This window comes from Podarcis bocagei, assembly GCF_964188305.1.
Source record: "Podarcis bocagei genome assembly, chromosome: Z".
NCBI classification, from domain to species: domain Eukaryota; kingdom Metazoa; phylum Chordata; class Lepidosauria; order Squamata; family Lacertidae; genus Podarcis; species Podarcis bocagei.
The window spans coordinates 51,233,848-51,363,740 of NC_138140.1; the positions used below are offsets into that span (position 1 = coordinate 51,233,848).

The window sequence follows — 129,893 nt, forward strand, 5'->3', positions numbered from 1 at the left end:
ATATCATTTTCATAATATTTTCTCTTAAGGCATTACATGCCGTAAATTTCACTCCGGTGGACCACAACTGTTCCCAGTCAGCAAACATAATATTATGCCCAACATCTTGTGCCCATTTAATCATGACCGATTTAACCGTTTCATCCTGAGTATTCCATTTCAACAGCAAGTTATACATTTTTGACCAAGTTTAAAATCAGACTTGAACTTTCTGTATTCCTGCTTAATGTGCTTTTGATTTCAGAACATTGAACGAATGATAGAGGGATTGCTTCTTCTGTTCCATTTGGAATCTGATCTGACACCATGCGGCAGAAAACCTTTGCAGTTAATAAGAGCAGGATATGAGACACTGAACAGCAGTGCAAATTACAGAACCATAGAATTGTAAGGTTGGAAGGGGACCATGGAGCTCACACATTCCAATCCCCTGCAGTGCAGACAAACACCAGGAAGAACTTCCTGACAGCAAGAGCTTTTAAGACAGTGGAACCGACTCTCTCGGGAGGTTCTGGACTCTCCTTCCTTGGAGGTTTTTAAGCAGAGGTTGAATTCCCTTCTGTCATGGATCAGGGGCATAGGAAGGGGGCGGGGGTGACAAAGGGGGGGTGACAAAATGGTGGCTGGCTGAGGGCTACACTCATTGTAGGGCGGCCAAGGGCACACGCGCACCATTGTAGCACCCTGCTTGTGGTTAACGCTTAGCTGGAATGAAATATTCAACGCAGCAATAGAGAAATTAAAATAATAATTTATTTGTCAGACAAATAAATGAGAGACACAGTGGTATATGGTTACCAATGCTCTGCCTTCCCAGCCCTCATGGCCAGCACTTATATTCCCTCAGCCCAGTCCCCTTGCTCCTCCTTTGGCTGCCTCTGTCCAATCAGCCTGGTTGAATTTCCTATTGGCTGTTTGCTAGAACCAATCATAAAATATACACCCATTTCCTATTACCTTTTATGGGAGACAGAGAGCTATATTTTCTTCTATTTATAAATGGCAAACAAGTAGCCATTAACCTCTACAAGGCACCTTAATTACCAGATAAACTTTGGCCCCTTTTTCCCTATTCCCTACAAACCAGATGGTTTTTAATTTCATTTTAAACAGAGGCTCGGCAACCAGATGTCAGGAGTGCTCAATAGTGTCTCCTGCTTGGCAGGGATCTGGATTCAATGGCCCTTGTGGTCTCTTCCAACTCTAGGACTCTGTCTCTATGAAATAAGAATCTAACATCTAAATTTCATGCTTTCTAAATCCTTTGCATAATTACATTTAAGCCTATATATTTAATACATTAATATATATATATTTAGAAGAAAGGGAACTTAGTAAAAAAACAGTTTCCAAAAGCAACTTCCGAGAGAAGCCTCTTAGTTTACAGCCCCGCTTTTGCTGCTAAAACAGCTGCTGTTCTAAAAGCAACTTCTTCAATTTACCCTTTGGGCTTAAGTCTAAAATGGGAGGCATAATAATTGTTTTTGCAACTTGATTATTCTGTAATTTGTAAGGTCAGTGACCTCGCTTCTCAGCCTTTTTATGACCGCAATAAACCAGGGGCCCTCTTTAAGATGAGCACATCTGCCGATACACTCAGCTGCCTGGCATGAGAGATGCTGCCTGGCATGAGAGATACAGATATTTTAAAATATATTTTAAGCTCATTTTAAGAATACAGGTGTCTGATCAAAATATAAGCCTTGATTAAAATGCAGACTATGAACAGATGCCTCATTCCCCCCTTTCAAGCTCAAGGACCTTCATCCCAAGTGTCCTTGATAGCTTGACCTTCATCATATTCCTGAGGTAAAGCTCTGTATAGGGCCATGATATGAGGTAGAGTTTCATTTGAAATCATCTTGCTAATTGTACTTCTAAAACATGAAATGATACATGGCACCATACATAAAACCATTACTACTACCGTCAAGAAAAACAAGCAAGACAATAGTATCCCTTTGAGTCCTGTGACATTAGGTAACCAATTGGTGAGCCATCCCATATCCCATCCTTCCCATGTTTGTACTGGGACATGTGCTATATTCTCCATCTTTGTGGCCAACACACGGATTGCCTCACCATTATCTGAAATGTTAAAGCAACAGGCATTCCCTGTCAAGTTCAAGACTCCACATAGGCCTCCCTGCTTGGCAAGTACATAATCCATTCCCATTTTCAGCTGCAAAATGGCGGCTCTACTTTCATCCAACTGTTGTGCAATAAGTCTCAAACTCCGGGCCGTTGCATTGGTTACAAGTTCCACTACTGCTTGCAATCGAATTATTCTGTTTAGATTATAAATAGGATCCCGTGCCCCTTGTATGAGCTCACCAGGATTCCAGGAGGCAGGATCATAATAGGCTATAATGCGCTCTGGTGGCCAATCATCAGTACCGCTCCAACTTTGGGTACTTCCTCCTGCTATATGAGAAATATCAGCGTTTCTTCGTGTACGCTTGGCCAAATTAGTGGGCATAATCCACATTGGTGGTAATACCCATCCCAGGAAACAAGTCCCACTCCATTTGGAGGGGAGTTTCTTGTATGCCCATTCTCCACATATCCACCACAACCATCGTGTCTGAGGTCTTTGGTACGTGGAGTACAGAAGGCGAAATAGCAAAAGAGGTAGAGAGTTCACAGTGCAGTATGTTAGATTGCCTTTTTCTGTCACAGTTATGTTCCATACCACTTTCCATGCATGAATAAAAGGAGGTGCACAGGGCAAGGCATCCCGAGTTCGATAGGTAGTATCGTGTGCCCAGGTATTCTTAATATTATCCCAAGTATAGTGACAATGAGAAGAGCCTATCATGGTAGAATCAGCTGCATCTGATTTATGTACACAGAATTCCCCTTGTACAGGTATAACTCGTAATGGTTTAGTTGAGTTCCATCCGGGGAAATTCTGTACTTCTGTTTGGTGTGGTATTTCACTTACCATACCAATGGCATCTAATGGTATCGGTAATAAGGGCATACCTCCCTCTGAATCATCTGGCCCAAGAGAGCAAACAAGGCAATTGGTCCTATTTGCAACATTGGCTACCATTTCAGCTAAACCTACCCACATATTGTGGTCATGGCGGAATCCATATTTAGTCAATTTGGTCAGATTCAAGGACCCTTCCCCTTCCCAAGGGATCAGGATTAATAATAAAATCATGTTGATGTCTAGCATATGCATTCCTTCCACAAAAGATTACCTTATTGTGATAGCAAATAAATATTAGTCCCAATATAATTCCCCCAGTGACAGAAATGGGGAACCACCAAGACCAAAACATATATCCCGAGGATCCCCAATGAGTAATATCTCTGATAATTGTTCCACAAGGGGGGGGGCATTCAATTAATTGTATAAGAGAATCTTTCCTTTCACAATCGCTGGTTCAGATGCTCCTCAAGCTTCAGGCGTGCGCAGGTCAGCCAGCTTCCAGGTTGTGGCTGCAGCAGGCCGGTCGTCTAATGTTGCCCGTGACCTAGCCCGTTCCCGGTAGGGCTAGATACAGGGGTTTTTGGAGAGAGTCAGTTTAAGAGGGTTAGAGGGGTCACCTTTGCACGTCCAACTGCCTTCGGACTTCTTCAAACGGGAGTGATGAATCCAGGGGGTCACCTCAGCTACCTTCACCGCTGTTGGAGTAGAGAGCAAGACGGTGTAAGGTCCACGCCACTTAGGTGCAAGTGGATCACGTTTCCACTCTTTCACCCATACGCTATCGCCAGCCTGGAACTGATGAATCGGCTCGGCAATGCTGCACGGCGTGCGCTCGAGGGCCCACCTGTTAAGAGAAACAAAAACACGGGAGAGAGATTGCACTTGTTCCTGTGTCACATGGTCTCCTATTTGTTTGAGGTCAGCTGGAATATCCTGAACAAAGGAGGGCGGTCTCCCATACAGGAGCTCAAAAGGTGACAACTTAAGTCTTTTTGTGGGTGCACACCGAACACGAAACAGTGTTATGGGTAACACATCTACCCATCCCAATCCCGTTTCCTGGGTTAATTTTGCCAATTGGGTTTTCAGAGTCCTATTCATTCTTTCAGTTTTCCCTGAACTCTGAGGCTTATAGGCTGCATGCAGTCTCCATTTTACTTGTAGGACTCGACATACTTCTTGTACTACTTGATCAATGAACGCTGGCCCATTATCACTTCCAATGCATCTAGGTAATCCAAACCTCGGGATCAATTCAGTGAGGAGTCTCTTAGTTACCTCTCGTGCCTTTTCAGTTCGGGTGGGAAAAGCTTCAACCCATCCGGTAAGAGTATCTACAAACACAAGGAGATACTTGAATCCCTTAGAAGGGACCAGCTCTGTGAAGTCCACAATTAGGCTTTCCATGGGGACATATCCCACATGTTGGATTCCAGGAGGTTGTACCGGTCCCTGCCTGGGATTGTTTTTAGCACAAAGAACACATTTCTGTGAAATGCAAGTTGCTAATTGTGATAGGTTAATAATATACAACTTCCGACTGAGACTCTCTCTGGTTGCAGTACCGCCAAGGTGAGTAGATTCATGATAATTTCTTACAATTGTGCCTGCTAGGTGATGAGGTACATAAATCCTATTGTCCGGCAGGATCATCCAACCGTCCTTCACAACTGCTCCTTCCTGTTCAGCCCACTTCTTCTCTTCTGGGGTATAGTGAGGTTTAACTTCTTCTGGAACTACCTCTGGTATGAGGGCTGCTATAAATCCTCCCACAGGCTTTTGGGCTGCCTCTCGGGCTGCTTTGTCAGCAGCATGATTTCCTCTGGTTATTGGATCCCTTCCTCGTCCATGACCTTTGCAGTGCATTACAGCAATCTGTTCTGGAGCCCATACTGCTTCTAACAGGATTTCTACTTCAGGTCCATATTTCAAGGCCTTCCCGTGGGCTCCTATTAGACCTCTTTCTTTCCATAGAGCACCATGTGCATGCAGGGTTAAGAAGGCATATTTAGAATCAGTATAGATGTTTGCCTTACATCCGGCTGCCAATTGCAGAGCTCTAGTTAAACCTATAAGTTCAGCTTTTTGTGCTGAGGTGCCAGCAGGCAAAGCTTCAGCTTCCACAACTTCCTCATTGGTGACCACAGCATATCCTGCTCGTCTGGCACCTTCATGCAGGTAACTGCTACCATCAGTATAATATACAACATCTGGATTTTTCAATGGTTCATCTTTCAGATCAGGTCTACTGGAATAAACTTCATCCATTATTTGGAGACAATCATGTGATTCTTCATCATCTACCTCTGGTAGGGGCAGCAAAGTCGCTGGATTGAGCATATTCACTACTCGTAGATGAATCCTGGGATTTTCACACAATAGGCCTTGGTACCTAGCCATCCTTGGGTTCGTTAGCCAATAACTACCCTTATATTCCATGAGCGTCAGAACAGCATGAGGTACATTCACATACATCGTCTGGCCGAAGGTAAATTTATCAGCTTCTTTGACAAGGCTTGCAGTGGCCGCTACTGCCCTTAGGCATGGAGGCCATCCTTTTGCTACCGAGTCCAATTGTTTTGACAAATAAGCTACTGGACGGTTCCAACTTCCTAATCTCTGGGTCAGGACTGCCGCTGCAATCCCATTCTGTTCATGTACATACAGCTGAAAGGGTTTTTCCGAATTAGGCAGTCCAAGAGCTGGGGCCTCCATAAGTCGTTGTTTGATAACTAAAAAGGCTTGTTGCTGCTCAGGTCCCCATACGAATGGGTCCTTTTCTGCACCTCGAGTGCTTTCATGTAAGGGTTTGGCCAGACTGCTGAAATCAGGTATCCATAGTCTACAAAACCCTGCTGTTCCCAGGAATCCTCTGAGTTGTTTCCTTGTGGTAGGTTCCTTGATAAGGCAAATAGCTTCTTTCCTCTCTGGTCTCAATGCTCGTTGTTGGTGTGAGATGTCAAAGCCCAAATATTTGACCTTTTCTAAACATAACTGTGCCTTTTTCTGGGAAACTCGGTAGCCAGCTTCCCAGAGCAAGTGGAGCAGTTCCTCTGTCCCTTCTTTACAGGTATCAAAATCCTTTGCCGCTAATATAAGGTCATCTACATATTGCAGAACCACCTTTTCTCCAGGTATTGAGGGGTAACTTGTTAGATCCTTTGCCAAGGCAGTGCCAAATAAAGTTGGGGAATTTTTGAATCCCTGGGGCAATCTTGTCCAGGTTAGCTGGCCTTTTGTTCCTGTCAAAGGGTCTTCCCACTGGAAGGCAAATATAGGTTGGCTCTGTGGTGCCAGCCGGCAACAGAAGAATGCATCTTTCAAGTCCAATACAGTAAAAAATGTTGCTTCTGGTGGGATCAAACTCAGCAGGGTGTATGGGTTTGGTACATTTGGGTGCAAGGTCTCGATAGCCTGGTTTACGAGCCTCAAGTCCTGCACTGGCCTGTATTCATCTGTTCCAGGTTTTCGAACAGGCAAAAGGGGTGTGTTCCATTCTGATTGGCAGGGCTTAAGCAGACCATATTTTAATAGGCGGTCCAAATGTTTCTGGATGCCCTCTGCTGCTCGCCGGGGTAAAGGATATTGCTTTACAGATACAGGGGTAGCCATAGGTTTTAAGGTTACTACAATTGGAGCTATATTCTTGGCCATTCCTGGTGGGCTATTTTCGGCCCATACTCCTGGTGGCACCTGTAGAGTTCGGAGGATCTTGTTTAACTCTGTATCCAATGTGGGTTGGACTTGCAGGGCTGACATTAGGCGCCATGATTGTTCCTTAGGTACTGAGAGGGAAATTATTCCTGCTGCCTTTGATGGCAGTTTCATTTCTGGACCTCGAGGAGTGAAGGTGATTTGGGCCTGCAATTTGGACAGCATATCTCTACCTAAGAGAGGTATTGGACACTCAGGTATATACAAAAACTGATGGGTTAAACGATGTCCCCCAATCTGGTATTCCAAAGGTTGGAGGAAAGACCTCTTAGCTGACTGACCAGTGGCACTTTTAATGACTACACTTTTGGATGCCTTTTTCTGCAATAGTTCTGGGAGTACTGAGTATTCAGCCCCAGTATCAATCATAAAGTCTATTAAATGGCTCCCTAATTGAATCGTGACCGTGGGCTCCTGGAAGCCTAACTTTATGGAGTCCGGTCGTTCCTAGTCTTGGGTAAAATCCTCCTCTGCCAGTCCAATGACATTGTCCCTACTCCGTCCTTGTCCAGGTCTCTGATATCTTCCATCTCGGATCATTCCCCGTCCCCGTCCCTGGTTTCTTGGGCCGGAGCCTGGGCCTGGGCCTGGGCCTGGGCGTACTTCTTCCAACCTCAGGGGTTCAGGACACTCCCGCTTCCAATGACCCTCCTTCTTGCAATTCGCACATTGATTCCTTCCCAGTGGTGGATTCCTTCCCCGCCCTCTTCCTCCATTTAAGGGGCGGTAGTCTTGCTTCACTGCTGTGGCTAGCATTACCATCTTTTCCTTCTGCCACTTCTTCTTCTCTTGTTTCTCAGCCTCATCCCTATTCCGATAAACTCGGCGTGCAATGGCCATAATTTGGCTCATCAGCATCCCTTCCCATCCTTCTGATTTCTGAATTTTCTTACGAATGTCAGAAGCGCACTGGGCCACAAAAGTAGCAGTAATCATTCTGCTGTTTTCAGGGGCTTCAGGGTCAAAAGGAGTCCATATACGATAGGCTTCTTGCAGCCTCTCTAAAAAGTCTCCTGGACTCTCATTTGGTTTCTGTTCTACTTCTGAGACTTTAGACATATTAGTGGGCTTCTGGCATGCCCTGCGGATACCTTGCACAAGCGTCTGGCGATAGGTGGTAAGTCTGGCCAGGTGAATTACATTGTTTGGATCCCAATTAGGATCTTCCAAGGGAAAGTTGTCCCGGAGATGACGGTCAACATTTAAAATATTTCCCACTCTGGCCTGCTCACGCAAATATATCTGTGCCTTTTCAATTATGTCTCTTCTTTCCTCAGTGGTGAACAGAGTATTCAGGAGCTGGCGGCAATCTGTCCAAGTAGGACTATGAGTATTTATTATTGAAGTCACCAAGTCCATCATAGCCTGAGGTTTTTCTGCAAAAGATGGGGTGTGTGTTTTCCAATTCATCAGATCCGTAGTTGTGAATGGAATGTACTGGAGGGTCGAAGTTCGAGGTGGCCGTGGTCCGAGTTGCCCGTTAACCACCACAGGCTCCTCAAGTGCATCAAATACTCTTCTGAGAGGGGCTACTACGTGATCTTTCTCGCTTTGCTCTAGGGGCCTCAAATCATAGGGGATAGTATTTGTCCCAAGGCGTTCTTTTAACAGCTTTATACGCCTGGCTGTATTGCTTGCTGACCGGTTAAGGTCTCCCTGTAACTTCTGTAATAGTTCTCTAGGACTTGGATGTACAGGGGTTTGGGGTGGGCAATCAGTTGTTTCACTAAAGGAGACTGTAGATGGAGTTCTACTGGGACTCACAGGTGGAATAACCACTTCTGCTTGGGCTTTATTATAGGCCTCCAATGCCTCCTGAAGATATTTATCATAATCTATCAAGGAATCAAGTTCTGTGACTCCAGCCCCATTATTCATTCCACTTTCTTGCCTTGGGGTTACAACTGGTGGAGTGTTTGGATTAGGCTCCCTTCGATGTGGAGCATAGGGTGGAGGTGGAAGCACCTCTTCCTCTGGTCCCTCAAAAATGGGTTTGAGTTTATTTGGCAAGATTCCTTTCCTAGCTTCGGCTTTTACAGCCAATAATTTGCATCGTTGGACTTTGCATTCCCTTATCCATGGAGGATTTTTATTTAATGTGCTCAGCCAGGAATCTATATATGAAAATTGTTCTGGGCACCCTCCAATTTCTTTGGCGATGTTAGACCAAAGTTTACTTACTAAATTTATATCAAAGGTTCCCTGAGATGGCCATCCAGTATTTTGTTTTGGCCACTCTAATTCACATAACGTTCTCAAGTGCTCTGGCGTCATTTTGACTCCATACGCCCCTGAGAAGGCTTTCTTAAAATTATTTAACATACGTTCAAGAGGTGTATTTTCCCCCTTTGAACCTCCAACTCCCATTGTATGGCCCTGTGAAGTATCCACTCAGTCACTCACACACTCGTTTTCACACTCAGGTCAGCTGCAGACTGTACTTTCTCACACATACAATGCGCTGGATACTTTACCACACACTACCTCCCATTCTTCCCTTTTCCCTACACCAGATCACCATCTGATGTACCCAACCACCTAGCGTACTCAGTTCCCACTTACTGAGACGCAGAAGTTTGATCAAGACTTCTCTTCCTCCCAATTAATTGGAGGGCCAAAAACCCCTTAGTGCACTTACCCTTAGTTGGTTGCCTGTTTATTTCTCTGGTTCCCCCCGGTCCGTCGCCGTCGGTGGGCAGGGTATCAGACAGACGAGACTTCTGCGTTCCCCTGGAAAAAAACTTCCCAGTGCGCGCTGGTAAGCAGTCAGTGGTCCTCCCTCTTGTACCCTGTCCAGTAAGGCGAAGGGGCTGCGTTCCAGCAGACCACTTATCCGAGTCACAAGAGCACCATAAAATGTAGCACCCTGCTTGTGGTTAACGCTTAGCTGGAATGAAATATTCAACGCAGCAATAGAGAAATTAAAATAATAATTTATTTGTCAGACAAATAAATGAGAGACACAGTGGTATATGGTTACCAATGCTCTGCCTTCCCAGCCCTCATGGCCAGCACTTATATTCCCTCAGCCCAGTCCCCTTGCTCCTCCTTTGGCTGCCTCTGTCCAATCAGCCTGGTTGAATTTCCTATTGGCTGTTTGCTAGAACCAATCATAAAATATACACCCATTTCCTATTACCTTTTATGGGAGACAGAGAGCTATATTTTCTTCTATTTATAAATGGCAAACAAGTAGCCATTAACCTCTACAAGGCACCTTAATTACCAGATAAACTTTGGCCCCTTTTTCCCTATTCCCTACAAACCAGATGGTTTTTAATTTCATTTTAAACAGAGGCTCGGCAACCAGATGTCAGGAGTGCTCAATAGTGTCTCCTGCTTGGCAGGGATCTGGATTCAATGGCCCTTGTGGTCTCTTCCAACTCTAGGACTCTGTCTCTATGAAATAAGAATCTAACATCTAAATTTCATGCTTTCTAAATCCTTTGCATAATTACATTTAAGCCTATATATTTAATACATTAATATATATATATTTAGAAGAAAGGGAACTTAGTAAAAAAACAGTTTCCAAAAGCAACTTCCGAGAGAAGCCTCTTAGTTTACAGCCCCGCTTTTGCTGCTAAAACAGCTGCTGTTCTAAAAGCAACTTCTTCAATTTACCCTTTGGGCTTAAGTCTAAAATGGGAGGCATAATAATTGTTTTTGCAACTTGATTATTCTGTAATTTGTAAGGTCAGTGACCTCGCTTCTCAGCCTTTTTATGACCGCAATAAACCAGGGGCCCTCTTTAAGATGAGCACATCTGCCGATACACTCAGATGCTGCCTGGCATGAGAGATACAGATATTTTAAAATATATTTTAAGCTCATTTTAAGAATACAGGTGTCTGATCAAAATATAAGCCTTGATTAAAATGCAGACTATGAACAGATGCCTCACCATCATTATAGGCGCCACTCGAGCACCATCTGTATGGGCACCACTCAAGTGCTGTCTGTATCGGCACCGCGCATGCCCCGCCCCTCAACACCCAGCACCAGGTGCCGGAGAGCCTTCCTTCGCCACTGGCTGAGATTCCTGCATTGCAGGGAGTTGGACTAGATGATTCTTGGGGTCCCTTCCAACTCTACAATTCTATGATTCTATGCTCTACCGACTGAGCTATCCCTTCATCTAAGTTATTCTAGATAAGGAACCACGGCCCAGAGGCCAAATGTGCTGCCCCAGGCCTCTCTATTTACCTTTGGAGCACACCACAGACTGTGCCTCTCCCTGGTCTTCCACAAACTGCAGAACTGTGCCAGAAAGAGAGTTCCTGGGCTGGCTTTTGCCAACCAGCCTGGCCAAGCAAGCCGTTAAGATAACAACAGAAGGCCATTGAGGCAATGCAAGAGAACTTTCCCCTGCCCTGAGGTGTGAAGAGAGAAAGGGGTTTGAAGGGTTGCCAAGGAGATGGGGTGTGTTTTTCAAGCAAGGGGTTTCTGGGAGATAAAAGGAGAAGGAAGGGCAGTAATCTATCTTAGAGAGGGAGACGAAAGGTTCCCTGCAATGCTTTGGGTCATGCTGTAGGATCTGGACTCCTGCCATGCAGACTGAAGGTGTAAATAGGTGAATAAACCCTATGTCTTAAAGCACGACAGTCTCTGCCGTGTCTTCTGTTCTCCAAAGGGACACAGGCCCTTTGTGTGTTCCTGGGACCCCAGGGGCTATTGCCACCACTTGGCAGAGAGAGGGGCAGGCACCCAGCTTTTGTAAGAAGTGCGTTGCTTTCATTAGTTCTTGTGCATTGCTTTCATTAGTTCAGAATGTGATAAGTCAGTCCTGCCACATTCAGATCCTTCCTGCAGAGTGGAGTCCTGGACACGGCCCTGAGTCCTGCCCTGGCAGAACCACTGAGAGAGGGGCTGGAGTGGGGGCAGGCTCCGTTGAGTGTGGGAGCTGAATCACCATCTCAACACATGTGCAGGCTGGTGAGGAGACAAGGGCTGGAGTGTGGTGCTAACTTCACCCTTCTGTTTTCATCATGCCAGAAACAGCAACTGGCTTCTGGTCAACAGTTGTTCGACAGGGAGGTGCTGGTGCTTCTTCTTCTTTTGAGGTAAATCAGAGCAGCCTACGCACAAGCAGTTGCCCACGTTGCCATAGCTGCTGCCACAACTAGGGTCTCCCTGTTAAAACCTGTCATTTGTTGCAAACTGTTTTTAATGCCACATTTGTAAATTTTCAATGGCCCCAGGACATGGTGGTGAGCAGCTGGTTTTTTAAAAAAGGAAAAAATCAAAGCACTAGCAGCAAAGTTGTGTCTCTTGGCCAGTTTGGAAGGCAAACACTAGCCAGCAGAAGGGAGGAAGACACAGTGTATAGACTCCCACAGGAAGTTGTGGTGGCCACCAACTTGGATTGCTTGAAGACAAGCTTGGGCAAGTGCATGGAAGAGAAAGCTCTCAATAGCTATTAGCCACAAGGCAAATGCTTCCAAACAGCAGTTGCTAGAGCCATGGAAGGAGAATGTTGCTCTGGTGCTCAGATCCTGTTTGCAGGTCTCCCACAGGCTTCTGGCTGACCCATGTGAGAACACAATGCTGGACTAGGTGGGCCACTGGCTTGATCTAGCAGCACTCTTCTTAGGTTCTCAATGCATCCCCCTCTCAGACACCAGAACATTTACTTGAGGTCGGGTATCCTCTGCTGTCAGGATCTGCCTTGGCACCAAGGCTTAATGCGCTTAATGTGCTTGCTGCATTGACCTGCAGCTTCCTGGTACAACCAGGCAGTTCTTTAGCTGGGGAATACAATACTGTGGTGTTTCTTTCTCCTTGGCAGCAAGCGGTTGCTTCCTTTTTGTGGGAGGAAGGCTGTTCCCAAGGGGAGAGGGAGGGAGGGAGGGAGGGAGGGAGAAAATTGGAAATTCAGCTTTGCCTTGCTCGGTGGAATAAAGCGCTTCCTGTTTCTTTGGGGACATGACAAGCTGGGAGTGGGAAATCAGCAGCGGCTGCAGCATGCCAGGGGTGAGTACCAATCAATGTAGCAGCCAGCCATGCTTTGCCTCCACAGTCAAAGGGAGCAATGCTTCTCAGTGCCAGTTGCTGGGAACCACAGGAGGAGAGGCTGCAAGTATTGCGCTTGAATCCTGCTTCCAGGTTTCTCATGAACATCTGGTAGGCCACTCTGAGAATGGGATGCTAGACTTAGATGGGCCAGTGGCCTCTTCTTCTGCTCTTTCCTTTGGTCCTCCAAAAGTTGTTTGACTCCACATTCCATCAGTCCCAGGCTGCAGGCCCAAAGTTCAGTGCTGATGGGAGAAGGAGCCCAGCAACATCTAAAGCCACATCTTCCCCACCCCTGAAGAATACCTCTCAAATATGGTGCCACTTACAAGCCACAATAGGGCTGCATCCACAGCATGTATTTAAAGCACACACCCCCCTTAAAAAAAAGAATCTGGGGAACTGCAGTTTAAGGGTGGAGGGAAATGCAGCTCTGGATTATTTTTGGGGAGGTGGAGAGAGATGCTTTAAATGTTCTTTAAATGTATGCAGTCTAGAATCCCAGCTAAGGGCAAAGGTTGAGGGCTCCATCCAGCGAAATAAGCAGGAAGCCCCTGTCCCAGACGATCCCTTTGTGCGCCACAAGTTGAGGTCATTTAGAGGAAGTCGGCACATGCCTACAGGGCCAGATCTATGGAGGTGTGCAGCATTTTAAAATTTGGCAGTCAAATTGCACACCGAGGGAAGTTAAATTGGTGACCCTGCCTAAATTATGCTTGCTACCATCTCATAAACCAGAGGGGGGGCTGAGCAAGACTGAAGGCCATGGGCATTTGCATCCCCTCCCCCACGCCTAGCAAAACCAGAATGAATTGTGCAAATCTTAGGAATCTTGAAGGAAATCCACTCTGCTTACATAGCCCAAATGGTTTCAAGAATCCCTTTTTGCTGTTTTAAAAGGTAGAAGCTGAAATTCTCAGGAAGATGGATCCTGTGCTATTGCTACTTAGACAGAAGCATTCACACAAACATCAGAAGCCTGGGCTGACCACCAGAAGTTGCTGGATCCCAGCTCCCTTCATCCCTCACCCAGGGCCAGAACAACCTGTCACAAACAGCCCTCGTTTGGATGTTCACCATGCTTTTAGTTTCTGTTGCAAGCTGCCTTGAATTACCCCTTAAAAAAAAGAATGGCATTTGTCAGAACTTGGAGCAAACACTCCCCAGTTGTGCCAAAAGCACCAAAATGGAAGTATGGCCTAGTAGCTCAATACACCCAAAATTCATTTATTTGCATCACCTGCTCAGAATTCTAAAATATTTTATTGCTCAGAAAAGTAGAAAGCGGCTTGGAAAGCACTAAAGATCAAGCAGCGTCATCATCACAGAACAGTGCTTTTTGGATGGCAGCCCAGATAATAAAACTGGAAGATGAGCTGTGCACCCACCCACAGAGGCTTCCAGTATGTTTCAAGAGACTATTCTCGTCAAAAGCATGCATCAGTAGAGAAGCCATCAGCTGGGGTTGTTATGGATACGGACATCAAGGCCAATCTGAACAATAGGCCAAATGTTGTTTATTTATTGCAGCGTTAAATCAGATTTCACTTGTCAAAGACTTTTCCAAGAAAGAAACAATCGCTAACGGGGGTGGGGTGGGGGGTATATTCCACACATGCTTTTGAGGAATAGGTGGGGAACCTGATATTGCGACTCCAGAGGATGCTATGCATCTTTCTCCTAATAGGCTCCTTTGATCTTTCAGCATATGAAAGGGAAGCGTGCACCTCGTGGTACCATCTGACATAGAAACACAGAAGGCAGCTGCTTTATACCAAGTCAGCTCATTGGTGCACCTGGCTCAGTGCTGACCTTCTGCTGCCTGGGAGTTGCTCTCTGGGGTTTCATGGAAGGTTGTCTCCAGAGATGGCAAGGATTGAACATGGGACCTTCTGGGTGCAAAGCAGGGCCTCTGCCGCTGCAAATCAAGATTCATAACCAGGATAAAAATGTTTTCAAATAAATAAAATTGAAGAACGAACTCTTTGTTCTGCACCAAGGCAAACCAATACTTAGTCAAAATAATGATTTCATTTGCAAATTAATTAGTTAACTACCTCTGCTTATGCTTCTACGAATAAGTGGGAAGAGAAAGAGTTGCAGAGCAATCGCCCCTGGATCTGCATTCAGGTGGTGCTCCTTAGCATTCCCAAGGGTTCTAGAGCCAGGTGAATAAAGGTGTAGCCAAGGATACAAGTGACATGGGTGATGCTATGGCTCATAGGAGGCTATGCATTCTCCATCTTGGCTGATCTACTTAGCTTGGAGAAGTACTAGCAAACTTTTCAGCCTGTTTGAGGGTCCACCACACCAAATGTTTTGCCGCCACTTGTCTACAAGGGGGGGGGGGCAGAACCTGTAGCCCTGCATGGTAATTTTATTCTTTTTTATTTAGCTCCATACATGACACAGCATTGTTTCTTAGTTCCCTATAATGGTGAAATCCAGATTAGACTACTGAAATGTGCTTTAAAGACAGTTTGCAAAATGCAGCCACTTCGCTTCTGGCTGGAATAAGGATAGCTGAGCATATTACACCAATATTCTATATTGTATGAGTTCCAGTGGTTGCCCGTCTACTTCCAGACCCAATTTCAAGTGGTTACCCTTTAAACCCAAAATGGTTTTAAAAAGCCACCTTCAACTGTGTAAGCCAATCTCTGACTATTGAGATGCCCATCAGGCACACATGCCGGGACTTTTTCAGCCATGGCCTGATTGTGGAATATGATCCCCCCCCACACACACATATGGTCTGATATATGTTGTGCCTTTGCTGTTAGAACCATTGCATTTCTCAAAACATTTTTTTAAAAACCTAAGCTTCATTCTTCCCACTATCTGTCTCATTTATGAATTGCTTCTCATGAAACATCCCGAAGTGATTTGCAGAACTGTATCATTTATTTTAAAAAACAGTTGCACATTTTATATATAAAAATAAAAAAATTCCTTCCAGTAGCACCTTAAAGACCAACTAAGTTAGTTCTTGGTATGAGCTTTCATGTGCATGCACACTTCTTCAGATATCTTCTTCTTCAGAAATCTTCAGATTTCGTGCATGCACACGAAAGCTCATACCAAGAACTAACTTAGTTGGTCTTTAAGGTGCTACTGGAAGGAATTTTTTTATTTTGACTATGGCAGACCAACATGGCTACCTATCTGTAACATTTTATATATGTTATTATTCTGCAAATCGCTTTGGGGGAATTTCACAGGAAACAATTTATAAATGATAGAAAACAGGGGAGGAATAAAGCCTAGTTTTTCACAAGTGGGATACAGCTTCAGAGCCACACACCCCACAAACTGAATCAGAGCCTCCAGAGTGGGGTGCTTTCTCCAGGCATCAACCTGGGATCTGAACTGAATCTTGTGGTTGTTGTCCCCAATGGAGTAGCTGTGGCACTCCAGTTGCTGTAGACCAGGCTTCCTCAAATTCGGCCCTCCAGATGTTTTGAGACTACAATTCCCATCATCCCTGACCAGTGGTCCTGCTAGCTTGGGATCATGGGAGTTGTAGGCCAAAAACATCTGGAGGGGCGAGGTTGAGGAAGCCTGCTGTAGACCCGCTGCTCCCGCTATCTTGACCACTGACTGCACAGCTGGTGGGAGTTGGGATCTAGGGACTCCTGGAAAGCCACTGCTTCCTCGCCCCTAATGTGTGGGGTGGTGCATGCCACAATACAAGGAGAAAATTTGGGTAGCCACTATGAGGACAGATGATGGACTAAAAGCACCACTGGTTTGATCTATCAGGCTCTTCCGATGTCCTTAGCTACTATCCTTGAAGGATTCATAGAATCATAGAATCATAGAATCATAGAGTTGGAAGAGACCACAAGGGCCATCGAGTCCAACCCCCTGCCAAGCAGGATACACCATCAGAGCACTCCTGACATATGGTTGTCAAGCCTCTGCTTAAAGACCTCCAAAGTAGGAGACTCCACCACACTCTTTGGCAGCAAATTCCACTGTCGAACAGCTCTTACTGTCAGGAAGTTCTTCCTAATGTTTAGGTGGAATCTTCTTTCTTGTAGTTTGGATCCATTGCTCCGTGTCCGCTTCTCTGGAGCAGCAGGAAACAACCTTTCTCCCTCCTCTATGTGACATCCTTTTATATATTTGAACATGGCTATCATATCAACCCTTAACCTCCTCTTCTCCAGGCTAAACATGCCCAGCTCCCTTAGCCGTTCCTCATAAGGCATCGTTTCCAGGCCTTTGACCATTTTGGTTGCCCTCCTCTGGACACGTTCCAGTTTGTCAGTGTCCTTCTTGAATTGTGGTGCCCAGAACTGGACACAGTACTCCAGGTGAGGTCTGACCAGAGCAGAATACAGTGGCACTATTACTTCCCTTGATCTAGATGCTATACTCCTATTGATGCAGCCCAGAATTGCATTGGCTTTTTTAGCTGACGCGTCACACTGTTGGCTCATGTCAAGTTTGTGGTCAACCAAGACTCCTAGATCCTTTTCACATGTACTGCTCTCAAGCCAGGTGTCACCCATCTTGTATTTGTGCCTCTCATTTTTTTTGCCCAAGTGCAATACTTTACATTTCTCCCTGTTAAAATTCATCTTGTTTGTTTTGGCCCAGTTTTCTAATCTGTCAAGGTCGTTTTGAAGTGTGATCCTGTCCTCTGGGGTGTTAGCCACCCCTCCCAGTTTGGTGTCATCTGCAAATTTGATTGGGAGCAGGGAGCTGAGAAAGGGGGCACCACTGCACACAGCAGGGCAAGAGCAACCTAATGGCTGCTGCCAAGAATGAGATCTGCAAACCTAAACAGAAAGTAGGCGGGCATACCAGAGGAAGAGCAAATTCTAATTCAGACAATTGGCATTAATCAAGAGGCACTCCTAGACCAACATATGCTAATGGGCTGCAATCAGTCAGATGCCGAAAGGACTGGACTTGGCTCTTTGAAGGTATCTGAATGTTTTCTTTGAAGTTTGAGAATCCTTACAACAACTGGGAAAGGAAGAGGGAGGGCAACGTGCTTTGTGGTTTATTGTTTATGGTTTATGTGCTTTATGGTTTTCAGATGGTATCCTTTCCCCCTGTCCTCCCCTGCATAATGAAAAAGACGTGTGTAGCTGCTGCTATGTTATTTTGTTTGTTACTTAGGAAAAAAGGCAGGAAGCTTTTAAGTTATGCTCAGGAAGGAATTTAACAAGGTTTTACTATGCCCTCCCCCCTCGACTGAGGCTGAATGGACTTTATTTAAAATTATTCCTGGACTGCCATTGGAGGAATGCAGTGGGGGGGGGGGAGAATGAACTGCTGCCAGGCACATGTGGTAAAGAGGCTGAATTTGAGAAAAGATATTGCTTTTAACTGTGTGCTGAGGAAGAAATCCACAATAGAATATAAATGGCGGAGTTTGGATATGCACTCTGAGCTATTTATGGCTGCAGCTCATACGCTAGTCTGTAAACAGCAGAAGGAATGGAATGAGACCTTACACCATCCAGATAAACACTGCAAAAGTGTTAACTCTCTCAGCACACCAGGTCCGCAATAATGTAGTACAGTCATAGCTTGGGTTAAAGTCGCTTCAGGTTGAGCGTTTTCAGATTATGCTCTGCGGTGACCTGGAAGTAATGGAACGCGTTACTTCCGGGTTTCACCACTCGCGCATGTGCAGACGCTCAAAATGATGTCACGCGCATGCGCAGAAGTGGCAAATCGTGACCCGCACAGACACGGGTTGCGTTCTGCTCTGGATGCAAATGGGGCTCCGGAACAGATCCCGTTCGCATCCAGAGGTACCACTGTAAATGAAGGACTATACCTGTGAAATAGATTGTTTATTTATAAGATGTAACAGAGGTGCTGTTTGCAAGGTGAAAAAAGAGGCCAGAAGGAAGAATGGTTTAACGGCAAGTGAAGGATGTCAACTGGACTCTAAATAAGAAATAAGACTCTAAATAAGAAATGATGCGACTATGCAAGGAAATGATGATCATATGTTTGGAACAGGAGCGGGAAACCTGATTTTAAGAAATTATATTAAATTAATTTGGTTTGATTTGATTTGTAATAATTTGGAAAATTCTCTTTCCCTCTACTTCATCCTTCATCAGCTCCAGAAGATCCGGTGTCAACAGCTGCTTAGGCTACTTCCTGCAGCTGCACTCAGCACCACGCATGAAACAGCTGCAACTTTAAACATTGCGTGTACAGGGTCAGAGAAGCCCCCTCCCCAGCAGAGCACGCTTCCAGAACAGCTGGGTATGCAAGAAATGACTGTGTGAGTTGGCGGGGGGGGGGGAGAGGGGACAGCATTCAAGTTTAAATTGGAAGAACAGAGCAGAGCAACGGCTGAAGTCCTGAAGCCTGTGATAACCTTGCCAAGTGAAGGAGAAAGATGTTCTAGCCTACGTTCTGTGAGCACACATCTTAAAGGGGTTAGGGTCAAGACAGGGAGCAGTCCACTGGTGGACAATGCATGTGTCCAGTGGGCCACCTCCTGTTCACTGGGGTTCTTAGAAAGGCTGCTAGACTAGAATAATCTTGCCCTGATCCTGCAGGGCACTTGCACCCTCGAGTGAAAAGTGAAGAAGCCACCCCTGGCAAAACAAAACAGCTCAGTTACACCCTTGAAGATGGGGCAGGGGAGCTGCAGCCTCTCAGGTGTTGCTGGGCTGCAGCTGGTCCACCATCTCTGACACCTGGCTGGAGATGAGGGAAGATAACAGCCTAACAACATCACCAAATGGCTGTCAGCTCTGCTGTCTGAGATCCCAATTATGCATACTCTTGCTTTTAAATTTAGCATACATATACAATGGAAATTTCTAAGGAAGCCAGAAACCCACCACACAGCTCCCTTACAAAGGATTAAAAAATGCACAACCAATAAGTGATCACTGAAGTCTTGCATTTGCCAATGAGATAACAAGGCAGCCTTTGACACTGGTCTCCACTACAAAAGGTTCTCTTGGAATCCAGTTTGACATTTCTTCAGCCAGGCGATGACCCTCCCTACAGTTTCTCCAGGCTTTTTAGATCTAATTTTGGTCCTGTTACTGTCATGTCAAGAAGCCTTATAAACCAAACATATATACAAAAATACCAGTAAATCCATAAAGCAGATATTGCTACTGAATCCTCACCGCAAATAATTCAAATCTAATTTCTGCGACTGATCGTTAACTGACTTTCAAGATCACCTTGCCTTTTAATTCTCATGATTATTATGACAATTTGAATTGCACTCTCTGCAATTGCTTTCCATCTGTAAGCCACCTTGGAAAATTTTGGGGAACAGCGGGATTAAAATATCTGTAGCAAACAATAAAATGGGGGGAAATGCAATATACAAAGCAGCACTGGCCTGCCTTCAAACCTTCAGAATTCTGCCAGTTGAGCCACACTTAAAAAAAGGAACGTAGAAGCACAGAGACAAACTTTTAGAGTAGGGGGCTGTAAACACAGAGCATGGCTATGCTTTGTCTTGTCATTGTTCTTGGTCTGCCTCCTCACTGATAAACCTAGAGCAGTTACACAAGCAGACACAGAACTTTGGATTCACATACTTTATTTAATGCTTATATCATGCCAGCAGTGGTATTCAGGTTTCCTGGGACCACCATTGAGAATTACAGGTCCAGCAAATCCATTTTGGCATTGCCCTTATAAAATGCAAGAAGATGCACCCACCTCAATGGGCAAGGGAGGGAGTATTTGTGGTTTTCCCCCCCTTTCTTTCTTTTTATTTTCCTCCGGCCACCTCCGCTTCTGCATCGGCCGCCGCCTCAGCCTCCCCTCGCTGGGAGAAGCCGAAGCCCCCTCGACCGCCCAGCCCGCAGCAGTTCCTTAAGGAGCCATTCTCCAGCTTCGCGGACCCCTGCGCCCCCAGCCCGGCCCTCGCTGCGCTCCCTCTGCTCACATTGGAAAGAGGCGCCTCCGGGACTTCCCCTCCTCTCCTTGCCCCGTCCCAGGTGCGCTGCCTCCAGGGACTGCCCCAGGGAGGGAGTATTTGCAGTGCAGAGTGCCTTCAGGCAACTTGTCATGAATGGACAGCAGGGAACGGGTCTCCACTATCCCAGATGTCAAAAGCAGGAGTGCCAAGAGGCTTAGAGAACAGAAGAGCCTGCGGGACCAGGCCACTGGGTCCATCTGGCCCAGAATCCTGTTCCCATAGTGGCCCACCAGATGGAAAACCCACAAGCAGGATCTGAGTGAAGCAACACTCTCCTCTCTAACAACTGGCATTCAGAAGCATGCTGCCTCTAACGGTGGAGGCAGAACATGTCTATCAGGGTTAGTAGCCAATTTTATCCCCATGCTTTTGTCTGGTCATTTTAAAGCCAGCAAAGTCTGTGGCTACCGCTGCCTCTTGTGGGAGTGATTTCCATAGTTTTAACTCGCCACCTCTTAATGAAGCATGGCTCTTTCCTTTTTGAGAAGAGCCATTCAGGATGACATTAAATGTTCTGGGAATACTGCAACCCTAGCAAAAAGAGTTTTGGCTGCCCCTGCAGATACACTTGTGCTGGGCTCTCCCAGAGAACTGCTTACGAAGTAGATCTATTTGCTTTCTGCAGACTTTTTGGCCTTCTGTGCAAAATCCTGCCAATGCCTTGCTTCTGAGAAATCCACCCTGCTGCTGAACCTTGAGAGCAATCCAAACCTAGTGCTCAGAAATGCTGCATTCCTGCAACCTGCAAACATTATGCAATGAGAAAATGGGCATTGCTGATGCTCAATCTGGTAGACATAGATTTCCAATCTTTGGAAAAACTTAAGTCACCACTTTCATCCCTCAGAAGAGAGCAGGCTTTCAAACACATATTTGCACCCATACGAACCACTTTATTTAATGAAAAAAGGAGGTTCTCAGAAACCTCAGTTATGTAACCAATGCTTTTTCAATAGCAGTGCTTTTTCTCTGCTGCTGCAGAAGTCTATTAATTTGTTAATTTTAATGTTATTACTTCTTGTCTCACCTTTCCTCCAAGACCAGGATCCTCTCAAACCTTTTATCCTCACAACCCTGTGAGGTAGGCTGGGGTTAGGCAGGTAATACCCCCTCAGGTATTATTGGACTACTATACCCATCAATCATGACAATTAACTCTGCTGGCTGGGGCTGATTGGTGTTGGTAGCCCAACAACAGCCTCTGGAGAGCATCCCACTGGCTGCCTCCACATGCAGCTGCTGGGTGACCTTGGGCCAGTCACACTTCTTTGAAGTCTCTCAGCCCCACTCACCTCACAGAGTGTTTGTTGTGGGGGAGGAAGGGAAAGGAGAATGTTAGCCGCTTTGAGACTCCTGAAGGGGAGTGAAAGGCGGGATATCAAATCCAAACTCTTCTTCCTCTTCTTCTTCTGCCTCTGGATGAGCCTAGAGATTGGCCCAAGGTCCCCTAGAGAGCTACGTGCTGCATCAGATCTAAACCCAAGTCTGCCTTGTCCAACTCTGCAAACCACATTCCTTCACTACACTGCCCATAGGAACTCAGGAAGCTGCCATGTACCAGTCAAATATCTCAAGGGCTGTCCCATGGAGGATGGAGCAAGCTTCTTTTCTCCTGCTCCAGAGGGTAGGACATGAACCAGTGGCTTCAAGTTACAAGGAGGGAGATTCCAACTAAACATCAGAAAGAACTTTAAGAGCTGTTCGACTGTGGGATGGAAAGGTGGAGGACTCTTCTTCTTTGGAGGTTTTAAAGCAGAGGTTGGATGGCCACCTGTCATGGATGTTTTAGGCATTATACCTGTATTGTAGAGGGTTGGGAGAGATGACCCTTGGGGTCCCTTCCAACAGGATCCATCTAGCTGTTTTGACCGCACTGGCTGGCAGTGGCTCTCCAGTGTTGCAGATGGGGCTCCCTCCTAGCCCACAACCTGGAGGTGCCCCCCGCCACTGAACTCTAGCCTTTCCACTTGAGAGCCCTGTGTGTGCCTCAAAGCCACAGCTGACAAACCTCTTCCAAGCATGCCCCAGAGATTCTGCTCCACCTTGTGGGGTGATTTATTAAGCTCAGCCAAACCGGCTTTCTGCAAATAACTTTTCAGCCCCAGTGTCCACCCCACCCCCTTGCAGACACAGAATTCACAATGGGCTCAGCCTGGGCTTCCCAGGGGAGCTGCTGGAAAAGTAGGTCAAGCATTGCTCTCCCCCCCAAAATTTGGAAGCTTACAAAACTGGCTTCCCAGCAGGTTGTGCTACCCACACACAAAGATACATACAGACGTTTCCTGGCAACAGGGAAGTGGGAGAAGGGAGAGAAGGTTAATGAGCCCTTTAAAACAATTAAAAATTAAAAAAACCACCCAACTAATTGCCGTTAAAGATTTTATTGAACAAAAGAAACAGGGTAGTCTGAATTCTCTGAGCTAAAGCAGCTCTCTGTAAAAGCTGCATTTTGTGCTAAACAACCGTATTAACTGAGATTTTATACAGAGGTGTAAGAAGCAAGTTCTCTTAACCAACAAAAAGGTATTTGGAGGGGGGTTGTGAAGGGAGGAGGAAGGAGGAGGGGAAAGTAGGGAACCATTTGCTCAAAATTTTAGTGGCTTCAAATTAAGAGATTCTAGCCCTTGTTTACCCCAAAATCTAGTACAGGCACCCCACTGGGTTGCGCAATTGAACCAAACCCCCGCCCTCCAATGTATGAATTGCTCAGGCTCCCATGATGAATCAGAGCTTTTATTTCGGGGCAGAGGAAAGGAAAGGAGAAAGAGAACAGAAAGTAAAAACACAATTACAAATCTCCAGCACATTTCACTTTGCATGTGGAGGTTCAGAAAGGAAAAGAAAAAGAAAACCCCTTAATATGTTATTTAGAAAAACAACAACCCTGGTTTATAGATTCAGGGTCTGCTTATTGTATATCTATTAATGGTCTCAAAAAGGCTGTGTTTCTCTTGTCTGCCATATCCTCTGAAAAGCACCTCCAGTGTCAGGTCAGTAAACAGGTCTGAAATACTCCATTAGAAGAGGGAGGTAGCTGAGGCCAGATAGCTGCTAAAAGTTGTGTGCATCAGGGGCTCCCCGTCTCTCCAGAGGTGCAGCGAGGAAAGATGGTCCTCCAGCAACAGGGCTTAGCAAACAAGGTTCCCCATTCATTGCACACACACACCCCGCCCCCCACTGGCTCAACTTACACGGCTTCTTGATCTATGTGACCCGTGCACCCAGTACAGAACATCTATGCGCCTGGTGCAAAGGTTTTTCTTTTCCTAAGACAATACCTCATTTTTTTAAGCGTTTGGCTCAAAAAACAAAATGAAACAATAAAACCTCACTTTGCTTGGCACTTGGCTGTCCACTTGATAAAACTTTCTAGACCAAACCCCACAAGTGACGCCCATCTTCTTGTTACATCCCACCCCCAACTGTGTTACTGTGCCAGCTGCTTCAGGGTAAGCCTTGTAAGATACTACTGAAGACAAATAGGCGAATCCCTGATGCAGTGCAGTGGTATTGGAGCGACAACATGGTAAGTCCAGCGATGCCACGTCTCAAGGGGCCGAAAGAGGTGATTCTCTAGATGGTGAGCCTGTATTATCCTCGGGAGGGAAAACTGTCAGAGTGCAAGCACGGATGCCCCCAAGGGATTCTGGGAGGTCAAAGACTTTGTGCCACTCATCCTTTTCTGGGTCATACTTCTGGACTATTTCCACCATACAACGGTTATTCCACGAATATCCTCCCACAACGTATATTTTATTTTCGAACACAGCCACCCCGACATCACTCTGACCACGCAGCATAGCAGCGATTGGTGTCCACTGGTCTAGGCTTGGCGAGTAATATTCACAGCTTAGAACATCATCGTAATCACTGGTTCCTCTAAAATGGTTTCCACCAATGACGTAAAGCTTGTCACCGACAGTACACATGCAGTGAAGGCCCCTAACTGTGGTCATCGGAGCCTTCTGAATCCATTTGTCTGTGTCAGGGTCAAAGCACATTAGTTCCTTCTGGAAAGTGTCATGGGTGATGCCTCCTAGGACAGGGGAGAAAAAGCAAACACCTCATGTAAGAGGAATGCTAATGAGATCAACAGTTAGAAGAACAGAAACCTGCCTTACACAGTCAGACAACTGGTCCATCTTGCTCAATATTGTCCACACTGACTGGTAGCAGCTATTCCCAGTCTTTCAGGGGATAATAAATAAATAAATAAATAAATAAATAAATAAATAAATAAATAAATAAATACCCCGCTCATCTGGCTGGGTTTCCCCAGCCACTCTGGGTGGCATCCAACCGAATATTAAAAACACAATACAGCACTAAACATTAAAAACTTCCCTAAACAGGGCTGCCTTCAGATGTCTTCTAAAAGTCAGACAGTTGTTTTTCTCTTTGACATCTGGTAGGAGGGCGTTCCACAGGGCAGGCACCAATACCGAGAAGGCCCTCTGCCTGGTTCCCTGTAACCTCACTTCTCGCAGGGAGGGAACCACCAAAAGGCCCTCGGTGCTCAATCTGAGTGTCTGGGCAGAACGATGAAGGTGGAGACGCTCCTTCAGGTATACTGGACTGAGGCCGTTTAGGGCTTTAAAGGTCAACACCAACACTTTGAATTCTGCTTGGAAACGTACTAGGAGCCAATGCATATCTTTCAGAACCGGTGTTATATGGTCTCGACGGTCACTCCCAGTCACTAGTCTAGCTGCCGCATTCTGGATTAGTTGTAGTTTCTGAGACACCTTCAAAAGTACCCCCACATAAAGCGCACTGCGGTAGTCCAAGTGAGAGATAACTAGAGCATGCACCACTCTGGCAAGACAGTCTGCGAGCAGGTAGAGTCTCATCCTGCATACCAGACGGAGCTGGTAAACAGCTGCCCTGGACACAGAATTGACATGCGCCTCCATGGGCAGCTGTGAGTCCAGAATGACTCCCAGGCTGCGCACCTGGTTCTTTAGGGGCACAGTTACCCCATTCAGGACCATGGAGGGGCATGGGGGACTTCAATTACCCGGATATTTGTTGGATGTCAAACTCAGCCAAGAGCATAAGGTCAAACAGATTCCTCACTGGCCTTGCAGACAACTTCATTGTCCAGAAAGTGGGAGAAGCAACAAGAGGAACAGCCATTTTAGATCTGGTCCTAACCAATGTTGATGACCTGGTTAGTGGGGTAGAAGTCAGACTAACCTGATCTCATTTTTTGACAGAATTACAAGCCTGGTAGATGCAGGGAACTCAGTGGGTATAGCCTACCTTGATTTCAGTAAGGCATTTGACAAGGTGCCCCATGATATTCTTGTAAAGAAGCTGGTAAAATGCGGTCTTGACTATGCTACCACTCAGTGGATTTGTAACTGGCTGACTGACCGAACCCAAAGGGTGCTCATCAATGGTTCCTCTTCATCCTGGAGAAGAGTAACTAGTGGGGTGCCACAGGGTTCTGTCTTGGGCCCGGTCTTATTCAACATCTTTATCAACGACTTGGATGATGGACTCAAGGGCATCCTGATCAAATTTGCAGATGACACCAAACTGGGAGGGGTGGCTAACACCTCAGAGAACAGGATCACACTTCAAAACGACCTTGACAGATTAGAGAACTGGGCCAAAACAAACAAGATGAACTTTAACAGGGAGAAATGTAAAGTATTGCACTTGGGCAAAAAAAATGAGAGGCACAAATACAAGATGGGGGACACCTGGCTTGAGAGCAGTACATGTGAAAAGGATCTAGGAGTCTTGGTTGACCACAAACTTGACATGAGCCAACAGTGTGACGCGGCAGCTAAAAAAGCCAATGCAATTCTGGGCTGCATCAATAGGAGTATAGCATCTAGATCAAGGGAAGTAATAGTGCCACTGTATTCTGCTCTGGTCAGACCTCACCTGGAGTACTGTGTCCAGTTCTGGGCACCACAATTCAAGAAGGACACTGACAAACTGGAACGTGTCCAGAGGAGGGCAACCAAAATGGTCAAAGGCCTGGAAACGATGCCTTATGAGGAACGGCTAAGGGAGCTGGGCATGTTTAGCCTGGAGAAGAGGAGGTTAAGGGGTGATATGATAGCCATGTTCAAATATATAAAAGGATGTCACATAGAGGAGGGAGAAAGGTTGTTTTCTGCTGCTCCAGAGAAGCGGACACGGAGCAATGGATCCAAACTACAAGAAAGAAGATTCCACCTAAACATTAGGAAGAACTTCCTGACAGTAAGAGCTGTTTGACAGTGGAATTTGCTGCCAAGGAGTGTGGTGGAGTCTCCTTCTTTGGAGGTCTTTAAGCAGAGGCTTGACAACCATATGTCAGGAGTGCTCTGATGGTGTTTCCTGCTTGGCAGGAGGTTGGACTCGATGGCCCTTGTGGTCTCTTCCAACTCTATGATTCTATGATTCTATGTTTGAATAGGTGAGATCATATGGACACTAAAGGCAGTGATTTGGAATGTCCTCCTCATGGAGATCTGCTGGGCCCCTTCTACTTTAACCTTCAGGCATTTTACAGAGTTTTATTTACAGGCAATGACCGATTAATTCATGACTGAATGATGTGTGATCGCGTATATGCGCACATCACTGAACCTGGAAGTGACCAAAATGTCATTAAACATATCACCAAAACAGCAGAACGGGGCAGGGATGTGTTTATGTATGCTTTGCTGATGCAAAGAGGGGCCAGGAACAGAACCCCCCATGAAACGGATGCCAACTGTATTTATTTCTGCGTGCTTTAAAAATGTTTAGCATTTCGTGGCAGATGAAGGTGATCGACTACATGGAATTGGCAGAAATGACTGGCAGAATCTGAGACCAGGGAGAAGAGTTGGTGAAAGAAGACTGGAAGAAATTTAAAGACTATTTACAGAAATATTGTAAAATTAATGAATGTTAGAAGGATGTTGGATAGAAACTAAGGGGTTTCCAGGTGTAATGCTTTAGGAGATACGAAAAAAAGGTTTACAAATGGGTAAAAGCTTAATGGTAAGGATTTGCTGAACTAACAAATTGAAGTGGAATACAAAGAAGGGAGGTATGAGAAGGTCTGGGGAAATAAGCGTAAGGAAGATATGTTATGGAAAATTATTTGTTTTTTAATTGTTTTTATGTTGTATTTTGCATTTTGTTTCTTTTTATTTTTCATTTTCATTGTTATATTTTAAAAACTTTAATAAATATCTTTTGGGGGGAAAAATGTTTACCATTTCGTCCTTGAATAGGTTCTTTCTTTTTTAAAAAATTGTTTGCTGGGTTCTGCTCCTAACACTTTGTTGATTAGTTTGTTTTGTACACAAAAAAGTATTTGATGATCTATTAAAAAGTATTTGATGATCAACATTGTAGGCAGCTTTAAACACACTGCAATTTTTCCAGCATTAAGGCAAAACTATTTTCATTCACCCAGTCATTTTGAGCTTTCAGTATATCTTAAGTTTTGTTTGTCTACTTTTATTACTGCTTATTTGTACTGTGATATAAACTGGTTGTACACCACTCTAAAATACAAACAGGATGAAGGGCTACATATAAAAGTTTCTAATAAATACGCAAATAGCAATAAATGCATTAAATAACTACCTATCAAAACACACACAAAAAATAATGCAGACACACTTGAAGATGGCACAAGTGCTAAAAACATGCCTCTGTCAACCTGTTGTCAACTCCCTACAATGAAGTGCAAGACTAAGAACATAAGATGATGCTGGATGAGGCCAGTGGCCTGTCTAGCCCATCATCTTGTTCTAACGGTGGTCACCCAGATTCCTGTGGGAAACCAAGAAGCAGGATTTGAGTACAACAGCACTTCTTCCTCCTGTGGTTTCCAGAAACTGGTATTCAGAAGCAATGCTGTCTCCAACCACGGAGGCAGCATATGGCCATCCTGCCTAGCAGCCACTGACAACTTCATCCTTCATGAATTTGGTCCAATCCTCTTTTAAAGCCATCCAAGTTGGATGCCCATGAGTTCTAGGTGTCAAGTGAGAGGGAGAAAAGCTTTTCTCTGTCCATATTGTGCATTATTTTACAAACTTATTATGTTACGTCTTACTCACTTTTCCTCATTCCCCAAAATGCAGCAACCTTTCCTCATATGGGTGTTACTTCATTCCCTTTATCATGCTGTTGCCCTTTTCCAACTCCACAATATCCTTTTTGAGGTGAGGCCACCAGAACCATACACAGTATTTCAAATGTGGTCGCACAATCGATTTGTATTATATCATTACGATATTGGTAGTTTTCTCTTCAGTTCTTTTCCCTAACATGGAATCTGCCTTTTTAACAGCTGCCACACACCTGGTTGACATCTCCATCACGCTATCCACTATGACCCCAAGCTCTCATTTATGGTCAGACACTGCCAGTTCTGACCGTAGGAGCATATATGTGAAATTAATATTTTATGCCAGATGAAAAGGGCTTTGCATAGACCTTGAGTGCTGTGAGCACCATTTGAAGCCATAGTTATAAAGGGTTCTGTGGCACATTTTATGCTGTTATGGCATTCTCTGTAGAAGATGCTGCTAAAAACAAAAGAGCAGGATTCCTAATTCTGTCCAAAAACACCCACAGCCAGAGTAGATTGCTAGAACCAGGGGTAGATACAAACTCATTTGAAACAACACAGACTTCTATAGGATCAGCCCAGAGTTGATTGGCAGCTGCCCTCCAGGGTCTAAGGCTGGGAAGGGGGTTCTCTCTGCACCTGCTGTCTTTTAGCTTTGAGATGCCAAGGACTGAAGCAAGGGCTTTCTGAATGCAAAGTACGTGTGCCATCAACTCGACCCCGCTTGGAAGCAGTACAGTACTCATGAGTGCAGCCTGCTATGGGAGGGAGACATTTCTTTCATGGAAAAACTGATCCAAGAACAAGGCAGCTGGAAGGATTTGGCCCCCCCCCCCCCTAGGCATTCCACTCTGACACAGGTGCATGTGGCAGGCGGGAGGCATATGCTCCTCTGGCTCCCAGCCCTCTCTGGGGGAGACAATTGTTCAGAGAATTGATAACACTGAGAGAATAAGCTAACTGCTGCACTGCTGCCAACTAAAATAGGTTTTAAAAATCACAGCGTTTTGATGTGAATCAGGCAAAACAGACTCTGTAGGCTGCTCTCTCCCTCTGATGACGTGTTTGAAGGATGCAATGATTTACATACGCTGGCTAGACTTCAAAGTTCTTGATGTTTACCCCAAAGATGCAGTATTTATCTTAACATGCATTGGATTTGCTAGGCCTCCCTGATGTACAACTTATCCCAGTCAAAATGAGTCAGTTCTTACAACAGAGACACCTGTAGGATTAGAGACAGCATGGTGGCTGAGTTTGTGATTTCCTAATAAACCCTTTTTTGAAGGTTTAAGAAGAAACACAAATAAGTTATTAAGGAGGTTGTTTCAGAAAATAATCACCTGCCAGCTGAGATAACTGTATCTAAAATGAAATCTGAAGATGTCATAGCATGTCCTGTTTGGAACAGTTTTGAAGGAAATTAGGATTTGTGGGGGGCATTAGAAACCACTGCTTGGAAAGAGCAAACTGACATTGATACAGGTTACTGGAATTACATTTTTAAAAAACTATGGGAGTAGTGGGGAGCAATCTCACTCAGACGTAATAAGTTTTATAATAAAATGTTTTTAAACAGTTTTTAACTTGTGGGTTTCTTAATTTGGGTTTTTTGTTGAGGCATAGGATGTGCTTGCAAAGAGAAGAGTTGGGAAGAGCAGGGGAGGCTCTACTTGCCATGATTCAGGGCAGGGGGAGGGAAGGTGTGGGAGGCGGGGCAGGCCAGGTAAGGGGCACAGGGCACAGGCAGTTGGTGACTGTGCCGTGCGCTAGCCCCTCCTCCAACCTGGGGAATTATGATTGCCAGACCATGGGTCTGTGGATGCTGTTGCCGAATGCTAGGTTGGCTTGGAGTAAGATCTGCTTCATCCACCAGTATCTTAACTCTGCTGTTGTAGCAGATGAATCTCAAGAGATGTCCAGAGCACTCCAGAGTTTTGGAGTACAGTGGTACCTCGGGTTAAGTACTTAATTCGTTCCGGAGGTCCGTTCTTAACCTGAAACTGTTCTTAACCGGAAGCACCACTTTAGCTAATGGGGCCTCCCGCTGCCGCCGCACCGCCGGAGTACGATTTCTGTTCTCATCCTGAAGCAAAGTTCTTAACCTGAAGCACGACTTCTGGGTTAGCGGAGTCTGTAACCTGAAGTGTATGTAACCTGAAGTGTATGTAACCTGAGGTACCACTGTACATTGTCAGCAATATGCTGATGACAAACAACTCTATTTCTCCTTTACATCTGCAGGTGAGGCAGTGGATGTGCTGGACCGTTGTCTCGTCTTAGTAATGGACTGGAAGAATGCCAACAAATTGAAGTTCAATTTAGGTAAGACTGAGGCACTGTTAGTGGGAGGTAGCCTGCTCTTGATGGGGTTACACTCCCTCTGAAGGAGCAGGCACATAGCTCAGGGGCACTCCTGGATCCATTACTGTTGCTTCAGGTTCAGCTGGCCTCAGCAGAGTGCCTTCCATCAGTTTCAGCTGGTGTCCCAGCTACGCCCCTATCAGGACAGGGATAGCCTAACAACTGTTGTCTATGCTCCAGTAACCTCTAGGTTAGATTACTGCAACATGTTATACGTAGGGCTGCCTCTGAAGACAGTTTGGAAACCTCTGCTGGTGCAGAATTCAGCATCTTGTTGCTCACTGGGTCAAGGCCATTTGAGCATATTACACTGACCCTGGCTTGACTGGACTGGCTGCCAATTAGGTTCTGGGTCCAATCCATAGTACTGGTTTTAACCTATAAAGCCTTAAATGGCTCAGGACCACAATATCCCAAAGACCGCCTCCCCCCAATTTATCGTTGGGATCATCATTGGAGGCCCTTCTTTGTGTGCTTTCTCCACGAGAGGTCCAGAGGGTGCCAGCACAATAACAGGCCATTTCTGGAGTGTTCTCCCCATGGAATCTTGCCTGGCACTTTCATTATGCACCATTACATGACAGGCAAAAACATTGCTTTTCAACAAAGCCTTTGGCTGATTTACATCCTGTATGCTTTGAAATGTTTTGTGGGAGGGAGGGATTATTGGTTTCTTTTGTTCTTGTTTTTATTATGTGTTTTATTTTGTATTTTTATGCTGTGAACCACTCTGAGATCGTTGGATGATGGGCAGTATACAAATGAAGAAGAAGGAGGAGGAGGAGGAGGAGGAGGAGGAGGAGGAAATAGGAAGGCTTACCTGAGATATACATCAGCCCCCCATACACTGTTCCGGCATGGCCATAGTGAGGCTCGTTCATTTTTGCTACGTAGCTCCATTCATTCATCCTTGGGTTGTAGCACTCCACTGTGGCTATGGAGAAGCAACAACAAATGAGCAGAGTGAGACATTTTAAAAGCAAAACAAAACCCACTGGCTTATGATTTCTCCCTTCCTTTCCCCCCAGATTACCCTCCACTCTACTTAGATCTAGCATGAAGGCAGTCTAAACTCTAATCATACCTGGAAGGGGAGTGCTGTTTGAATCCTGAAATCATTATCATTGGAACAAATGTTTCACAGACCTATGCATCAGACCAACCTAGGTGGGAGGTGGAACCAGAGCAGGGGGAATGTATTGGGGGAGGGGGAATAATGCTGGTTGTCAACAGTACGGATCACAAGTGGATGACTAAAAGGAAGGTCACTGGGGGCTTAGGCAAGAACCATTGCAGTTGGACTGTACCATAACAATGTTTGGAAACACGAGGTTCCTGCTATGTATAAGCATCTAATTATCTTTTGTAAGGCATCTTGCTAGGGCTTTGCCTTGAAAGACAGCATGTAAGCACTTTAAATAAAATATTACGTGTGACGCATTTTTAAGAGGTGTTCCCCTAACACCTACTTCAGTGTCTTTTTAGCTCCAGAAGCAGACCTTTCTATTATTCCAGGCCTTCTGATATTAAACATTAATATCTGTCAACTCTTTTCATGTGCTAAATTATCTATTGCTGGTGGCCAGTATTAGTCTTCCTTTTAGGCTGGGTTTGGGTCTTGGTACTGAAATTGATTGTATTCTTGAGTTTTTAATCTAGAGAATGCATTTTATTATTGTTGTTGTCGTTATTTATTAAATTTCTATATCACCTTTCATCAGAGGATAACGGAGGTACATTACATTACATAATGAGGATCTGGGAAGAGGAGGGGGAAAGCACAAATAGGCACCACAATTTTGCAAAAATATGCTCAAAAAATAATTCCAATTAGCAGCTGACAAAAAAAATTACCAGTAGCTTTACCAAAAGCACAATCTCGTCCAGGTTTTTAGTGGGGGGAGGAGAAAACGAAGAGATCTAATATGAGGCTTTAATAGAGTAGGGTGTTTTTTGTTGTTGTTTGTTTTCTTTTAGCAATAAGGAACATCCTGTACAGAACAAGGCAGATGGTTACGCAGGTGCTAAATAGCTATGAAGCAGTTCTTCAGCACCAGCCATTTTGTCTTGCTCAGGGAAGAACGACTCAGCCCTCCGCACAACAAGGCGCATTAAGTGACCCTGTGATTTGGTGTTTCTACTTCAAACTGCTGAATGGTATTTCAATATGGGAAATGCAATCACTCACGGCCTTTCAGAACCACCATTATTTTATTCTTCTAATTCTTTCTGCTACTGACATGAATGCAGACATACAGAAACCTCCCTTTTATGTTTGCTTCTGACTAATGAACACACGCCTAGTGTGTGACCTCCTTAGCTTCAACACAGTTGTATCCGCTTAACAGAGGGCAAAAATCAAAACTGCAAAAGCAAGTCACGTGCAATCACATTGGCCTTTGCATACACCACTGTGAGGGCTAGGGCATTCAAATATAAATACGTCTCATGGGATATCATAGCAGAAAGCATCAGAATTCTACAGCGTCAGATACTACCCACTGGTAAAACAAAAAAAATAAATAAATCCTGCACTCTGAAAAAGTGCAGACAAGGTTCTAGACAAGCCTTTTTCCTTATATGCTACTATTCTAAATGCTGAGAATTTCTTTAAAAAGAAAAAAAGGTTGTGGCCTTTCAACCACATACCTGTAATTTAAAACGGTACAATCCAAACCATATTCTACAGCTAATTTGAAACATCATCCACAGTCATTCACTATGACTCCTTCCCTCACAAATTTCTATGGAGGGAGACATAGAGGAATATAGACTCACACATGCACTTCACCAAACCTGCAAGAGGAGCAAAGAAGGGAATGTACACTGTCATCCAAAGGACAACAACTTCACGTTATGTGGCTTGCATCATAGAATGCTCCACAGAACACATGTTTGCTCCACGTCTGTGAGAAACATATTTTTAGTGCTTAATTATTAATATTACGAAGGCACTTTTCTTCCACAGTTTTAAGTGCCTGCTAAAAGCTTTGTTTCAGCTAGGTTATCTGGAAAAATAAGACAAAATATGATATTTTGCTAGGAGCCATGTGTAAAGGCAGATAATATATTCAAACAGAAATTCCCACTTTTCCTTTTAAGCAAAGACCTATTCTCAGACTCTAGCTTGGACATAAAAACTTTATTTTTCATATCCCCCTCCCTGCTGGATCACATATTTAGCACCCTTGGCCAGAGATCACTTCTATTTCACAACTGTGAATGCCAAATAGATTTTGATGTTCAAAAACCAAACCCAGCAAGCTTCCTCTGGCTTCCCTCTGTTAATAGGTAGCAGTGGAGCAATTAGTGGTCCTGGATTGGTTTTCATTTTTTAAGTATTTCAAGGTGGCTCATTTTGTGCCTCCTTTGGTTCTCTCTCCTTTTGTAGAATACACAGGCATTATAATCTCTGTGTGTCAACTCTCTATATTATAGCAATTTGATATCTACACTTAATGAACAATTTGGAGGAGGGCAACCTGCACTGACAGTGCTCTGGAAAAATACCAAGGAGCTAAGATTACATTTATCCGAAATATCTCATTCTCTCTATCGGTCCCACTTCATTTTCAAAAGGGAAAATAGTTGCTAGTCACTTGGAATACGTCTCCACATCTGGTGCTCACAGGTCTACCAGACCGCAATAATTTCAACTCCATTCCAACCCGAACCCTAGATCAGTTCACACAGCTGGTGCATTTTCTGCAAGGACACAGATGGTGTAGCTCTGCAAGGACTGTTTTAAACACACACACCCCTTGCGCAGGAAACCCACTTACCACCCATCCCCATTTTCTGTGACTTCACACAACCCACCATGTGCAGCCAATGCTTACAATACAAATCTGCTCTAAGCCCTCAGATAGGAATACACAGCCAAAGAATTTATCACAGGAACTCTTGGCGCTAAGCCACCTTCCAAAAAGAAAAAGAACAGACTGACAACACCATACCGATACAGAGGGATGGCTCCAACTATGAGAGCAGCTCAGAAAAAATGCAACCAGAACACCTAGTGCAGAGACCATGGGGTCTCTGCAGAGGTTAGTGATCTACAGGCTAAAGAACACAGTCTCTTCATGCCGGCTTTGGGAAAACCTGACCCTCCAACTTGAAACATTTATTTATTTATTTATTTATTTATTTATTTATTTATTTAAGGGCTTATGTATCACTTTTCAGCTAGCACAAGAAAGTGGTGTGAATTATAATAGAACAAGAAAAAATGTAAAAGCACAAAATCATATAGGAAAGTAAGTGAGCTAGTAATCAACAGCTAGTGAAAATTTGATCACTTTCTTGACTGGGAGACTCCTAAAATATAGAAGTAACACACAGAACCTAGTGTATCTGCATTCATCAGGTCACCATGCTTCTGAAAACACCTTTAGTGGACAGACAGAATGCAAAATTGAAGTTGACAACACATTTGCAGAGGGGTAGCTGAGAAAATTATGGCATAAACTTTCGTGGACTATACTTACAGCATCATGTTATCCTTTAAGGCTGCATAAGACTGCCGTTTTCACAACATGACGACACTTAGTTCTTCATTTGAATAAGAACTAAGGGTGGTTTATCCATTAAAACTAATAACATTTGCACTTGTGGTCAGGTGCCTTTTGACAGCGATGAGCAAGTCAATTTTACACAATTCCCGTTTGCTAAGACACATTCTTTAACTTTTAAGGTCACTTTGTAACATTCCCACAGTAACATTCTGAACATGTGTATACTGCATGTATCACTAAGCTGCTTTACATATGTGATGAAATAAGCATGTGCACAAAAGCCTATTCTGCAGTTAGTCTTTTAGGGAGTCAGTAGATTTAGCTGCCCCAATTCACACCCTTACCAAGCTGGCAATTCCTTTTTAATATGAGGGAGCTGGCACTATCCTCCCACCCACTATGTACAAATCTCAGCATGTAAGAAAGGGACTCTGCACGCAAATCCCATGCATGTATCAACCCAGTTCACATAATCTTCCCACTATCATTGTGTGTGTGTGTTTAAATAACTGCAGATATTGGGCCACAATACAGAACCATCAAGTCTGTGCATGGTCTAAGACAAGAACCTAGGTCTGTTCTTCCATGTCATAAAGGTGGCAAGTGTATGAACCAGTTCTTTGATCACCCTGAAACACCATGCACTCACTATCAGAGGCTGGTTGTTTCTACAAGCTTTGCCACACTCTTCAGCCTTAAAGGTAAAGGCACCCCTGACCATTAGGTCCAGTCGTGACCGACTCTGGGGTTACGGTGCTCATCTCGCTTTACTGGCCGAGGGAGCCGGCGTACAGCTTCCGGGTCATGTGGCCAGCATGACTAAGCCGCTTCTGGCAAACCAGAGCAGCGCACGGAAATGCAGTTTACCTTCCCGCCGGAGCGGTACCTATTTATCTACTTGCACTTTGATGTGCTTTCGAACTGCTAGGTTGGCAGAAGCAGGGACCGAGCAACAGGAGCTCACCCCGTCGCAGGGATTCGAACCACCGACCTTCTGATCGGCAAGTCCTAGGCTCTGTGATTTAACCCACAGCGCCACCTGCGTCCCAGTTCTTCAGCCTTAGGGGCCTTCAAAAATGTTTTCCGGCTGTTTGGGTCCAGGTATAAAAGTTTATGAGGGGAGCTACTAGGCACTAAGCCTACCAGCTTTGGGATGCAAGAGGACTGGATATTGTTAACTAACCTATTTATGCTCACTGAGATTTGCTATATTTAAAATGATTTGTTAATGGTTGAATTGTGTGTTACAGAGCTAAAAATATTGGATGTGCGTCGAATATTACAGCAGACAATGCAGTTAGCTTGTTGTAATCATATTTTGAGAGGTTTTCCACTTTCCACAGCGTTATTCTATGTATGACTAGTGATGGCCTTTGGCTACGCAATAAAGAGCTGCAATTCACTATAGTGAATTATTTATTATGACTTTTTTATCTAGACTGATTATTTTCTGCAAACCATTCTGAGCAAAAAGGTATCTCTGGAAAACATGATATATAAATAAACTGGTTCCAGCTATGTTGCAACCGACCAGCACAGACGAATGCTCTGCAGTGTTCCTGGGACTCCAGGTACACACACCTGCTGCCCTTAACTCATCTTGCCTGAAACCCCCCGGCTTAGTTTAGCAGGACAAGGCATGCCCACAGTCAGGGGACTCACTCCTCAGGTGACAACATAGCCCTCAAATCATCTAACCATCCTAGATTATACTCGTGGCTGAACCCAAATCCAAGAATGTGTTCAAAACCAGCTTTCTACAGCTGAACCCAAATCCAAGAATGTCTTCAAAACCCGCTTTCTACAGCTTGGTGCCCTCCAGATGTTATGGACTACAACTCTCAACAGCACCAGTCAGCATGGCCAGGGAAGATGGCAATAACTGGCTATTAGTCATGGTGGCTCGGCTCGGCCTCTGTATATGGAGGTATTAATACTTCTGAATACCAGCTTATGGAAACCATAAGAAAATAAAGTTTTCTTCTGCTTGAATCCTATTTGCTGGTTCCCCATGAGCAAGGGCAAAAGAGAGGACCCAAATAATTACCGCCCAGTCAGTCTGACATCAATACCAGGGAAGATTCTGGAGCAGATCATTAAGAAAACAGTCTGTGAGCACCTAGAAAGGAATGCTGTGATCACCAATAGTCAGCATGGATTTCTGAAAAATAAGTCATGTCAGACTAACCTGATCTTGTTTTTTGACAGAATTACAAGCCTGGTAGATGAAGTGGATGTAGCCTACCTTGATTTCAGCAAGGCATTTGACAAGGTGCCCCATGATATTCTTGTAAAGAAGCTGGTAAAATGCGGTCTTGACTATGCTACCACTCAGTGGATTTGTAACTGGCTGACTGACCGAACCCAAAGGGTGCTCATCAATGGTTCCTCTTCATCCTGGAGAAGAGTGACTAGTGGGGTGCCACAGGGTTCTATCTTGGGCCCGGTATTATTCAACATCTTTATCAACGACTTGGATGATGGACTCAAGGGCATCCTGATCAAATTTGCAGATGACACCAAACTGGGAGGGGTGGCTAACACCCCAGAGGACAGGATCACACTTCAAAACGACCTTGACAGATTAGAGAACTGGGCCAAAACAAACAAGATGAACTTTAACAGGGAGAAATGTAAAGTATTGCACTTGGGCAAAAAAAATGAGAGGCACAAATACAAGATGGGGGACACCTGGCTTGAGAGCAGTACATGTGAAAAGGATCTAGGAGTCTTGGTTGACCACAAACTTGACATGAGCCAACAGTGTGACGCGGCAGCTAAAAAAGCCAATGCAGTCCTGGGCTGCATCAATAGGAGTATAGCATCTAGATCAAGGGAAGTAATAGTGCCACTGTATTCTGCTCTGGTCAGACCTCAGCTGGAGTACTGTGTCCAGTTCTGGGCACCACAATTCAAGAAGGACACTGACAAACTGGAACGTGTCCAGAGGGCAACCAAAATGGTCAAAGGCCTGGAAACGATGCCTTATGAGGAACGGCTAAGGGAGCTGGGCATGTTTAGCCTGGAGAAGAGGAGGTTAAGGGGTGATATGATAGCCATGTTCAAATATATAAAAGGATGTCACATAGAGGAGGGAGAAAGGTTGTTTTCTGCTGCTCCAGAGAAGCGGACACGGAGCAATGGATCCAAACTACAAGAAAGAAGATTCCACCTAAACATTAGGAAGAACTTCCTGACAATAAGAGCTGTTTGACAGTGGAATTTGCTGCCAAGGAGTGTGGTGGAGTCTCCTCCTTTGGAGGTCTTTAAGCAGAGGCTTGACAACCATATGTCAGGAGTGCTCTGATGGTGTTTCCTGCTTGGCAGGGGGTTGGACTCGATGGCCCTTGTGGTCTCTTCCAACTCTATGATTCTATCTGGTTGGCCACTGTGAAAACAGGATGCTAGACTAGATGGACGACAGGCCTGATCCAGCAGGGCTCTTCTTATATTCTTATGCTAATTGTAGTCCAAAATATCTGGAGGGTATCCAACTGGGGAAGGCTTCTCCCATCCAAAGTGGGGTCCATCTGAACAGCTTCTGTTGGAAAGAGGACTCAAGACTTTGAAGCTGTGAAAACCCCGAAGGTCAGCACTGACAATGAGCATATTATCTTTCACTGATGAAAAGTGATAAAATAGGATTAGTTCAAAGTTGCACTCTTGTAGGTCGAGGTCAGTCCCACGTGTTTGCTTGCTATGCTTTTGCACCAAAAAAGTGAACTCCAAATCCACTGTTCTCCTGCCATGTAATGTAAGAAAATGTACCCCTGTCCCTTCTGCTTAGTTCTTTTATGACAGCAAGAGAAAATCATGCCAATTCTCCACTCTTTTGCAGCAAATATATATGAAACCAGCAATAAAGGTGAAAAATAACTTGTGATGCAATTAAATGAGAAGGGGGAGCATTTCAGCCACAAAATCAAAAGCACAGTCAGCCAAACACTGATTTTCATACAAATGGATCTGGCTCCTTACAGAAAATCGGTGCGGTTACTTGGCAATCCATAGAACATCCAAGGTAACTGTTTACGACAAGAACTCTGTGTCAGGACATATCAAGTAAGAATAAATTAAATGAGGAACATCATCAAGTGATATAGAATACGTGGGTGGTTTCACCTGCACAATTTCATTATATACATAGCTGTCTGCATTCTGCACTTATCAAGGAGATGCCAAGTGAGCAGAAACAGGAATCTTGGGCTACAATCTTTTACTCATACATCTGGGAGTAAGGGCCACTGAACTCACTAGGACTCACTTCTGCGTAGACATCCACAGGATTGTGCAATTTGCACAATTACTTCCACTGTCTCACAGAAACCAACACAATTCCACAAGCAGAATTTCACAACGTCACCTCATTGTCCTTACAAATCAGATGGCGAATGTAGAGGTGAACACATGGGTTATATTTTGGCATGGTGGATTTGGTAATTCAATAATAATCTCCTGATACACACTTCTTAACACATTACAACCAAAAACATTAAAAAATAAAAACAAGGTGCCAGTGTGGTATACTGGTAGAGGGCCAGACTTGGACCAGGGAGACTGGAGTTCAAATCTCCCATTGAGCCATTAAACTCATTGGGCGATCTTGTACCAGTCACTGCTTCTCAACCTAACCTAGCTCACAGGGTTATTGTTGGGGGGGGGGCAAAATAAGGAATGGGACAACCATGTTTGCCATCTTAAGCTGTTTGGAGAAAAAGAGTGGGATACAAATACAGAAAGTAAGTAAGTAAGTAAGTAAGTAAGTAAGTAAGTAACGAATTAGTTCTTATTTGCATACAACAGGAAATAATTATTACTGTACAAGTCAGGAAAGGGGGTTTTTTGGACCAAGGCGAAGACTTACCTAACTCACCGGCTGCGTTTCGACCACCAACAGCATACAGATGTCCTTTGAGGGCACTTAGGTGGAAGAAGGTTCTCTTTTCGTTCAAAGAAGCCACCTGCATCCACTTATTATACCGAGGGTCAAACCTAAACACTGTGTCAACCGCTGTCTTTCCTTTCGTGTCATAATTGCTCTGTCCGCCAACAACATAGAGAAAGTTCCCAATAACAGCGATGCCATGCTGGTAGCGGGGAGCGTCCATAGGTGCCAGAGACCTCCACTCGTGTGCTTTTTCATCATACATCCGCAGCTCCTTGCTGACAACCAGCTGCTGCCGGAGCACTCCCCCTAGCGTGACCAGGTGAGTGCTGTCCGAACGGATGGCCGTCCTTTCCGACTGCATCACTGGCTGCATGTAGGGCATCATTTGGTAATTGCTGGCTTCCAAGAGCAAGTTGACGCAAGTGTTGTCAGTCCTCATGAAATCCACAGTTTGGACGTAGTTGATAAGATCCTGCGGAGTCATCAGAGGAAACCGGATGTTCTTCATGAGTTTTGCTGCACATTCCATCCGTGGCTCCTCGTACCGCAGCCAGCGGCAGGCAGCCTTGAAAAGCTCCAGCTCCGTGCAATGCTTAAGGCTATTACTTGAAAGGACAAAGGCAAGGCGCTCAAAGGGGAGTTTCACAAACTCACCAGTACTTAACAGTGCTGGGAAGTTCTTGAGGATGAAGTTGTTCACATATTTATCCACTTCTGTGAGGTTGTACGTGTTGGCAATCCGCCCCATTTCGACACAGTTCTCTAAGGAAACCTATGATAGGAAGAGAAAAGTCACTTCCTCCATTTTAAGCTCTGGCTTTATGTTCACCTGCACATTACAGTAACACAAGGGTTGCTAATGTAGACATACCACCACACTCAGTGTGTTTTACACAAACTGTACATTTCTTTGGATTGGTGTGTGCAAGTGTGGACCCAGCTAGACTGTGGAGAGATGTGCAAAGAGACTATCCACATAAAAGTATAAATAGACATTATTGTGGGAAGATGGGAGGTTGCCTTATGCCAAGCCACACCATTAGCCCATCCAATTCACTGCTGTCTACACTAACAGCAGCTCTCCAGGGTTTCAGAAACAAGTCTTTTCTTGCTGTACCTGGAGATGCCAGGGGCTGAACCAAAGATCTTCCTCTGTCAGGAGCACCTTGTGGCACAATGGGTCAGCATGTCTGGCTGAATGAGAAGGTTAGTGGTTCAAGCCCAGCCAAGGACAGATGTGGGCAGGATTTCTGTATTGCATGGGGTAGAAATAGACAGTTCTGTGATTCCTCTTCTGCCCTCCCAGGACAAAGTCCTGCACTTGGTTCCTGGGGCTGTGGCCATGACTGTCTTAAAAGCCTTCAAGATGAGCCAGTCATTTCTTATTGCTTTGTATTTTTTTTTAATGCATTTAAGTTCTATTGTACTTTTGCTATACACTGCCTTGATGTTTTATATGAGAGGGTGAGCTATAAACAGTTTTATAAATAAAGCAAGTCATTAAAGGCCACACATCCTCCACAGCTCACACCTCACACTTACTCCTTCCTGCTGCAGGAAGCCACTCTACCTGGCAGCTCTTCAGCTGTTGGGATCAGGGGTCCTTCTGGTTCTGGGACTGATGGCTCAGCTACCCCTCTAAAACCTATAACTGGCACTTTTTACTTGCACTGAAGAACTGGCTCTCCTCCATTTTTTCTCCCTCCAGCCCCCACTTTTATGAGTTGCAACTCTCTTGAGTGCAAGAGATTTAATTTTGTTGTTTTCTTAAAATCCAATATGCTTTAGGAACCACTTCTCTGAGCCCAAGGAAGTATGTTATGGTGGGTTTTATTCAACTATACAGTGGTACCTCGGGTTAAGTACTTAATTTGTTCTGGAGGTCCGTACTTAACCTGAAACTGTTCTTAACCTGAATACCACTTTAGCTAATGGGGCCTCCTGCTGCCACCGCGCTGCCGGAGCACAATTTCTGTTCTCATCCTGAAGCAAAGTTCTTAACCTGAAGCACTATTTCTGGGTTAGTGGAGTCTGTAACCTGAAGCGTATGTAACCTGAAGCGTATGTAACCCGAGGTACCACTGTATTCCTGCATTACAGCATGCTATTAGCTTTCTCATTGCCAGCTGACAGATTCCCAGTAAATTACCAAATTACTATTGGTCATTGCTCATGAGGCCCACAGAACAGAAGAGTATAACTGATTGGGTTCTCCTTAATTATTTGAATTATCTTATTAGATTAGCTTGCTACATGGCTTCATGTTTCTTCTAGGAAGCTCTTGAGACTGAGCAAAAATCTGAAACATGCATGCTTAAGAAGTCTTCAATTTCCATACAACTTTATTACAAGTAATTACTTATGCAGCTGTAATAGTCTAACTATGCACTGGACGGAAGGCAAAACAGCAATAATATAGTGCAGCTTGAGAAATACCATCAAATTATCAGAGTACACTTTAAAGTTTTAACAAGAACGCCAAGCAAGGCATTAGAATGCTGGACATGAATATAACCAACATCTCAGAATCCAGTTCATGTCCAGCACTTCGGGCAAAATTATATTTGCAGAATTCAACAACACACACTAGGTGGCTGCATGTGGGGCTGGGGGGAGGCACTCAACCTCAGCAGCCTGCTTTTAAAACTAAGAAGAGGATGAGCAACCTTTCATGACTGGCTGTTTGGAGGACAATCGTTTTTAAAGGGATTTTAACATCCCAAGAGCTGGTGAAATGATGTTTCACACCACTGCTTTATACAGAAAAACATGAGCTGAACGGATAAGTAATTATTCCATGAGAGGACGATGGAGCAGTTCACCACTGCTAGAACTGATCACAACACCCCAAACAAAAACCCAGCAAAGGACAGGAGGGCACCACCCAAATCACTGAAAGCCATTCTGAGTCACTCAGGTGGGCACTAAGCCACTAAGTGTGGCATGTTAACTCCTCCTGTTTAACTTATTCTCTATTATCTTTCCCCTCTCTCTGCACCCCACTGAACACTATGCACAGCTGTGCCTCCATCTTTGTTAGCTCTCCTTCTGAGATCTCTTCAAACACAGAGCTCTCTTTTCTGCACCCCAGGCTACTTCTACCCATAGGGATCTCTGCACTCTTTGCTCTGCTACAGGTTGCTGCATCCTACGTCCTCCACCCATGTCTCTGCACCCCTTACTCTTCTTCCCAAAGCTTTACTACTACTACTGCTGCTACTACTCCTGTCAAGTCTGCCAGCCAGAGGACACAAAGCTTTCGCTCTCCTGGAGATTTCTACAGATGCAGGCAGGCTAGCCAGCAAAGGTGAAAAATGGGTGAAAACTCCAGCATGTGCTTTGAGTCCAAGGAGAGAAGCAACGTCCTCCCATCCCTATTGCCAAGAAACCTAGAAGGCCAGAGAGAGGGTGATCACAGAACTCCCCCACCCATGGGTCCAAATACTATTTGGGAGGGGGCTGCAACCTTTTGCAACTTTAGGGCCTTCATTCTGTTATTACTGAAGAACTAGCAAAGAGGGGGAAAGAAAAATTGAATATAGTTTTTCCTGTAACATGGCAGAATCCTCTCTGCTGCAGAGCTTAGACGCACAGGGAAGGGTGGCAAAGAGCGTCAGATATAGCAACTGCAGCTAAAATGAAAAGCTAGAGAGATAGGATAACTAATGACAGCAGTCCCATATAAACAGAGCTGCAGTTGGGAAATTGTGAGAAAGAAATTGAAGTGGCAGTAACAGAAATGAAAAAGGAAGAGATGCCAGGAGTTAATGGGCTTGCAAGCGTAACCAACGCACAGATAATCCTGTATCCTCACTGCTAAACCCAGGGATAAAATGTGTGGATTGTTCTTTACCTCTTGGCTGTCCTCTGGACCCCACTGTCCAGGTGACCAGAATTTATATTTCATTTTCTTCATCTGAGATTTCAGACTGCCTTCAGAATTGGAATCCTAAGTGACTGACCTCTAATGGGAAATTTGAGGACTTAAACACATTAAGTTCCACTCAGTTAGTATAGGTAACCTAAGTTAGTTGTGTCCATTAGATTGAGTAAGTCTACTCTGAGTAGAACTAGCACTGGATACAATGCAGGATCTAGGATTACATAACTCTTAACAGAAGACCATATAACCCTCAGCACGAAAAGTGCTTCACAATCCTTTTTCTCCTTATACAGCTTTGGGGCCATTTGAAACAGCCTGCTTTCTCTCACATTGATTCTAAGACACATGTCTTAAAAATCCATGAGTGCCATTTTTTAATAGTTGCACATTAAGTCAATGTCATTCCACACACACCCCATCTCCCAGGGCACTTTGCAAGCAATATGCAAAATGGCACAGAAGTCACTGGCTTTTTAAGCACAACTCATTTAATAGTAATGAGGACTCTAGGCCCATGTGCAACTAAATCAGAGATAAAGGACCTTACGTAAGTGCAAGATGCTCTCACCCAAACAACAGGAGACACAAAACCTGCATAGCACCTCTCAGTGTGACAAACCCCAGCTATTCCAGACATAGAAAATGCCTGTCTTGGCACAAGAGGACATTTCACAACCTGGACTTTCAGATCTCTCTCAGCTGAAATCCTGACAAATGCCTTAAACATTCAGCCGGCCCAACAATACAGCAAAGCCCCAAGGGTTGGAATCCTGAATGATAAAAGCATGAGGCAAATTACAGGGCATCAATACATTTCACACGATACTCGTGGAAAACCTGCTCTCATCCATCTCTCTATGAAAGGCAAATCATTACCTGATGGAATTGTGCTTTAATTTAAGGGGCAGGTTATAGGTTTTTGTTCCTCAAGAGCTTGAAAGGTGGTGAACTCTCATTTGCTATAAGTTTTTAAATCAAGGTCACATATCAGGGGTGCTACAGAACTACTTAATTTCCTGCGTTGGTCCCAACTGTATCAATCTTTCAGGCTGACAAACTTACTGTGATTTTAACAGAGAAAATAAAAAAGAGGCAAACCAAGCAATAACCTAAGATATCTTACCCCAGATATAAGAAAAACTTTACAGAAGTCCAACACAGGCAATATCTGTAAAAAGCTGGCAGCTTCTAGAGTATCCTGAAGATTGTCCATGTTGAGAGAAAGTTTTGCAGTATAAATAAAATCAATGATCTTCTTTAAACCTATTTTGTTCACGCCATGGAGCTTAATGCACATTAAGTCTTGTTCTTTCATCCCACCTGAGAACAAAATTTAAATAAGATATAGTTAAAGCTTGAAAGAACTTCCCCTATAAAATTTCTTGTTCCAGAGACAAAGCCACTTCACACATAACCATTAGCTGGACAGGATAAACACACAACACAAGAATAATTCATGCCAAACACACTCTTACGTGGCAGAACTTTTTTTTAAATGCAGAATGCACCTTATCACTGCTATCCACTGTACCTGTGAACATGGCCTTGAAGTAATCACTAGCAGATGCCATCATTGCCCTATGAACAGGAAACACTTCGTCACCATCGCCTGGCACAAGTGTCACATCACAAAGCAAACCTTCTATTCGCAGCTGGTCAAAACCCTACAAGAGAAAATATGGCATCAACAGCTCCACCCAGCTGCAAGAACGAGCTCTCTGGGCTGCAAAATAGAAAAACCACTCCACAATGGTTCAAATAAGTCCCACACTATTTTCTTTTTTACTTTAATCTATTTTATTTTTTTAATCTAAATATTTATAAAATCAACAAAAAAGAGAGAGAGAAATACAAAGTCCTCTATTGGGGTAGATCCTTACCCCTGTCTCACATGAAAAGGGGATGAACCCTCCCCAGTTCTCACCTAGACAGTTTCCTTTCTTCTCCTAGCCTCCCACCCTGGGAGACCTTCCCTTCCCTGACTCTCACACAGGGTCTTTCACCTTTTATCCATTACCTTCCTGTGCAATACCCAGAGTAGAGGACCTCAAAAAGGAAAGCCAAGCATAAGCAAATGTAAGGTGGATAGGAGAAAAAGAAAGCACAAGAAATAAAGATCATGAGAGAGAGAGAGAGAGAGAGAGAGAGAGAGAGAGAGAGAGAACAGATAAAGAAATAAATAGAACTTCCAGTTCTCAGTCTGTCAAATGTGTGTGTGTGAGTCTACGCGCGCGCACATAGGATGATATCCAGCTGTATTCCAGGATAATATCTAGCTGTTCCTCAATCTGCTAAGGTGGCCTTTTCCCAATCTTCAACCCCAGGCATCTCAAGTCCATTCATTTTCCTTTCCGCATAAAAAGTCCAAAAGGAGCTCTTCAACTGTTACTATCGCTAAATGTCAAGAACAGCCTTCCCCCAGCCCCACATAACAGTTATATCTCCAATAAATTCTATTATCCATTATTAAAATAATAATCCATAGTTATTTACTTTTTGTATATTCATTAAATAGTACCCAGTTCCATATCTTCCAATCCCATTTACTGATGGCCATGATTTCCCACCCTAATTTGGAAATAAAGTTCCTTCCATTTCTGCTTCTTCCACTCTTTTTCCATAAGGATAGCCGGGTGCCATTGTCCTCTGAATTCACTCCAACTTGCACACAGGGTCCTCTCTCTCTCAGCTCTATCTCTGCCATATCAGGATGTTTCTTAATGTTTCTGTCCATGGATTCGTTCTGCTCCCCAGCATCACAACTCTGTCTTTTGCCTGTTTCACTACTCCAGGCAACTGTGTGGAGGTCTTCTCCATTCCATCATCTACTACCATTCCACTCTCATGTCCCAGCAGATCTTAATCAGTATTTTTTCCAAAGATCCTGTGTTTTCTTTGGTCTGATCTTTCTCTGATCCATTTCCATTCACCATTTTATGCATCTCAGCTCTGAGCTCTTTCAGTTGCTCATTCAATAATTGCCAAATCACACCAACAATCTTTGCCATATTGGGTTCTGTTAGTTTCCACCTTAACAGTCTGGGCCTTGAAAAGCTTCTCTCTTTAAGAGAAAAGTGCTTTCCCATGCTCAGGAATGTAGTTTGTCTTCTGCCACCAGCACACCACAAAAATGACAGAGAGTTAAAAGTAATATAAGGTAACGATTCTTAACCAGCAGACAACCTTATCCGTTTGTTAACTTTCTTAATCTCAAATAGATATACTTTTTGTATTTTTTTCCAGTCTGTTTGTTAATGTTAATTAATGTCTCTTCTTATGCCAACATTCAATTCCTGTTCCAGGTGAAAATTAACTGGCAGACAGATTACAATTTGGGTAATTCATCCCAATCTCAGAAGTAGTTGAAAGTGAGGTTTTGCTGACCTGATGCCCTGAGGGCTAGCCTTGAGGGCTATTATGTGGTGTCTGGCAGTTCCTCGCTCTAAGACAGGAGCCAGAAAACTTTTTCAGCAGGGGGCCGGTCCACTGTCCCTCAGACCTTGTGGGGGGACGGACTATATTTTGGGGGGGAAATGAACGAATTCCTATGCCCCACAAATAACCCAGAGATGCATTTTAAATAAAAGGACACATTCTACTAATGTAAAAACATGCTGATTCCTGGACCGTCCACGGGCCAGATTTAGAAGGCGATTGGGACGGATTCGGCCCCCGGACCTTAGTTTGTCTACCCATGCTCTAAGACATGCCCCACATCCAAAAACCTCTTGTCTCCACTGTGACGAACAGCTTTCTTCAGTAAATGTGAACTTAATCCCTTATTTTCCTCTCTCGAAAGAGAAGGCATGACAACCAAGATTTATGTCTTGGCTATCACCAATCACCACATAATTATTTCTGCCAATCAATCACTAGTTAGCTATATTTCCTCCAGAAGTCTCTCTTGCCCCACACTATTTGATAATCACTGCAACCCGAAGGAATGTCCCTGGTACTCAGTCCCTTAGAATTAGCTTTTACTCAGTATAACCAAAATAATCACTCAAAAGCTGTTGATTTGAAGGAGACTAGGGTGGGGGAATGGTTTTGCTAGTTGCAAAGTAAAATTGAAGATGCTGCAGAATTGCTAAGAAAAGGATTCAGGTTGGAACAAGTTGCCAGAATGCAGACATGCTTACACAGGGCACAAACTCAATTTCTTCATATAATTAGGAAGACTTATTTTGGTCCCTAGCAGAATGCGAGCCCAACAGCACTTTCCAAGTCCACTCTACAGGTCCACAACTTATGATAATCCAAGGTTGGACAAGAGAAACATCTTCTAGCTCTGGTGGTATGTGTGTTACAAATCCAAGCTATGAACAGAAAACCCCTGGTCTAAAACCCACTTTCACCATGAACTCACTAGAAAAGACTTAAGCAGGCCATTCTCTCTTAGCCTCATCTTTCCTATCTTCAATATGAGGGAAATAATAATGGAAACCCACCCACTAGGCTGCCATTAACAATTACTGAGAGATGCACGTGAAGTATTTTGAGCGCTCTAAAGTGCTCAAAACTGCGGGAGGCAGTGGAAGACAGGAGTGCCTGGCGTGCTCTGGTCCAGGGGGTCAGGAAGAGTCTGATACGACTAAATGACTAAACAACAACAAAAGTGCTATATAAATGATAGATGCTGGCACTGCTATTCCATTCTCTTTCTCTCCCCCATACCTGCCAATTTCTCCTACACACTAGGAGCTCCTTCTGCAACTTACTTCCTTGAACTGCCCCAAACCATCATCATTTCCTCTAGGGCCTCTATGTGAGGGAGTAGAGAAATGTAGGAGGAAGAGTCTTATTCAGCCCCAATCTAGTATGTATGCACATTAAGGGATTCTTGTGGTAGGAGGGGTTATTGTTGCATTTGTATTTTTACAAATACAAGCAAATACAATCTTCGGATAAAGAGCGGTATACCAATTCAATAAAATAAATAAATCCTTTTCATTCTGTTTTAGGCTGTCTGAGAACCACACATGCCTCACAAAAGCTTTTGGCTATACCTGCAACATTCCATTTCTAATACAAAAATCAGCAGAGCACAATGCGAACATTCAGCTGGAGCAAGTTCCCAGAACACAGGCATATTTCCATCCCAATACTCTCTTCCTCCATTAAATCAATGAGAGAGCAATGCGACCTATCCAAGGTGTGGGATTTAGCCTCATTTCACAGTTATTTGAAATGCAAGTCAAAGACCACACAGTAACAGCAGCAGATGGTTACTATAACCATGGTCACAGGATGTGTCTGGACTCCAGCACAGTGCACTGATGGATAATGAAATTGAATTGCCCGTCGAAACATGCTCTGAGCCAAGGGAACAAAAAGGTAGTAGGAGCGAAATATTAACACAGAGAGACCGCTTTCCCTGGCAGATTCCCTGGAAGGTATCCATGTGTGATTCTTGGGCAAATGGCTCTCTCTGCTCGCACAATGTCAAACACACACTGTTGTCTCCTTTAATTCTAGCAAAAGGTCAGGTTTCCTGTTGCTGCTGCTAATCTGATCAGAATGTTTAATTGGCAGAAGAGGGAGAGAAGAAATTTCAGAAGCTAACAAGTAACAGGTACCCATGTGCCTTAAGGAAGGCAGAAGAGGAGAAGCATATATCATCAGCTACTGTAGAGACCACCACTAGTCTGAGAGAACCGTTGGGGCAGGAGTTGGCACCTCCCTGCTTCCATGCAGCTACTTAAGATTTGTATGCCCTGTAGGAAGGCAGAAGAGGAGAAGCCCTGGTGAGGAGCACATACCTTCAAGCTCCCAAGCAGACCATGGGTTGGTGAGGAACTCACTTCTTTCGTATTTAATACCATTTGTTTGTTTTTAGTATTTTTAAGTATCACTTTGGGAATAATAATAATAATAATTTTTATTAGGGTTACATAAATGCAACAAACGTACAACTATGTACAGTGGTACTTCTGAATACGAATGGGATCCGTTCCAGAGCCCCGTTCGCATCCTGAAGCGAACGCAACCCGCGTCTGCGTGTCTGCACGTGCATGGGTCGCGATTGGCCGCTTCCGCGCATGCACGTGACATCGTTTTGACCGTCTGCGCATGTGTGAGCGGCGAAACCCTGAAGTAATGTGTTCCGTTATTTCCGGGTCACCGCAGAGCGCAACCCGAAAGCGCTCAACCTGAAGCAACTTCAACCCAAGGTATGACCTGTACTTAATTACAAATGGCTGCAATGGCACTGGCAAAGCACACCAACAGAGAGATAAGGGATTCAACCTCAATGAGAACTTGTCAGAGAAGCACCCGTGAAATAAAAGGAACTCTCAAAAGGATGATATGGCTGTTCAGATCATGGTGTTAACTTACCTGGAGTACTACAGAACTATGAGTGTTGCTGGTGAAAAATCTTGTGGTTCCTGCCTTTGATGATTGTAGATGGGCAGACACACCCATATCGCTGCTCCCAATGGATACTTTCATGTGAGGGTCTTCCTCTTCAACCAGAGATCTAAAATGCAGAGCAGAAGGAAGCAACCTTAATCCAAAGCCTGCTTTTCATTCTGCCACATGAATGGCATGTCGAGCCAGAGACTTCTGGGAGGATCTAAAATGAGAACTGGGTCAGATTCCTGCTAGACAAATGTTAAGTGTTCAAATGTGTCATGACTTTTTTTTTAATTTCCACGCTAGGTTTTGCTGCCACCTGTGGTGGTGCTGGCAGAGTAGGATTCGTGGGGTACAAGTCCAGGACGATGCTCAGCAGAATCAGTAGGAGAGCCCTCAAACGCAGCACAGTTGGCTTACCAATCCTGAAGTAAGAGATTACATACTCTAAAATGCTGGGGAAGAACCTCATAAAACCATTAAGTCCAGAGTCTAAAATTACTGAATCCCTGCCAAGACATTAAAAGCTGTAACTGCATCAAGCTCTGGCAACCTTTCTTTAACAAAAATACACCCTTTGTGTACTTGTAAAGGTAAAGGGACCCCTGACCATTAGGTCCAGTCATGGCCGACTCTGGGGTTGCGGTGCTCATCTCGCTTTACTGGCCGAGGGAGACGGCGTACAGCTTCCGGGTCATGTGGCCAGCAGGACTAAGCCGCTTCTGGAGAACCAGAGCAGCACACGGAAACGCCGTTTACCTTCCCGCCGGAGCGGTACCTATTTATCTACTTGCACTTTGACGTGCTTTCGAACTGCTAGGTTGGCAGGAGCAGGGACTGAGCAACGGGAGCTCACCCCGTCAAGGGGATTCGAACCGCCGACCTTCTGATCGGCAAGTCCTAGGCTCTGTGGTTTAACCCACAGCGCCACCCGCGTCCCCTTTGTGTACTTAGGAGGTGTCTAAAGAAAGTTTATTTACTATTGGAAGGTAGACCATGGGGCTTTAGGAGGAAGAAAGCTCTCCATAACCTGTGTAACCATTAATGCCCAAGTGGAAAACCATGCAAGTTGGCACCCCCTTATATAGGGCAGTTTCATAACATGTCTGAAGCACAACTGCCATTCTTACTGAGAAGTTATCTGAAGACTGGGTGAGGATTTGCTGAACTAAATTTTTGAAATGGGAATGCAGAAAGGGGAAGTATGAGGAGGTCGGTGAAATAAGTTTTAAGAAAATAAGGTTTTGAAATTATACTTGTTCTTTTTTATTTTATTTTTGTTTGTGTTTGTGTGCATTGTTATGTCTGTTATAATTTGTAAAATCCTAATAAATATTTATAAAAAAAGAGAAGTTATCTGAAGACTGTCAATATGCAGATAAAAACATTGGCCTCCAAATAAGTTTCAGAACTTACTTTAACTGCCCAAAGATGCAAGTGAATTTTAAACTAATCCTTTTTGCACCTGCACTGAATAATTCCAATTCATATATCAATTTGTATATTAACATTTTTACGGAATTCTTGTGAACATTCATTTCTTGCTTTGAGTCAGGGAGACCACATGTATTTAAAGCCATTTCTGAAACATGAGAATTTTTCAGGAGTTAATCAAAACCATGGATAGTTCAGAGTGGGATCAACCTTAAGAAATACTAAACAAGTAACTTGTACCAAACAGTGAACACAGGTTCAAAACATGGGTGTGAAATACATAGAGCGCACACTACAGAAACACAGACCGTATTTAGCATTTATCTGTACACGGGGACAGGTGGAAAGTGGTGCTTCTTTTAGCACACAATTCTGTTAATTGCAATTAACAATTCAGAAGCAACCTGGGTGGAAAATCTCTAGTCACATTTTGATTAACTGCATAAAACATTTACACAACCCTAATCTAAGGATTTGCCTCCTTCCCTGTATTCCATGCCAGGAAATAAGTGTGACAAGTATAAGAAAGCAGGCATTAACATACTGGCGAAGAACAATTCCTATTAAAAATATCTTCAAAGTCCATAACCTCCCTGTACATTATTAAGCTACTCCAGTTTTGCCCTTCATAGAAGCAGCAAGTAGACAATATCAGACAGAAAAAGTTATATCCATATTAAAAACTGTTTGCACAAGAACTTAAGACTGGAGGTGGGGGAAGAATGGGAGCAACTAGCTTAACTTGCTAAATTTAACATGGTCTCAACAAAATAACTTCATAGGTAATGATTCATAGACAGAAACATGTCTTTGATAGAAGACCCCAGCAGTGACTCAATTAGGTGCTGAACACCCAACCAGCAGTCACATGTGATGCATCTTTGGTTGAACTGCAGCCTTTCAGCAGTGTTGTTCAATTTCTAGAACACTGAAAGAAAATTCCTCAGCAAATTAAAAGTAATATGCACTGGATTTTTTTCCAGTTTGCTCTGGAAATATTTCTGATGCCCTCGAGAGCAATTAGTCTATTTTACATGTATTTGGTAATCAAAAATAAAAACTTTGAAACCTGTGCCATGTTTGCCTAATGCTGTTGCAATTGCCATCTATTCACGTTACTAATTAAATGGGGACTCCCCCTCCCCCCGCCCGAAGGAAAATAAAAACACTGGGGAAAAGTTTCCACCCCACACAACTGCAAGACTAGCATGGTCTGGAAAAAGGAAGCTGTAGTACTAACCTTCTCCTCATGATCCTAACTTCCTGTGTGCAGGGCATCCCTGATGTGTGGGAGCACCTTCAAAATAAAGTTTTTCTGACACTGAATTGCCTGTTCTGCCAGGAGGAACCTAAAACACGGAAGCCCTCAGAACCTGAACTAGCCTAGAAGAATTGTGGATAGTTGGCAGGCCCACTAATCCAAAATTATACCTCGGACTTAAAAGGCAGCTTTAGAGTAAAGCAACCCCCCATGCCCCGTTTCAGTCATTCCGACAACACAATTTCGAACAGTGGAAGTAGGGATTTTAATGGCATGGATAAAGGTGCCAGGAAGCCACTGAGACAAATTCTACTTGCCAAGAGGAGCCAGCCCTCACATTCTGAGTCTACCCATGTGTGGAACTTCTCTCTCTGCAGCGGTGAAGAGGCTTCAATGTGCCAAGTCAAGCTTAGTATATCAGAACCACCTCCAATTTATCAAGCTGTGGGTGAAGCATGCTTGGTACACGGCACAGAAAAGGAGGCAGGAGGAGAGCAACATCAGAAGAGGCACTTCAACAGAAGTGCATGGAGCAGAGGAAGAAATCTCTCTTGCAGGGCACTGGGAGCATCCTTACCTAAGGCTGTGAACCTTATGTGATGGAAATAACCTCATTGCCGGTCTGTGTGTAAAAATATTGGCTGTTAGGATATAGACATATGCTTTCTTCCCTTGGAGCAGTGCCTCTAAAATCTTAGACCAAAGCCAGTGGTAGAGAATTTTCTCTCTTCTTAAGAATTTAACATCATCAGTAAAATACGGTTCCAACTGCGAGCTAGGCATTCAGATTTTATTTTTTACATTCCAAAACTGAAACATATCCTCCACTTTATGCATCAGCTGCAAGTTATCAGGACAAATAAAACTAACCAGCAGATGATGGACTCAAGGGCATCCTGATCAAATTTGCAGATGACACCAAACTGGGAGGGGTGGCTAACACCCCAGAGGACAGGATCACACTTCAAAACGACCTTGACAGATTAGAGAACTGGGCAAAAACAAACAAGATGAATTTTAACAGGGAGAAATGTAAAGTATTGCACTTGGGCAAAAAAAATGAGAGGCACAAATACAAGATGGGGGACACCTGGCTTGAGAGCAGTACATGTGAAAGGGATCTAGGAGTCTTGGTTGACCACAAACTTGACATGAGCCAACAGTGTGACGCGGCAGCTAAAAAAGCCAATGCAATTCTGGGCCTCATCAATAGGAGTATAGCATCTAGATCAAGGGAAGTAATAGTGCCACTGTATTCTGCTCTGGTCAGACCTCACCTGGAGTACTGTGTCCAGTTCTGGGCACCACAATTCAAGAAGGACACTGACAAACTGGAACGTGTCCAGAGGAGGGCAACCAAAATGGTCCAAGGCCTGGAAACGATGCCTTATGAGGAACGGCTAAGGGAGCTGGGCATGTTTAGCCTGGAGAAGAGGAGGTTAAGGGTTGATATGATAGCCATGTTCAAATATATAAAAGGATGTCACATAGAGGAGGGAGAAAGGTTGTTTTCTGCTGCTCCAGAAAAGCGGACACGGAGCAATGGATCCAAACTACAAGAAAGAAGATTCCACCTAAACATTAGGAAGAACTTCCTGACAGTAAGAGCTGTTTGACAGTGGCATTTGCTGCCAAGGAGTGTGGTGGAGTCTCCTTCTTTGGAGGTCTTTAAGCAGAGGCTTGACAACCATATGTCAGGAGTGCTCTGATGGTGTTTCCTGCTTGGCAGGGGGTTGGACTCGATGGCCCTTGTGGTCTCTTCCAACTCTATGATTCTATGATTAATTACCAGCAACTCATACCTCAATGGCCACAAATCAAAGAATTAGAATTCTTTTTTTAAAAAAGTCATTTCCCTCCACCTAGGCTATCCAATTAGGTCAACTTTGCATGCACTTTCTGTGGGTTTATTAGCATGTTTTCTGAGGTGCAAATTAGGTACTGTTAACAAATGCATTTTATTTCTGCTCATTAATGCTGACATGACAAATATTACAATTCATTAGGTAAATGAAGAATGTAAAAATATTTATCAGTGTTTCCTAGTGTGCATATTATATCAGAACTAGGAATTCCAAAAAAGAGGGAGCGCTCATTCACTTTCTAATTAATTCTACTGCTCTGATCAATAGATGCCATTACATTAAAATGGGGGGGAGCAGCCAGTTGGATTTTTAATCAACATAAAAGTCTGCAAAATGCAAAGGTAATATAAAGATGTGTAGCTAGGACAATTCACAACAGCTGCAGATGAACAATATGTAATGAGGTGGGAAGAAGTCTGCTAGGCCCCAACAGTCTAGTTGGGCAGGGAATGCATGTACCTCGGTCTGTATTTTTTAAAAAACAAAATACCCCCCCCCAACACACATTCATACCCTGAACACGCCATATCACCAACTACTTTTGATACACCCCCCCCCATTTCATCACATGCATGGAAGACTGTTGGCAGGAAGGCAAGGTTTAAGGCCCCCCTTGGTCATATGGAAGTGTGGGCACACCTTTTTCTCTCTATCACACACTGTGCAATCATACTGATAATCTCTTATCCTGTTAGGATTTAAAGTAGAGGTGGTTCCCTATTGGACACTATTCCTATACAGCCCTGGCTTTTCCATATCTCATGAAGATGAAAAGCTCGAACAATAAGCAGACTGGAGTTCAGTTTGTGGTAACACAGAGTGACAAAAGGAAAGAAAATACTTTTAATAGAATTATTCAAGTTATATACCTATTTAAAAGTCCCCACCGGTCCCCCCCCCCCAATCTTTGATAGTAAAACCATGAGCCTTGAACAGAGAACTAAGTAGGACTTGGGTGGCTCAGTCTAAAATGCAAATTAGGCAAACGGGTTCGGTGCCTAAATTTGAGGATGCATGCCTCAGCTATGTAAAAAGCACGAAAAAGAAACATGCCACCTACACTTTTGGACAAGGAGTACAGAGGCAGCATGGCAGAATAATCTGTGCATTTTAAAGAGAAAAATCCTCCGCAAATAAATATTTTAATACACATTTAAAAGATGTATTCTCTTTCAGAGGTAGTATTTAATGCATGTTTGGTATATTTAAACAGCTGAGAATTATGCTGCAGCACTGAAAGTAGCGCAAAGCTGTCTTCTGATCCCTAGATCAGCCTGATTCAGATCAGGTTGTTTTGTGTAAGAGTTCGCAAAGACTGGATTCCTGCAAAATTCCTGGTTGATGCACACCTCACCCTCCAAGACACTCAAGCTCAGTACCTTCTGAATGGTTGAGGGTTGACTTAGTTGTGAGGTGAAATAACAAAGTGACAGAATTTAAATGTCCAGAGTAGGAACACTGTAAGTCTTTTGAAGCAAAGCAAAATTACTGGGCACCTTAAAGTCTATTAGATTTATTATGGTACATACGATCATGGACTACAGTCCCCACTATCACATGCCATGAAGACTCGTGCTAATGGTTTGGGGGAGAGAAGTGTCAAATCGTCATTTAAAATTAAAAACCAATAGTGCTTGTACTGCTGCTTGATGAAGTAGGAGAGGAGAGGAGCTATTTTAATTCAACAAGGCAATACAGTGGTACCACTACTTACGAACACAATCCATTTCAGGGTACCGTTCGCATCCCGAAAAGTCAGTAAGTAGAGCGCTGCTACTGTGTGTGCGCGAAGCATGCAGTTCGCTTCTGCGTGTGCAGTGAACCCAGAAGCAAATGTGAAGCAAACGTAACGCGAGTTAGGAATGGGGCGGGGGAAATAAAATTTAAAAAAAGAACATCAACCTTGTCTGGCCCAAATAATTTCATATCAAAATAATTTTTAAAATCTGTGATTTGTACCTTCTAGTTTGAATCACCACTCATCTTAGAGGTTTGTTTGTTTGTTTGTTTGTTTGTTCTGTTCTGATCTATCATCATCATACTTTATTCTTCCATTTCTTACCCACTTTCACAATGAGGATCCAGGGTGGGTTACAAGAATACAATCCCAAAAACAATTAAAACAGATTGCAATGAATAGAATAGGGTAGGTCCTAAAATACAGATCTCTGACACCGTAGGTAAGCATAAAGAGGCATCTCTTCAGCTTACAATGAAAGCTGTGTAATGAAGGGGCCAGACACACCTTTGTGCAGAGGGAATTCCACAAAATTAGGGCTTGCCATAGTGAATGTCCTCTCCCAGGCTATCACACACATACACAAACTTCTGAGGGTTGTAGAATTTCCAAGAGGGTTCCCTCTGTTTATTTCATCACGTAAGAGGGCCTGTAGAGGAGGAGGTGGTATTTCAGATATTTGGAGCCCAAGTAATTTAGTGCTTTAAACACTAATGTGGGTACCTTGAACTGGGCCCAGAAACAAATAATAAACAATTTCTAGTTGCAAAGCCACCAAGATGTTCTAACTCACATGTTCCTATGCCATGGATTCTCTTCCAGTAGCACCTTAAAGACCAACTAAGTTAGTTCTTGGTATGAGCTTTCGTGTGCATGCACACTTCTTCAGATACACACTTCTTCAGATACACTTCTTCAGATACACTATGGCAGACCAACACGGCTACCTATCTACTAATGGATTCTCTTGTTATGCCTGGGCAAACTTCACTAATACTTTCTGTTTTTTAATGAATTCTGAAAACATGCACAAATTAAGCATTTGGACATTTATTTGCTTTGTTGTACAAAACTTGTTCTGGAGTCAGTGATGCGTAACAAGATGCCTCTTCTACAGCAGATCCAGAAGCTGTGGGGGCAGAGAGACTAGCATGCCAACAGCTCCCTCATTTTTGTAAAACCAACTAGGAAGCAGGTTGAAGAATCAAATTTCAAGTATTATTAGAACAACTTTTATGATCACAAGCTACTGCAATGTAGTCAAGTCTTACAGTAATCACGGGTGCAGCACACTAAACACATTCATCTTATCACAAGTCTATAGCTATCTATGTAGACCGCATCAGCCCTAGACTAGCACAGCTGTTCTATCTGGGGCTGATTTTTGTAGTCCAAAGCTTCTAGAGCAGAACTTTCCTAACTTTTCATGTTGGTGACACCCTTTTTAGACATGAATCGTTTCATGACACAGTAATTCAGTTTTACTAGCAAACCAAAGGTTAAACTAACCCCTTTCCAGCCCCGGGAAAAGCGATGGCAACATTCGCACAACACGCCAACACACTAACGTGTCACAACACAGAGTTTGGAGACCTCTGATCTAGAGGGTAGCAGGCTGGCAAAGGCCAAGCAGAAAGAGAAAAGGGTAAACTGTGGGCAAACAAGTGCACCAGGAGGCATTGTGAAAGAATCGCTACTGTGAACTTACAGACCCCCTTCCTCACCTCAGGAAAATAAAAGTAGTCTCATTTAAGGAATTTCATTGACAGTGCTCCTTATACATGGGCAGCAAAAAATCCCACTTGATCTGTAAAGACCAATGAATTTCAGTCAATTGTTTTATAAGGAAATCCATCAACAACAGCTATTTAGTAAAAGCACACAACCAGCAATTCTAGCTGCAAAATTCAAAACCAACCTAGAATCAAGAAATTCATATACTGTAGATGCAAAAGGGAAAGTACATTTCTGAATGAGGCAGAGGAGGTAGAATGATGGCATGTTAACCCTTTTCAAAAGTGTGGGCAATTGACAGACAGAACTTTATGTCTGTTTTGCTTGTGACATGCTGTTGTCTGGATTGGATCGGTTGCTGGAGGAAGGACAGGTGCATCTATCACACATCTGGGATAGTAGATGGACACTGAGCTCTTCCACATTGCCAGGTATGCTATGGCACAATACCCTTCTTGCGTTAGTAGTCATGTGACCACCACCCTCTACTGCCTGGGGTTGATGGGATCTGGAGAGTGCCGCGTTGGCTACTGTTTTTGTTTGTTTTTGTTTTGTTTTGTTTGCAAACTGCTACTAGAGAGGTTACATGTGGCATGTTTGAATTATCTCAAGGTAGCAGAGTAGAGAATCTTTACAAAATGAGATGTTGAATCCTCCCCATTTTAGGGCATAAATGACTAGATGCATTGGCAGATTGGGCAGTAACTTAGTTGGGTTTTTTTGAAAGGTGGCTTCTTCAGTCTATGAACTGTGCTTTCAAATAGCTCTGCCTCCCTCAAGCCTACAAGAACATCTGTCTACAACTCAAACACTGAATCTAAAATACAGCATTTGGTGCACCGTAAACATTTGTTTGCTGGTGAAGTAAGTTGGAGGGTCAGGCTGCAAGTAATTTAATTAAGACAAAAAGGCTTATGTAATTTTTAGCTTCACACTGTGTGACCAAAGTAGGCAGAAACCCTATAAGGAACAAGCAGACACAGACACAGACACAGACACACACACACACACACACACACACACAAGCTACAGTTAATCCTTCCCAAAACCGAATAATAATAATGGTTTACTATAGAAAAATAACTCTGAACAGGAGAGAATGCAATTCTACTAGTGATTGATTATTGCATTTCAACTATGACAAATTAAAATAAAGGCTCTTTTTAAAATAACTGACAAAAGTCAATGCTTCTCTCAAGTGCCTTATAAGATAGGAGAGAGGCCAACAAGACTACACTTGGGAAAAGTTCATATCAGCATTTCCTAAGCCACTTTCTTAATTGGGCATTTGCTGCACTTCTCTCCCTGAAAAATGAGGATGACTCACAGTCCCAGCCAGGAAATAGTGCTTGCGCTAAACCCAAGAACAATTACAGCACAGCACTTGCCTGCAGAGCTAACCGATCAGAACTCTGTTCTTTTAACCTTGTCACAGGCAGACTGGGGACAGCTATTTGGCTGGCCAGCACACCTCCTCCTTATTGCCTCTTGGGTCACAATCTCTCTGCCTTCAGAATGCTCATGTTCATGTGCTAAAATCGAAGAGACCAGCACAGTCCAGCAGCAACAACAGTTTCCAGTGGGAGGAACGAAAGAGAAACAGGTCAACCTAAAAAGATGGAGAACAAACACCATGCAAACTGTAAACCGAGTCGGTACATATAGTTCAGGGCTTTTATGGCACAGCAGCCATAAGCAAGTTTTTGCTGTGAGCAACTAACTTCCTTCAGCTTGTGCATAAACTTTACTTCCAACATATCCCATTCATTCCTAAGGATTCAAAGGAAGGCAAACATGAATCTAGGCTCCCAAAATGCAATTTAGATCAGGTGACTGCAGGTACAGAAAAATTCAACACGCAGATGAAAAATGTGGACACATAACTCAAGATGGAATGCTACAGAAAGAGAAGGTGTAGAAGTTAAGTGTGCTCTGCTCTGATACAGTTGCCATATCTCAAAAAGTAAAAACCAGGACACCCTGAAAGTTATTGAACTTTTTTTAGACAAACCCCAAAGTCGTTGAGCCAAATGAACAAAAACGCCAATTGAACGCAATGTTTTGGTTTACTTGCTGAAGATCCAAGATAAACTGCCACCTTCCAGAAATTCCTCCCAGACATCACTTCTGCCCTTGAAATCCTGGTAATGTCCAGGAAATCCTAGACTTATGGCAACCCTAGCTCTGCCTAGCCTACTGCAGTCCTCATGCGGCTTCAGCTCAACCCCACATGCAGGGAATGCCCACCTGTTGCCCTTTACTCTCCTACCATTTTTCTTTGTCTCAGTAATACATGGAAACTGAGGTAGAAGAGATACGCAAAGCAATGGTACGGGGAAGGCAGAGCAAAAATGCTTTTCCTTCAGAATTGGAAACTGCCTTATATTAGGCAGACTATATGGCAACCCAGCTCAGTAGTGGATACTCCAACTGGCAGCACATCTACACATCTCCTCGGAAAGGAATGTGTGAGGTAGGACTGTGTCTAGTGCTCTACACATTTTGTATCAGGATTATGTACAAGTTTTCTCTTTGGTTGTTATGTGAAGTTCAAAAACCCAGATCCACACGTCAACTACCGTATTGGCCTGAATATACCATATGTTTCTGTGTATAAGACACCCCTGTGTATAAGATGCCCCCTATTTTGGGGGACTCAAAATTAATAAAATGGGGGGAGATTGCCCCTCTGTATAAGACTACCCCCCTTTTTAACATTATCATTTAGTAAAAAAAACAAAAACCTAGTCTTATACACGGAAAAGTATGGTAAGCCTCACTTTTTTACAAATTCTGACTGTGAAAAGTTAAAGTGTAGCTTAAAGTCACAATGTTACAAAAATTGGCTTTTACGATATCGCTGCTGAAACAAACATCCAGTAAAATGGAATAGGTGTGAGTGCTTGCTGAATTTTAAGGGAGCAGCTTATATTCAGGTATTGTCTTTTTTTCTTTCCCCCTTTTAATTTTAAAGGTGTGGCTTATATTCGGGTGCGGCTTATATTTGGGCCAATACAGTACATATCCACCACCTCTGCTATGAACCTGCTGAAGCAGAACTGGGTAATTTTCAATCTTTCCATTTAAAAAGCACTCAACCATCTCAAGAAAATAACTGGATTGGAATCTAGTATTCTCAAAAATTATAGATGAGGTGCAGGTCTGATAAGAACAGGTACAAAATCCAGCCAAAAACTTGCTGAAAAGGGAAGATCTAAACTAGGAGATGGAGAACCACCAGAGATGAGGCAAGAGTAAAGTTTTCCTGGGTAGGAAGTGCCATAACCCAGATGCAGACACAGAAAAGGCTCACTGCGTTCCTGTCAATCACACCTCAAGCACTGATGAGACATGAAGAGCAGCCTTCAAAAAGGTTCACAACAGAGTAGTCCTTTAGTCATCTTGCACCCACTCTTCCTTTGATCACCCTAACATACTTTGCTGTTCTATTCAACAGGGGCATCTGAGACACTTACCGTATTTTTCGCCCTATAGGACGCACTTTTCCCTCTCCAAAAATGAAGGGGAAATGTGGGTACGTCCTATGGGGCGAATGCAGGCTTTCGCTGAAGCCTGGAGAGCGAGAGGCTCTCACTCTCCGGGCTTCAGGAAGCTCTGCGCAACCCTCCAGAGCCTGGCGCGAAGCTGCCTGCTCTCCCGGGGTCCGCGCAGCTTTGCGCGACCCTCCAAAGCCCGGCGCCAAGCCACGCTGGGCTCCGGAGGGTCGCGCAGAGCTGCCTGCATTCCGAAGCCTCGCACAGCTGTCCGCAAGCCTGGGGACACCGGTGCGGCTCCCTAGGCTTGCGGATAGCAGGCTGTTCTGGGGGCTGGGGTCGGGGGAAGCTTGGGCTTCCCCCATGCCAGCCCTGTGCCGGGGGGGGGGAATATTTTTTTTCTTTATTCCCCCCCCCCCAAAAAAAACTAGGTGCGTCCTATGGTGCGGTGCGTCCTATGGGGCAAAAAATACAGTGATTTTTATTCAAGTCACAGAATCTGCCTTATTTCTCATCAGCACCTCTTAAATAGGGGAAGCAAGAAAGTTTATGGCACTATACCATGCACATCTCAAACCACAGCAATAAAGTCAGTACTGAAGCAGCTCATCCTCTTGTAACTCCAAAGATTTGCCAAGGTGCAACATCTTTGCTGAAACTTAGGTGAGGGAAGTGACTGCATATAGATGAGATTGTGCTGGGGCCGTAAACAAGCTGACTAGCAGTCTTTGTCTTTGGGGACGAGACTGAACAAATGTCTAAAACCAGAAATAAAAATAAACTCAGTGTACATTACTCAATGCCAAAACACGTATTTACTGAAAAACAATTTTTATCTTAGCTTGAACGACAGCATTAGATTTTCAACTGACATAGTGCAAAGCAGTTTGCAAGGTAACACTGGGAAGACAGGGACAATATTTGCCCACAAGGGACTACACAAGATGTGAACTATGTGCTAGTGTGAGGGGTGGGGGGTGGGAGAAAGACACTTCATTAGAGAGCCTGATAGAGCCCAAGAACAACAGGGCTGGCTTAAAGTACTCCCAGCTCCATCTTCTGGTCTGCTGCCTTGGTAGTACAGGGACTATGACACTGGAGTCCAGCTGCCAAGGTTTCCAGGCATGTGACCTTTAATCATCTATAATCCCCCTGACTTTGTGCAGCAACAGTGGCAGAGAACTCCACCATCAATAGCTTGAGGCCAGGACTCATGTTCATAGCCTCCAGGACTATGATTGATCTACAGTCTCTTACTCATAGTCACAACTAGAAGACAAAAAAGCTCCTGGACCATTTTTGAGAAGCTGTGTCTGGATTTCTGTTTGATGTGGAGACTTCCCAACAGGAAAGCTCCCCTGTTGTAAGGCGGCAGTCAACCTTGTTCACTCAGTTGCTTTCTGGATTCTCTTTACATCTGTGGCAGGGAATGGATGTCTGCAAGGGGACCTGAAGGGAAGTGCTGACATCTTCAAAAGGACATTTCACCAGTCCTCTGTTTTGGCTGTCATAGTTAAGCAGGAGGATTTCACCTCTGAGTTTTACTACAGTGATTCCACTAGCATTCCACAGAAGTATCCTTTCCCATACTGGACACAGATAAGGCATGATCTGGAGGGATAGCCCTTTTAAAAAGATTTCTACCAGACCCATTTCTGGACCTCACTGAATCCACACTAGCACCAGTTGGATAAGAGATAGGGAAAGTTTTCTTGGTAATCATGGTATTTAGCTTTTCTAACTCTGATAATTGGGTAGCTTTTAACTGATCTACATTGCACAGAGAGGACATAGCAAAAAAAAAACCAAACCCCACAGAATATCTACTAGGCAGATATCTCAGAAGGTTTCTCCAAGTGCAAAATCCATTCTCATCCACTGTATTCTTCCATGGGGGGGTGGGGGTGGGACAGTCATTTCTGGCTGCAGCAGCTATGTAGAAACAAAAACACTGCATTCTATTGGGGCAGGGAAGAGGCTAAGGAGAAGACTTCATAGCTTTAGTGAGGTTTAGATTAACTAGCACTGCAGATCCTGTTCGTTCGCCCCCAGTCTGTGACCACCTGAGTTGGCAGCACTTACAACCACCCACAATTCATATTTTGTCTTAACTTACTTGCTTTCCACTGTTTGCTGTTGCCACTTTCCACTCTCAAGTCCTCTGGCACACAAAGAAGAGACGTGGACAAATTGAGACACAGGAGTTTCACAAACAAGAATCAGAGAGCTGTGTGTTCTGCTCACCTTTGGTGAACAGACTCATGGAGAATTGACACTCACACAATCCACTGAACAAACCTACATCACAATGATCAGGTATAAGGAGAGGCTGCCCATTTTTTTATTCCTTCTGCCCTACGAAAAAAGGAGTGCTTTCCTATCAATAGGATTTCCAGGCAGAAAACATTCACTCCACAGTCACAAAGAGTAACTGCACACAAGCTGTATTCCTTCTGTGAGTGCATCCCTCATACCCAGTGCTATTTTTCAAAAAAAAAACAACACCAAAAAAACAAAGAGGTGCCAGAACTCACCATGAACACTTCCCCGGTGCTCTTAGAATGGCAACGGCTCCCACCTGAAAGCTGAATTGGCGAGTTCCAGCTAAAAACAGCCTTGCTCATACTACCCCACAAACAGAGGGTATGAACAGGTAAATCTTTTATTCCCAAAGGCGTAGAAAGTTTTCTAAAGGACATGAAAGACCCAAATCTCCTACAACACACCCAATTTACTCTAAGAGGAACAGCTAGATACAGAATGTTAAGGGGGAAAACCTCAGCCTTGGTAACCTGCCTGCCAAAATGAAGTGAGTCTTTTTGGAAAGAAGCTGATCTGGTTGCAAAGCAGGTTACATGCAGCATACAGAGTTTTTGTCAGTCTTAATCAAGGGCGGCCCTTTCCCATCTGCATAAAGCTCTTACAAGAAGCAAGATAAATTAGGCATATGGTTCTTGATTTGGAAGGCAAATTTTATGCATTAACACAATATTGCTGCTAGAAGAGTGGCAAAAACAGGGCTTCTTCCTCACTTCTAAAATTGCAACATTAAAGACCAATGGATATGACAGGGAATGGCATTTAATCAAAGCACATGTTTTAAGAAAACCAAGACAATCAGAGCTTTGGCACTGAATCATAACGCACTACTGTTTAAAACTGATAATAAGCAAAGTGATTCTACCAATTCCTAATGGCAAACTGCACCATATTTGTAATCACCACTCTGGTCACCCTTAGATTTCAAAGGGTTTTTAGATTGGGGCATTCTGAAATCCTATTGTAGAACATATTCTACCAAACAAAAACTTGAAAAACATTTCAGGTCTGCAGTAGCCCTCATACACTGTATTCTGACATTAAGTGGTTGGTCCTTTTAGTCCTGATTTAATATGTTTTGAATTATAGCCCACCAGACACCAAGTGCTAAGGGCAGGTAGCAGTGGTTTGGCATGAGCATGGGTATGCCAATAAACATATGCATGGCATAATAGAAGTTTTTAGTCACCAGTATAGCAATGCCAACCCCCTCCCTAAATAGAATGCAGAATGGAAGACAAAGTTACTTATAACTAAAGTATAAACACCTATCGCAGGAATATTTACAACAGAGCAGTTCGTAAGGACCTCTAGAGAATTTTTATATTATTTTAAAACAATACTTAAGCAACCTTCTACAAGCTGAAGCTTACACACCTATGAATGAAACCTATTTTTCACAGAGACAATTGTGGCTTCTCACCTACAGTTGAAGCTGCTTCCTGAACATTTATGCCTCATGTATTGCTGTATAAGAGCTGGACAATGCACCAACCATGCACAGTTCTATTCAACACTGTATTTTTTATATGCTACCTCTACAGAAAACAATGGCAGCAAACTCCCTTTGTGTAAGTGGTAGGCACAGCAGAAATTAGCCTAGAGCAGAGTTTCCCTTTCTTTCCAATATTATTTAAATCCACAACAGTGCTGATCACTAGGCAATGCAGGTTCTCTCTGAAATATGAAAATGCCTGAAAACCCTTAGCACAAAGCCATTTCCCCCTTCCGATGCGTCACACTCAACAATTTGCTTTCAAGCTTCAGAATTATGATACTATAATTTTTAGATGCTCCAAGTTAGTAAAAAGATTTTTTTAAAAAAAGGTATTTCAGCAAAATGATGCTGCTAATCATATTTGCCCAACAAAACTGATGATTTGCTCCTTTGTGGTGTTTGTAAGTATAGAAGCTGAAAGCATCAAGTTACCACATTTCATTCATGCAACCCTCAAGGAGAACTGCCTCAATGCTGGCTGAGCATATATTTTGTGTTTTATAAGTATGAACCATGGAAGCTGTTCCCACCATGGCTCATTTATTAATGAGCACTACCAGAACCAAGTTAACTTCTCCTTACTGCATTCATTTTTTGCAGGCCATGTGTGGTGCTCAATGTCAGCCAGAAAAACACAGTCTATTAAAATGCCACAGCGCCCTTTAAAAATATGAATCCTAAGCCCAATCAAGGCATATCTGGCAGTGGCAACATTTAATTTTTGACTTCTGCTTTGACTTCTAAGGAACAGCTAAAGAACGGGTAAAAAACTGCAGTCAAAGGAAGCAATTCCAATATTTCACAGTGCCACACACACACACACACACACACACACACACACAAAATACAGAAATGACATAATGATAGGCATTACATACATATTCATTTTTAAAATTAGCTGTAAAAAGGAAGATCTGGGTACTGATGATTCTGACTTGCTCACGTAAGATCTTTAAGGACAAATGACCACACAAACTTTGACAATAGGCACCGAAAAGGAATTATGAATGTGTCCAAATCTGCACCATTTCTCTGCTTTTTCAACAAAGGAACGACTCAACACAACATCCATCGTTTGGGGAGGGGAGAAAAAATGGGAAACTGACAACAAAAGGAGTGTTAAATTTTAGAGGTTCTAATGAAAGAAATGCAAGGTTAGAAATAAAAATTCTGAGACCAATGTCACATCAGGGCACCACGTAAGAAACAGGGGGGAAAGGAGGGGGGTTATGTCTCACAAAACAAAAGCCCGGGGACGGGGGGGATGTAATCTCACAAAAGAAACCCCACCTTAAAATAGCCTCAGTTCTCTCACTTACATGTATGCTGGAGAAAGTGGCGACGACCTGGATGTTTTAAGCACAGGAACTGGGAATTTCCACATAGCAGGAGAACTCGTTTTCCATTTCAATGGCATGTTGGTCACCACGATACTACAATAACAGCAAACAGCGTTTCCATAACAGACTACCAACTTGGACTTCCATTCCAGACACACGCTACTGGCACAACGGTGGCTGCTGAAGCTCGGAACAAGCCAAGCGAGCTTGCCAGTGAGCTTAAACCAAAGCTTCCAGTCTGAAAAAAGGGGTTGAGAGGCATCTCATTTTAAACCCTGCTGTCCCCTAAAGCAATAAGGCAATTCTATCACTCCAAGTGCCACCTCGTTAGAGAAGTGTTGACTGCAGTATATGTTCAACAGAAAGAAAGAGAGGGAGGGAGAGAGAGAGAGAGAGAGAGAGAGAGAGAGAGAGAGAGAGAGAGAGGAGCTGCACTTTACAAGTCACCACAATGCAGCGTTTTTCTATAAAAAGAATGCCTCTCCACCCCCCCACCCCAAGAACAAGCCTGTAGTGCTATTGTTCTACCTTCACAGTCACACTGCAGCACCATACTACATTCTGTACCTATTAACCTGATTTCTGACCAATAGTAGCAGGGTGGGAAAGGGGAAGGGGGGAAAAAGATGGGATCCATAATGAAAAGGAAGCAACATACCGACTCAGTACACACTTGTCATCCTCTGAACATTCTTCATTTGAGCTGCAACAATACAAGTGGGAGAGAAATCTCAGCATAGCCCTGGGCCAAACGACAGAGAGATCAGTGACCAAACAAAGCAGCCTGTTTTGCTTCCGTGCAAGGCAAAGAATGCAAGGATGCCATTGTGGCAAAAGCCTATTGCATAATAACAATAGTATATTTTTGCTTTTCTTTAAGAAGAAAAGGAAAATAAATGGGAAGGAGAAGAGAAAAAACCAGTCTTTCCTAATCCATAGTCAGGGTGACCGAACGACCGAACAAGGATACATATCTGCAGATTCCTGCATGTTCTTCCACACAGCTTCAGATTCAAGGCACTCTCATTTCCCCTATTCTCTGCTTCCAGGTGAGATGAGTAAAAACCCCATGCATTTTTACAATATGCTCAGGTGACATGAATATTGCTCTCCGTCTTCTGTCTGCAGCAAATGGAGAGCAATGTGCCGCTAATAACTGTCCTTGCAGGAACGCGATCAACAATCAAATAGAGCAGCCCCCCCCCCCCAAGAGCTCACAAATTGCCTGAAGTCCTGACGAAGCAGCCGGACACGCAGGTGTCCGTCACACATACCCAAACACAGCCCCTGTGGTCTGGTGGTGACCTCCAGGGGCAAGCAGTTACCATGTGTGAGAGCGCGTGCGCATTTTTTAAAAGCGCACTTAAAGCACACACATAAATTTATCTGCTTTATGAAGGCATCTCTGACAGAGAGCTTGTTATGGGAAGGGTAGGGGAGAACAGAAAGGAATTTCGCCCCAAACCAAGCAGTGGCTTGACTGACCCGTTAGGTGTGTCTACAGCAGCTCCCATGAACAAGTGCTAACCATTTGCATACTATTGTAGAAGGGTCACAAGTGGACTCCAATATTGATTTTTATGGACTTGATGTGTCTCTTTCTCTCTCATCTCTCTGTGGTGAGGAGCCACTAGAGCAGATTTATGTTCAGTAGCATGCATGACCTGAATGTTTCCTCAGCGAAAAGTCTAAATACTGTATAATGGAAAAGGCTATGAAAGCAAGAATGCTTTTTATTTAATAAAGCTATTTCTGTTCAGCTTCATTTGCATTGCACGAAGGAGGCACTAGCAGAAAGGGGTCTAAGATTTTTGTGTTCAAGTCCCAAGCTGCAAGGAGAACTGTAGTTATGGGCAGGTATCCAAGGTACAGAGGCATATGACATACCAACACAGAGAGCTGAACTGAATGCTGCTGGGCCTATAGCCCTAACCCAAGGAGAACAATCTTTTAAGCAACCTTCTTAAAGCAATGGAGGAGGGGGACATGTTAATATCACAAACGCTACTGAAAATTAGCAAGATAGGGAGTTCAAAGATGTGGGGGTAGAAGGTAGGTGCACATGCCACATGTGACACTGTGAGCATATTCAGCTCTGGATTTTCATTCTAAGGAAGAAAATTTGACACTCCAGAGATCTGATTTTGTGATAAGACCAGCCAGATTTATTGCCAATAAAAGCAGATTTACTGAAGCATGCAGCCAATGCCAAAGGCTGCATTCACAGAACTGGATAAAGTCACACATTTACATGCTGACTGATGCCTACTTTTCAAAGCGTGTACTACCAACAGTGTATGAACTGGTCTCATTTGCATAGATCGCTCCACACTGGACCCTGCCGTCACTCATGAATCCTTTGCATCATGCAGCCAAGCACCATTGGCTAAACTTAACACTGTACACATTACATAATCATTGCTTCTCTGCCAGATCACTGGTGTGTTTCACACATTTATTTTTTAAAAAGCAAGATTAATGATCAAGTTCAGCACTAAAAGAGTGCCTTTCATCTACTGACACCTACAGAAGACAAGAGCAGCAAGGTCACTGCTGTTCAACCTCAAGCGCTGCCTAGTTGTGGCAAGCAAGACAGAAGACCTGCTGCTTGTGGAGTAACAGAATATGGTAATTCTGCTATGTGCCAGTGCACTAAGGGGTGGTGGTGGTGGTAAATTGATGCTTTCCAATCTTCCTCAGTGCCGGAGTCTGGTCAAGTCTGGTCAAGAAGGTGCCATAAGAGCTATGCAGTTACAAGGGCACTATTGCCAACCAGGGGCCAAGATCCTCACTGCTCATCAGCACTGACCCCTTGGAGGCACTGCAGGGCAGAAAGCCACCATGCAATTTGATCAGGGAAATGGCTTGTCTACCTTGTTTTCCCTTAGAGGCTCCCAGTCCTCCTCCATTACTGTAAATCAAACAATTGCTATTTCACATAGCTCACCAATACGGTGGTACCTCGGGTTACATACGCTTCAGGTTACATATGCTTCAGGTTACAGACTCCACTAACCCAGAAATAGTGCTTCTGGTTAAGAACTTTGCTTCAGGATGAGAACAGAAATCGTGCTCCGGTGGCGCGGCGGCAGCAGAAGGCCCCATTAGCTAAAGTGGTGCTTCAGGTTAAGAACAGTTTCAGGTTAAGAACAGACCTCCGGAACGAATTAAGTTAACCTGAGGTGCCACTGTATTAGTATTAACAGTTCCAGCAACTCATCAATTCTGCTCCTCTCCAAACAGACCTTTGCCTTCAGCCCATACTACCAATGTGTAAGAACAATAAAGCTGTACAGCCAACTGAAGCAAAGGATAAAATGCAAGCCATTTCAGAACCTACCCCTAACCCCCCTCCCAAAAAAAGAGCTGATCTCTGAAAAGAGGCAAAGCACCTTCCTCAAGGCAACACATTGGTTTGGAATCTTCTGGAACAATTACCAGTACTTCTTCCAGTGGGAACAGAGTTAATCAAGCCAAATAATCACCAACACTGCAGAAATTCAAGAAAATGCTCCACTCGGGAGACTAAGTGATTGGGTTGTGTTTCAACTGTTCTATATATTGGGAAGGGGCGGCAATGTTTCCCCCAGATGAGACCATTATTAACACTCTTCATCTTGGCATGGGATTTAGCTCACATATCTCAGCTGCTCAGTTTTCTAGATAAGCCTTTTTCAACCTGGAGCCCTCCAGGCTGTGTGGACTACAACTTTCAACAGCCCCAGCCAGGATGGCCAATGGTCAGGGAAGACAGCAGCTGTAGTTGAAAACATCAGGAAGACACCAGGTTAGAGAAGCTTGCTCCAAACAACCAGGAGCATCTATTATGCTAAGGAGAGCTGTAGGTGCTGGAGCCACCTAGAGTTGGGCATCATACTTTCATCATACTTCAGGAAGACCCACTGAAATCATTGGACTTGTTACTTAAGCCCACTGACTTCAATGGGTCTACTCTGAACATGATTTAGCTGGATATCACTCAATATTTCTTGATAAAAACATGTATTGCACAACTCAGTTAACATATCTGATCAAATGCATCATATCATCAAAACAGTTACAACTTAGTAACCCCATCTGAAATCCTCACTCTATAAAGAGTTATTTCAAAATAGGGCTCTGTCTTCTGTCAGGAGGGCAGACTAGATACACTTTTCAGTCCCTTTCAACACAACAATGCTAAATCACAATGAAAACCTTGGATATATTAGCTGAGACAGCTGCTGGCTCATCTTTCTTCCGGAAAGCAATCTGAGCAGATGGTGGGCTGCATTTTTTTACATGGTGTACATTCTTCTACCACATGCACAATAAACTGGGGGTGCAAATAGCAGTGCCAAACTCTGGCCAAGACATGCTTCAGCTGCAGATGAAACAAAATGTTCGTAGCAGATTGCAAGTCACTAGGATGCCAAGCACCGTTGTTGTTTTTTCAGTGGCCAGTAGCTGAAATCTTAAAGGTGAAAGGCCAAAGGCTATGGAAGGAGGGTAAGTTTAGCAGCGCTCATGATAGAAGGGGGCAAAGAGAGACCCCAACCAAGAAAACAGCATCAAGTGTCAGTGCACTGGGTATCCATGCTCTGTTTACAGTCTTCCTTGCTTGGTCACATGGCATAGCCTCCAAGAAGTGGTCAAGGGAGGGGTTAAAAGAACTCCCAGCAATGCTGCGCCTTCTGCAAGCACTTGGTGTTTTATTCTTACTGTACTTAACAAAACTTATATGACAGTTGATTGTAATAAAGCTTGTAAGTAATTTACAAGAAATATTAGAATGATGAATAAAAAACAGTTAAGCACATTTAAAAATAATTGAAATCAACAGTAAAAGAGATGACATCACGTCAACAGCTGCATACCTGCATAGGCTTGCCGAAGCAAAAATATTTTAAGCAAGCGCTGAAAAGAGTACTGTGAAGGCGCCTGCCTGATTTCAACAAGCAGGAAGTTGAAAACTGTGGGTGCCACCACAATGAAAGATCCATTTCTTAGAACTATCAAATGAGTGTTACACGGCACCTGTAAAAGTGCTAGCTGCAGAGAATGAAGGGGTCAAGTTGAGATTCCTGCATTGCAGGGGTTGAGCTAGATGACCCTTAGGGTCCCTTCCAACTATGACATACAGGGAAAGGCAGTCGCACAAGAAAACTGGTCCCAAGCTGCTAATGGCTTTATATACACCAATAGTAACACACTGAACATGAACCAGTGTATACGTCTCATCAGAGCTCTCACTCCTTTCAGCAACCTGCTGCAGCATCCTGCAATTTCTAGGTCAAACAGAAGTACTATTCTAAAATGTAGACTTTGTTTTCCATTTGGAACTCAACAACATGCGGAAATTAAAACACAAGGGAGTACCTCTTCTTTGCATCAAAGAAAGTTCTCATATAAGGGGGCTTAAGGATGGAGTTGCTATATTTTAAGCTACTGCTACTAGCAGCCAAAGAGCTAGATCCATCATCTTTCCAGAACTTGCAAGATCCATGTGGCAATAAATGCAACTATGCACAGGCACTGCACGCTCTTTCAAAAACACCTTCATCTCTAGGACAATATAAAGCATGCCAGAAAAGGAAAATCACACAATTACCAATTAAGCAATAACTAAATATGGAATCTACTAAATAAAACATTAATTAATTAATAGAACTGTTGAATTAATGCATCCTTATACACCAGGGATCACATTTATTTGCTTCTCAGATGACATGTCACTGCTATTCAGGGTTGGAATTACCGGTATAGGTTAAGCTGGCCTCAAATTGTGACCTTTTAATCATGTAAGATCTAGACAGCTTGAGGTCTTAAAAGGTTTTTCCACAGTACATTTGTCCTTTCCAAACAGCATTAAATATAACACAAACACACAATTCTATTCTATTCAGCTATGTAATGAAAGCAAGGATTAGAGGAAAACTTCAACTTCACACTGTATCCTCCTTCCTGTTCCCCCCACCCCACCGCCCAAAAATCATAGGAAAAATACCCTCATACTAATTTCCTCCTAGTCAAGTTGCCTGCAGGTGTGAGACTCAGGATCATTAAGAAGTTCATTACAGTTTGGGGACAGAGCAATGCAAGTGCGCGCACACACAAGACACAGAGCACCTGCTGAGAGTCTGAGGGTCCTGCTCCTGCCTCTCTCCACCAGGCCTAGGACAGGGCCTGATAGACTATAAAAGGACTGCTGCTACCCAGCAGAGAATACTGTTTACATTCTTTAAAACTGCTTTTTAATTTTGTTTTTAAATTTTTTTCTGGAGGTTGGGGGGGTATTCGGCTGACATGCTGGTAACAAACAATCCAAAGCCATGTTTCTGTTAGATCCACCTCTGGAAGATAAGACATTTCTAGCAAAAGCAGACTTTACGGAAGACGTGATAGTCCACAAGCATTTCTCAAGAGAGAAACTTACCCAAAAGTATAGTGTGGTTTTCAGTTTCTGAATAATAAAGCCTTAAGAGGTCAAAAACAGGACACTATCAGTAGACCAGGGTTTCTCTGCTCCTCCGCTCCAGAAGGATGTGCCCCCATCATAGTGCTTATAGCACCAAAATGAAGCTAAAGGAATTCAGAATGTGCAACAGGGTCTTCTGGAAGGGATACTGCACCCAGTGGAAGGTTTAGGAGTACTTAATGCTTCTATACCACTGGTACTAAGAGGACAGGGGACTTGGCCAGAAATCTGGATGAACACTAGTGGGGCCTTATCTAAGAGGAGAATACAAACGCAGTGAATTAGAACAAATGATTAACATCTTGTCCTTTATGTACTTCAGGCCAGCATTGATGTACCTGCTTATTAAGTGATATTCTGAAAAAAATGGCAGCATCAGTTTCCCATTCATACAATTCAGCACTTGCAGGGTCACAGAAAATTCAAGACCTGTTCAAACTTAGTTACAATGTTTGTGACTACTCAGGTTGACTTTGTGTAATCTATGTGTTTAAACAAAAGATGCAAGTCTTATCGGGGGGGGGGGCTTACTTCCAAGTAAACATATGTATTATCAGACTGTCAATGATGCTGTATCATTTTGGTGCTACAGTGGTACCTCGGGTTAAGTACTTAATTCGTTCTGGAGGCCTGTTCTTAACCTGAAACTGTTCTTAACCTGAAGCACCACTTTAGCTAATGGGGCCTCCCACTGCTGCAGCGCCGCTGCTGCGCAATTTCTGTTCTCATCCTGAAGCAAAGTTCTTAACCTGAAGCACTATTTCTGTGTTAGCGGAGTCTGCAACCTGAAGCGTATGTAACCCGAAGCATATGTAACCCGAGGTACCACTGTATATTCCTGCTTTCCAAAGAATTATGATTTGGTCCAATCCCTAGGTAAGCCTGCTATAACCTTCACATTTGTGGGAGGGGGGAGTGAAGCTTTGTCAATATGACAGGAGTGAATTAGACGGCAGCTTAGGATAAAAACAGATCAATATGGCAGCTCCCTCTACATTGAAGAATCTTAGCTGCACAAATTTCTGTCACACTCTGCAGCACCCAGGGGCAAAGTTATTACACAATGAAGTTTAAGACCCAGAAAGTGAGGTGATGTTTATTCAAAATCAGTAATGCCACCTTCTGGTGATTATGTGAACAGATTAAGAGCATGCATTTAAACCAGGCATAGGCAAACTCTGGCCCTCCAGATGTTTGGGACTACAATTCCCATCCTCCCTGACAACTGGTCATGTTAGCTAGGGATGATGGGAATTGTAGTCCCAAATATCTGGAGGGCCAGAGTTTGCCAATGCCCGATTTAAACTGATGTTCATGACTCTTCTTTTAATGGACAACCTACAAAGCACAGCAGCTGAGTGACAACTGAGCTGTACAAAGGAAAGGTGGAAGCAGGATTCAACTTATTTCCCTTCAATCATCTGACCTGGTGTACACAAGTTCACTTACCTGAGGAAAAAAATTTACAGATGAGCAGAGCATGGACTGCCTCAAACTGTCCTAAGGACAGCGGGAGAAGAAACCATCAATTCTTCAGCCAGTCGGGGGGATGGCCACAATGGAAATAAGATGACCAGTTCAACTCAGAGCTTTCCAAACTTTTCATTTTTAGACATAAAAAAGGATGTCACATAGAGGAGGGAGAAAGGTTGTTTTCTGCTGCTCCAGAGAAGCGGACTCGGAGCAATGGATCCAAACTACAAGAAAGAAGATTCCACCTAAACATTAGGAAGAACTTCCTGACAGTAAGAGCTGTTCGACAGTGGCATTTGCTGCCAAGGAGTGTGGTGGAGTCTCCTTCTTTGGAGGTCTTTAAGCAGAGGCTTGACAACCATATGTCAGGAGTGCTCTGATGGTGTTTCCTGCTTGGCAGGGGGTTGGACTCAATGGCCCTTGTGGTCTCTTCCAACTCTATGATTCTATGATTCTACATGCATCATTTCACGACATGGTAATTCACTTTTACTGTACTAGCAAACCAGAGGTTAAACTAACCCCCTTCCAGCCCCGGGAGGAGCATGGGGAGCATTCATGCAACACACCTACACACTGCAGCCGACACGCTAACATGTCACGACACACAGTTTGGAAAGCTCTGCTCTAAGCTCTCCTCCAAAGCCCAGAAAACAGCTTGGAACAAAAGCCCCTGCTGCCTAAAAAAATCCAAACCTTGAAGAAAGGAGAGGGGAATGCAAATGTATTCAGAAAAGCTGAAAGTAAAAGATGATGTCTCTTAATTCTTCCTGCCTGAGAGAGGGCAGCGATGAAGACAATAATGGAGACAGCAGCCAAGATGGCACCACCCTCAAAAGAGCCTCTTCCTTGTTTGAGAAAGAACATGGAAGCAATAACTTAGAGAAGAATTTGCAGCACTATGATGCTATAAAGGAGCTTATTAAAAACACTTGAAAAGAACTAATGCTTCCAATGGAATCAAAACTGACAGAACTTAACACAAGGCTTGACTCTTTAACAGAAAACAACAAAAGAATTAAGCCAAATCCATTACAAAAATATCAAATAATTAGAAAAAGATATACACAACATGCCTGAAGATGCAGAAAATTTAAATAGGAGAATAATTTTATATTTTCGTTCTTTTGAAGAGGGCATGGAAGGAAATGATCTTGCACATTTTATTGTCGCATGGCTTAAATCAATGCTTCCAGACCTCATAATCTCTGCAGCTGGTTTTGAACAGGCACACAAAAGCACTCAGACCCAAACTGAGGGTACTTCCTCCATGATATAATTGTCTGCTCTGCCCGTTACAGGAAGAAAGAGGAAATGTGGAACAAACTGTGGAACCTAATATCCTTATAAAAACAGTCCAGTTATGGTAATGAAGGTCTGGCTTCTGGGGGGGCGGGAGGCTTTATGTGCTTACAGAATTAAACTGCAAAAAGCTGGAATTAAATATTGCTGGGGCTTCCCCTTCGATCTTATCACAAGAGGATCAACACAGATCACGGATCAACACAGATCACAACCAACAGAACTCCCCAACACTCTTAGAACTGATCTACCTCTGGAATGGCAGCAAGGAGAGGCAATGGAAGAACACACCAAACTTTCTGATGGAAGCTTGGAGGATAGATCTGGCAAACACCTCACACATAACAACAGAGGAGATCACTACAACACATTAAGCAGATTCCTTCACTGTAGACCCTCCCTACGTCTCAGGCCAGGTAGTCAAAGCCTTAGACATCCTCAGGGTCTCTGATTGCCTGGAGTGTGAGCACAGCACTGATTTGGCTCTACCACTACACCTACACAGAGCTCCCCCTGTCTTGCCCTTCCACCCTATCCTTGTTAAGTAGTAGCAACATGTGGCACTGGGAAGACAGGAGAACAATGCAGGCCTGGTGGCTGATGTTGTTTATAGCACCAAAGCCTTCCTAATGAGGAAGGTTTCTGCCATGCAGCAGAAGTGCCATTAAAGAAAGAGCAGGGCAGCCTTTCTGCAGGAAGGAGCTTCCACCTAGAAAAAAGCTCTCACCCTAATCCCAATCAAAGGTGCTTCAAATGTTAGCGAAAAGCAAAGGGCCTCTGCTGATAAACTTTAATAAAGATGCTTGACGGGGAGGAACGGTCCCATTGTACCAAACTGCACTGGACTTGAAAGATAATCACTAACCCTTTGAACCAAGTTCACAAACACATGGGCAACTACCGTATTTTTCGCCCTATAGGACGCACCGTCCCATAAGGCGCACCTAGTTTTTGGGGGGAGGGAAATAAAGGGGAAAAAATTATTCCCCCCCCCAGGCGCGGGGCTGGGGCGGGGGAAACCCGAGCTTCCCCCGACCCCAGCCCCCAAACAGGCAGCTCTCTGCAAGCCGTGGGAGCCCAGCGCTGGCTCCCGCTGCTTGCTGAGAGGTCCGCGAAGCCTGGACGCGCTGAGCTCAGCGCGCACAGGCTTCAGCGTGCAGCCAAACCCTCCGCAAGCAGCAGGAGCCCAGCGCCAGGCTCCCGCTGCTTGCGGAGAGGTGCGCGAAGCCTGGAGAGCGAGAGGGGTCGGTGCGCTCTCCAGGCTTCAGCAAAAGCCTGCATTCACCCCATAGGACGCACACACATTTCCCCTTCATTTTTGGAGGGGGGAAAGTGCATCCTATAGGGCGAAAAATACGGTAATTCCGGTGAAATTTTAAGGGGGAAGGAACAATTTCAATAACTGAATATTTGTTGAAAGCGACACAGAAATCTTTTCCACCAAAGCCTTTAAGGGCAGGGCTGGACCTGCAAAGGTCCTAAGGGTCTTCCCCAACAGTGAGAATCTATTTTAACTGCTCTGAATGCAGCTTGGGCCTTCTGTTCTGGCCTTCTGTGTTACTAAAGAGAAACAAAAGAGTTCTACACAGATCATATTTTGATCCCACTCTTTCTTCAAGGGGCTCAATGTCCTCAGACAAATTTAACTTGGGGAGGGGGGTGCCCTTCAGAAATATGCAAGCATGACAGGCTGAAAGCTAAAATTAAAAGTTATTAAAAACTGAAATGCATCTAACAGCCAACCACCGCTCCTTCCTCATTTCTCTTTCCCCCAAAACAATTAATTTGCCATGAACAAGCAACTAAACAGCAACTACTCCCACAGAAAACGCTTTAGGTTACATGATCTTATCCAGCTGACAGAGAAGCAACATCCTTCAAGAGCTGAATATCAATTTGACAAGAAAATTAAGGAGTAGGTGGCTAATTAAACAGCATTCATAACTATTCAAGTCTATGCAGAGTGTTAACTAGAGCTCCACAGTGGGGTCATTTGGGGGGCTAGTTTTGGAAGTTTGTTTCTTCAAGCCAGGATTGCAGAAAGCTGTACGTCTGATGAAATGGCTAATGAAAGTGCACCAAAGGTTTCTAGTACAGGATTTTAAGACTCAGTTTCACAAACTATCGCAACCTGGTGTTCTCCAGTTGCACTCTCTCAGCTGTTGGGAGCTGCTGTCAAACATATGGAGAGAACCGGTTTGAGGAAGGCTGCATAGATTATACCTTTCTCTCCACCCCCCTTCTCACAGCCCACCATTTCTGTGAAACCTTTAGCACTGCCATCCTTGCTAAGCCAAGTGAATCCCCAGTACAGTCAACTTCATCTGACTGACCAAATCCAAAGACTGCCCACTAATGGTGCCTCGTCATCCTGGGGAGAAGCGACAAGAGGGCAGCTGCAGGGTTCTGTCCTGGGCCCCTTGTTGTTCAACACCTTTATAAACGAGTTGATTGAAAGAATGGAGGGGATGCTCGTCAAATTTGCAGACGACACCAAACTGAAAGGGGTACCTGATGCCACAGAATACAGAATCAGAATTCAAGATAACCTTAACAGATAGGAGAACATGGCAGCTAACTAACAAAATGAATTTCAATAGGGAAAATTTCAGAATCTACACTTAGGCACAAAGACCAAACTGCACAAATGTAAGATGGGGAAACCTAGCTTGCCAGTAATACATGTGAAAAAAATGTAGGGGTCTTTGTAGACCACAAGCTTAATTTACACGAGCCAACAGTGTTATGCTGTATCAAAAAAAGTTATTGCTATTCTAGACTACATCAACAAAAGTAGAACATCCAGATCAAGGGAAGTCATAGTATTGCTCTATTCTGCCTTGATCACTTTGGAGTCCTTTATCCAGTTCTGAACACAATTTAAGAAAGAAGGATACTGACAACTGGAAGGTCTGACAGAGGACAGATGACTACTTTTCGGTAGTGCTCTCCCAAATCATCATGTGCTGACTAAAATCTAAAGAAGCCTTGACAAGATAATGTTAGGATCATATAGAGTTACAAACTGTGGTCCAAGGATCACCAGTGGTCCACAAGCTTCATTCAAGTGGTCTGCAGTGGGTTCACATTAAATATTTATATTATTTTTAATTGTATTTTTATTGCTTCTTTTACTTCTTATATTGTCTTTCATTATATTACAATTTGAATTCTAGGAACTGTAAGAAATAAAAGCAGCAATAAAAAAAAATTTAAAATCATATGGTACGTAGCCCAGCACATTACAATTGGTACAACAGGCTGAAAAATGATGTAGTGGTACGCCAAGACCCCTAGCAGTTTTCAAGAGGACCACAGGGGGGAAAGTTGGGGAACCACTAATTTAAACAAGTATATCTATCTCTGATAACCTTCTCATATTGGGACAATTTATTTTAAGATCAGAGAGCTGTTTGTCTGTTTAATACCAAAGCTACATAGGACATCAGAATATCCTGCACAATCTTATCGCTCTTTGTCATGTCACTTGAAAAAACTTACTATCAAAGATCGAATCAACTGATTTCCAATGTTAAGAATGTTACATGCTAACAAATAACTTTTCAGACAGATAAATATATATGCAATTTTGACATGTGAACTTCAGCTTCTGTTCTCCAAGATGTTCATCTGCAATCAATTTCACTGGGAAACAAAATTTTTGTTGCACTGACACCTGCAGTTGTTCTAACCTAATTTTGACATGCTGATTTCATATCTGAAGTTGGTTTTGTTCTGTAAGCTCTAGGGTTTTTTTTTGCAATTCATGTTTTTCACTTTTCACCATAATCTTTGTTTTTCACAATGCAAGAATTCAATATTTTATTAAACACATAGCCAAAGTAGCACAATATGAGTATAAATGTAAGTGACTTATATAGCATTGAATGTGACATGTATAGCATTGAAAATGACATGTATATCTATGTAGTTGAAGGTATGCAAAAAAAATGTATTCCCTTGGGATACACAGTATACTGAGGGGGGGGGTTTCATTTTCTATTGCATGAGATTTTTCAACTGTTCTTATGTTCTTTAAATGCTGATTTCAAATCTGAAATCGATTTTCGTGTACGTGATATAGTTATCTTTCAATTTCCGACTTTTGCCGATATGTCATATTTACACTGGGGATAAGTGGACACTAACACGTTGATCTACCCTAACCACATGGTAATTATTGTTTTGCAAACTTAATTTTTCTTTACTTTTATAGTTTTGTAACCTAAATATTTGTATTTTTCAGATCGGACCATGGCTTCTTCAAGTAGACAAAAATGTATAAACAAGCCTGATGACTTTTGTTATGTATGTGGCTGCTATACACTTCCTCGTCAAAGACGCAATATAACAGTGATTGTGAGGCATGCCTATAAAAGCTATTTTGAAATTCCTCTGGGCGACCAAGGTAAGAAATGGGCTCCGCATATTGTTTGTCAGAATTGTGAGGAAATGCTTAGAGACTGGACAAAAGGAAAACAGAAGAGTATGCCTTTTGGGGTTCCCGTGGTTTGGCGAGAACCCAAGGATCACACAAATGACTGCTATTTTTGTTTCCTAGTGGTAGCCACAAGCTGTTGTTATTCAGGTACTTGGTAAAGCCTTTCTGTTGTCCAAGCAAGAAGTTGACCATTTTGAGATCCACACAGATGATCCAGTTGTGCTCTTCACCATGTTCACTTCCTTCATCTTCAGAAGAGACAAACCCCTTAAAAACTGGAATTGGGAGTTCCTCAGAGTGCAGGATAGGTCTAACTGCTGAAGCAATACTGGGATAGGGTGACAGAATGTCAGTTTTTCTTGCCGATACTCTTCGTATTGACCAGACAAAAATAGCATAACAAAAGGCATCAGGCTTGTTTACACATTTTTGTCTACTTGAAGAAGCCATGGTCCGATCTGAAAAATACAAATATTTAGGTTACAAAACTATAAAAATAAAGAAAAATTAAGTTTGCAAAACAATAATTACCATGTGGTTAGGGTAGATCAACGTGTCAGTGTCCACTTATCCCCAGTGTAAATATGACATATCGGCAAAAGTCGGAAATTGAAAGATAACTATAGCACATACACGAAAATCGATTTCAGATTTGAAATCAGCATTTAAAGAACATAAGAACAGTTGAAAAATCTCATGCAACAGAAAATGAAGGGAAAAAATTGTTCCTGTGTTTTCAATGTGTGCATTTTAAATTTATGATGAAGGAATATTCATAACCAACCTTTCTGTTACAAATTGCCCAGTGTGTTTAAACAAAATGTAATAACCACCATCACAAAAGCAGTTTTTTTTAAAGTAGGTGATGTCTCAAAAAAGGTGCAACCAACAAATGAAGCTCTCCTGCCACCTCAAAATTGCACCTGTGGCCAAGGAACAATACCACAAGGGTACAAACTAGGATCCTGCATCTGCTGTTTATGCAAATAATGCACGGAATGCATTTTCATAGAGCAAGAATATTCAAAGGAGCTCCTCAGCTAGTTGTCTCATTCCTGTGTCATGTTTTCAGAAGAAACAGTTTCATTCCCCGTTAGGAAAATGGTAGTAATAACTCCCCATATACCTCAAAAGCCTCTGAATTCCAAATGCACATGGATATTCTTTGTGAGGTAGAAACAGCTTCATAGCAAGCTGATTTCAAGCAGAAAATACAAAACAATGAGAATTAAGTGTTGGCTGAGTAAAGAGCAAGAAGAAAGGGGAAGGGCTACGTGCCAGCGAAGGGTACGATTAAAAGAAACAAGGCTATTGGGAGGGTTTTAACCATTTTATAAACAGCAGACAGCTGCAATCTCACTGACATTCTGACTAGAAGTAATTGGCAAATAAGAGCTGCCTCTCTAACAAAAGACAATCAAAACGCAATTGAGGGGAAAGGTGGAATTCTTCCCAACGATATTGCCAAAATTACTGATATTAAAAACTATGGCAACACTTGGATATGGCAACAGAAATATGCTAAAAAGTGATGGGAGTGTAACATTCAGCCCCTTCTGATCCATAAATTACAAGCATGTGCCTCAATTCTTTTGCCAAACCCATGATTCTCTCATCAGCTCATCAAGTTTCACATCCTGTTTTAAGACCAAACAGGCTTTAACAAACATTGTACATAATGTAACTGATTTGGCAGAATCCTCACAATAGGCTACATGCTAAACAAGTTTGTCAGTGCATGAGTGATGAGCTTCTGTACAACTATAACACCACCCACCAGAGGTTGATAAACAAAAGGCAGAACATCCAAAACTCTGGGGAAAAAACCTTATCTGTCTTGAGAGAACAAACAAGCGCTGAGCAGTGTTAATGTATTAAACATGATTCATTTTGCACCAAAACGCATACCTCTCATGATGCACCTCCCTTCGGAGCACAGAATGATCCATACCGTCAGTATTAGTAGCTCCCCTGTTGACAAAACAAGATAAAGACTTTAAATGCTCTGGTTTTTAAAAAGGAAGCATAGTACCCTAATGCGCCATGTCATCTTAATAAATCATGTGAGCATAGCTCACTGGAGTGGGGATTAATTGCCAGTGAAGTCAGTCACAATGCCAAGACCATCCATTGTTTAGTTGTGAAAATGAAGCATTTGTTTCTCGACAATAGGTTTGCTATTCACCAGTGGTGTCCTGGCAAACTTTGAAGCACAGGAGCTCTCCATGACAGCCTCCACAGCCCTGCCCCCAAGCAACATCCAAAACATACAGGCAGTTTGCGTCCATCCATTTTATACATATAATAAACTAATAGCAGTGCCCAGTGTATTAGGACATGCTTACTGTCCTCCAGAGATGAGCAGGGATCTAGTGAAGGGTAGTGGGTGGCTAGCATGTTGGAACTTAGCTGGTGGGGTTCACATCTCTGATAAGCTTTGGGGCAGAAACATAGTTACCTCGGGAATAGCCCTATTAAACTCAGTGTTCCAACTTCTTAGGTCCAACACTGAACTTTAGCAAGAAGTCTTCAGCCAGCTGAAATACAACCTTTAAAATTCAATTAGAAATGTAAACAAAGTTCCATAGAAATATTACAATGGCTACCATGAAGTAGGAACCCCATCAAAGGAATTAAGGGCTGTATCCAACCAAGTTCTACTCAGAGTAGACACAATGAAATTTATGGGCTTAAGTTAGTCGTGCATATTAATGACAATGGGTCTAACTCCAAGTAGAACAAGAACTAGATACAACGCTCCGTATCCAGGCTCTGCTTGAGTATTTTCCTCCATCTCCAGTTTCCTCTATGCGCTAACCTGTCAAATGGTAAAACAACTTAAAAGATTTGTTATCATCTTATTCACTTGTCACAGCTAACAGTCTGTCAAATACCCTGGTGCACTCTCAGATGGCATCATCAATCCTGGTCTGAAAATAAGCCAGTGTGGAAGAGCAGGGTTTGAATCCCCATTCAGCCATTAAGCTCCCTGGGTAACCTTGGCCAATCACCATCTCTTAGCCTACCCTACATCACAGGGTTGTGGTGAGAAGAAGAGAACCATGTACACCAACTTGAGCTCCTTGGAAGAAAAAGCTGGTATGTAAATGTAATAAATAAAAGTCCGGGAGCTGTGCTCCAACTGTTCTTGCTGTACCACATTCATTGCAGTACATTGTAAAGCCCCTTTCTCTTCTTCAAACGCATACTTGTAAGAGCCTTTTCCTCTCAAGTGGGCCCAGAACTGAAGATCTGGCAAAATAGCAAACATCCCATCTGCTTTAAGCGACACATTAAGATTATTCAAATAACAAAAATCCCCTTGTGGAATAAAGGGGGGGGGCATTTAGCAGAATAACTGTCAGGCAGAGTCAACAGTCAGGATCAAAAAATGTCATCCTTCAAGAGTGAGACAGCTCTCTGGGCTGCACTTTCCTCTTCTGAAAATCCATATGTTAAAGCAGCTTAAAGGAGCTTTGATCGGGTTTCCTTTCTACTGCCAATGCAGACCTATAGCGATCCTCACAATATCACTCACGTCCTTATTAAGAGCTTCCTTCCCATAAGCATCCCTTCTCCATTTTGCCGCGAATTGAATTTTACGTAGAATCCAGAAAGACCAAAACCAGTTATATTTCAAAGCAAGCCTGAATAAGTTGGTGCTCATCTGAAACTGTTTTTCATGTCCGCTGCTAATATTCTGGAAATAAAAATCTCTAGTGATGGAACTGAATTTCAAAGCAGAGGTAACATAGGAGATTGCTGTCTCTGCCTTTCCCCCTCCCTGCTCATCTGCTTGAAAAAGCAGTTACAACAAGGAGACAGTCATACAAAAACTCCTCCACCCCAATCTATATGATTTGCAAAAACTATTGTAAGAAACTAGTATTTCTCGTCAGGATACAATCTCTGCTAACAAGAGTCATATCAAAGGACATAGATCTTAGCAAGCAGGAAGCTTTTGTTTCCCTACCATCAATAAGTTAGAACTCACCCTGGATGTGAGACAAAACTGCTTTGCTACTTCTGTGGTGATCTATGCAAGCAAGAAAGGCTGTCTCAATAATCAGCTGCCTTTCACTGGCACACTACCAAGGATCAATGAGTTGATTCATATGTGCAAGGGAGAAGACTTCGATCTCAATGCAAAGGGGGAAAACAAGCAAGTAAACACATGCTTATGATTATAAAGCACAGCTCATTTTATGTTGTGCAATTTGCATGAGCTGGGAAGCTAGTGAAGGGCAGAGGAGAGAAAGCAGTAGGGTCAGGCAAAACCATCTCCTATCACATTATGAAATCTCATTACTGTACCTGTGTTCCAAACACAAGACGTTTCATCCCTGTTATGCATGGAATAGAATTATGCTGCATATCTGTCAGGATTTTAATCTCTCTCCTCACCCTCAAGATTTTTTCATGGAGCTCAGGACAGTGCACCTGGTGTCCCCTATTTTCTCCTCAATACCACTCTGGTATTAATTGACAGGTTGGGTCAATTAATGCTATCTCTGCCCAAGATGATCCAATGAAAGCCACAGAGTAGGGGTTTTAAAATATTCTAGGTCTCTTGATACCTTGTCAAATATTCTATTCCCCTACACCAGATCCATTTCAACAGACTAGTACCCGTCCAATGTTTCGGAGGGCATCAGGTTGGCTATCTGCATTTGCTGTGTGACTGAGATGTAGAGATGTGCAAACTCTCAAGGGATTTCATCTTTAAAAGTTCACTAGTAGGATACTGAAATGCAAGCTTCAAAATAAGTTCTCTTCACACCACCACCCTGCATGTGTATAAACCCAAGCCTGACATATCTGTTCTGCAATGTTAGAATGGCTGACTGCTCAGCATTCAAAACTGCACGTGCCAAACCTCTGCACTGTTTCACCATGAACCATCTGGCCCACAACTCATAAAATAGCCTTAACAAGTGACCAGAACCCCACACATTATGTTATTTGCCTAGACATATTAAAAAAAAATGAAGCCACACATACAATACATATGCTGGGTAGAAGTTAAAACTTTTGCAATGTAATAAGTGATCTGACTCCACACATGCAATACTCTCCAAAAATAGATATAAAGTTGATGCAAAATGAATTCCAACACCTGCTTTAGTCTAGGAGGAAACAGAGAAATCTCTGCACAACCTTTTTAAACTTTAAAATAAATACCATGAGACAAAAAATATGAGAGACTTGAGACAGTCAATAACCCCTGCCATTAAAAGCAACGAAGGTACTTAGTATTATAACCAAGATAGAAAATTGAAATTAGACATTAAAGCTCTTCAGCCCTCTAGAGAGGTCCCTCAGTTTCTACTATACTGCTGAGTTCTTGAAAAATAATGTGTTTTATATTCTATAATCCAAAATATACATTTCATGGCAACTCCAACAGCCATAGTGTAAACCAAACCTACGCTTCCGGCAAAAGCAAATATTCAGAAGCTTTTAACAAGCACAAAGAGGGGAAAGAGGGACACTTTTTCCTCTGTACTTGGAACCCTCTAAGCCACGGGTGTCAAACACAAGGCCCGCGGGCCAAATCCGGCCCGCCAGACCTCGTCATGTGGCCCGTGTAGCCGCCGCCGGCCGCCAGCCTTCACCTTTTATTATTCTTTTATTTAGACTCTAAAAGGACGGGAGAGAGAGAGAAAGCCTCCGGATACGGGATCAGCAAGCCCGCCAGGTGGCAGCGCCCGCCGGATCCCCGTCGCGGCCAATCCCAGGCAGCCCCAAACACGTGCGCCCACTCTGAGCGCACCAGGCGGTGAAGCAGCCCAGCCGTCTGCTGAGCGCAGCACTGTGCGCCATCAGGAAACCCAGGGAGAAGTGGGAGGGGGAAAGGAGAAGAGGGAAACACACACACAACACACACACCCCCGAGCCAAGCAAGCGTGATTTGCGGGGCAAAAACCCTGCCAAGCCTCTTTACTATATCTTTTCGCTCCGCTTTGATCTTTTCCCGGGCGCACAGCCAGGTTAGGTGTAAAAGAAAACAGCGAGCTGCGGGAAAGCGAGGGTCTCTGCTGCTCCCACTGAACTAATCGCTCCAATTTTAATATGGGGGGGGGGGGATTCCAAACTCTTCACTTCTCGGAAGAGCTTCTGGAGGCTCGTTGGATTCAGCTGCGTCTTGTCGATTATTTTTATAGCCACCTCCCTTCCTGTCAGGATGTGCCTGGCCAGCTTGACCTTGGCGAAGTTTCCCTTCCCGATGGTCTTGAGGAGGCGGTAGTTGCCAATGTGAGGCTGCTCGTCGGCGCAGGAGGCGATGGAGTGGCGGCAGCGAGCGCCCAGAGAGCGGCTGGACCATGACAAGCCCTTTTCCAAGCGGCTGCTGGCCAGGGTGGAGGGCTGCGGGGACAGCGGAGGTGTTGCTGGGGCGGGTCAAGGGTGACCACCGGGCAGCACTGGTGCGCCTCGGCATTGCGCTCATCGCCAGCGCGGTGAGCAAAGACATAGTCCTCCTCCTCTTCCTCCTCCCGGAGCCGGGCCGCAGCTGGGGCGAGGGGGGCTACCTTCCTGCTGGCCTCCCCCCAAGCGGACACTCATAGAAGCCTCCAAGCACCGGGCTGGCGGAGGGAGGGACGGACGGAGGGAGGGCGCTGGAAAGGGAGATGCTATGGGTGGGGGAAGAGGGCGAAAGGCGCTCCATGCGCCCCCGAGGAAAGGGGGCTTATTTCCCCAAGGGGGGGCTCATGTTTGGAGTGGGGTGGGGGCAGGCTGCCGCCGCCGGTGCTGCTGGTGCCGCCGCCGCTGCAAAGGCCACTGGTCAGTTGCTGGTGCCGGGGCTGCCTCTCAGAGCCTGCGCGCCCAGCCCGGCCGCCGCATACTCCCCGCAGGCAGGAAAGGGCAGAGGCGCTTCCTGCCACCCCCCATAAGGCTCCCGAGCGGGGAGGAGGGCTGCGGAGGGAGAGAGGTCCGCGGGAGTCCAAGGCAGGCGGGCGCAATCCAAGCCACCGGCAGGCCCCCTCCCGTCGTTGCCGCCGCCGCCAGCACAAAGCTCCGTGGCTCTGCTGCCGCCGTCTCTGCCAGTGCTCCTGCTCCAGCCGAGGCGGGGTTCACGTAAGGCTGCCAGGGGTCCAGGCGGGCAGAGAGGGAGCCACCGGGGCTCCCCGCCATCGGCAGGTGGGCTGGAGGCCGTTGGGGCGGGGAGGAGGGCTTGGGGAGCGATTCTAAACTCAAGGGTGAACCACGACATCATGGGCATAGCCAGGATTTATGTTGGTGGCGGGCAGGACACCCACCTGCCATCATCCTCTGCCTGGCTCTGGGTAGTAGATTCAGAATGAAATGTCTCAACAAGAGTTGTTTAAAATTGTTTAGCAATATTTGTATGTTTAAAAAATAAATAAATTACTGTCTGTTACCAAAAACCATTTTCCAATAAATTGTACAATAATTGTACATTTGAATATCTACTTGCCATTATTCTGACTATGTTTCTGCTTTCAGAGCTAGTTATTACTTACATTATTACAAAAAACAGTAATAATTGAATGCAATGACAATAATTTATGATAATATAGAGTGGACACATAGTCCTACAGATACAACCGGCCCCTTCAGGGTGACCAAACTGCTGATGCGGCCCCCGATGAATTTGAGTTTGACACCCCTGCTCTAAGCTCAAAATTGCTCGACAAACCCAGCTGCTGCACAGTAATTTGCATTTGCTCTGGCGTGACACTCTTCTCCAGCGCCAAGCTAAAATTGGATTATTTCATTGTCTAAGTACACAGGCATCTGTACCCTAAAGGATCCAGGCTTTTAAGCATGTCTCCGTCACAAACCTTAGTGTGAAATCATCATGGAAAAACCCAACTAAATATTTTGGTTGCCTTTACAATCAAACGCTAAAGCAGGATTATGAAGACACACTCACCTGATAATAAGTAAAAAGGACAGGGCAAAATTCTTAACCTAGATTGAAATTCCACTTTCTGGGTGATAATTCACTTACACACTTAAGCTTGAGATGCTAGAAATTTAAAAGGTCTTTTATTTTCCCCACAGTGTGTGTTGGTTTTTATCCTGTGGACTGCAAAGTAAGATACAACTATAAAAGCCAGCTTTTTAAGACCATCAACCTGTGATTGTTCTGTTCTACTGCCTTTTTCCCCCCTAGCCTTTAAGCACAATGAAAATTATGGGAGGGATTATGGGAGGGCCTGCCAAATTCATATACAAGAGCTCATGCTAATGTTCAGAGATGAAATGCTCTCTATAGAGAAAATTGACACATTTTAATCTTACAACTGAAATATTTTAGAACTCAAATGCTGAATTAATGTGCTGCTTTTTAGTAAAATTGTACTGTCATCTTTGTATACTATGAGCTGCTTTGGGCAATTTGCTGGGGTAAGAAAGAAGCTCCAGAAATTACAGTGGAACCACAACTTATACTTATGTGTTCATAGCTTTAGGCATAACATCAAAAAATAAACATAAATAAATAGAGAGGGGGCAGGAGACCCTTGCTTACTAGGTTCTGGAGGCCCTCACATGGATCCAATTGCAGGCACCCAATGTATCTTCAGACCTCCCCAAGAGATCTTTCGTGAGCCTCCAGAGCCTGGTAAGCAAGGCAGAGGGCTTAAAAGTGTTTCCCATGTGAGGTTTTCCTGCTCTGGGAGGCTCCAGTGATATTTTGGACAGCCCTGATCTCTCAACATGTTTGATAGTGGGGGCAGTTGGGGGAGGCAGCACTCTGAGTTTGTGCAATTTTGCCCTTGCACACAATCCCCAGATTCTATGCCATCTCAGTCTTAAAATGGGCTACTTTGATATTGGTCCAGCCACACCTGATATTCACAATTTCTGTAACCAAATCAAAGTTTGCTGTGCAGTTAGCTTTCACACGTTTATGAAGGACATGGGGGGGGGAGGATAGGTCTGGGTGGCCCAACTTTTCATACTAAGTGGGCGGCAGGAGTACTTTGACACAGAACCTGCAGGCTGCGCGTTGGACCATCAGTTACCAGTTTACATAACACACAAATATTTAGATACTCACAAAACTTCTCTCCACATCCTCTCCAACATATGCCCTTCTTCCCTCCTTGCAAACCTGCAAGTTGAACAAAAATAGATGGAAACTCTCAGACACGGGGAAGAAGGCACCCTTGCACAGCAAGCTCTACATCAAGACTCCGATACCAGAACCAGCCTACATTCCTTCCAGACTACTAGTGCAGATGTTCTTCATCACTCTCTCAAGGGAAAGGAGGTATACTAAAGGATTTTGGAGCAACATCTGCACTGTGGTTCTCAAATGGTGTGGCACAGTGCACTGGTGCAGCAGAAGAGGATGGCAACTGTGGCAGGAAGATTCAAGGACAATCAGTACTATAACTTGTGAATGATTTATGTTCATACGTAGCTGCATTGTTTTATACTTTATGGATATCCTATGTGTTTTATGTCATATACTAAGCATTATTAGGAGTTGTTGCTTTTCGTTTTGCAATGTACTACTTATTAATAATAATTTTAAAAAATGATGTGGAGTGAGCAATTTTTTGTTCTGAAAGTGTGGCCCAGAGAAAAACATTTGAGAACCACTTATCTACACAGTATGTCACACAACACCCCAGAATATGTTCCAAGCAGTTATCCACATTTCCATTCAAGGCACACATAAGGATTCTCTTTGATCAGTTACCAGCTCATTAATTCTTATGGTCTTAAGAAGGCCCATCAGCTGTTAAAGAAAAACAAAAAACCAGCAAGTTTGCAAATTAAAATATTTGCCCAGAAACAAAGCTAGACCCATTATGGCACAGGGGAGATACCTGGGTTTGAAAAAAATGTTTGAGAATCAGTTAAAGAACATGCACACTAAAGCAACAGGTGTTAGAATAGAAAGGAAAACACTGGAAAACACGCCCTCTTCAGCAAGCACGACAGATATAGCCCCATCTCCAGTTCTTAGCAAAGCCTCAACAACTTCTTGCCTGCCTGCTATTCTTGAGGGTTGTAAATGGTCATAACTGAAGTACTGGGTTGAGGAAAAAAGCTTCCTGCTGCTTTCGGCTTTCCAAACTGTGCTATCAAGTTTAGGCTTGAGAAAGGGGCTGGCATGGCAGAAATCATAAAAGCCTTTGCTTTATGGGGAAAGAGAGTAAGTAAAGAGCATAAGCCTACCTTCATTTTCCAGCCATCCCTAGCCTATTCCCCAGCTGGGTCAGCAGTCATTCCCTCACAACCCTACAATTACGGGGAGGGGAACCTTTCACAAAGCTACCCCCCAGTTTGATCTCTTGTGGGCATATGCAGCGGCAACCTTGGCCAACTTCATTGCAAGGCTGGGTGAAGCGGCAGACATGTGCGCACACAACCTGAGCCCTGCTGGCAAGGACGCCAGTCTCACAACCATCTCAGACTTGAGGAGGCTGAAACAAACAGTTCCGCTCACAACATGTTGCTACAGCAAACAGCGGAGGCGAAGAGAAACGGGTTGGAACAGTTTTATTTTACTAACTTAAATTCCAGCCAACTGCTTTAATTACTTCACAAACACTTCTTCCTGAAAGAAGTTAGCTGCAGGCAATTTTGATAAATGGAGGGAACACAAAGCAGGAACCATGGAAGAGTTGGCAACATGCATCACTTCCTGTCAGTGGTGGCCTCTTGGTGATTTCCACTCACCCCAGGTGCCCCCCAGTCTCAGCCCTTGTACTCAGTCTTTAATTTATCTTACTACTATAAGGGAAACATATAGTACAGGAGTACAGAAATCAGATTTCATGAAGTTTGAATGTGGCTGTATGTCAGAGGTAGCCAGGTTGTGGACCTCACAAAATGAGGTCTGCTTGACCAGCAGTGCATCAAGCATTCCCTGGATCTACCTGTTAATTTGAGCCCATTAATTCAGCCTCTTTAATATTCAGGGAACACTTTCCACTTACTGACCCTTGCTGAGAGTCCCTTGCACATCTGCCATAGGAACACAGAATTTTGCAGCAAGTTCTTAGACATGCCCTAAGGCAGTGGTATTCGACCTGTGTCGTGGCACCCTGGGGTGCCTTGAATGATGGTGAGGGGTGTCACAGGCAACCCTGGCCTCGGTCCCTCTTTCCTTCCCTCCCTCCTCTGATGCCATCTCGTGTCTGATTCCCAAAGACTTGCTGTTTGTTGAAGCCCTGGTTACAAGCTCCCAAGGCAAATGGTGTCTCTGGGACTGGTCATGGGGTCCTGGTTGCCAGGAGCTGAGGAGCCTCAGCGTAAGCAAGCAAGTGGGTGAGGGAGCCCAGACAGCCAGTCCACCAGCCCCTGCTTTTGGGACTATTCCCAAACAAGTGACAAGTGAGAGGTCTGGCAGGTAAGCAACACACTGGCCTTTCTTCTACTTGCTGTGTGCAAGGCCTGCCTGGGAGCTGAGTGCCTGGAGCCAAAGGAGAGACTTTCCGCCATGCCTGGTGGCGCCTGCAGCTGCCACTGCTGCCTCCCAAGGTGAGTAAAGTGCTGGCGTCACATTCACCTTTGGCCAGTGTCCGTCAGGCTGTAAAGGCTGGGGGCATCCTCTTCCCAACCCTCCCAGGGTGTGTGTGTGAGGAGGCACCTCTCTTTGTGGGAGTGGGGTGGGGGCAGCTGCCCAGAGGACTCCCAAGGGGAGGGGACTCCTCTCCCCTGAGGGAGCACTCCACCAGGGAGGGTGTTTGAAAAAGGGTGAGAGGCTGCCAGCTCTGCAGGCAAGGAAAGGAGGGGACATAACTGATCTCCTGAGCCCCACAGGGGAGCCACAGAAAGAATGTAGTTGGTCAAGGGAGCAATGGACCCAAAAAGGTTGAAAACCTCTGCCCTAAGGTGCGCACTTTGCTCAAATAGAGCACTAGCCAGGCCTGTTGTCACACTTGAACCAAGAAAGTCACCCCTAAAACATGCCCAACACCCTTCTGAAACTGTGCAGTGTCGAGGGAGATTGGTAGAGCTTGCAGGGCAGCAGCTGAAGAAGGTGCAAAAAGGGTTTTCTTGTGTGTTTCTTTATGGCTGATTAGCTGCTCTCCCTGTGCAAAGGTCAGAGGGGGCAGGGTTTCTGTTGAGGCAGGGGATTAGCTGTGGGAGGAGCTTATCAGACCTAGCAGGGCAGCGGCGCGCGCCTAGCAGCACGCGCAGTTTGACCCATCTTTTAGATTTGGGGGAGCTAGTCTCAAACGTTGGGGGAGACCTAGGGTTTTTTTGGGGGGAGTTAATTGTCCTGTCTGCACGCTTCTTATGATGGAGGACCGCTGTAGCCAGCCGCAACAACACGTTCTCAAGATGGAGAGTGAGGGAACAGCTGCAGTCGCCTGCAGTTCCTGCACAATGTTTGCCATCTTGGAAAGGTTGCAGGCAGCTTTACCTGCAGCAATTGCATGTTGATTGCTCTCTTAAAAGACAAAGTCCAGCAACTGGAGGAATGTGTGGCTACGCTCCAAAGAATTAGAGAGCTGGAGCTCTTCTTGGAAGCAACAGAGCACACCGTCTCCACCAAGGAGGAGACAGGGGACTCCCCTGAGAAAGAGGCTAGTTCACCAACACAGGAGCCAGATATATGGAGAAACGTGACTCAAAGTAGGAGGCCCAGGGTTCGCTCTGATTGTTTAGAAATACACAATCGCTTTGAGGTCCTCTCCCCTAGCATGGAAGACGAAGAGCAGACTCCATTTGAGGATCTCTCCCTCATTTCAGTCGATCAGGTATATGAAGACGAGCAGCAAAGTCACTCCTCAGGGAATGTGCAGGCGACCTTGGAACAGACAGCTCATGGAAGAACCCCGACCAAACCTAAGAGGAGGCGTGTAGTGGTGATAGGGGATTCCCTACTGAGGGGAACAGAAGCAGTGATCTGTGGGCCTGACAAGATGTCTCGGGAAGTGTGCTGTCTCCCCGGGGCTAAGATCCAAGATGTAACTGAACGACTGCAAGGAATCATAAAACCCACTGACAAATACCCCTTCCTCTTGGTTCATGTAGGAACCAATGACACTGCAAGCAATAGCCTCCAGAAGATCAAAAGAGACTACGAGGCTCTCGGCAGGAAATTGAAGCAACTAAATGCACAAATTGTCATCTCATCTGTCCTCCCAGTTGAACGACGTGGCCCAGGGAGAGAGGGAAAAATAGTGGAAGTGAACAGCTGGCTTCGCAAATGGTGTAAACAGGAACGGTTTGGATTCTTAGATCACGGACTGCAATCTCTTGAAGATGGACTTCTGGCAAGCGATGGGCTGCACCTCACAACAGTTGGGAGGAATGTTTTTGCTAAATATCTCAGAAACCTCATCAGGAGGGCTTTAAACTGACTAATGTGGGGGAGGGAGACAGTGCTCCTGAAGGTAGGAGTCTATCAATTGATGAAGATGATCATCCAAATGTCATAGACCAAATGGAGCAAACAGCACGCACACCTAGTGGTGGGAGGAAAAAATCCTTAAATAAGAGTCACGGGGGAATGATTAATGGACTTCAATGTCTGTACACTAATGCGCAAAGCATGGGAAATAAACAAGATGAGCTTGAGCTCTTGGTACAGCAAACTAAATATGACATAATAGGCATCACTGAAACCTGGTGGGATAAGTCCCATGATTAGAATGTAAAAATGGGGGGATACAATCTATTTCAGAGAAACAGACCAGACAAGAAAGGAGGAGGAGTGGCGTTATATGTCAGGGATGTGTATACCTGTGAAGAGATCCAAGATTTAGAACCTCAAAGCCAAAGTGAGAGCATTTGGGTCAAAACGGAGAGAAGAATAACAGTGACCTCATTGTGGGAGTTTACTATAGATCCCCAAGCCAAACGGAGGACATAGATGATGCCTTCCTGGAACAGATGGCCAAGCATGCAAAAAGAAGGGAGATAGTAGTAATGGGGGACTTCAATTACCCGGATATTTGTTGGATGTCAAACTCAGCCAAGAGCATAAGGTCAAACAGATTCCTCACTGGCCTTGCAGACAACTTCATTGTCCAGAAAGTGGGAGAAGCAACAAGAGAACAGCCATTTTAGATCTGGTCCTAACCAATGTTGATGACCTGGTTAGTGGGGTAGAAGTGGAAGGATCATTAGGCGCGAGTGATCATGCTCTTCTGAAGTTTACTATACAGCGGAAAGGAGCAGCCAAGCATACTAGGACTCAATTTCTTGACTTTAAGAAAGCCGACTTCATAAAACTTAGGGAAGTGCTGGGTGAAATCCCATGGACAGTAATACTAAAAGGAAAGGGAGTTCATGATGGCTGGGAGTTTGTTAAGAGGGAGATAGTAAAAGCACAACATCAGGCAATACCAATGAGACAGAAACATGGAAGGTGCCTAAAGAAGCCAGGGTGGCTATCTAAAGAACTTTTAACTGAGTTAAGATTAAAAAAGGATGTGTGCAAAAAATGGAAAAGGGGGAAAACCACCAAAGAGGAATTCAAACAAATAGCCAGCACGTGTAGACACCAAGTCAGAAAAGCTAAAGCACAGAATGAACTCAGGCTTGCTAGAGAGGTTAAAAGCAACAAAAAAGGCTTTTATGGGTATGTCCGTAGCAAAAGGAAGAACAAAGAAACAGTGGGGTCACTCAGAGGAGAAGATGGTGAAATGCAAACAGGGGACACAGAAAGGGCTGAACTCCTCAATGCCTTCTTTGCCTCAGTCTTCTCCGATAAAGAAAACAATGCCCGACCTGAAGAATTTGGAGCAAATGATTCAGCAAAGGAAACACAGCCCAGAATAACTAAGGAGATAGTACAAGAATACTTGGCTAGTTTAGATGTATTCAAGTCTCCCGGGCCAGATGAACTGCATCCAAGAGTATTAAAAGAACTGGCAGATGCGATCTCAGAACCACTGGCAGTCATCTTTGAGAATTCCTGGAGAACAGGCGAAGTCCCGGCAGACTGGAGGAGGGCAAATGTTGTCCCTGTTTTCAAAAAGGGGAAAAGAGAGGACCCAAATAATTACCGCCCAGTCAGTCTGACATCAATACCAGGGAAGATTCTGGAGCAGATCATTAAGCAAACAGTCTGTGAGCACCTAGAAAGGAATGCTGTGATCACCAATAGTCAGCATGGATTTCTGAAAAATAAGTCATGTCAGACTAACCTGATCTCGTTTTTTGACAGAATTACAAGCCTGGTAGATGAAGGGAACGCAGTGGATGTAGCCTACCTTGATTTCAGCAAGGCATTTGACAAGGTGCCCCATGATATTCTTGTAAAGAAGGTGGTAAAATGTGGTCTTGACTATGCTACCACTCAGTGGATTTGTAACTGGCTGACTGACCGAACCCAAAGGGTGCTCATCAATGGTTCCTCTTCATCCTGGAGAAGAGTGACTAGTGGGGTGCCACAGGGTTCTGTCTTGGGCCCGGTCTTATTCAACATCTTTATCAATGACTTGGATGATGGACTCAAGGGCATCCTGATCAAATTTGCAGATGACACCAAACTGGGAGGGGTGGCTAACACCCCAGAGGACAGGATCACACTTCAAAACGACCTTGACAGATTAGAGAACTGGGCCAAAACAAACAAGATGAATTTTAACAGGGAGAAATGTAAAGTATTGCACTTGGGCAAAAAAAATGAGAGGCACAAATACAAGATGGGGGACACCTGGCTTGAGAGCAGTACATGTGAAAAGGATCTAGGAGTCTTGGTTGACCACAAACTTGACATGAGCCAACAGTGTGACGCGGCAGCTAAAAAAGCCAATGCAATTCTGGGCTGCATCAATAGGAGTATAGCATCTAGATCAAGGGAAGTAATAGTGCCACTGTATTCTGCTCTGGTCAGACCTCACCTGGAGTACTGTGTCCAGTTCTGGGCACCACAGTTCAAGAAGGACACTGACAAACTGGAACGTGTCCAGAGGAGGGCAACCAAAATGGTCAAAGGCCTGGAAACGATGCCTTATGAGGAACAGCTAAGGGAGCTGGGCATGTTTAGCCTGGAGAAGAGGAGGTTAAGGGGTGATATGATAGCCATGTTCAAATATATAAAAGGATGTCACATAGAGGAGGGTGGAAGGTTGTTTTCTGCTGCTCCAGAGAAGCGGACACGGAGCAATGGTTTCAAACTACAAGAAAGAAGATTCCACTTAAACATTAGGAAGAACTTCCTGACAGTAAGAGCTGTTCGACAGTGGCATTTGCTGCCAAGGAGTGTGGTGGAGTCTCCTACTTTGGAGGTCTTTAAGCAGAGGCTTGACAACCATATGTCAGGAGTGCTCTGATGGTGTTTCCTGCTTGGCAGGGGGTTGGACTCGATGGCCCTTGTGGTCTCTTCCAACTTTATGATTCTATGATTCTATGGTAATAGTGAGCAAAGCATCTATTCAAGGGAGCTTTTTCACCATCACTGCTCTTTCTGTTGAAAGCCTCTCAAACAGGCTTCTTCTGAGGCACCACTAGAGCCCCAGAACATTGTAGGAAAACCACAGCCATAAAGGAATAAATATTTAACAATCTAACCAGGAGGCAAGTGCTTTCCTACCATGAGGCTTTGGGTCACTCTCAATTCCCATGCACTCAAAAACATTTTTCAGACTGATCGCTACCATATACAGGCACTACTAAAAAGCGAACCATAGGAGAAAGCAGGCATAATAATCGCTCACAAGCAAAGAACCAAGTAATTCACATTTGTATGCAACACTGTCAGAGTGTTTAGACCCACAGCTTCTCAGCTATTGTCATGACAGCAGAGGATTATTATAGGCTCGCAGTAGCAGACAATACTTTACCATTCCCAGAAGCTCAGCTTATTGCCAATACACTGAACACAACTTGGGGAAGGGAAGAAAAAATATATATTGGCAAAGAGGCCTTTGCCATTATATAAGCTACAAATCCACTTGCAATAGAGGAAAACTTAGTCCTGGCTAGGAGCAATTAAGGAATTATTGCAGATCTCCCCTATCTTATCTCATTCATATTGCCCCACACATTAAATGCTACGTAAAACCATATGACTGGTTTTGCAAAAAGGGTCACATTAGCAGTGAAAAATGTATATATTTGTGCACCATAAGTTTTTAAAAGCAAGAGGAACAAGGTCTAAAAACTGGGAAGTACTCTGCAAGTACTGGCAAGTACAGGACAAGACACACACCCCCCAAAAAAATATTATTCACTGCACTATGACAACTTCCTGACTATGGTTGAATGACATGTCTGTCTGTCCATGTTTTCTGTGGTTTGTGCTCAAACATTGTACAGTGGTACCTTGGTTTATGAACTTAATCTGTTCCAGAAGTCCATTCTTAAACCAAAGCGTTTTTCAATTTACACTCAACAGGAAGCAGAACATGCTTCCAAGGCAAAGTTCACAAACTAAAACACCTACTTCCGGGTTTGCAGCATTCTTAATCCAAGTTGTTCATAAACTAAGCTGTTCTTGAACCAAGGTACCACTGTACTGTATAGGCTTTCCCAGAGCACCAGCTAAAACTGATATACCAAGGAAGATACAACAACTTAAAACAAATGGCTTTGCATATTACTAACTATTATTCTTCCCCACTTACTTCTACCAAAAAAACCCTCTCCTTCCTTTCTGCAAACAGCAACAAAAAGAACCAGGACATTTAATGCAAAACTGAGAACAACGGTCAGCCCAACAATTGCATACAAAAATTGGCCAGTTCTAAGATAGCTTGCAGGTCTTGTTAGTTCTTTTAAGGCTGCATGAAGTGCTACCTATTTTTCTTGTGAAGCCCAAAGCATAAGCAGAGCAAAGCATCTTCATACTCCCATCCTAATTCTGTTGCTGTATTTGAACAAGCAGCAAACACCCTGTGAGTTGGCACAGGTGATGTCTGGCTGCTGGCTCGCAGACCAGTTCCATTATGATTGTTAGAGAAAGCAGCTGAAACAATTGCCTATTTGGTCATCCTTCCAATGCAGCTCTGTCCACTCCCCCCTCCAGCCCAAAAAAACCTGTCTCAGGCATGTACCCTGTAATGCAAAGGTCAGGCAATATAACAGAACAGAAATCTCTCAGGTAAGAGCACACAAGAACTGCAGCATTTGCAAGCAAACTTTGGGCAACCAGGGATAGATGCAGATCACCACCTAGGACACCCTGGTGGGCGCTAGATGGAGATTAAGACTTTGGCTATGACACACACTTAAGGCAAGTTATGTTTCTTTCTGGAGGTGCTACTGTGTATTAGAGATTTATGAATTAAAGATATCCCCTTACAGAAGGTTTCACTATCAAAAGAATGCCCTTAACACAGGCAGCAAAGGCAAGTACAAAACAGTGGCGCAAACAGGACAGAAAATTAGCCAAGTCCTTTCCTCTGGCAAGAAACTGCCTGGAGCAACCATAAGGAAGCAGTGAACTCTTTTTCACCCTGTTTGAAGCAGACTCTGCAGGTGGCCAGTCTGTGTGAGGAAATGTCATCACTCCCCTCCACCACCTTTATGAAAGGCTGTCTGTGCAGAACAGTTAACACAATGCCAGGCCTTGTCAGATGTATCGTGCAAGGCAACGAGATGTCACGTAAAGATGCAGGGCCTCTCTCAAACTTCTTCCTCCCCACCACCCCAGCCTTCAGCATTCATTCTTTTTCCTCCAACACAATACTCCTCCATCTCCAGCCTCAACTCCAAGGATGGGGAACCTGTGGCCCTTCAGTTGTTGCTGGGATAGCTCATTTGGTACAGCATGAGACTCTTAATCTCAGGGTTTGAGCCCCACTAGATGACCCTCCCTTTCAATGCTACAATTCCATGATTCTATGATCTCCCCCTTTCATCAGCCCCAGCCAACCTGCCCCATGGTCAGAGATTATGTGAGTTGTAGTGCAGCAACAAGGCCTCAGGTTCCTCATTCCTGCTCTACTTCATGCTACATTCATATTGTCACAAGACATGCCACAGCTGATCACGCAGCTCAGATTTTGGGCGGAAATGAAGCCACCCTGTGAAATACTGCAACCTCAGACACCTTTGGAGGTAAGCTCTTCACATTCTGCAAGAAAATAAGAAGTATCTGCGACCCCTGGAGCCAACTGCTAATTCTAGGAACAAGTAATAATTCTTAAACTGAAGCTTCACATGCAAACATCACTAAGAAGCACCCAGTTTTCCATGGTACAGCAGCCACCAATCAAATGCACCTCTTAACAGCACAATTTCCTCAGAACACACAGAGAGGTGTTCTTCTCTGTAGAGCGCTTAGCACATTATGGGTGATAATTCAATGTTAAGTTACAGCTATTACTTCTCAGGAGCTGCTGCTATATAACCAATCACTGTCTTCTTCAGAAGGTTTGTAAGAATAGGAGCATGTGGAATTTAAAGATGCTACCCAACACACTTCTATGTAGGCTGGCAATTGGAATTTGGGAGTTAATCTATTTGGGAGCTTCTAATTGAGTATCTATGGCCATCTGTATTGTGTGCATTTTTATATATTCTTCACCCTTTTTATATTAGAAAAGTTGCACAACCTGAGCTTCCAAGAACAAGTGGGGATATGGATGTCAGTAAATGGCCCACCCAGAGAAGGGTGTGTACAGGATTCCTATACTGACATTCAGGGTCCCCTTCTAACTCTATGATTCTATTATTCCTGAAACAAAGGAGTGTATGTAACACAGCTAAGTTCACTGGCATTTGCAAGGACACCAACATTTAAAAAATAGCTACATTTAAAGATTATTTTTACACACCACAGCATAGAAAGCCTTACTAACAACACATTTGTTCCTTTGCAAACTCTGGTGGAAAGTGGGAATACCTGAAGCAGGCTTCTGTTATGAGACACTACGAAAGTCCAGAACTATACAGACTACAGCAATTCAGACACTACTTACAGGGCCAAGCACACAGAGCAGGCATATTCTAAATGAGCCCCTTGAGAATCCATCATAAAACCTATGAATGCAACCTCAAATCCAGCTTCAAAAGCATATGCTAAGCAGCTGCAAGTAAAATGAAGCCTCATCTTTCCTACAGTGCAAGTAAATACATCTTGGGTAGCAAAGAAACATTCCCACTAGAATCCCAGAACACAAGGCATTCTCATTTTCAATATTCTGGAATCTATTTTGCCACAGGAACGACTTTCTCTGCAGATGGGTGAACAGGGATACCAAGAATGCTGGAATGGAACCATGTTCATGACATGTGTTTTCATTCCCCAGTATACACTGGACGGGATAGAGGGAGACTTCTCTGTCCTATTCATCATCACTGCACCCCGCCCACTTTTCTTTTTAAAAAATGCTGCTGTGTGAAGTTAGAAAACATTTTTAAAGGGTCCGGAGTCTATTTATTACTTAAAACTAATTCCTTTAATGGAAATACAGCATAATATTGATTCATATAACTTTGTTTTACTCACAACTTCTGGTGAGAATTGAAAATGGAGTGGGGGAGAAAATATTATCATCCCCAGTCCACTTCCTGTCCCCCCCACCTGTCCTCCCCCCCTCCTCCTGCCCCCAGCACAGCAGAGATCAACCTGAAGAGAATATGAGGTGGGATCTTTATACTCAGCTAAATGTTTTTTACAGACCTTTCTCTCTCAGCCATATCCTCGCCCAATGTGGAACAGGGACCACACATATAATACACTGTAACATAGCCTAATGCATCTATACTTTTCTCCCCTGCTTGCTTAAACCACACACATTTTATACCGCTTTGTTCATACTGCGATAGCTTTAAACTTTAAAATCAAAATGGCCAGGACAAAAAAAAAACCAATCGAGCTTTCCCTCATTACCCATGACTCTTCATTCCCTCCTATTCCCTGAACTGCAAGTTTCAACTGCAAGCTCCCTAAGCTTGTCTTCTGTGTCCATTAACTGCATGAAACACCACATAATTACTGACACAATTGTACTGTTAACCTCCCATAATTTGCCGCAGCAAGATTTGCAGAAACTCTACAAAAATATCACCGACAATTTTGCAAAAAACGACATCCTCCACACTTCAGCCATGGAGCCAAACACCCTTTGTGAAGGAAGGAAGGGAAAGGGCCAAATTCCCATTATTCAGCCCTAATAAAGACAAGAGGGGTCACGGCAGGTGGGGCAGGGGGAGAGGCTGCTCTTAAAGGGGGAAGATAGGTATGTGGGATGTTGCAGAAGGAATAGCAAGGCTGGTTGATGTTTTTAAAGGGACAGCAGCACTTTAAACAGCTGTGCAGCAGAAACTGAAGGAGGGGAGATATGTTTTAGTTTCCATGGAAAGGTAAATGAAGGTGAGGAGCAACATCTGTGCATGACCATCAGAGTAGGATACCTGCCTCAGGCAGCTGATTTTGGGTGACATAGAAAGGGCAGCAAGCTGTTAATGGTTTTAATGTATTTTTTTCTGGACAAAGAGCAAGAAAGTACCATAGCTTGTTGGATTTTCTGCTTCATGTGCTAGAAGAAAGTGGCAAGCCTTGGCTACCATGCACATTGATTTGGGGTGTAGGATGAGGCTCATTCGCCACCCCTCCTAGGGCAGCAAGGTGTTTTAGTCTAGCTCTGGATAATTGTGTGAGACTATATTGTCTGCATGTCTATGTACAGTAGACCTTAACGGCTCTGGTTCAGGATTTCCCACAATTTGGTTTGCAGCACTAAAGGAAAAGTCAGAAAGAGAAGAGACTGTGAGGTGGATATGGGCTAAAGAAGCCACAAATCCAATTCCTGCCAATTCTCATAAGTTGGGAAAAGAAGCATGATTTCATAAAGTGGACATTTATCAAGTTTGTGCTTGTTATTCTGATGCTGTCCCTACCCTCCACTTTTGCAAAGAAAACAGTATACACTTAAATTCTAAGAATTAACCAAACTATAATGTTTAAGTGCCTTGTCTAGGTTCAGAAGGTTCTCTGCTTCACAATTATTATTGGTTTTCGTATGAATACTGCACAATTAATTAGATTCCATTTAGTTTTTTACTATTCTAAAGGTAAAGGTAAAGGTACCCTTGACTGTTAGGTCCAGCCGCGAATGACTTTAGGGTTGCACGCTCATCTCGCTCTATAGGCTGAGGGAGCTGGTGTTTGTCCGCAGACAGTTTCCAAGTCATGTGGCCAGCATGACTAAGCCGCTTCTGGCGAACCAGAGCAGCGCATGGAAACGCCATTTACCTTCCCGCCGGAGCGGTACCTATTTATCTACTTGCACTTGACATGCTTTTGAACTGCTGGGTGGGCAGGATCAGGGACCGAGGAACGGGAGATCACCCCATCACGGGGATTCGAACCGCAGATCGGCAAGCCCTAGACTCTGTGGTTTGGACCACAGCACCACCCGCGTCCTTGTTACTACTCTAGACCAGATTAAATCAGCAAACCTAAAAGTATATACTAGCATGTCCAATTGAATTCACATTGGGGTTACTTATGGGGTTACTTATATTATAAACCTGCAGCACAATCCTAGCCAGACTAACAGTGTAATCCTAACCAAATCTATTCTAAAGTAAATCTCACTGAGCTCAGTGGGACTTACTCCCAAGTAAGTGGAGTTAGGATTGCAGCCTAACCTGGGAATAAATCCCATTAAATTTAATGAGACTTACCTCTCAGTAGATATGCTATGGATTTTGCTGTAAGTTACAATGAACTTACTGGGATCTACTTATTGAACTCTGGTCTCCCAGGTTTTACCAGCTCTCTAACCGCTACACTCAAGTGGCTCTCTTTGTGACCAAACATGCAACAGCTCAATAACTGGAGACTGGTTGACAAGAAAAAACATGAATTACCACCTCACTGCATCCTCCAACTTCCTGTGGCCTCTAACTGGCTGCTGGCAGCCTTCATGGGATATCAGAAAAACTCAGGCTGTCCTATGCAAGTACAGTATTCCTTAGGCCTTTAGATTCTGGGTAGCAGAGCATAGTGTGGTTGCTGTTGTTTTCAATTAAAGGTAAAGGTACCCCTGCCCGTACGGGCCAGTCATGTCCGAGTCTGGGGTTGCGTGCTCATCTCGCTTAAGAGGCCGGGAGCCAGCGCTGTCCGAAGACACTTCCGGGTCACATGGCCAGCGTGACGAAGCTGCAGCTGGCGAGCCAGCACCAGCGCCGCACACGGAAACGCCGTTACCTTCCCGCTATAAAGCGGTCCCTATTTATCTACTTGCACTTTAACGTGCTTTCGAACTGCTAGGTGGGCAGGAGCTGGGACCGAACAACGGGAGCTCACCCCGCCGCGGGGATTCGAACCGCCGACCATACGATCAGCAAGTCCTAGGCGCTGAGGTTTTACCCACAGCGCCACCCGTGTTTTCAATTATTGCACACCAATTATTTTTTTTAATACGTATTTTAGCCAAGGGGAGAGACTGTCCTGAGCAATGGTGTGCTTGCGAAATGAATGCAGAGCAATCCTATTCGTGTATACTCAGATGTAAGCTGCTGTTAACTCCAATGGGACTATAGTGTGGAGGGCATTCATCTGTATTGAGAGACAATGGAGAGTGCCTCCTCTGTGGAGCACAAGACTGAGCAGGGTGTATGGAGGCCCTGGGTTACTGAAAGCTAATTTCAACCAGGGTCCCACAGTTTGACTTTTAAAAAGGAGAGTAACCCACACCTAGCGCATGCAAAGTGACACCTCCTCCCTCCTGCATAGCTCCTATTTCGCTGAGATTAAGGGCAGATGACAATAATGGAGAGAAGAAGTGCTTAGACTCCCTGGAAAAGACCCTGATGTTGGGAAAGATTGAGGGCACAAGTAGAAGGGGATGACAAGATGGTTGGACAGTGTTCTCAAAGCTACAAACTTTTGACCAAACTGCAGGAGGAAGGAAGACAGGCGTGCCTGACATGCTCTGGTCCATGGGGTCACGAAGAGGCGGACATGACTAAACAACAGCAAAACCCAGAAGGGCAGCTGGTCTCTCCAAAACAGCCATCCTAAACACCTGATGTCCTTCGAAAATAATTACAATTTTCTGCCGAAGTTCCAGTGCCTTTCTGCATCTGACGATCCTGCCCCCGTACCTTAAAACAGCACTCGCCAACCTAATGCCCTCCAGATGTTTTGGACTACAATTCACTCTGGATGCACTTAAGAGTACTTGGGTAACATTTTCTTTTTATGGCTGGGGGTTGGAGATACAGCTTCTTGCAAAGAGTGCACTTGATCTTAGGTACGCCTCTGATGAAAATCAAAGGGGAAGGATCCAATTCCAAACTATTCCTCCCCCCCAAAAAAAAAGCCAAACCCCCCCATTCAGCCTTTGCAAATGGAGTGAGCATTCTAAGATTCAGCCCCTCGCTATATTATTTTTATTATCTGGATTTGAGGGGAAGTGGACTCCCCCCCCATGAGCCAGTGTATGGGGTAGGGGCCAGCCCTCCTCCCTTCGCCCCTCCCCTCCGGACAGAGAGAGGGAGGTGGACCGACCGCCCAGCCAATCGTATCGCCCTCCTTCCCTCCCCGCTCCCCAGAGCGCGCGCTGCCAATCAGCGTCGCCGTCCTTTCCAAGCTGCCTCCCTGCTCCAGCCAATGGCGCAGAGGGACACAAAGCCGCCGCCGCCGCCGCCGCCGCCGCGGCCCTCCCCCTCCGCGTCCCTCACAGAGAGCGGCCTCCCGCTCGCCCCCCCCCCCGCGCCGTCGCCTCACCCGCGGCTGCCGCCACCTGCTGCCGCCAAGTCAATAAAGGGCCCGGGGTCCCGAGGGGGGGCGGCGGGGGAGAGCGACCGGGGCCCGATCCGCCGCACCTGATCCGCCTCCTCCTTCCCCCTCGGCGGCTGCGGGAGCTTTTCGAAAGTCCTCCCGAGTCCGGAATCGGGAGCCACGCCCCCTCCGTGCCTGAAGCCACGCCCTCCTGCGTCACCAAGATGGCGGCGCTGCGCTTGCGCGACGCTGGAAGGGAGGGAAGCGTGAGGGGGAATTTAGAGGGAGAGCAGCGGGCTGCGAGTTCGAATCTCGACGCCGCCGTTAAGACGTCGATGCTCGACTATTTATTGTAAAAGTAATGTATCATGTCCAGTTTGAGACAGGCAAACTCAACTCCACACCAACACAAATAAGTTTTTCTTTTTTTCTGGTCTTTCCTATTAACATCTACATGAAACCGCTACATGAAATGGGGTTATCTGGAGGTTCGGAGTGCGTTGTCAGCAATATGCTGATGACACTCAGCTCTATTTCTCCTTTACATCTGCAGGTGAGGAAGTGGAAGTGCTGGACCAATGTGTCTGGATGAGAGCCAACAGACTGAAGCTTCTTCTTATTATTATTATTAGAAAAAGGGGGGAGGAGGGGAAAAAACCAGCAGGAACTCGCAAGACATTGTTGTCTTGCGAAGCAAGCACATAGGAGATTCATTTTGCGAAGCACCTCCAAAACGGAAAACTCTTTTGTCTAGCGAGTTTTCCGTCTTGCGAGGCATTCGTCTTGCGGGGCACCACTGTACAACAAAAACCATTTAAAACACAGTCCAGTTTCAATATCTTATCTTTCTTTCACTAATTTCCACGACCTCCTCACACCTCCCCTTTTGTATTCCACTTCTATTGATCGTTTCAGCAATTCCTTTCCATCTTCCTCTGTTTTCTGTCCTGTAATTGTCTTAACACATTCTAACCTTGTTTTTCCCTTTAATACTCTAATAATCTATTTATACTTAATTCCTTATAACATTTCTACTAAAGCCATATAACTTCTTTCCAACATCTTTCTAACATTCTTTAATTTTACAGTATTTCTGTAAATAGTCTTTAAACTTTTTCCAGTCTTCTTCCACCGACTCTTCTCCCTGGTCTCGGATTCTGCCAGTCATTTCCGCCAGTTCCATGTAGTCCATCAACTTCATCTGCCATTCTTCCCTGGTGGGTAAATCTTGTGTCTTCCAATATTTCGAGATGAGTATTCTTGCTGCTGTTGTTGCATACATAAAAAAAGTTCTGTCCTTCTTTAACACCAATTGGCCGACCATGCCCAGGAGAAAGGCCTCTGGTTTCTTAAGGAAGGTATATTTAAATACCTTTTTCATTTCATTATATATCATCTCCCAGAAAGCCTTAATCCTTGGGCACGTCCACCAAAGGTGAAAGAATGTACCTTCAGTTTCTTTACATTTCCAACATTTATTATCGGGCAGATGATAGATTTTTGCAAGCTTGACTGGGGTCATGTACCAGTTACCCTATTCAGGACCAGGGAGTCCTCCACACCAGCCCGCCCCCTGTCCCCCCAAAACAGTACTTCTGTCTTGTCAGGATTCAACTTCAATCCTTATTAATTCTTATTCTTATTCTTATTAATCAGAGTTCAATCCTTCCTTTACTTTGGGAACGCCTCAGAGAGAAATGTGGGATCTTTCTAGAGCACAGGTAATGCCCAGCTGCCATAGAAACATATGGTTAGGAGTTTGAATGTCTTCCATACACCTCTAATCCTTGGATCCAGTAAGTGTTAGGATTTAATTAAGACTTCTAATTCTTGGACTAGCCAGGCCAGCCCCTGATGAGGAGAGAGGCTGGGTGAAGAGTCATTAAATGGCTCGGTGTGTGAACGAGGCCTCCTCTCTAAACAGACAAAGCCAGAGTTTGGAGCAGAGCTGAGCTCCAGTGATGGGACTGAGAGGCAAGAGAGAGAAGGCCATGCCAGGACTTGAATCCAAGGCTTTGGCTCTGGGAGAAACAAGACCCTCTTGAGGTGTTAATTCTGTGAAGCCCTCTAATGTTTTTAATATTTAATGCTGTATTGTTTTTAATACTTGATTGGAAGCCGCCCAGAGTGGCTGGGGAAACTCAGCCAGATGGGCGGGGTATAAATAATAAATTATTATTATTATTATTATTATTATTATTATTATTATTATTATTATTATTATTATTATTATTTTCATAATATTTTCTCTTAAGGCATTACATGCCGTAAATTTCACTCCGGTGGACCACAACTGTTCCCAGTCAGCAAACATAATATTATGCCCAACATCTTGTGCCCATTTAATCATGACCGATTTAACCATTTCATCCTGAGTGTTCCATTTCAACAGCAAGTTATACATTCTTGACAAATTATTAGTTTTTAGATCTAACAATTCTGTTTCCAATTTTGATTTTTCCACCTGGAACCCAACTTTTTTGTCCAATTTGTATGCCTCTCCTGAGATCATCTTCCGAGGCCCTTCTTTTTGTGCCTCCTCAAGAGGTCCGGAGGGTGGCAACACGAGAACGGGGCCTTCGCTGCAGTGGCTCCCTGTCTGTGGAATGCTGTCCCCAGGGAAGTTTGCCGGGCGCCTTCATTAGACACCTTTAAACAATGATTCTTCAACATCAACTTCTTTGGACTGGTCATGCTGTGCAGATGCCTGATTATTGTCTTCCAAAGCAACTACTCTATTCTGAACTTAAAAATGGAAAGCATAATGCTGGTGGTCAAAAAATATGTTGAAAGACTCTCTCAAGCCAAATCTTTAAAAACGTAGTATAAACACCCACAACTGGAAAACACTGGTCTGCAAGTGATCCAATTGGAGAACAGCCTTTAACAAAGGTGTCATGGGCTTTGAAGACACTCAAACTCAATACGAAAAGGTGAAACATGCTTAGAGGAAGACACGCTTTGCAAACCTTCACCATGATCAACTCCCACCCCGAAACCAATGTCCCCACTGTGGAAGGACGTGTGGTTCCAGAATTGGCTTTCACAGTCACTTATGGACTCACTGTTATGACCATGTTTATGGAAGACAATCCGACACGGCTACGAGGGATCGCCACAGAAGAGGAAGAAGAAGACACTTGTAGGTACCAGGCAAAAATGTTCCTTTTTAAGCAGGCCTTTGGCTGATATTTTTGACATCCTATGCCCTTTTAAAATGTGGGTTTGGGGGGAGTATTGGGTTGTTGTTTTTATTTTGATTTGATTATCTATTTTGTGGTTTTATATTTTGATTTTGTTCTGTGAACTGCCCTGAGACCTCCAGGTATAGGGCAGTATATAAAGTACGGTAAATTAAAATAAATAAATATTTGTGAGAGTTGGAAATCCCTGTTCACAATAATAAGTCATGGAGAATGACAAAGCTCTTGAAGAGATACATGGACACTGTTTCTAGTTGTATATTAAAAAAATATTATTATTTTGATGAACACTGAAATGTTTACATGTTTCTTGAATTGCCCTTGTATCCTCCTCCTGCCACGCCCTCTGAGACCCACTGGTGGAGAAGGTAGCCCACCATACAAAGGCAAAATTTATACCCACTGCTCTGCCCACTTGCCTCAGGTTCTGCCCATCGCTTACCTATGGGCCCCCTGGCACCTTTAAGGACAGCTTCTGTGCGCTCCTTTTCAAGTGGGTGAAAGGGTCCCCTTGCTTGAGCAACAGTGATTCCCTAGGGACCAGAACTGGCAAACCTAGAAATGCAGAACATCCACATGTTGTCTTTAAGTACAACTCAAGGTTGTTATGAAAGGCTTTTAGTTCTTACTTAAGGAGTAACCTATGGCTCTTCAAGTGGGTGGGTGGGTGGGTGGGGGGAGATCATTGAGCTCTCTGAACTGTGCTATTTCAGAACCAGTTTTCTGGCCATCAGAGGGAACTCAATAAACCCACCTATAAAAAAAATCTCTCCAACATTTCTCTGATGAAAATAGGGATGCCCTATTCCATGATTTTATTATTATTATTTATACCCCACCAATCTGACTGGATTGCCCCAGCCACTCTGGGGGGCTTCCAACAGATATAAAAACATAATAAAATATGAATCAATAAAAACCTTCCCTATGCAGGTCTGACTTTAGGTTGCATGAAGAAATGGAGGCAGTAACAGATTTTACCTTTTGGGCTCCATGATCATGGAAGATGGTTAACAGCAGTCACAAAATTAAAATATGCCTGCTTCTTGGGAGAAGCAAGTCAAATGACATGTCTTTTATTTTGACTGTAATTCGTTCAGCTAAGCACGCTTAGAGCTTGTAAAGCCTACATTGCAACTGATTATCATTCACCCCAAAGAGAGGGATATGGATTTTTTTTTCCTGCACGGCAGAGAAGATACATACAAACATAGTGATACTATGACAAGGTAAAGGACCCCTGGACATTTAAGTCCAGTCAAAGGGGACTAGGGTTGCGGCACTCAGAAGAAGAAGAGTTTGGATTTGATATCCCACTTTATCACTAACCGAAGGAGTCTCAAAGCGGCTAACATTCTCCTTTCCCTTCCTTCCCCACAACAAACACTCTGTGAGGTGAGTGGGGCTGAGAGACTTCAAAGAAGTGTGACTGGCCCAAGGTCACCCAGCAGCTGCAGGTGGAGGAGCGGGGAAGCGAACCCGGTTCACCAGATTACGAGTCTATCACTCTTAACCACTACACCACACTGACTCTCATCTCGCTTCAGGCTGAGGGAGCCGGCGTTTGTCCACAGACAGCTTACCAGATCATGTGGGCAGCAGGACTAAACCGCTTCTGGCACAACAGGACACCATGATGGAAACCAAAGCACACAGAAACGCCATTTACCTTCCCACCGCAATGGTACCTATTTATCTACCTATACTGGAGTGCTTTCAAACTGCTATGTTGGCAGGAGCTGCAATCCAAAGAGTTTGTATAATTAAACGCTCCTCATTATTCCTCACCTCAACCTCTTTGAGGGACAATTCATCCGGGAGTTGAGGGTAGGTAGAATTACCTGTCCAAGGTTTACCAACACCACCATCTTCCAAGGCGCCCCTAGCGACCCCCCCCAATCCTCTTTCATTTTCAATGAGTCAACCTTCAACATTCTTAAATGAACATGCAACAGAACCAATAAAGTTGTTTCAGAAATAAGGGTTATACAAATAAAACTTGCTCCACCAGCCTAGATGAAACAGAGGAAGGATGGTCGGGGTGGGGGTAGTTTGACCTCTCTGTTTTTATTTTTTATATATATAAATTTTATTAATAATTTTCCAATACATATTTTTACATTCTAGTCAATACAACCAAACAATAATCAATGACTTCCCTTCCCCGCTGCCAATACTAAGGCATATTTTATTTAATTCAGATCCCCACCTTTTCATTATTTCTTCATATAAACTGCTGTATTTACTCCTGTTAACAGTTTAGTTAATTTACCATGATTCTTCAAATATTTTACAAACATTTCCCACTCTTCCTTAATATCTCCTTCCTCTTGTTCTATTATTATATTAGTTAAATTTGCTAACTCTACCTATTCCAACAATTTCATCTGCCATTCCTCCTTTGTTAGTATTGTTCTCTCTTTCCATTTCTCGGCATATAACATCTGGGCTTCTGTAATTGCATAAAGGAATAAAATCCTTTGATCCGGGGGACAGCTAGTCCTAAAATACCTAAGAGAAAGCTTTCTGGTCTTTTTTATAAAAATCTTTCTAATTTTTTTTTTCCCATTTCATTTTATGTCATCTCCTGGCCACTCTTTGACCAGTCTCTGTCTCGCATCTTCTCACTTCCTGATCTCTGAATATCACATGCAAATTACAGTGGAGAAAAGAACAATGGTAATCGTTATAAACCCACCATCATGATGGTAGACAATATCAGTGAACAAAACTCAACTCCAGTCTTGCTCAATATGTGAGATAGATATGCTAGTCTTGGTCTTACCAGAATTACTACATGCATTAAGAGGCTGGTTGTGTTTTCAAAAAACTATTGGGTTTGATTGGGAAGGAGATTCTTGAAGCTTGTTGAAAGGGAGTTGTGATGACGATATCCTGTACTCTGACACCCAGATGCCTTGCTAAGGATGGTGGTGATCACTGCTGCCTGTAATCGTCCCTCCACTTACCTGGGAGTAAGGTGTATTGAGCTCCTCCCTGAACTGAACAGGGAAACAAGCCACAAAGTGTCTGACTTGGCTGAGAAATCCGTTTTTTGTTTGCTGTTTTCAGCCCCCATTCCTGCAGACTCAGGATTTTCATTCCTCCTTTTGAAAAATAAAGAGACCTCGTAACTTGGAAGCAGTGGTCTTCACAAGCTCAGCAGGGTGCTCTGGACTCTGGTCTCTCTTTGCAGCCGAGTCCTTGCTGGGTCATGGAGCAATCCAAAGTGGAGTATCCTGATCTGGCTGCGGTTACAATGGGACCATTCCTTCTCCAGCCCTTTGAGGAGTTTCTGGGCTCCTGCTGGCGAAGGCAGTGCTCTTCCTCTTCCTCTGCTATATTGAGTCAGCATTTCGGGAAAGACCACAGCTCAGTTGCAGAGCATCTGCTTGGGATTCAGATGGCTCCAGGTTCAGTCTTCAAGGGTATCTCCAGCTGGGGCAGGAAGGAGAGACCTGCTGCTTGAAACCAAAGCCATTGCTGCCAGTCAGTGTAGACAATACAGTACTGAACTGCATGGACCAAAGTCCAGACCCAGTATAAGGCAGCTTCTTATGAGCAATCCACAGCAACCCTTCCTGGTCAGTCATTGCCACATATGCCATAAATGCATGAGTGAAATTAATATATTTTTTTTACCCAACCTGCATAACATCACAATTGTTTACAATGAAGTGCACTTGTCATTTTACTGCCCACCCACTCAATTAGGAGGGGTCCCTTGGGAGCACTTTGCACCCCTTCTTTGTTTCAGCAACCCTGTCATATTGTTTCATGCACACCCCATTCTTCAAGCAGTGTGAGATTCCAGGGGTCCAACCACCTACCCAGGCCCTTGTTTCATTTTGTAAATGAGGCACAGCAGAGACTGTGGTCTTATATATATATGGATTATTTACACATATATACAACCTGAGCCTATGATGAAAGGGCTCACATCACTGACACCCCAAAAGGGTCTTGCTTCTTCCATAGCCACAGCCTTGGATTCCAACAGAGACCCACTACTGAGATCTGCGGATATGGAGCAGTGTTTAAATTCAATAAAACAAATAAATAAAGGGCTGAAGCAAGGAAGACAAAGCTTCTCTGCTCAACAGTTTCTCCTCAAATTGTTTTACAAACATGTTTTGTAAAACAAAAAAGGCTTTTATGGGTATGTCCGTAGCAAAAGGAAGAACAAAGAAACAGTGGGGTCACTCAGAGGAGAAGATGGTGAAATGCAAACAGGGGACACAGAAAGGGCTGAACTCCTCAATGCCTTCTTTGCCTCAGTCTTCTCCGATAAAGAAAACAATGCCCGGCCTGAAGTATTTGGAGCAAATGATTCAGCAGAGGAAACACAGCCCAGAATAACTAAGGAGATAGTACAAGAATACCTGGCTAGTTTAGATGTATTCAAGTCTCCAGGGCCAGATGAACTGCATCCAAGAGTATTAAAAGAACTGGCAGATGTGATCTCAGAACCACTGGCAGTCATCTTTGAGAATTCCTGGAGAACAGGCGAAGTCCCGGCAAACTGGAGGAGGGCAAATGTTGTCCCTATTTTCAAAAAGGGGAAAAGAGAGGACCCAAATAATTACCGCCCAGTCAGTCTGACATCAATAGCAGGGAAGATTCTGGAGCAGATCATTAAGCAAACAGTCTGTGAGCACCTAGAAAGGAATGCTGTGATCACCAATAGTCAGCATGGATTTCTGAAAAATAAGTCATGTCAGACTAACCTGATCTCGTTTTTTGACAGAATTACAAACCTGGTAAATGAAGGGAACGCAGTGGATGTAGCCTACCTTGATTTCAGCAAGGCATTTGACAAGGTGCCCATTGATATTCTTGTAAAGAAGCTGGTAAAATGTGGTCTTGACTATGCTACCACTCAGTGGATTTGTAACTGGCTGACTGACCGAACCCAAAGGGTGCTCATCAATGGTTCCTCTTCATCCTGGAGAAGAGTGACTAGTGGGGTGCCACAGGGTTCTGTCTTGGGCCCGGTCTTATTCAACATCTTTATCAACGACTTGGATGATGGACTCAAGGGCATCCTGATCAAATTTGCAGATGACACCAAACTGGGAGGGGTGGCTAACACCCCAGAGGACAGGATCACACTTCAAAACGACCTTGACAGATTAGAGAACAGGGCCAAAACAAACAAGATGAACCTTAACAGGGAGAAATGTAAAGTATTGCACTTCGGCAAAAAAAAATGAGGCACAAATACAAGATGGGTGACACCTGGCTTGAGAGCAGTACATGTGAAAAGGATCTAGGAGTCTTGGTTGACCACAAACTTGACATGAGCCAACAGTGTGACGCGGCAGCTAACAATGCAATTCTGGGCTGCATCAATAGGAGTATAGCATCTAGATCAAGGAAAGTAATAGTGCCACTGTATTCTGCTCTGGTCAGACCTCACCTGGAGTACTGTGTCCAGTTCTGGGCACCCCAGTTCAAGAAGGACACTGACAAACTGGAACGTGTCCAGAGGAGGGCAACCAAAATGGTCAAAGGCCTGGAAACGATGCCTTATGAGGAACGGCTAAGGGAGCTGGGCATGTTTAGCCTGGAGAAGAGGAGGTTAAGGGGTGATATGATAGCCATGTTCAAATATATAAAACGATGTCATATAGAGGAGGGAGAAAGGTTGTTTTCTGCTGCTCCAGAGAAGCGGACACGGAGCAATGGATCCAAACTACAAGAAAGAAGATTCCACCTAAACATTAGGAAGAACTTCCTGACAGTAAGAGCTGTTTGACAGTGGCATTTGCTGCCAAGGAGTGTGGTGGAGTCTCCTTTTTTGGAGGTCTTTAAGCAGAGGCTTGGCAACCATATGTCAGGAGTGCTCTGATGGTGTTTCCTGCTTGGCAGGGGGTTGGACTCGATGGCCCTTGTGGTCTCTTCCAACTCTATGATTCTATGATTCTATGTGCATATTAGGTACTAGGAGGAATGCCGGCTAAATTATTGATGAATTTTCACAAGAACTTTTTTTAAATGCAAACTGTTTCAACATGGATAAGTAAGCAGACAGTACCCCCAAGTGGGACATTTAGCAAATGTCAAGACAAAGTGGTTGCAAAGTTCCCTTTCCACCATAATTGAGAGCAAGTGGGAAAGGGAGAAAATACCGTATTTTTCGCCATATAGGGCGCACTGGCCCATAGGGCGCACCTAGTTTGGGGGGGGAATAAAGAAAAAAAAATATTTCCCCCCCAGGCTATCCGCAAGCCTTGGGAGCCCGGTGGGAAGTCGCATCAGGCTCCCAAGGCTTGCGGAGAGCTGCCCAAAGCCCAGGGTGTGCTCCGCTGCGCTCCCCGGGTTTCGGGCTGCAGTCTGCTGTACGCGAGCCTTGGGAACCCGACAGGAACTTCCGCGGAGCTCCCAAGGCTTGCGGATAGCTGCCTGGAGATCGAGAGGGGTCGGTGCGTCCCGACCCCTCTCGCTCTCCAGGCTTCAGCAAAAGCCTGCATTCGCCCCATAGGATGCACACACATTTCCCCTTCATTTTTGGAGGGGGAAAAGTGCGTCGTATAGGGCGAAAAATATGGTAGACATCCCAGAGTAATCAACCTGAAATGAAACTGTTCTTTCCAAGCAGCTTCCCTCTCCCCAGCCTTCCTTTCTGCTCTAAGAATGGAATCTCTGTGGCTGCTCCAGACAGAGAGCAAGGAGAAGGGTCCAGCTTGTTTCTGAAAGTGGAATTTTCCGTGGCACCATTAGAAATTGTGATACCTAAAAGAAATAGGCACATCCCACAATTTCTGGACCCTTGGAAGTTATGTTACATCAGCAGTCCTACCTCCGTCCTACAGCCCGCCTTGCCATGAAAAGGTAGACAAAAAGAATTTTCCCCCAGATGAATCCATCTTCTCCCTCCCCCTCCCCCTCCCCCACCCCAAAGATCTTGTGCAAAGGTCAAAAATTGCCAAACTTTGCAAAAGGCATTAGTTACAATCATAGTGGTTCCATTACATACAGCAATACCCTTATTGGTTTCAGTAAGGCACATAAGCATATTAATTGACCCTATTCACCATACAGCTTTACATGTGCAGTTTGTCCGGTGAACATAGTCCATTAAATAAGCTGGGTGCTTGGAAACCCTTTCAGACTGCCAAGGGCCAGTACCAGAGTCCGGGTGGCCGCCCGATTCTGGCTGTGACCAAATGTAGCGTTGAGCCCAAGTTCCCTGGCTCCACTGCTGTCGAAGGAACCACCGCGAGCGGACTCAGTGGACGGTCAGGCACGGCGGTGGTCCAAGTCTCTGGAGAGCCAGGCAGATCCACCGAAAAGGCTTAGCTCGGCTCCATGCCCGCAGTTTGTGAGGAAGATGTGGGTGAAACTTCGCCTTCCATTAGCAACCGCTCCAGAGCTGGGGCCACAGTTGGGGGCACAGTGGTAGTGTCCAAATCCCCAACCCTGTGCCTTAGCTGGTCTATGTGCCGGCGCCACAAGTGTCCGTTCTCAAGTGCCACCTGGTATGAACGGGGCCCCGTGACTCCGACTACCATGGCCGGCACCCAAGGAATGTCCCCCACAAAGTTCTGGGCAAAAACCTGATCCCCTGGAATAAAGGACCGTGGTGCATTAGTACAGCCCGGGGGCTCAGCCACACCAGAGTCCGGGTGCAGCCAGTCAAGCAGAGGGCGGAGGCGGAGGCACGGCCCATTAGCAGTTTGGGCGGGCTCCGCCCTGTGGCTACATGAGGAGTGATGTGCTGCACATGCAAGTATTCAGTGACCCGCTCGTGCCAGTCCCTCTGTTCCAGACGCGCCAGTGTCTCTTTTGCTGAGCGCACCATTCTCTCGGCCTGCCCATTGCTGGCCGGGTGAAATGGTGCTGTTAGGGCATGGCGGATGCCCAGCCCCTGGAGGTACCTTTCAAAGGTGCCTGATGTGAACTGAGGTCCATTGTCCAAGACAATGAGTTGCAAGCAGGCTCCGCAGCACCCGTATGACAGCTTCAGTAGTGGTGGAGGGCATCAGGGCCACCTCCAGCCATTTGGAATAGGCGTCCACCACTACCATAAAGGTCTGGCCATGAAAGGGGCCACCAAGATCGATGTGCACCCTCGACCAGAATGCCTTGGTCATCTCCCAGGTGTTGCCCTTAGCTGCTGGCAGTGCAGATCTTGTCTCTTGGCATGCTTGACAGGAAGTAACCCACGAAGTGATGACATCATCCATGTTAGGCCACCAGACATAACACTGAGCCAACGCCTTCATTTTGACGATCCCTGGGTGGCCGCTGTGCAGAGCCTCAAGGACGCATTGGTGGAGTCTTTTGGGAACCACGACTCAGTCTCCCCACAGTAGGCAGCCACAATGAGCTGAGCACTCGTGCTGTCTGGTGGCAAGCGGCTGGAACTCTGATGCGAAAGACCCTTCCGGCCACCCCCCTCCACACCCAGTTGAGTACACAGTTGATGGTGCGGTCCTGGGCATATGCGGAGGCTACATCGGTGGCCAATACTGGTGCTGCTGGGAGGTCCTCAAGTAGGAGGTGTTATGTAGTGTAGTTTCACCCTGGGCCAACAGGGGGATACTGTATATAGTTTTCAATCAGGTCTGTAGATAGTTTTCACTCAGGTCCGCGGCAGTTAGTTTAGGCGGAAACTCTGGGCTGTGTGGTTACAATGTTGACAGCCGGCTGCCTATAAATACAGGCCGGCTGAGCTGTTGGCAGTCAGTTCTATTCCAGCTTATCTTAATAAAGAGCTACTTGAAGAAATCGCTGTGCCGGCTGCTATGTCAACCCACGACTTAACACTGGCGACGAAGGTGGGATTGATGGACATCAGAGCACAGCCAGATGCGGCCAGCCTCTGAACTGAGCTGAATCACAGAGCGAAATCACTGAGCGAAATCACTGAGCGAAATCACTGGGCAGAACCAATTCAGAGCTGACTGTTCTGGCTAGAGCACTGTGTTCCATCCATCGCCCTTCACGCCGGCATCGGAATCATGGCTTCACTTGTGCCTCTACCGCCGTTTGCGCCAGCCTCTGAGTCATGGGACTCCTACCTCGCTCGGTTCGACTGCTACCTCCAAGCCAACGAGCTGACAGCAGTATCAGTGGATCGGAAGCGGGGCCTATTCCTCAGCCTCTGTGGGCCTGAGGTGTTTGAGACGGCCCGAGCATTGGTTGCGCCTGAAGCAGTCCAGGCAACCCCATGGGACACGATCCAAGAAAAGCTCCGCAACCACTACGCACCAAAGCCGTCCAAGATTGCTGCCCGCCATGCGTTCTACCGCTGGAACCAGGCAGAGGGGGAGTCAATCAACAACTACGCCACCGCCCTGCGACAGGCTGCAATGCACTGTGAGTTCCGAGACTTAGACGATGCCCTGATGGATCGAATCGTCTGCAGGGTCCGGGACATCCATCTGCAACGGCGTCTCCTAGCCAAGCCAGACCTCACGCTACAGAAAGCCATTGAGGAGGCTGTGGCCTCAGAAGCTGCTGAACGCTCCGCCCAGGAGATCCGCAAGTCCAGCAGCCCGCGTCTTGCTAGGGGGCCAGTTCCGGTGCATCATGAAGAGGCCAGCAGTGATGAGGCATCCTCCAGTGAAGACGATGACGTGCACCAGACAAAGCGGGAGCGCAGGAAGCTCCAACAGAAGTCCAAGGGCCAACCGGAATGTGCTGGCTGCGGAGGCGACCATTCCCGTGCCAAGTGTCGATTCAGAGACGCCATCTGTAGGAGGTGTTCCAGAAGGGGCCACATCGCTAAGGTCTGCCGATCGGCTCCGTCTGACACCCCCCCTTCATCGACTCGCAAGTTCAAGTCTTCACGCCAGTCTGCCAAGGAAAGTTGTTTCGCTCTCACCAACTGCCGCTGCCCGTCTGGAACCACGATTGGCCAAACCGACTCGTCTACGCGACGCAAGCTGAACGTCACGGTGCTCATTGAAGGAGCTCCATGTGACATGGAGATCGACACCGGGTCTGCCCTGTCCGTCGTGTCATGGAGCACCATCAAAAGACTGGTACCCAGAGTATCCAAAAGGCAACTCGACTCTCACCGCGTACACCTGAGAGACTACCAGGGAAACGACATTCCCGTGGTAGGCGTTGGCCGGTTCCGGATCGCCTTCAAGGATTTTTCGGGCCTGCTCCGGTTGGTGGTGGTCGAAGGTCAGCGGCCAAGCCTCCTAGGGCTAGACTGGTTTGATGCCCTCGGCCTGGAAGTCACCGGCATCAACCTTATCTCTAACGCAGAGACTGAGGGTCTGGTCAAAGACTTTGCCGAGGTTTTTGACGGCACCTTGGGACAATATACTGGTACGCCCATCTCCTTTAGCCTTGATCCACAAGTCGCCCCCATCAAGCTTAAGCCACGCCGGGTTCCCTTTGCTCTCAAGGCTAAGGTGGACGAACAACTGGACAAACTGATCGCCCAAGGAGTTTTGGAGCCCGTTGACCACGCAAAGTGGGAAACCCCCATCGTCACGCCTGTCAAGCCAGATGGGTCGGTGAGAATCTGCGCTGACTACAAGTGCACAATCAACAAGGCACTTCAGCAGCACGCTTATCCGGTTCCTGTTGTCCAACACCTGCTGCATTCCCTGGGTGAGGGTAAGGTCTTCGCTAAGCTGGACCTTGCCCAAGCCTATCAACAACTGCCAGTCGATGATGCCACTGCTGAAGCCCAGACGATCGTCACCCACCGGGGGGCATTCCGTTGCCGCCGGTTGCAGTTCGGGGTGAGTGTGGCTCCTGGCATCTTCCAAAGCCTTATGGAGCGTCTCCTGCAAGGGCTTCCGGGCGTGGTACCATATTTTGATGACGTCTTGGTGTCTGCAGACTCACACCAGCAGCTGTTCGAGCGCCTCCGTGCCGTGCTGACCAGGTTCCAGGAGGCCGGGCTCAAGGTAAAGAGGGAGAAGTGCCTGATTGCCGTTCCACAGGTAGAGTTCCTGGGCTATCTTATCGATGCCTCCGGCCTTCATCCAACCACATCCAAGATCCGCGCTATCCAGCAGGCCCCCACCCCAAAGGACAAAACGGAGTTGCAGGCATTCCTGGGGCTGCTGAACTTTTATAACATGTTCCTGCCCCACAAAGCCACAGTGGCTGAGCCTCTTCACCGACTCCTTAGCACTAAGACGCCTTGGGCCTGGGGTCATCGAGAGACGGCGGCCTTCAACGCGGTCAAGGCTCTCCTTTCTTCAGACAGTGTGCTGGTACAGTACAGTGAATCCAGGCCGCTGGTCCTTGCCTGCGACGCCTCACCTTTTGGCATCGGTGCTGTCCTTAGTCACCGTTTTCCAGATGGAAGAGAAGCACCGCTCGCCTACTTTTCCAGGACACTATCTCCGATGGAACGGAATTACAGCCAGCTCGACAAGGAGGCATTGGCACTTGTGGCTGGAGTGAAGAGGTTCCATGAATACCTCTATGGCAGGACTTTTGACCTCATCACTGACCACAAGCCACTCCTGGGCCTCCTCGCCGGTGATCGCCCAACTCCACCGGTCCTCTCACCACGCATGCTGCGATGGACTGTTTTCCTGGCTGCCTACCACTACCGGCTCATCCATCGCCCGGGGAAATCGATGGGCCATGCCGACGCCCTCAGCCGTTGCCCTCTTCCAGCATTTGTGGAAGACCCGGCTCCAGCTTCATCGCTCCTTCTGATTGAGGATCTTCCGGCAGCGCCTGTATCGGCTGCCACTGTGGCCTCCGCGTCTGCCCAGGATCGCACCATCAGCCGGGTGCTCAACTGGGTGTGGAGGGGGTGGCCACAAGGGCCTTTTGCATCGGAGTTCCAGCCCTTCGCAACCAGACAACATGAACTCTCAGCTCATCGCGGCTGTCTGCTGTGGGGAGACCGCGTCGTGATTCCCCAGGGACTCCGTCAGCGCGTCCTGGAGGCTCTGCACGTTGGCCACCCGGGAATTGTCAAAATGAAGGCGTTGGCTCGGTGTTACGTCTGGTGGCCTAATATGGACGATGCCATCACTGCCTGGGTGTCCGCCTGTCAAGCGTGCCAAGAGTCGAGGCCTGCACCACCGGCAGCTAAGGGACACACCTGGGAGACGCCAAAGACACCCTGGTCGAGGGTGCACATCGATCTGGCTGGCCCCTTTCACGGCCGGACCTTTATGGTAGTGGTGGACGCCTATTCCAAATGGCTGGAGGTCGCCCTGATGCCCTCCACCACTACCGAAGCTGTCATCCGGGTGCTGCGAGGCCTGTTTGCAACGCATGGGTGTCCTGATGTCCTTGTCTCTGACAACGGACCGCAGTTCACGTCAGGCACGTTTGAGCGGTATCTTTTGGGACTGGGCATCCGCCATGCCCTAACGGCACCTTTTCATCCATCCAGCAACGGGCAAGCGGAAAGAATGGTGCGCTCGACAAAAGAGGCACTGGCACGCCTGGACCGGGGAGACTGGCATGAGCGGGTCGCCGAATACTTGTTCGTGCAACACATCACTCCTCATGCGGCCACAGGGAGGAGTCCTGCTGAACTGCTTATGGGCCGCCGCCTCAGGTCACCGCTCGACCGGCTACACCCAGACTTTGCCGTGGCTGAACCCCCAGGCTGTGCCAACGCACCACGGTCATTCGTCCCAGGAAACCAGGTCTTTGCCCGGAACTATGTGGGGGACATCCCTTGGGTGCCAGCCACAGTAGTGGGAGTCACTGGACCTCGCTCGTACCAGGTGGCACTCGAAGACGGACGTTTGTGGCGACGGCACATAGACCAGCTTAGGCGCAGGGTTGGCGACTTAGACACTACCGAGGTGCCCCCAACTGCGTTTGCGGCTACAGAAGAGACACGTACAGATGGCGAGGCCCCACCTACACCTCCCTCGCAAACTGCCAGCGTGGAGCCGAACCAAGCCGTCTCAGAACAGACTCAGACCACTCCACTTGCGGAGGCTCCACCCACAACAGCGGATCCAGGGGAGTTGGTTCCAACGCCACCTAGGGTCGCACCACAGCCTCAGCGAGAACTGTGTGGCCCTCCGGACTTGGCTACCAGTCCCCGGCGGTCTGGCAGAGTTTCCAAGCGCCCAACTTATTTAAAGGACTACGTTGTTGGACAGGTATCACTGTTGGTCTAAGTATGGGAAATGTAACCGTTATGCTTTTGTGCCTAATTGAACCATTACGCGTAGTGCTGTATATAAGGAAACCATTACGATTGTAACTAACGCCTTATCTCGGTGGGGAGGGGTGTTATGTAGTGTAGTTTCACCCTGGGCCAACAGGGGGATACTGTATATAGTTTTCAATCAGGTCTGTAGATAGTTTTCACTCAGGTCCGCGGCAGTTAGTTTAGGCGGGAACTCTGGACAGGAGGAGTGATGAAGCAGGAGCCAGGTCTTCCACAAGTGCTGGAAGAGGGCAACGACTGAGAGTGTTGGCGTGGCCCATCGATTTTCCAGGGCGATGGACGAGCTGCTAGCTGTAAGCTGCCAGAAAGACAGTCCATCACAGCATGAGTGGCGAGAGGACCGGTGGTGTTGGTCGATCACCGCCAAGGAGGCCCAGGAGCAGCTTGTGGTCAGTGATGAGGTCGAAGGTTCTCCCATAGAAGTATTCGTGGAACCTCTTTACTGCAGCCACAAGTGCCAGTGCCTCCTTGTCGAGCTGGCTGTAATTCCGTTCGGCTAGACACAGTGTCCAGGAGAAGAAGGCGAGTTGTGCTTCCCTACCATCTGGAAACCGGTGACTGAGGACAGCCCTGATTCCAAAGGGCGAGATGTCGCAGGCAACGACCAGCAGCCTGGCTTCACTGTACTGTACCAGCACACTGTCTGATGAGAGGAGGGCTTTGACAGCGTTGAAGGCCTCTGTTTCCTGTTGACCCCAGGACCACAGTACCTTCGTGCTGAGGAGGCAGTGTAGAGGCTCGGCTAGCGTTGCTTTGTTTGGCGGGAACATGTTGTGGCAGCCCCAGGAACGCCTTCAACTCCGTCTTGCTTTTTGGAATTGGGGCCTGCTGAATGGCCTGGATCTTGGATGCAGTTGGGTGAAGACCGGAGGCGTCAATAAGGTAACCCAGGAACTCCACCTGCGGAACGGCGATCTGGCACTTTTCTTTTTTCACCTTGAGCCCAGCCACCTACCTGGAACCTGGTCAGCACGGCGTGGATGCGCTCAAACAGCTGCTGGTGTGAGTCTGTGGATACCAACTGTAGTGGTTGGGAGTTACTTGTGCGTAATCCTGCTCCGTTTGAGCATCGGATTGCCTGGTTAAAACCTCTGGACTACGCAGCCCATCTCAGCGTGGCTGCCCTTAGTCACTCGTAGAATCTGTCTGTGGGCGTTTCTTAAAGCGTTGCCAACATAAGAGTTGTTTGACGCCCAATCGTTTCCGCCTCTCACTGCGCGGGAGTCTCCTGTGCAGGGTGGGCGTGGGCAGCGGGGTGCTTGGGCTCTCCTCGCTAACTTCCAACGAAGAGTCCTGGAGCCCCTGCACCTCCCTGTCCCGTTGCTCTCCTGGATCCCTGGTGTTACACTCATTCTCTTCCCCTTCTTCCCGGCTAAGTCTTCCTCTAGCGCTTGGACCTTCCCCTGCAGAATCAGAGACCCTCTCCTTCTCCCGTGCCTCTGATGGCAGTTCCCTGACACCAACACATTATCGAAATACGGCACCATGCCCGGTAGCCCCTGCAGGAGATGCTCCATGAGGCTTTGAAAGATGCCAGGTACCACGCTTATCCCGAACTGTAGCCAGCGGCACTGGAACGCCCCTCAGTGGGTGACGATCGTCGTCAACAGGCAGTTGTTGATAGGCTTGGGCAAGGTCCAGTTTAGCGAAGACCTTGCCATCACCCAGAGAATGCAGCAGGTGGTGGACGACAGCAACTGGATAAGCGTGCTGCTGAAGCGCCTTGTTGGTTGTGCATTTGTAGTCTGCGCATATTCTCACTGACCTGTCCGGCTTAACAGGCGTGTTATGTACTGAGTTGAATAGGATCCAAAATGCAGCAGTCTGATTGGTCCTAGAACAATAGGATTCAGAATGCAGCAGTCTGATTGGTTCGCAGGAGCCACCCAATCCAGCTTCAGGTGGAAGTGAATCTGCAACCTGATTGGCCTACAGGAGAATTAGCCAATCACGTGCGGCCCATTGTGTAAATAATGAATATAAAGCAGACAGTTTGGGGGAACTTCCATTCCTCGCTACTATAACCTGTATAAAGAGCAAGAAATCCACACTCAACTCCGAGTATATTTCACTGGCGACAAAGGTGGGATCCCGCTGAGCTGACGGCCACACACAGCAGCACAGCACCGCCACCTGCCATACCGCTGCCTCGCACCGTGTATCCAGGCTTCAGCTCTGGGACCCAAGGAACTCAGAATGGCAACCAACAGCAGCTTCTCACAGTTCAACCCAGAATCAGGAGACTGGGAAGCATACGCCTCCTGCTTCACCTTCCTCCTAGAAGGCAAAGGGGTCACCAATGACACCAGGAAGAGGGCAATATTCTTCAGCATCTACGGAGAGGAGACGTTCGAAATTGCCCAGCCTCTCCTTGCGCCTAAAGACATTGCTACTGTTCCTTACAAAATAATAATGGAAGGGCACTTCTCGCTGCAGCCCTCAGTGGTGGCTCGTTGAAATGCCCTCTATGCAAAGCAGCAAGCCCCTAGGGAAACCATAACTGGGTTTGTGACCTCTCTCTGCCAAGCTGCCCAGTTCTGCAACTTCTCAGAGTTGGAGAACATACTTTGTGACCACCTCGTCTGTGGCCTGAAGGATGAGAAGCTGCAATGACGCCTCTACGCCAAGAAGGACCTAACATTTCAGGTCGCTCTGGAGGAGGCCCTGGCAATGGAATCTGCTGAGAGGTCGACGCAAGAGGCACAGCCAAGCCCGCCGTCCCAACCGAGGGTCCACCATGAAGACCTCACCGATGACGCAGGATCTGACAGGGAGGAGGTGCACCGAGTACAACGGTGCACTCAAGCAGCGCACAGGCCACAGCTGCCTCGACGAGAAGGAGGGAACTGCGCAAGCTGCGGGGAGAGTCACGAGAGGAGGACCTGCCGTTTCTGCAATGCAGAGTGCAGGCAGTGCAGAAAATCGGGACACATCGCCCGGGTGTGTCAGGCTCAGCCCACCCGACACTAGGCATCGGATGACCGATCCAAGAGCCCCAGGTCCCGGGGCCCAACGCACCAAGGCAACTCGACGGACCTCACGGACTTCCAGGTATACCAGTTGCCCCACCCCAACGTAGAGAAAAATTATGTAGAGGTACAGAGGGGGCCCCGTGCCGCATGGAGCTTGACACGGGTTCAACTCTATCCATAATCTCAGCAAGGACCTTAAGGAAACTGTGTCCTAGTGGGGGTCCCAAACTCAGGCCGGCCCCATTTACTATTCGGGACTTCCATAAACGTAAGGTCTCCACAACGGGGGTGGGGACCTTCAGGGTGCAATATCGAGGGCGGACGTGGCAAATGTACTTGCTTGTTGTCTAGGGCCCCTACGTTAGCCTACTGGGATTGGCATGGTTTGGGCCACTGGAGCTAGCCATCACCGGGGTGAACCGCACTAACTTACAAGTGGACGTGGACGCTACATGCAAGGAATTTCCGGGGGGGGGGTTTGATGGGAAATTGGGACAGTATACGCCCCCACATTGCCCTACAGCTTGACCCCGCAGTACGACCTGTCAGGATCAAGACCCGCCGGCTCCCATCCACCCTGAAACCCCGTATAGGTGAGGAACTGGACCAGCTTCTGGAGCAAGGAGTGCTGGAGCCTGTGCCTAATGCCCCCTGGGAAACCCCGATCGTCACACCTGTCAAGCCTAATGGTTCGGTCCGCATCTGCAGAGACTACAAATGTACCTGTGCTGTTCCTAGGGGGGGGGTTACCATGAGGCGTGGTCCGTGTCCGGTCTGAGGCTGAAGAGGAGTCCAAGGCACGGAGTCGAGCATGGTCAGGAACTCTGGCAGAAAGCAGGACAGGGTGCCTGCAGGAACAGGTAACCAACGATGTTGCTCCCGCAACCTGGGACTGGGTGGGCTGGCCTTTATCTTCTCTGAGGCATAGGGCGGCCCCGGTCCACAGGTGACTCGCCTCACCTGGCCTGGAGGCGAGCACTCCTCCTGCGAGAACTTAGTTCCCTCCGCCTCTCTGCCCTGGGCCTCTGCAGGAGAGGCTGGAGGATTACTGTTGGTAAAGCACTGGATGAATTTGATCCCTTGGCAAGGACCCCGTAAGGAGCCTCACTGCAGCATTCTACACCCGCTGGAGTTTCTGGGTCAGCTTCAAGGGCAGCCCCGCATAGAGTGAGTTATAATAATCAAGCCTGGAGGTGACCGTCGCATGGATCACTGTGGCCAAATCAGGGAGAGAATGGTAAGGGACCAACTGCTTAATATGGCGGAGATGGAAAAATGCCACTTTTGCTGTGGGTGCAACTTACGCCTCCATGGAAAGGGAAGCATCGAAGGTTACACCCAAGCTCTTGACAGAAGGGGCTGGCACTAATTGAGCCCCCCGCAAAAGATGGGAGTTGGCCCCCCAACCCCATGTCGTCCAGACCCAGCCAGAGGATCTCTGTCTTCGAAGGATTTAACTTCAACCGGCTCCCACGCAGCCATCCAGCCACAGCTTCCAAGCATCTGGTCAGTGTCCGGGGCCGAGTCAGGGCGGCCGTCCATCAACAGATAAAGCTGGGTGCCATCAGCATATTAATAATAATAATAATAAACAATAAATTTTATTTATATCCCGCCCTCCCCAGCCAAGCTGGGCTCAGGGCGGCTAACAACAATCAAATAAACAATCAAATAATAACACATTCTAAAAATTTTCATTATAAAAATTAGTTAAAATCAAATTGATGGCAACCGATTAAACAAAATTCTGTGCAGGTTGCCAGAGGAGGGAGTCAGGCTGCGCCCTGACCAAAGGCCTGGCAACCCAGCCCAAAGCTCTAGACAATCTGGTCAAGGGGGCGCATAAAGATATTAAAAAGTATTGGGGAAAGGATTGCACCCTGCGAGACTCCACACATCAAGGAGTGCCACGGCGACAACTCCCTCCCTAGCACCACCCTCTGTCCCTGACCTGAGATAAAGGAGCGCAACCATCGTTGAACTGTGCCCTGAATCCCCACGTCGGCAAGGCAGTGGTCCAAAAGTTCGTGATCAACTATGTCGAAGGCTGCTGACAGATCTAAGAGAATCAGCAGTCCCGACCCGCCTCGATCCAGCTGTCTACGGAGATCATCTGTTAGGACGACCAAAGCCGTCTCAGTCCCATAACCATGGCAAAAGCCAGACTGAAATGGGTTATCCAGAAACCTACCAAGCTGTTCAGCACTACTCTCTCAATTACCTTACCCGGGTATGGAAGATTCAAAACCGGGCGGTAATTGGATAGATTTAAAGGATCTAGAGATGTTTTCTTTAAGAGCAGATGCACCACTGCTTCCTTCAACTCCCCTAGGAAAGTCCCCATGCCAAGGGACTGATTGATGATCTCACCCGGGGGGGGGGCGCACCTCATCTGTACACGCTCTAATCAGCCAGGACGGGCACGGGTCAAGGGGGCAAGTGGTGGGCCTTCCAGCTCGGAGGATCTGTCTACTTCGGCAGGGAGTATCTGATTGAAGTGGTCCAATACCAGACCCGAGGACAGTCTGTAAAGGATGACTGTAAAATCATTTTGATTTTTGAGGTGTGCCTTAATCTTCATAAAGGTAAAGGGACTCCTGACAGTTCAGTCCAGTCGCGAATGACTCTGGGGTTGCGGTGCTCATCTCACTTTACAGGCCGAGGGAGACGGAGTTTGTCTGTTCTGCAAATGGTTTTCCCAGGTCATGTAGCCAGCATGACTAAGCCGCTTCTGGTGCAACGGAACACTGACACCAGAGCAGCGCACGGAAACGCTGTTTACCTTCCCGCCGGAGCGGTCCCTATTTATCTACTTGCACTTTGACGTGCTTTCGAACTGCTAGGTTGGCAGGAGCAGGGACCGAGCAACGGGAGCTCACTTCCTCGGTCACTTTTTGCTCCAAGTGCTTTGTGTTATCTGCAAATAAGAAAACTTTATTGCTGATAATGGCCCTGGCATCCATTTTATTGTTGTTATTCAGTGTGTACATGAACACCTAAACGAATGAGGGGCTCTGGTGGGGACTGTAGTCCTAAGCATCTGGAGGGCATCAGCTGGTGCAGGAGAACATCACTCCAAGCACTGAAGACCAGGCAGCCTCAGGACTTCAAAAGTCTTGGTTGTGCCACTGACTCACTGTCCCACTAGGGGGTACTTTCTGCTCACTCACCTCTTTCCATGTGAAAACGTATAGAACAGTTTGCATTCTGTTAAAAATATGATAAAGGCCTTGTGAAAATTCATCAGTATTTTAGTCAGCATTCCTCCTAGTACCTAATATGCACATGTTTGCAAAGCAATTTGAGGAGCAAGGAGCAGAGAAGCTTTGTCTTCCTTACTTCAGGCCTTGTACATAGCAGGGAGAAAGTCAGTCAAACCTAGGGATGAATGGCCTTCAGAACTACACAGCCAATCAAAGCACATTCTTCCTCAATGGACATCATACCCAGCCTCCACACCTCCCGGTTGCCCTACACCCTGATAGGATTTGAACTAGAAGATCCTTCTGAGCAGTTGCTGGAGTTTGTTTCTGTGGGCCTGGAGAAAGGGAATCTAAAGGCTATGCAAAAACATTGGGTCCCCTCTGAAGTGGTGATCCATGGTTCAAGCTGCCACTCTGTTGGGTGTGGGGTCAGGCCCCTCGTGAGGTGTAAGGAAACCAAAGGAAGGGCTCTGTGTACAGTGAGGGGGGAAAGTATTTGATCCCCTGCTAAATTTGCCCGTTTGCCGCCTGAGTACCATCCCCGGACTAGATTTGGGTTACTTTTTCCCGTCCGTATATTAGAGGGCTTTGTTTGAAGGAAACTCAGAGTGTTGTAATTAGCCTCAAATAGTTTTAGATAACCTCAAGGAGTTTTGGATGGCTTCAGCGGGATTTCAAAGAGCCTCAAAGGAAGGGAGGATGTTTAAAATGCTGTTCAACTCCCAGAGTCCTTATCTGGCTGCGATATAAGCTTGTTTTCCGGGAGTGTGTCTTTTTTCCTTATTTTTAAAAGCTCCTACTCTCTCTGCTGAGGCTCACAGGAGACTTGCTTCAGGTGCCATCTTCGACAACGTCCTGGTAGGTTTATTGTAGCTGTGAGAGACAGAATAACAACAGGAAAACCCCCAGAAATCCAGAAGACAAAAGTCAGAGATTGATGTGCATTATAATGAGTGAAATAAGCATTTGACCCCTTTGCAAAAGATGACTTACCGTATTTTTTGCCCTATAGGACGCACTTTTTCCCCTCCAAAAATGAAGGGGAAATCTGGGTGCGTCCTATGGGGCGAATGCAGGCTTTCGCTGAAGCTTGCAGAGCGAGAGGGGTCGGTGCGCACCGACCCCTCTTGCTCTCCAGGCTTCAGGAAGACATCCGCAGCCTAGGCAGCCCTGCGGGAGGTCCCGCAGGGCTGTCTAGGCTGCAGATAGCAGCCTGCTTCCCGGAGCGTCGGGCGCCGTGAAAGCAGAGCGCCCGGCGCTTCGGGAACACATCCGCAGCCTAGGCAGCACCCTGAAAGCAGAGCGCCCAGCGCTTCGGGAACACATCCGCAGCCTAGGCAGCCCTGCAGGAGGTCCCGCAGGGCTTCCCACGCTGTGGATAGCAGCTTGCCGCCCGGCGGGCGGGGCGCCCCTCTCGCTGGGCAGACATCGGCCAGCCCCACGCGCCGGGCAGACATCGGCCAGCCCCACAAGCTCGGGGGACAGCAGGGAGGCGCAGCGCCGCCATCCCGCTGTTCCTCGACCTGGTTCGGTTTCCCCGACCTGCTTTGGGGGGGGGGGAATAAAGGGGGGAAAATTTCCTTTATTTCCTCCCCAAAAAACTAGGTGCGTCCTATGGGACGGAGCGTCCTATGGGACGAAAAATACGGTAGTACTTGGTGGCAAAACCCCTGTTGGCAATTACAGAGGTTAGACTTTTCTTGTAGGGGGCCACCAGGTTTGCACACATCTCAGGAGGTATTTTGTCCCACTCCTCTTTGCAGATCCTCTCCAAGTCAGCAA

The 129,893-nt window shown here is 45.3% G+C and overlaps 1 protein-coding gene across 8 annotated transcripts; it reads right to left on the minus strand.

The window, feature by feature from the left end:
* Positions 1–22,965: 22,965 nt before the first annotated feature.
* Positions 22,966–105,802, minus strand: KLHL13 (kelch like family member 13). 8 transcript variants are annotated; one of them, XM_081180453.1, is made up of 9 exons: positions 105,608–105,802; positions 90,062–90,115; positions 82,942–83,004; positions 68,019–68,063; positions 67,340–67,453; positions 50,660–50,801; positions 40,417–41,212; positions 31,859–31,972; positions 22,966–24,636 (listed from the first exon to the last, which is right to left on the minus strand). In XM_081180453.1, exons 2-9 carry the CDS (start codon positions 90,088–90,090, stop codon positions 24,149–24,151), a joined length of 1,791 nt encoding a protein of 596 aa, XP_081036579.1. In that variant the 5' UTR covers positions 90,091–90,115; positions 105,608–105,802; the 3' UTR covers positions 22,966–24,148. The 8 variants fall into 8 exon arrangements, with proteins under 8 accessions (XP_081036579.1, XP_081036574.1, XP_081036575.1 ...); XM_081180448.1 differs by lacking the exons at positions 67,340–67,453; positions 68,019–68,063 and adding exons at positions 45,447–45,643; positions 45,855–45,987 and having other exon boundaries at positions 105,608–105,800; XM_081180449.1 differs by lacking the exons at positions 67,340–67,453; positions 68,019–68,063 and adding exons at positions 45,447–45,643; positions 45,855–45,987 and having other exon boundaries at positions 105,706–105,799.
* Between the last annotated feature and the right edge of the window lie 24,091 nt (positions 105,803–129,893).

Excerpts from the sequence above, each read along its gene's own strand:
- KLHL13 (XM_081180446.1), bottom strand. The coding sequence starts at position 67,437 with ATGCCATTGAAATGGAAAACGAGTTCTCCTGCTATGTGGAAATTCCCA. Across the intron at positions 45,644-45,854 it reads CTTCAAGGCCATGTTCACAG|GTGGGATGAAAGAACAAGAC; the intron begins GTACAGTGGATA and ends TTTTGTTCTCAG. Across the intron at positions 31,973-40,416 it reads AAACGCAGCCGGTGAGTTAG|CCACAGTGGAGTGCTACAAC; the intron begins GTAAGTCTTCGC and ends GCTTCTCCATAG.